We start from the raw sequence: 108860 nt of genomic DNA, 5'->3' as shown, positions 1-108860 counted from the left end.
TACTTTGTTGCGGTCTGGGCCGCCAGTAAGTCTCGTCATGGAAGTTTTCGACGGCTTAGGCCGCCAGTAACGTTACCGGCGCCTTATTTACTGGCGTATCGTGGCCGCCAGTAGGCCGCCACTAATTAGACTGTTTCTGGCGGTTTTTCCCTGTTACTGGCGGTTTTTGGCCGCCAATAATTGGCGTTTTTCTTGTAGTGAATACAGATGGAGCGAATACGGGTTGGATTCGACTTAATACGGATGGAGCAGCTAAAGTACTACAGCAGGGTGTGGAGGTTTGTCGCGGAATGAGAATGGAGAGTGGATTTGTGGTTTTTTAAAATGGTCGGGAGTGTTGCTTAAAAAAAAATGGTTGGGAGTGTGTAGCGTGTATAGGTGGCGAAATTATGACGTGTTTTCGAAGGGTTAATTGGCTTGGGAGCGTGGCTTCAACAAAGTAGAGCTTCATGTGGATTGAGAGTAGTTGTCTCCAACATTACTTCCGGTAAATGGGGTGCCGAGATTTATTGATTAACATAAGAAAGTTGCTAGCTAGAGTTGGATTGGGAGGTTCACCGTTCACATATGTTATTTACAAAGGGAATCAAATTTTTGTGGAGATGCATTAGCAAATTTGGCTTGCAATGGTGCTACTACTTTGATTATTTATGAACGATGTCCCATCTAGATCAGTTCTTTTTTTTTTGTCAAGTATTCTAATGATTAAAATTCACGCATTTAAATGTAAAAAAATATGAAATTCGGGGTTAGAACCCGGACAACTCCAAAAATATCCTTGGTAGCTACAATGTGGAGAAATGTGAAATCTAAGGTTATAATTACTGATCAAAGTACTCAAGGTTAAAATTTTCCGGTCAATGAAATCTAATCTTGTGCATGTGTAAGGACAAAAAAATAGGGTTTTTATCCAGAAAAACAAAGAAAAAGAGAAGGGTAAAAGTGTAAAAATAAAATAGTACTCAAGTTTAAACTTAATAAGGAGCAAGTTTTTACTCTCTCTCTCTCTAAACAGAACGCATCACCACCGCTATTCTTTTGTCTCTTTCCTCTCTCCCTTCCATTTCTCCCATCACCGCATACCTATATTCCCAAGGCCGTAAATTTGCTATCCTACATCATATGACCGCGTAACCACCACCACTAACCTCCTCTCTTCCTCCTCTACAAAACCGAGTTTTTCATTTTTCCGATCTACCAATTTTATTTTCGCGACCGCGTAACCACCTACGCCGTGACGGAGATTTTTTCATGTTCATTTCACCTATTTCTTTACTTATAGTGAGTTCTACTCTGTTTTCTTGATTTCAGAATTTCATTATTCACAATTTTATTTTTACAAAACCCTAACCCTCATTATCACTATGATCCTAGTTCTTGTTTTCTTTTTGGTTTATTTAAAGATTTCATTCATTAAACAAAGGAATTTTTCATGTGTTGCTAATTTTAGGTACTGTAGAGTTTGTTTTATGGGAGATCTCATTTCTTTGGTGGTTGGTGGATTTCATCAAGATGGGGAAAGGGACTTCAACTCTACATTTGGTTTCTTTTTCAGAAGTAAGTTTAGATTAACTTGATTTAGATTAACTTGATTTAGATTAACTTGATTTAGATTAAGGTTATAATGATTTTAGATGTGAAATGAAGAGGAAAGGTTCTGTTTTAAAGATATTATGAAGTTACTATCATTTGAAATTGTTGGACTGATATAACAATGATTGAACTTGTACAGTATTTCTTATGATTCTTTGATGATAATGTTTAAGTTAGTTGTCAATGTCATAATGCCTAAATGTTATGTCTTTTTTATTTTTTTTTGGTTTTTCACCACCAGTTAAATCTGGTTCGGGGGGTCAGTTATGACATGAAGTGGTTCCGGCCCCTCCGCGACATATCATAACTGAGGAGTTCTAACTTATGCGTATTCAATGTTTTTTAGGTGTGATCAAGGACAATGGATGTTTGTTCGTGAGGAGCTACCGGTTGCAATAACGTCGGGCTGCTAAAACATTATGAGGTAAATTATTCTTGAAATACTTATTCATAATCAAAGTATTAAAAAAATTGAAGTGAAGAGAATAGTTTTGTATTACCTACAATTATAGTTTTAACAAATTTTTGCATATCTGTCCTGATTTTTTCATTTTTTTTGGAAGTAACATTAAAATAGTCCAACAAAAGTATGATTACCTTTTTTACTCTATCCGATCCAAACAATTTTTTAGATATAGAGACTTTAGTTAAAAGATTTAACGGTTCTACAATTCTAGTATTCATTAAACTTTCCTGCTAAATTTCCGAACACATTGTTATAGACTTTTTGTTATTATGTGATTTATAAATAAAGTATGATGCATTTTTTTCATAAACATTTGAGATATAGAAAGAGTTTTAAATATTTAAGTTCCTATAAAATCTAGTTTGTGATTTTTAGACATTATTTTTCAAATACTACCTATAACAAAATTAAAATTTCATTTTTCATATACTACATGAAACTAGCATACAAATTGGACCTTGGAGATTTCAAAATTTGCAAATTGTGTCTAAATTTTACAAAATCGTTCCTTGTTTTTTACTCTATCCAAAATATTTTTTAGAGATGTAAAGACTTTAGTTAAAAGGTTCAACTGTTCTACAATTTTTGTTTTCATTAAACTTTCCCGCTAAATTCCCAAACTCACTCTTGGACAAATTTTTGTTATTATGTTATTTATAAATAAAGAATTTTTTGACATGCATGATCTTGTGTTATGGCCATTTGTATCTAGTTTAAGATTTTTAGATATTATTTTTCAAATACTACCTAAAACTAATTTTTCTTTTTGACAAACACCAAAAACTAAATTAAATGGTCATTTTTCATATACTACTTGGTTTTTGCATACAAATTGGATTTTGGAGTTTTCAAAATTTCCTTATTTTTATATTTTGAAAAGGTTTACTCATAGTTTTGAAAATTACATAAAAATTGCCCTCCAAAATCTGAGCATCATTACATTTTTTACTCTATCCAAAATACTTTTTAGAGACAGAAAAACTTTAGTTAAAAGGTTCAACTATTCTTCAATTTTAGTTTTCATTAAACTTTCCCGCTAAATTACCAAATTCACGGCCGGTCCTTATTGTTTTATATTTTGAAAAAGTTTACTCATAGTTTTGAAAATTACATAAAAATTGCCCTCCAAAATCTGAGCATCATTACATTTTTTACTCTATCCAAAATACTTTTTAGAGACACAAAAACTTTAGTTAAAAGGTTCAACTGTTCTACAATTTTTGTTGTCATTAAACTTTCCCGCTAAATTCTCAAACTCACTCTTTTACAAATTTTTGTTATTATGTGATTTATAATTAAAGAATTTTTTTAACTTTCCCGCTAAGTTGGAACTTGGCGTTTTCAAAATTTGCACATCGTGTCTAAAGTTTTTCAAATCGGTCCTTATTTTTTATATTTTGAAAAAGTTTACTCATAGTTTTGAAAATTACATAAAAGTAGCCCTCCAAAATCAAAGCATCATTACTTTTATAACACTATCCAAAATATTTTTACATATAGAGACTTTTGTTAAAAGTTTCAACTGTTCTACAATTTTAGTTTAAATTAAGCTTTCCCATAAAATTTCCAACCACACTTTTGTAGAAAATTTTGTTATTATGTGATTTATAAACAAAGAATCTAGTTTAAGATTTTTTGAAATTATTTTTCAAATGCTACCCAAGACTAATTTTTTTTTTTTGACAAACTCCTAAAATTAGACCTGGGAGTTTTTAAAATTTGCAAATTGTGTCTAAATTTCTCCAAAATTATATAAAAATAGCCCTCCAAAATCTGAGCATCATTACTTTTTTTACTCTATCCAAAATACTTTTTAGAGACACAAAAACTTTAGTTAAATGGTTCAACTGTTCTACAATTTTTGTTGTCATTAAACTTTCCTGCTAAATTCTCAAATTCACTCTTGTAAATTTTTTTGTTATTATGTGATTTATAATTAAAGACTTTTTTTGACATGTATTATATGCATTCATATCTAGTTTATGATTTTTCGACATCATTTTTCAAATACTACCTAAAACTAAATTAAAAGGTCTTTTTTCATATACTACTTGAAACTTGCATACAAGTTGGACTTTGGCGTTTTCAAAATTTGCACATCGTGCCTAATTTTTTTTATATTTTGAAAAAGTTTACTCTTATTTTGAAAATTCATAAAAATAGCCCGCCAAAATCAAAGCATCATTACATTTTTTTTACGCTATCAAAAATATTTTTAACATATAGAGACTTTAATCAAAAGTTTCAACTGTTCTACAATTTTAGTTTACATTAATCTTTCCCGTAAAATTTCCATCCACAATCTTGTAGAAATTTTTGTTATTATGTGATTTTTTAATCAAGATTCTTTTTCACATGCATGATCTTGTGTTATGGGCATTCGTATTTAGTTTAAGATTTTTCGATATTATTTTTCAAATACTACCTCAAACAAAATTAAAAGGTCATTTTTCATATACTACTTGATTTTTGCATACATATTAAACCTTGGAGTTTTCAAAATTTGCAAATTGTGTCAATTTCTCCAAATCATTCCTTATTTTTATATTTTAAAAATGGTTACTCATATTTCGAAAACTACATAAAAATAGCCTACCAAAATCAGAGCATCTTTACTTTTTTTCAAAGTATTTTTTAATGATGTAAAGACTTTAGTTAAAAGGTTCAATTGTTCTATAATTTTAGTTTTTTTTAAACTTTCCCGCTCAATTCCCAAACTCACTCTTGTACATATTTTTGTTATCATGTGATGTGATTTATAAATAAAGACTTTTTTTGACATGCATTATATCCACTCATACCTAGTTTATGATTTTTCAACATTATTTTTTAAATAATACCTAAAACTAATTTAAAACTTCATTTTTCTTATACTACTTGAAACTTGCATACAAGTTGGACCTTGGCGTTTTCAAAATTTGCACATCGTGTCTAAAGTTTTTCAAATCGATCCTTATTTTTTTTTATTTTGAAAAAGTTTACTCATAGTTTTGAAAATTACATAAAAATAGCCCTCGAAAATCAAAGCATCATTACTTTTTTAACGCTATCCAAAATATTTTTAACATATAGAGACTTTAGTTAAAAGTTTCAACTGTTCTACAATTTTAGTTTAAATTAAGCTTTCCTATAAAATTTCAAACCACACTTTTGTAGAAATATTTGTTATTATGTGATTTTTATACAAAGAATTTTTTTGACATGCATGATCTAGTTAAAGAATTTTCGTAATTATTTTTCAAATACTACCTAAGACTAAATTTATTTTTGACAAACTCCTAAAAAAATTGGACCTTCGAGTTTTCAAAATTTGCAAATTGTGTCCAAATTTCTCCAAATCAGTCTTTATTTTTATATTTTGAAAAAGGTTACTCATATTTTGAAAATTACATAAAAATAGGCCTCCAAAATCGGAGCATCATTACTTTTTTGACTCTCCAAAATACTTTTTAGAGACTTAAACTTTGGTTAAAAGGTTCAACTGTTCTACAATTTTTGTTGTCATTAAACTTTCCAGCTAAATTCTCAAACTCACTCTTGTACAAGTTTTTGTTATTATGTGATTATGTGATTTATAATTAAAGACATTTTTTGACATGCATTATATGCGGTCATATCTTAGTTTATGATTTTTCGACATCATTTTTCAAATACTACCTAAAACTAAATTAAAAGGTCTTTTTTCATATACTACTTGAAACTTGCATACAAGTTGGACCTTGGCGTTTTCAAAATTTGCACATCGTGTCTAAAGTTTTTCAAATCGGTCCGTATTTTTTTTTTATTTTGAAAAAGTTTACTCATAGTTTTGAAAATTACATAAAAATAACCCTCCAAAATCAAAGCATCATTACTTTTTTAACGCTATCCAAAATATTTTTAACATATTGAGACTTTAGTTAAAAGTTCCAACTGTTATACAATTTTAGTTTACATTAAACTTTCCCATAAAATTTCAAACCACACTTTTGTAGAAATTTTTGTTATTATGTGATTTTTAAACAAAGAATTTTTTTGACATGCATGATCTAGTTTAAAATTTTTTGAAATTATTTTTCATATACTATCAAAGACTAAATTTATTTTTGACAAACTCCTAAAAAAGTTGGAACTTGGAGTTTTCAAAATTTGCAAATTGTGTCCAAATTTCTCCAAATTGATCCTTATTTTTATATTTTGAAAAAGGTTACTCATATTTTGGAAATTACATAAAAATAGGCCTCCAAAATCTGAGCTTCATTACTTTTTTGACTCTATCCAAAATACTTTTTAGAGACACAAAAACTTTAGTTAAAAGGTTCAACTGTTCTACAATTTTTGTTGTCATTATTCTTTCCTGCTAAATTCTCAAACTCACTCTTATACAAATTTTTGTTATTATGTGATTTATAATTAAAGACTTTTTTTTTACATGCATTATATGCATTCAGATCCAGTTTATGATTTTTCGGCATCATTTTACAAATACTACCTAAAACTAAATTAAAAGGTCATTTTTCATATACCACCTCACTCTTGTACAAATTTTTGTTATTATGTGATTTATAATTAAAGTCTTTTTTTGACATGCATTATATGCGGTCATATCTAGTTTATGATTTTTCGACATCATTTTTCAAATACTACCTAAAACTAAATTAAAAGGTCTTTTTTCATATACTGCTTGAAACTTGCATACATGTTGGACCTTGGCCTTTTCAAAATTTGCACATCGTGCCTAAATTTTTTTATATCGGTCCATATTTTCTTTATATTTTGTAAAAGTTTACTCTTATTTTGAAAATTACATAAAAATAGCCCGCCAAAATCAAAGCATCATTACATTTTTTTTACGCTATCTAAAATATTTTTAACATATAGACTTTAGTTAAAAGTTTCGTTACAATTTTAGTTTACATTAAGCTTTCCCGTAAAATTTCCAACCACAATCTTGTAGAAATTTTTGTTATTGTGATTTATAAACCAAGAATCTTTTTGACATGCATGATCTTGTGTTATGGGCATTCGTATTTAGTTTAAGATTTTTCGATATTATTTTTCAAATAGTACCTCAAACTAAAATTAAAAGGTCATTTTTCATATACTACTTATTTTTGCATACATATTAAACCTTGGGAGTTTTCAAAATTTGCAAATTGTGTCTAAATTTCTTCAAATCATTCCTTATTTTTATATTTTAAAAATGGTTACTCATATTTTGGAAACTACATAAAAATAGTGATGTAAAGACTTTAGTTAAAAGGTTCAATTGTTCTATAATTATAGTTTTTGGTAAACTTTCCTACCCAATTCCCAAACTCACTCTTGTACAAATTTTTGTTATCATGTGATGTGATTTATAAATAAAAACTTTTTTGACATGCATTATATGCACTCATATCTAGCTTATGATTTTTCAACATTATTTTTTAAAGAACAATGCTACTTGGTACGACAAACGTGACATACGAAATATAAGAATATAAGAATGCTTATATGGGATTGTTTTACTGGTTGAATTCACTAAACTTCCGTATTTGGTGGAAATCATGCTAGTCTTGGGTTAAAAATTGATGGCTTAGATTCATTCATGTTTTTCGTTTCGTTCACACCAGCATTAATCTTTTTTAAATACTACCTAAAAGTCTAAAACTAAATTTAAAGTTCATTTTTCATATACTACTTGAAACTTGCATACAAGTTGGACCTTGGTGTTTTCAAAATTTGCACATCGAGTCTAAAGTTTTTCAAATCGGTCCTTATTTTTTTATATTTTGATAAAGTTTACTCATAGTTTTTAAAATTGCATAAAAATAGCCCTCCAAAATCAAAGCATCATTAATTTTTTAACGCAATCCAAAATATTTTTAACATATAGAGACTTTAGTTAAAAGTTTCAACCGTTCTACAATTTTAGTTTACGTTAAGCTTTCCCAATTTTTGTTATTAATTTATTTTGAAATATTAAAAGTTGTGTGTTTGTAACTTATGTGAATATTAACCGGCCAAAAGGAAGGTGACTATCTTACAGAATTACAAGTACACATGCGGTGATAAACGCGTGATAATTATTAAGTTTTACGTGTGAATAATAAATTGGCCAAAAGAAAAATTTATTTTTTTGACAAAATTTAAAATATTTATTAGGATTAAAAGCATATTTAACCCAACGTATTAGAGAATGAGTTTTATGCATTACTCATAAAAAACTAAAGAAAGTAAATTAATTTCTAATATGCCTCACACGCAGCGCTCTCTCAGGGAACCAAGAGACTCAGGCCTTTGTCAGAGTTTTGTGTCTCCTACTACTACATATTATCAGAGTAATACTGCATTTCCAATTTTACTTTTCTGTATTTCTATTGAAAAGGACTTTTCTCGTATTCTAAGTAGCGAGTGTTGTAAAAAACTATTATTGATAATATATATATGGATGACATTAACTTAACACAAACAAGAATGTAAAAGAAATTTTGATATGGATAGCATTACTTCATCTCTCTTGAGTTCAACTATGCACGTCGTGATTTCATCTATTTAAATAAAAATAATGATATGGGATTAAACATAAATGATATTTATTGTTTATTAATAAAAGGTAACACAATAAAACTTACCTAGGGCTAGGAGGCGAAGGGAACATAAACTCCATTTTTATCTGCAAAATTTAAAGAAAAATATATAAAATAAAACAAGGAATAGTCATACCTAAAATCCAAATATTACGATCGGTAAACAAACATCACTTAATGCATGTTTCATTAACATATAGAGGAACAAATAGTTAAAAAGTTTGATATAATAGTATTCTTTATTGATTGATTACTCATCCATGAAAAATTAGAATGTCAAGTTAATAACTAGAATGAGCATTCTACCTGTAGCATAAATTAGATAATGAAAATATTTAAGTCACATATTAAGGAATTACATATAATAACCAAACTTTACCAATATCAATTTGTTGCCAAACTTTACACCTCTTAACCGAACTCTAAATTAAAATGTAAAACAAAAGGCCAAGACCAATTGTTTTTTACTAAAATCAAAATAATTGACCAACATAATAATACCCTTTTGTACAAATGGGTATAAAATTTCCATTATCAGAAAACTAAACCATGACAGAAAAATAAAATTCTAACCTTTTCCAGGAATAAAAACAAGACCAGTTCCTTGGCTGAAATTCACACCAGGGTTGTACCTCTGAAGCAACTCAGCATCAATATTAGTATCCTTTGCAATAGACTCCAAAGTGTCCTTAGTGTTGGTGGTATTCTAGAGGTGTGGTATATATTATAAACTATATTGTTGCATAATTTAGAGTAGGATAGTATTTTTGAGGCTGAATATTCATGTATTTTTTCTTATATCAAATGCATCTCATACACATGAATATATATAGCATTAGTAGTGATGATTACAACTATCAAAGAGTCACCACTACTAGGTGCTTAATCAATGATTAAACACTCCACTAAGCACTAAGTGCTTCCACTATTGACATTGACAACTCTTCACTTACACTAAATAATTTCCACTACTTTATCATATTCCACTAACATAAAATCAGCACATTAACTAACACTTAGGACTAAGAGGGTATGTGATGAACAAACCATAATCCTTAGAAACCTCTCTTTTCCCACATGAACAGTTAACAGTAACATTAAGTGTTCCATCAACCGGAATATTATCTGGACTATAATCGTTGTCTTTTTCGATGCTCTCCTTAGTGGTCAAATTGCTAAAAGTGAATTCTGCAATTGAAGCATAGGTATCTCCTGGGTAAATCTCATATAGAAAAGTGTGACCAAGAAACTCGTCATTGATGCAATCACAAGAAAAGGGAACATTCACACTCTTGAATCTACTAGGAGAATATCTGGACTTTGTAATGTGTCAGTGTTGTAGCTGAAAATATCTTCAGGTTTTGAAACAACCTTGGATTTCATGATGGATGAAATATATGTTAAGTTTGAACCTTTTTGTATATTGTAGGAAGCTAAAGCTAAGTCACAAGTTTTGGTACATTTTGATTCTGCAATGAAGGATTTAGAGGCTAGTAACAAGAATAAGAGTGATAATCTGAATTTGATTGATTTCATTGTGTAATAGGAACACATAGAATAAGAATTTGGGTGTGTTGAATATGCAAATGGGTGTTAGGAATATTAATACATGGACATTCATCACATCCACGTTGCCTTTGACCTTTGAAAAACTATAAATAAATAATTGAATGTAACAAATTTACAAAATTATTCCCATTAATCAAATGTCACATAAATGCAAAGTCTAATTTATTGACTAGAAAGTCTTCTCGTTCAATCTGATATACTGTTGGCTCTGCTAGTACAGAATAGTATTAAGTTTCACAGTAGAGTTTTAATTTTAGTCAGACTCAATGCTGCACTATTGTACTTCCACCATCAATAGTAGAATTTAGTTTCATAAGAGAAACCACAACATCTCCCATTCTTGGACGTCGTTTCGGGTCTCGGTTTATGCAAGTCTTGGCAAGCTGTGCCATCTGCCGGTGAAAAAACATATAAAGCTTGTTGATTAAGAAATGATAAACACCAAGAAAATGTTGTATGATTCATAGATACCTTGTTAATGGAATCAATTGAATAGTTATCTCCCAGCCTTGGATCAACTAGTTTTCTTAGACCTTCTTCTATAGGATCTCCCTCTTGATCAATAACTTCATCAAACTGGCATACATACCAGGAGAAGTTAAAAAAAAACACAATATATGAACATATATATATAAGTACTAATTAATGATCAATTACCAAAGCTACAAGGCTCTTGTATTCATCAATAGATTCATTGGTCTTAATCTCAAGGCTCTTGAACTCAGTAGTAGGTTTATCAATTTTGACCACAGCTGCTTTAGCAGAAATTAGTTCGTATAGAACAACTCCAAAAGCATATACATCTATCTTGCGAGAAATATGTCCGTATGCATTTCTGCACAAAAGCGAATGATTGAATTAAACTAAGGAAGAGGATTAGTTTTTACTATTTCATCTAATGATTCATGACTGGTTGATTACTACTAAGCATTTGGATTTATCATGGTAATACTGAGAAAGTAACCAAGGCTTTTTTATTTCAAAAATCCAAATTCTATTAGCCTAAGATAGCTATATTAATGTAATGAAGAGTAGTGGAGGAAAGGAGGTATCAAATTCTGTTACAATAGAAGTGCCAGCTCAAGGAGTGAGATGCAGTGTCAGGGCGCGCGAACCAAACGTTAGGCTCAAGGATCTCTAGTATAAATAACAAGTCATGTCATTAGAAAGGGTGTGGAATAATTGGAATCAGTCTCTTTCTGTTATACCGAACCTTCTTCCACCTTTGCTGTATTTTAATTCCTTTATCATTGTGCTACATTCCTTCCTTTAGAAGTGAATCTGTCAGTTGAATAATATACCCCTATTTCCCTGCGTTTGTTAATTTGAGCATTACAATTAACCACATAAAAAGAAGAGCAGAGTTCATCATACTCAGGCGGCATGTAACCAAATGTGCCAGCGACATGATCAGTGTTATCAGTTGAACTTGCAACATCAGTCAGTTTGGTCATTCCAAAATCAGCAATCTGTAATAATAGGAATAATATATGATCTCACTCTCACAACAATTATCTCAAGAAGAAAAATAGTAAAAACTAAGAAGCTTTCAAAAAATATTGAGACATAGTACTGTACCTTCCCATTGAAGTTTCCATTTAATAAAATATTATCTGATTTTATGTCACGATGGATATATACAGGCACGGAATGATCATGAATATACTCGAGGCCTCTCGCTACATCCAGAGCAATTTGTAATCTGGTGGACCATGTCATAGGTTCTTTCTCTGCAAATAGTATTCATATTCACATTAATGAAAAATCAATGAAAATAGATATGATCTTTATCATGTGTTTATATATGACCTGAATTATGTAGATGTTGGCTTAAGTTTCCATTGTCCATGTATTCATACACAAGGAATAGAGATCCCTCAATACAATATCCAATCAAGCCTACCTATATTTGTATAACAGAATTTAGTATTAACAATAATTTAATACAATCCTACGAGCACTTGTGATAATATGTTTGAAAACTTACCAGATTGCGGTGATGAACGCTTGTTAAGACTTTCATTTCTGCAAGAAATTCTCTTGTAGCTAGCATCGTCATCTTTTTTATTGCAGTTTTCTATGCAATCGAAGACAACTTACATAATTAATAAGATATATACATGACATGGAGGTTATCATCTTTCTATTTAAACTTTTCTTTCTACTTTTCAATGCAAAGTAACAATGCTATGATTATAACAAACCTTTCCTTTCAGCTCACCATAGTAGACCTCTCCAAAACCACCTTGACCAATTTTGTTAGCCAAACTGAAGTTATTTGTAGCATTGGCCAAATCTTCGTACGAAAACTCAGGTGATTTGTCCACCACAATAAATTTGGATCCAGTATCAGCATTGGAATCTTTATCAGCTGTCACAGGAATAAAATAAGCAAGTTCAACTCATGAATATTAGATCACTTCATTCAGTATATTCTTTAGTTTAAGGTAATAAGGAAATCCAGTTAAAAAAAAATTACATGTGCCATCTTTAGTTGAAGGTGCCGTTGAATCTTCTGGTGTCAATTTAGACTTCTCTATATTCTTCTTAACATATATACAAATTGATAATAACAGAAGCATGCATATTCCTCCAATAGATATTGCAGCAGTAACTAAACTTCTAGCTAAATGACCTGCTTATTTAGATACAAATTATCTGTTTATGAACATGCCAAAAATAAATAGTCATCATAAATAGCCAATTCTTTGATATGCTTGAAGGCCAAACCTGCTTTTCTGCAAGAGGGAAAAGGAAATAGAAATAATGGTATGCAACCAAACATAAATGAATATTCATTGTTAATTGAAGGGTAACACAATAAAACTTACATAGGGCTAGGCGGAAAGGGAACATAAACTCCATTTTTATCTGCAAAATTTTAAAAAATAATATAAAAGAACTTCTACTAAAACATAACAAAATTTAAAAGGAATCGAAATTCAAAAGTAACCAATTTTATGAAGACCAACTATACTATAATCAAACTTTACCACATATAAGTTTGCCTTTTTTTTTTATAAGGTCCATAATATAAATAACCAAACCATACCAAAATCAACCAAGTGGTTGACCTCAAATAGGCTATAATATTAACCAAATGTTTGGGAGAATTCGAGTTTGAATCCTCACTAAAGACTTCACACTTCCCAACCACACTCATACGAAAGGGAAGATTATAAGAGCATTTTTTTTTCACTAACATCAAAATATTTGATCAAATATTTGAATAATACCATTTTGTACAAACAGAAAGCCAACAGCAGAACAGGCACAAAATTTCCAATATCAGTAAACCAAACCATGACAGAAAAATAAAAATCTAACCTTTCCCTGGAATAAAAACAATACCATGCCCTTGGCTGAAATTCACACCAGGGTTGTACCTCTGCAACAAATCAGCCTCAATCTCGGTATCCTTTGCAATAGACTCTAAACTATCCTCACTTCTAAGTGGATATGTGATGAACAATCCATAATCCTCAGAAACCTTTCTGTTCCCACAGAAACAGTTAACAGTAACATTAACCTTCACAAATTTAGGAATAGAGTTTTTTGCATAAACATTTTCTCTCTCCATCCACTCCTCATTAGTCAAATTGCTAAAAGTCAACTCAGCAATTGAAGCATAGGTATCTTTTTGCTGATACTGGTAGAGAAATGTGTGACCAAGAAACTTATCATTGATGCAATCACAAGGGAAGGGAATTTTCGTTCTTGATTCGATCAAGTAAACATCTTTATTTGGTATTGTGTCAGGGTTGTAGCTCACAATATCTTCAGGTTTTGAAACCAGGTTGGATTTCATGATGTCCAAAATATATGTCAAGTTTGTACCTTCCAACATATAATAGGAAGCTAAAGCGAAGTCACAAGTTTTGCTACATTTTGATTCTGTACTCTGTAGTAAAGCATTTAGAGGCCAGTATCAAGAATAGAAATGACAATCTAAATTTGATTGGTTTCATTGTATAGAGAGTAATAGTAACACAATACAAATATTGGTTTGTTGAAGATGGAGATGGTGCTAAGAAGAACACAACTAAAAGACTCTAAAAACAACAAATACAGAAGATTTAGAAAAGAAGAAAGAAAGATTACCTTAAATTCATATTTTATAAATTTATAAATTTATATTTGGAAGGAAAAAACTGTCCTCGTTCCGTTGTCATGCCTACTCTTCCGTTAAACTCAACACGTTACTTTTTAAAATGTATGGAAAGATTACCTTAAAATTAAATTCATATTCGTCAGCTTGGAAAGAGTCCATCATATCGTTGACTTTGAATAGAGTGTTATTAATAAGATTAAGAGGGAAGAGGTGTTAATTGAAAAATATTTGTATGAAGGTGATATTCTCTAGTTTATCACGTATATGAGGTCACAGATAGATATTTGCTTTCACTAGTTAAATTTATCACGTATATGAGAACAAGTTGTTAAACATGAATAAAAAAATTAATTCAAAAAATGTAAAGAGTAGTAGAGGAATTGGTATTATATTTTTTCCATACACAAATTAGATATTAAGCCAACCAATCGTTAGTTAGTTCAGTGGTGATTGATGCTGAACTTGGAGGACCACAGTTCGATCCCTGCAACTGCGATCGGGAGGGGCTGGGACCACTTAATGTCAAAACTGACCCCCCGAACTAGATTAAGCTGGTGGTAAAAATTAAAAAAAAAAAAAATTAGATATTAAACCTGTCGTCACTTATTTAAGAGTCCAAATTCTTTCTAGTCTTTGTACCAACAAAAGTTAATTAGTCCTTCGATCGATCGATCAACACAAGCACTTAAATTATAAGAGTTGGAGGCAAAAGAGAGAACAGGTTTTAGAGATTATCAAGGATGATGAAAGTGGAAGGAAGGTAACTAGTAGTGAGTGAACTTTATTTTGGTTTCCTAACAAAATTAAGACACATCTTTTTGATTACACCTAAATTTTTTTTTTTGAATAATTTGTATCTTTTTTGACTAAAAAATTTGTATCTTTAAATAAATACATGATGTGTACTTTTTTTAAGTGAGTCTAAAAAATGTGCATGTCTAAGTTTTTGCATATACACAAGATCTCTTTTTAGAGGTAAATTATTATTCAACTCAATTTTTGTGCGAATGTAAATATAATATACAGTATGTATATAGTAAATTGACATGCACACGTTTTAGCTGTTATTATGTTCAGAACAGGCATTTTTATCATAAAAAAAAAGATCGGAACATGCATGTCATTAATTTAATTCATTCATCCATGTACTGAAAATGTCAATAATGTTCTTACTTCTTAGTATCAATGTGTCACACTATAAGAATAAAAGTACTCCCTCCGGCCTTATTTATAAACAAAAGTCAACAAATTTTTTTGGACTTAAATATAAGCAAAAGTCATCAAAACCAGCTTTATTTAATGCTATTTTTCCAAAATTACCCTCATTAATTGATCTATTTTTTAAGATGATTTAGAGTACCAATGCAAAATTAAAATATTACATAAGGTCATTTTAGTAATTGTAATAGAACTTTTACATAAAATCAAGACAAAAAGACAACATCTTAATAAGTGTACAAATTAGAATATTTCTTTATAAAAGAGGTGAGAGTAGGGGTGAGCATAAACCCGAGACCCGACTCGAAACCGATATAACCGACAACACATTGAAACATTCGGTCGGATGCGGGTCGGGTCTCAGGTCAACAAATTGCGAAAAACCGGGCATGAACGGTTGCATACGGGCGGGTGCGGGTCTCTAAAATTCTATCTCTCCATAACCGAAACCGACCGAACAACCATTAGATGCAAATTAATATTTTTCCTTCTCTCCCTCTCAATTTCACATACTTAACTATTCTCTTTGTTATTTTTATCCATCTTTGATATAAGATAAAAATGTTATATTTTACAAAACTTATAATTAATAATATGGTGATGAAGAAGGTGAGAAAAATATTCTAATATATATATATATATATATATATATATATATATATATATATATATATATATATATATATATATATATATATATATATATATATATTCTAGATCTATTTTAATTTCTACGTTTCTTTTACTTAATATTTTATTGTCTTTAGATCTACATATTGAAAGAAAGTAACCGCATCTAACCCTTTTTGTTTTTTAATTTACTTCGTCTATCTTTTGTTACATTGTGTACGAGGTATTAAACTATTCGAAAAATAGGAATTTTTGGAGAATGAGGGAGTTTTAGATGTAAACAAAGTTTTGATCTAACCCGTAATAACCGATCCGTTCAACCCGCCACCCGTATGACCCGAACCCGAACAAACCGAAGATATAGACGGTCGGAATTGGGTCCAAATTAAATGGTTGCGGTTTTTATCAATTTAGTGATTTTCGGCCCGAACCCGACCGAAACCGACCGATGCTCAGGCCTAGGTGAGAGGGAGTACCAATTTGTCAAAACAAAGTACCAAGTGTATAAAAAGGTCTTTGCTAAAGACTAAATAGTAGTACTTTGTACCAATATATGATGTTTACTTTTTTAGGGTGTTTAAAAAATGTGTCACCGTGATAATTGACGTTGAACTTGATAAGATAATTGACGCAGAACTTGTTAGGAAGGACCACGATTCAATCCCTCACAATTGCTTGTTAGAAGGACCACGATTCAATCTCTCACAGCTTCGATCGAAAAGGAATTGAAACCTTGATAAGAGAACTAACCTCTGAATTATATTAGATAGTTCAATATTAGCCAGTGGTGAAAAAAGTGTCGAAATTTTACATAAGACACAAGAATTGCTCTATTTTTATAGGTAAATTATATTACAACTCTCTCAATTTTTGTGTGAATGTAAACATAATAAATAAATTGATATGCACACGTTTTAGCTGCTATGATCAGAACATGCATGTCATTAATTCATTCATTCATGTACTGAAAATGTCAATGAATGTTCTTAGTATCAATATGTGTCACACTATATGAATAAAAGTACCAATTTGTCAAAACAAAGAATAAAAGTACCAAGTTTATAAAAAGGTCTTTGTTAAAGACTAAATAGTAGTACTTTGTAGTTTGTACTAACTAGAAAGTGCTCAAAGAAACACATGTTTGAGTTTGCATGGTGAAATATAGGAAATATCGTTTTTGGTCCTTGTTTATTTTTAATCTCCTTAATTTTTAAGTTTAGTTTTAAAATTAATATTCATTCAATTTCTTTTTTTTTTTACAATAGCCTTCTAAGAGAAGGAGACCGGGTGCAGTTTGACCGAATAATCGGTTTATGAAGAAAACTTACCGAATAATCGGTTTATGAAGAAAACTTATTAAACATGTGAGTTCAATGCTTACCATTCATTCTAATTTGGAATGAGAATAAATATAGATTGCATTTGCATTATCCCTTGATTTTTAGATTTATTTAATCTGGTTGTGAGAAGTTTGAATAGTATATTAAAAATCATAAGTTTGGCAGAAATCGGGTTCGTAAAAAAAATCAAAAAGTTACTAGAAATGAGACATTAAGAAAAACACTTACTAGCAGTCTAGTATGAGACATTGACTCAAAACTAAGAGGCCAAATATATTACAGCAGTAGTTAAACAAACTAGCTTTTACATAAGCATAAGCCAAAAGAACCCACATTTAAATACTACTTCTAGTTCTACAAATATCCACACCTCACTATGTACTGAAATCTAACAAAATCAATGCATCCATATTCTCCATAGTGTAAGTGTGTAACCAAAAAATATTCTCCATATCATATTAGCAAAATATTTTACATCAAAAAACACCTACCTATTTAATCATAAAGTCTTATATCTATATTCCTAGGTAGGAAAATAAAGGTTAAATATTAGACTCTCTAGTCCTTAGTATAAAAGAAATCTTACTTCTTAAATTTATCGAAAATCTAACGTATTTAGTCACTAGATTTTCGAAGAATCTAAAAAATAAAATTTCTCAGGACCGGAGGAGGACGTAATTAGTTGTAGGCAAAAGAGTGAAGAGTTGTTGAAGATCATGAATAGGAGGATAAAAGTAACCATTTTTAGGATGCTCTGTTTTGTTACTCCCAAATGAAAATAGCTTCTTCTTCTTCTTCGGTGGTGGTGGAGGAATCAACGGTGTATGTATCTGACATTCCCATCTCTTCGGTGTTGAACAACCGTCTTCTTCTTCCATTTCAAAATCACCACCGTTCATCATGTCTTGTTATGGTTCTTCAACAATCAACACAGCACGAGTGAAGTATATATATTAATTAATTTATGTATATAATAATCTATATGGTAGAGCAAAGTGGAGTGTAACTAGTGAGTGATTAAATATATAATTTGAAAATTGAAATGTGAAGATGTGTTTAACTGTTTATTTATGGTTTGTTCTGGAAGAAGCTGGGAAGTGTTTGTGGTTATTGTGGTGACAGATAAGCACAATTTTGGTAATACGTGGCGATAATCTAAAGAGACAGACATATAGGTACTTTTTAGAATTTCGATTCAAAGACAATAACAAGTCATTCACCATCCATCGCTTAAGAAGAAGGATATAGTAAATTCTTGTATAACTATTTTTATTTTTATATACAATTATTCTGTTTAATAATTTATAAATTATTTTAGGAGTATTTTAACAGAAAGTTACTTTGTTTAATACTTATTATAAATACTAAATTTCACAAATTTAACAGTTGAAATAAAAGTTTATTTTGAATAAAGGTCTATTTGATAAAGTCAATAAATTAATTTATAATTATATCCTAAAGTTTTATTTGTAAAAGTCACTTTATAATAAGTTTATAATATATTTTACTAGTTTATAGTTTCTTTTTTAAATCTATTTTAATTAGTAATTTATAGTTTATAGTTATTATTTTTATTCATTTTTATCTTTATTACTATTTTAATTAAAATCCACTTTTATTCTTAAAATTTATTTTAATTTAAAATAATTTGTTTTAAGTCAGTCATAAGAATTTTTTTAAAGTTCGTGTTGAATTAATTAAACTTTAATAAAAATATTCTTAAATAAATGAAGATTAATAAATAATCATTATATCTTTTTCACCACAAGTATTCGATTCACTAGACTGTTTAATCTGGTTTGAAGGTCAGTTTTGGGATCAAGTTGTTCCATTTCTCTCTCAATTACGGTTGCAGAGTATCGAATTTGTCTCCTACTTTAATTCTTTATACTGTGTTAATTATCTTCATCAAACGTCATGGATCATATTCTTGCTATGTTCACTCAAGATATAAAAAAATTTCTCTCAAACTAATATTTTTCTCTATCATACACTTAGAGATGAGAATCAATTTGCAAATTTCTTCTCTAAATTTAGAGCTTCCTCATATGTCGACTACTTGACTCATACTTCTCATCCAAAAGACGTTCATGATCTTAAAAATGACGCAATGAGAACACTCTTTCTTCATCAATAGTTTCTATTTTTGAGTTTATGCAAACAATTTATATAATACAATTATATTTTGTGTTATTTTATAAATTCACATTAGTAAAAATTGTATTTTTATAAGATATTTTATTATAAACTCAAAAATAAGTTAATTGAAACCGTACATTAATATGTTTTTCTTATCTGTTTTAGCTTCCTTAAAAAAAAAATGGGTCATGCTAACTAGTGCCCCCCGGGGCACTAGTTAAGGATACAAAAAAAGTAATTTTTGCATTGGAAACAACACTTTTTATACTTTACAAACATTTACTACACAAGTTTCAATGTAATTTTACTATAATTAGTATCCTTAACTAGTGCCCCGGGGGCACTAGTTAGCATTTTCCAAAAAAAATGCACCCAAAATTTAACTCAACCCTACGATTCAGAATAACCGCGCGCTCACACTCTTCTTCTGGATTCCCTTCCAACCCTATGGTTTTGAAGATCATACCTTTTCTGTTTGGTTTCCTTCTCTTCTCTTTGGTAGCCATCATAAAGCTGGAAAATGTATGTTTATCAATTTGAAAATCATGTAATCTCACTCTAGTTTAAGTCAAGATTTGTTTTGTCCACTCTGATTTGATTCTTAAAGGGTTATCTTATCTGGGTATTTTCCATCTTTGTTTTATGTTTCCTTGTTTAGAGAGTATGAAAGTTTTCCAAGAAAGTTGTAGAATTTGTATATCTTTTTGAGCGAGAGAAAGTAACAGAACATGTTTTTGACTATGTGGTATCACATAGTGACAGAAATGCTTAGTCTTTGATATGCAAAATTTGGTATAGAATAGAGAGATTTTCTAGGCAAAGGGTTTTCCTAGGGAACTGTTACTCTAGTAGTCCTGAGAGGGAAAACCTCATTTTGCTGAGTTCAGTTTTGTTCTTCATGATTAGGGTGGTTTTGTTTATCCATGTATTGAAGCACTGACCGAGACTAAAGTTGGATTCGACGAGCTTAGATTGAAGAGGATGGTGGTCTCGGATAAGAGCCATGTTCTAATTGTTTTTTTCGTGAATTTTAAGTCTTTAGTTCTTGTTAGCTGTGAAGGGTTCACCACCGATGGCCTTGCCGCGATAGCTGCAAAATGCAGGTCACTTAGGGAATGAAGTTGATGATCACAACATGTACAGTGGCTAAGTTTCTTTCCTGAAAGCTGTACTTCACTTGTCCCTCTGAACACTCACTTGGGAAGATCTCCTAACCTCAAGAGTCTAAGGTTAAACTGTTGTTCTGTGCCTTTTGACGTACTTCCAAGGATACTAATGCGCGCGCCTCAACTAGTGGATTTCGGTATTGGCTAATTTTTCCACTATCTCGATTCAGATGATACCTATGAAATGCTTAAGACTTCTATTCTTAAGTCCAAGTTAATAACCAGTTTGTCAGGGTTTTTGGATGTGCCTCCTTTTAGCCTTGCACTTATGTATCCGATTTGCTGGAACATAACATCCTTGAACTTGAGCTCTGAAGCGGGGATTCAGGGTAGAGAGATGATACGAATTATTAGCAAGTGCGATAAACTACGGTGCTTAAGGATAATGAATTGCATTGGAGAAAAAGGACTAGTGTTGTGTCTACGACATGCAAAGATTTGCAAGAACTGAGGGGGGGTTTTCCATCAGCTCCATTTGGCAATCAAGCAGGTGTTACCGAAAAAGGACTCGTAGCGAAATCAAGGGGATGCCATAAGCTTCACACATTACACTACTTCTACCACCTGATGAGAATTGCTGCTCTCATAACAGTGACCAAGAACTGCCCAAATTTTATCCTGTTTAGGCTATGTATTCTCAATGCAACAAAACTGGACCCTGTTACAATGCAGCCACTGGATGAAGGTTTCGGAGAAATCATGCAGTTATGTAAGCGACTGAGGCGGCTATCACTCTCAGGTCAGTTGACCGACCAGGTCTTCCTATACATTGGAAGTATGTGGAGCATCTTGAAATGTCTATTGCATTTGCTGGTGAGAGTGACAAGGAAATGCTCAATGTATTGGACGGATGCAAAAAGCTTCGCAAGCTCAAGATAAGAAACTGTCCTTTTGGGAACACAACACCTCTGACAGACATAGGGAAGTATGAAACAATGCAATCTCTTTGGACGTCGTCATGGAAGGTGACCATGGGAGGAGCATGCAAGACATTGGCTTAGAAGATGCGGAGGTTGAATGTGGAGATCTTCAATGAAAGTGAACAAGCACATATTGTTATACGGAAGATGGGCAGAGAGTGAAAAAGATGTATAATGTATCTGTATCGTACACAGGCCAGAATATGTAAGGATTATTTTCAATGATTTTTCTTGTTATTAAGCAGTTTGTGCTATAGGCTGACTGATTCATGCTACTTTAGTCCTTCCTGATATGTAGTGGTTTGTTCGTTCGTTGCACTTAACTAGTTTTTATACACAATAACGTTAGATTCCACTTCACTTCATTAAAAAAGATTAAATAAGCCCAACATGGAACAGATGTGAAATGACAACCATCCGACAAACCATAAGCGAAACTTACGGATCTCTGTCGACAAACCAACAAAAACAGCAACCCATCGTCATATAAGAAGGCGAAGGGCCGACAAACAACGCAACCCCAACTATGAACCACCTAAAGCAAAAGTTGAAGCCCAAGCCGACCTCTCGGAGCCCAAACTATAAAACAGAATAACAAGAAGTGAAAATGACAATAATAAAATGACACATAATTGTGTTTCAGTTTGTATAAACTTCAATTAAAAATACAATTCAAAGCATATATAGCAAAAGTCGTCGAAGTTGACTACTATGTATATACAATTGAAGAAGTCCTAGTCTTCCTTCCTTCTATGCATTATAAATTCAATGATAATGCAACCAGAAGTTGAAAAAAGGTTTCCCCAACTAGAAGTTCATGAGTAAACCATCCTATGTTTCACATTATGATGACTTCTTTTCTAAGAGTCACAAAGAACATCAAAATGACATCATGCAAATGTGTTGAATCTGAGAAATATATATATATATATATATTTCTTGTATGACTTCTCTTTGGTGTGCCAGTTTTTTGGGGCAAGATTCACACTTCACAATCCTTACATACTCTTGTAAACAAAAATTTCAAACCATTTGAGTTTCAAGTTGTATTACCTATTGTGTCAAAAAAAAAAAGTTGTATTACCTATAAGTAGAGATCAATCAATTATTAAATCCTAAATCCTCATCTTAATAACTAGAGGACAGTTTCTATATATCTTTTTCTGCTTCCATTTCTAAATGAGGTTGTTTCTGTTGCCTTATTTTACCTTCCACTTGTTCTTATTGCTTAATCATTTTCCTTCATACACTCACTCATTATTCAACCCTCATGACAGCTCTGCCTTATTGCAATTCAAGAATTCCCTTGCTCTTGAAACTTCAGCAGAATCTGCTAGATAGCCTCGCTGTTCTTCTTTCTCTTCTAAGACAAAATCATGGAAAAACGGTACTGATGATTGTTGTCAGTTGGATGGTGTCACGTGCAACATCGTGTCTGGTCGCGTGATAGGTCTAAACCTTAGTTGCAGTCATCTCAAAGGTAAATTGTCTCTAAATAGTACTATTTTTAAGCTCAAGCAACTTCAACAACTCAACTTGGCTTTTAATGATTTTTCCGGTTCTTCAGTGCCTGTTGGTATCAGTGATCTTGTGAATCTCATGCATCTAAATTTTTGAAATTTGTATCACTTAGTTTTAGCAATGATTGGTTAGATGATCCTAGTTATTGGAGAATGAGACTTGATCCAATCACATGGAAGAAACTCATTCTTAATGCAACAAATTTAAGGGAGCTTCGTTTGGATAGTGTGGACATGTCTTCAATCGGAGAGATATATTTCACACGGCTAATGAATTTGTCATCTTCTTTGGTATCCTTAAGTCTAACAAACACTGGATTGCAAGGAAATTTCCCTAGCTACGTCCTCTCTTTAGTGAATCAAGTATCTCTTACCGAAAAAGGACTCGTAGCGATATCAATGGGATGCCATAAGCCGATAAGCTTCACACATTACACTTCTTCATCCACCAGATGACAAATACTGCTATCAAGAACTGCCCGAATTTTATCTGGTTTAGGCTATGTATCCTCAATGCAACAAAACTTGAACCTATTACAATGCAGCCACAGGTTTCGGAGCAATCCTGCAGTCATGTAAACGACTGAGACGGCTATCACTCTTAGGTCAATTGACCGACCAGGTCTTCCTTTACATTAGAATGTATGCAGATCATCTTGAAATGTTGTCTATTGCATTTGCTGGTGAGAGTGACAAGGGAATGCTCAATGTATTGGACGGATGCAAAGAGCTTCGCACGCTCAAGATAAGAAACTGTCCTTTCAGGAACACGACACTTCTGACAGACATACGGAAGTATGAAACAATGCAATCTCTTTGGATGTTGTAATGGAAGGTGACCGTGGGAGCATGCAAGACATTGGCTTGGAAGATGCCGAGGTTGAATGTGGAGATCTTCAATGAAAGTGAACAAGCAGATTGTTATATGGAAGGTGGGCAGAGAGTGGAGAAGATATATTTGTATCGTACAGTGGCTGGGAAAAGGGAGGATGCACCAGAATATCTAAGTACTCTGTAAGTCATTATAGGTCAGTTTAATTTTTCTTGTTAATAAGCAGTTTGTAGTTGTACTATAGGCTGTCTGATTCATGCTACTTTAGTCCCTCCTAATATGTAGTGGTTTGTTGGTTCGTTGCACTTTACTAGTTTTTATACACAATAACATTAGATTCCACTTCACTTCATTAAAAAAAGGGTAAATGTCTATTTACCCCTCCTGCAAAATTAGAGATTTTTCGTTTATCTTCCTGCGTGGATTTTTTTTTCCTGTTTATCCCCTGCAATGTCAAGATTTTTTCATTTTGCCCCATAGATGGACAAGTGGGCATCTGACTGTGCATCTTTGCTGACGTGGCATGCACACGTGGAAATACATTAAATTTATATTTATTTTTAAAAATCCACGTCAGTTAATATTTTTTAAAAAAAATAATTAAAAAAATTTTGAAAAAAATTATTATTATTTTTTAAAAAAAATCTTAAAAATTTATTAATAATATTTTTTTACCGTAAAAAAGAGTAATAATTGTTTTTATAAAACAAATTTTAAAACTTTATTATTATGTTTTTTTTTACTATAAAAAAAATTTCTTTTATAAAAAAAACTCTTAAAACTTTATTATTATGTTTTCTTTAATAATTTTTTTTTACCGTAAAAAAAATTAATACTAAAGTTTTATGAATTTGTAAAAATAATAGAAAATAAATTTTTAAAAATAAGTTTATTATTTTTAAAATTTATTTGTTAAAATTATTTTTTATTATTTTAAAAAAATCTTAAAAAATGTATTTAAAAAAGAATAATAAAGTTTTAAGAATTTTGTTTTTTAAAAAATTATTATTTGTAAGAATTTTTTTTTCAAAAAAAATAATTTAATTTTTTAACAAAAAAATAATATTAAATGATGTGGATTTTTAAAAATAAATTTAATGCATTTCCACATATGCATGCTACGTCAGCAAAGATGCACAGTCAGATGCCCACTTGTCCATCTAGGGGGCAAAATGAAAAAAAAATTACATTGCAGGGGGTAAACAGAAAAAAAATTCATGCAGGGGGTAAATAGGCATTTACCCTAAAAAAAATTGAATATTAAAGAATAGAGAAAACAATAAGAAAAAAACTAGTATATGAAATAACAATGGCTGTGATGCGAGTACCAATTTGGGCTGAGTTCATCTTTTGGTAATATTTAATATAAACACAAAATGACAATGATAAAATGACACATAATTGTGTTTCAGTTTATATAAAATTCATAATTCTGTTGATTACACTTTGCTGAGCAGTTAAAAATACAATTCAAAGCATTATATAAGTATAGCAAAAGTCGTTGATGTTGACTACTATGTACATACAGTTGAAGAAGTCCTAATTTTCCTTCTTTTTATATGAGAAAATTACTTTCTAATAGAAGTTTAAAAAAACCATCTAAAAAGTCAAAATGCTAAAAGTAAGAAGAATTATCTTCACAAGCCGCCACCTAAAAAAATCAAAAAAATGCGTTCACAATCCTTACCTACTCTTGCTAACAATATTTTCAACCCATTTGAGTTTCAAGTTAGCTTACCTATAAGTAGAGATCAATGAATTATTACATCCTAAATCATCAACTTAAAAATAATATCTAGAAGACAGTTTCAAGTTCCTAAAGCAAGACACACACAATTTCTATTTCCATATTTCTAAATGAGGTTGTTTCTGTTGCCTTATTTTACCTTCTACCTGTTCTTATTGCTTAATCATTTTCCTTCATACACTCACTCATTATGCAACCCTCATGACAGCTCTGTCTTATTGCAATTCAAGAATTCACTTGCTCTTGAAACTTCAGCAGAATCCACTAGATGGCCTCGCTGTTCTTCTTTCGCTTCTAAGACAGAATCATGGAAAAACGGTACTGATGATTGTTGTCAGTGGGATGGTGTCACGTGCAACATCGTGTCTGGTCGCGTGATAGGTCTAGACCTTAGTTGCAGTCATCTCAAAGGTAAATTGTCTCCAAATAGTACTATTTTTAAGCTCAAGCAACTTCAACAACTCAACTTGGCTTTTAATGATTTTTCCGGTTCTTCAGTGCCTGTTGGTATTGGTGATCTTGTGAATCTCATGTATCTAAATTTATCAAACTGTGAAATCAATGGTGATATTCCCTCTGCAATCTCTCAGTTGTCGAAATTGGTATCACTTAGTTTTAGCAATGATTGGTTAGATGATCCTAGTTATTGGAGAATGAGATTTGATCCAATCACATGGAAGAAACTCATTCTTAATGCAACAAATTTAAGGGAGCTTCGTTTGGATAGTGTGGACATGTCTTCAATCGGAGAGAGATCTTTGACATGGCTAATGAATTTGTCATCTTCTTTGGTATCCTTAAGTCTAACAAACACTGGATTGCAAGGAAATTTCCCTAGCTACGTCCTCTCTTTACCGAATCTTCAAGAACTTGATTTGTCATTTAATCCAGACCTTAGCGGTCAACTTCCAAACTCCAACTGGAGTACTCCTCTAAGGTATTTGGATCTATCTTTAACTTCTTTCTCAGGTGAAATTCCTTATTCTATAGGTGATTTGAAGTATCTCAACCAGTTATCGCTTCAAGCATGCAGATTTCATGGGTTGGTTCCTCAGTCTTTTTGGAACCTCACTCAGCTGACAAATTTGACCCTCGCAAACAACAAATTTAGCGGTGAGATCCCATCGTTAATTTCTAACCTCAGGCATCTTGCTTCCTGTGATCTTCAATATAATAACTTTACTGGTCACTTGCCAGATGTGTTTGACAAGTTAACTGATTTAAAATTTTTATCACTTTCCAATAACAATCTAGGAGGCCAAGTTCCATCATCATTGTTTCATTTAACTGAACTCTCTTTTTTAGACTTATCATATAATAAATTAGTAGGCTTTATTCCCACTAACATCTCTCAACATTCAAAATTGAATACTCTATCTTTGGATGATAACATGTTAAGCGGAACAATTCCGCATTGGTGTTTTACTTTGCCTTCATTGAAAGAATTGTATCTCAATGCAAATCAACTCACAGGAACATTGAGTGAGTTCTCAAATTCTATGAAATCTTTGTGTCTCTCTAACAACAAGCTTCAAGGAAATTTTCCAAATTCAATATTTGAATTTGAAAATCTTATCACCTTAAGTTTGTCATCAACAAACTTGAGCGGTATTGTAGAGTTTCACCGATTTTCGAAGTTTCCAAATATGTATTTCCTTGATCTTTCACACAACAGTTTTCTTTCTATCAACATCAATAGCAGTGCCGACAACATCTTACCCAGCCTTGAAACATTATTTTTATCTTCTAGTAATTTTCGCAGTTTTCCTAAATTCTTGGCTCAACTTCAAAGTCTGAAGATACTAGATCTTTCCAACAACAACATTCATGGGAAAATTCCCAATTGGTTTCATGAGAAGCTCTTACACTCATGGAAGGACATTCAACATATTGATCTCAGTTCCAATAAGTTGCAAGGAGAGCTTCCAATTCCGCCCTACGGAATTCAATATCTTTTACTATCAAATAACAACTTCACAGGAGACATTTCTTCGACATTCTGCAATGCAAGTTCCCTCACGATACTCAACTTGGCTAACAACAACTTAACAGGCATGATTCCACAATGCCTAGGCACATTTTCTTCTCTTTCTGTATTGGATTTGCAAATGAATCACCTTTATGGAAGCATTCCTATGTTCTTTTCTGAGGTAAATGCATTTGCGACTATAAAGTTAAATGGAAACCAATTGGAAGGACCATTACCACGGTCTTTGGCCAACTGCACAAAACTCGAAGTTTTTGATCTTGGAGGCAATAACATAGAGGATACATTTCCTAGTTGGCTAGAAACTCTACAAGAGTTGCAGGTACTCAGTTTAAGATCAAATAAACTTCATGGAGAGATCATATGTTTCAATAGTAAGAATCCATTTCCCAAGTTGAGAATTTTCGATGTCTCCAATAACAATTTTAGCGGATCTTTGCCAACATCATGTATTAAGGACTTTCAAGGAATGAAGAATGCAAGTGATAGCCAAAATGGTTTGCAATACATGGGTAACGACAAATACTACAATGATTCTGTGGTTGTTGTAATGAAAGGGCAATATATGGAGCTAACAAGGATATTGACAACTTTCACTACTATTGATTTGTCGAAAAATATGTTGGAAGGAGAAATTCCAAATGTCATTGGAGAATTAAATTCTCTGAAAGGCCTTAACCTTTCGCATAACGGAATCACAGGTACCATACCACAGTCTTTGAGTGATTTGAGAAATTTGGAATGGTTAGACCTCTCAACGAACCAGTTGACAGGTGAGATTCCCGTCGCTTTGACAAACTTGAATTTCTTATCTTTCTTAAACATTTCACAAAACATGTTTGAAGGAATGATACCTACAAGTAAACAGTTTGGTACATTTGGAAGTGATTCTTATGAAGGAAATGCTAACTTATGTGGATTCCCTTTGTCGAAATCATGCGATAACGATGAAGGACAACCGCTACCTTCAGCATCTGACGATGAAGATGAATCAATAGTACTTAATTGGAAAGCTGTTGCAACAGGATATGCATGTGGGGCAGTATTTGGGATGCTTTTGGGATATTATGTATTTTTTACTGGGAAACCACAATGGCTTGTAAGACTTGTTGAAAGTATGTTTGACATAAAAGTGAAAAACAATAGAGCCAATGCAAATAGAAGATGAATGAATTAGTTTAATATATTTTTTTTTTTTTGTAAATATATACCTATAGAGTTGTAAATATATTGTTTTTATAATCCTTATCCTGTCAGATTGCAGAGTATTCAGTCTTGATGTAATACATAGTACTATGTTTTAATCCATCTGATCCTAATTAATTTGCTTTTTATTGTTTTCAAGTTACCATTTTATCGGTAAGAAGTTTCTACCACCGTTTAATTAGAGGTGACAAATCTCCGTTAGGGTGCCTGTGGGATGTTATGATCCAGAAGTCCAAATCATGCCAAGCCCAAAAGTGAAAGGAAGTGGTGACTCATCAACATTCTAGAATAAGTTTGTTAGCATTTTATTATTATTTGGTTATTAGTTTTTATTGTGGAAATTCCTATATAAACTTGTATTGGCTTATTCAATTACTATGAAAAATGAGAATTTAATCTTTTCTTCTTATCTTCTTCTTAGGAGGCTTCTCTACTCTCGAAGTAGAGTAATTTTCACAACCCTAACATGGGACACACAAAATGGGTTTGCTCTGCCCAACCGTTTTTTTCACACAAAAAAATCAGGAGTTAAACACCTGACCACTTGCTTAAGGGGTCCGAATCCCCTACATTGGATCAATCCGTTGTTGATTTCTAGTTAATTTGTTTATTAAGTGATAAAATATTATAATGCAATCTTGTAATCCATGCACCCATTTCCTGTTAGTAATTTAGTTTCAGTTACTGAATTAGTGATTTAGTTTGTATTATATCTCTTATATAATAGAGCATGTCTATATAGATTGTAACATTCATAATTTCTACCAATGAAAATCAGAATTACATTTTTTCCCTCTTGTTATCTCAGAAAAATTGATTCAAGATGATTTTTGCCATTGACACAGAAGATTAAATCAAACCAATTATCAAAGGTGAGTGTGTTTATGGCTTTCTACTACTTTACTGCTATTGTTGTTAGTACTGATTCTGCATATAATTTTTCTCATGGAGAATCTCCCAAAATAGGAATAATTTACGAGTACCAAATATTCCGCTACGCGCTTTGATACTAACAAAGAGCATACTACCAAAATATTACATTTTTTTTCTTCTTTCTATTAGGGTCAGAAATGATGGCTTGAAAGTCCAGTCTTCATGGCAAGTTAACAATAATTTAATTTAATTTGTTAATAGATGACAAGAGCCTACAAACAATTGAATAGGACAAGCCAATAAATTGTTAAATCTAAAATCCTCAAGTAAAGAAGAATATAAAGAGGAGTTCAAGTTCCTACATACTACTGATATCAACATATAAATTTCTATATTTCTAATTCTTAATGGCCAGCTATTTCTTCCACTTGTTCTTATTCCTGCTTACTCTATTTCCTTCTTATACTTACTCATTATGCAACCATCATGACAACTTTGCATTGTTACAATTCAAGAACTCATTTGTTGTCAACACTTCATCTAATCCTGATACTATGGACACTCTTTGTACCTCTTTTTCTTTCAAGACAGAATCTTGGCAAAACATTACAGATTGTTGCGAGTGGGATGGTGTCACATGCGACACTGTGTCAGATTATGTGATTGGGCTGGACCTTAGTTGCAACAATCTGAAAGGTGAATTACCTCCCAATAGTACTATCTTCCAGATTAGACATCTTCAACAACTCAACTTGGCTTTTAATGATTTTTCTTGGTCTTCAATGCATGTTGGTATTGGTGATCTAGTGAATCTTACACATCTAAATCTATCAAACTGTTATCTCAGTGGCAATATTCCTTCCACAATCTCTCATTTGTCAAAATTAGTATCACTTGATCTTAGCAGTTCCTTTGAGGGATTGAAACTCGATCCATTCACATGGGATAGACTCATTCATAATGCTACTAATTTAACGGAGCTTTATCTTAATGGTGTTGATATGTTTTCAATTAGAGAGAGCTCTATGTCTATGCTAAAAAATTTGTCATCCTCTTTGGTTTCCCTTAATCTAGCATATACTGGGTTGAAAGGAAATTTGTCAAGTGAAATTCTCTCTTTACATAATCTTCAAGAACTAGATTTGAATTCCAATCATCAACTTATTGGTCAACTTCCAAAGTCCAATTGGAGCACTCCTCTAAGGTACTTGAACCTTTCTTTCTCTCCTTTCTCAGGTGAAATTCCTTATTCCATAGGTCAATTGAAGTCTCTTACTCATTTAGCCCTTAAAGAATGCAATTTAAATGGGACAATTCCTCTATCTTTGTGGAACCTCACCCAACTAACATATTTGGACCTTTCAGACAATAATTTTAACGGTGAGATCTCCCCATTTCTTTCAAATCTCACCCATCTCACTTCATGTTATTTTCTAGGCAATAACTTTAGTGGTAACATCCCAAATATTTTTGGAAATCTAATCAAATTGGAATTTTTAGATCTTTCCTCTAACAGTCTAGTTGGCCCAATTCCAATTGAAGTCACTAAACACTCAAAATTGATCTATGTAGATTTAGGTTATAACATGTTAAATGGAACAATTCCGCATTGGTGTTATTATTTGTCTTCGTTGTTAGAGCTGCACCTCAGCAACAACCACCTCACAGGGATTGTTGGTGAGTTCTCAAGTTATTCTTTGAAATATTTGGATCTCTCTAATAACAACCTAAATGGTCATTTTCCAAATCCAATATTTGAACTCCAAAATCTTACCTACTTAGATTTGTCATCAACAAACTTGAGTGGTGTTGTGAATTTTCAGCAATTTTCAAAATTTAAAAACCTAACTTCCCTCGTTCTTTCTAACAATAGTTTTCTTTCTATCAACATTGATAGCAGTGTTGAATCTATCTCACCTAACCTTAAAGAGTTACATTTATCTTCTACTAATATTAATAATTTTCCTAAATTCCTAGCAAGACTACCAAATCTGCAATCATTAGATCTCTCTCATAACAACATTCACGGGAACATTCCCAAATGGTTTCAAACGAAGCTCACAAACTCGTGGAAAAGTTTTTATTACATTAATCTTAGTTTCAACAAGTTGCAAGGAGACCTTCCAATTCCACCCTATGGCACTGAAGCTGTTTTACTCTCAAATAATAATTTCACAGGAGACATTTCTTCAGCATTCTGCAATGCTACTTTCCTCCTTATACTCAACTTGGCTAACAACAACTTAACAGGAATGATCCCAAAATGTATGGGAACATTTTCTTATCTTCCTGTTTTGGATTTGCAAATGAATAACCTCTATGGAAGCATACCTAACTTTTCTGAAGAAAATATGTTTGAAACTATAAAGTTGAATGGCAATCAATTGGAAGGACCATTACCACACTCTTTGACTCATTGCGGAAAACTTAAAGTTTTGGACCTTGGTGACAACATCATAGAGGATGTATTTCCCAATTGGTTACAAATTCTACCAAAGTTGCAAGTTTTGAGTTTAAGATCAAATAAACTTTATGGTAAAATTACATGCTCTAGCACCAAACATCCATTTCCCATGTTGCGAATTTTTGATGTCTCTAACAACAATTTTAGTGGTCCATTGCCAACACAATGTATTAAGAACTTTCAAGGAATGATGAATGTTAATGACAGCAAAATAGGTTTGCAATACATGGATCTGGCGGTGTTCTATAATGATTTCAAGTACTATAATGATTCTGTGGTGGTCATAATGAAAGGGTTTTCTATGGAGCTTACAAGGATATTGACTACTTTCACAACTATTGATTTATCAAATAACATGTTTGAAGGAGAAATTCCTCAAGTCATTGGAGAATTGAATTCTCTCAAAGGACTTAACCTTTCAAACAATGGAATCACAGGTAATATTCCACAATCTTTGAGTTATTTGAAAAAATTGGAGTGGTTGGACCTCTCAAGGAACCAGTTGAGCGGTGAGATTCCTATGGCTCTCACAAATTTGAATTTTCTCTCTTTCTTAAACCTTTCACAAAACCACCTTGAAGGAATGGTACCTAAAGGTCAACAGTTTGATACATTTGGAAATGAATCCTATGTAGGAAATACAATGTTATGTGGATTCCCATTGTCTAAATCATGCAAAAAAGATAAAGATTGGCCACCACATTCAACATCTGAAGATGAAGAGGAATCAGGATTTGGTTGGAAAGCAGTAGCAATAGGGTATGCCTTGGGGCAATATTCGGATTGCTCTTGGGATATATAGTATTCTTCGTCGGGAAACCCCAATGGATTGTTAGACATTTTGAGCATATGTTTAATATAGGATTGAAGAGAAGAAACAACAGAGCCGGTGCAGAACGCAGAAGAGTGAATTAATTGTCTCCTGGTTGTTAGCTCACTTGTATCAGTTTGAGGTTTATAATTTCTGTAATGGAGGTGTGTGTGTAATGTATCATGGTGATAGTATCTGAATGTTTTTATCTTTTGAATAATAGTGTATGAAGTTATTGTTTTTGAAAGCATGTCCTCAGTTATGAATAAATGTTTGTATTTTACTGTTTTGTACATATATTATTGTTTACATACAGAATGTTATTTATCTCATTCACAGCAGCATCTAGCGATAGTTCATTATATATTACCTACAATATTCTTTTTTTTTTTTTTTGTGCTCAAAATTTGATAAAGTTATCACTATAAGGAAGAGGAAACACACAAAAGTAACAATATAGAAGACTGCAAGCACAACTATTGCAACAATACAGATTGACTAAAATAATATTAATCAAACAAATCATGTTATTTTAATGATAAATCAAACAATGTAGTGCATACGAGAGAAACAAAAATTGTAGTGTGTTAGAGAATGTCAGAAAAAAAATCATGTATTAATAACTTTCAACATGAAGGTAACAAGGATATTTACAACTTTGACATCTATTGATTTGTCGAAAAATATGTCATTGGAGAATTAAATTTGCTCAAAGGCCTTAACCTTTCACATAACGGAATCACAGGTACCACATACCATTGACAGGTGAGATTCCTATCGCTTTGACAAACTTGAATTTCTTATCTTTCTTAAACATTTCACAAAACATGTTTGAAGGAATGATATACCTACAAGTAAACAGTCTGGTTCATTTGGAAGTGATTCTTATGAAGGAAATGCTAACTTATGTGGATTCCCTTTTTCGAAATCGTGCAATAACGATGAAGGACAACCACTACCTTCAACATCAGACAATGAAGGATATGCATGTGGGACAGTATTTGGGATGCTTTTGGGATATTATGTATTTTTGACTGGGAAACCAAAATGGCTTTTAATACTTGTCGAAAGTATGTTTGACATAAAAGTGAAAAAACAATAGAGGCAAAGCAAATAGAAGAGGAATGAATTAGTTTAATATAGCTTTTTTAAATGCTTACACATAGGTTTGTAAATTGGACTTCTATTGTACACTGCATTCCTTTCCAGTTAGTAAGTTAGTTTCAGTAACAGAATTGAGGATTTAGCAGTACAGATTATTGCGAGTGGGATGCTGTCACGTGCAACACCGTGTCAGTTCACATGATCGTTCTTGACCTTAGTTACAGTTATCTCAGAGGTAAATTCCCTTCGAGTAGCATTATCTTCCAGCTCAAGCAACTTCAACAACTTAACCTGACTTTCATTGAATTTTCAGGGTCTTCAGTCAATCCTGGAATTGGTGATTCGGTGAATCTCACACATCTAAATTTATCATACACTGGAATCACTGGTAATATTCCCTGCATAATCTCTCATTTGTCAAAATTAACTTCACTTGATCTCGACTATCGTGATTTGATGAGACTTGATCCATTCACGTGGAAGAATCTCATTCTTAATGCAATTAAAGCTTAAGACACCTACATCTGAATGGGGTAGACATGACTTCAGTCAATTGATTACTTTTTCATCCTCTTTAATCTCTCTTAGTCTATCAGTCTGTTGTAGAACTTGAAAGTTAGCCCTAAAACTGGCTGATATTTCTCGTCGGCTCTCAACAGTGAATCCTTTTTTTTTTCTTCCAAGAGGTTGTGCTGAAGGAGGAACTGTATATGTCCCTCAACTGTGGATTTCTTAACTACTCTAAGAGCCTTAAGGAAAGTGTGTGGAAATATTTCACTACTAACCTAAGAAATACATAAAATTAAGGAAAAGTAAAGGGGTAAAATTGTAAAAATAGCTTGATTTATTATGTATGTCAAATTGATTAAGGGCTCGTTTGGATTAGCTTATTTTTGAGTTTATGCAATATAAATTACGTTTTATGCTATTTTATAAGTTCATACTAGTGAAAATTATATTTTTATAAGCTATTTTATCATAAACTACCTTGACAAACTTATAATAATACATAAAAATTTGTATAAGCTAAAAAATAAGCTAATTCAAATCGTTTGGTGAATAATCCCTTCTTATGAATTAATGTTGTTGTCAATTATCATATCACTATAATTTCAACCACAAAAAATCTTCCCATTGGAGTGCTCCATACGGTTGAAGAAAAAGAAAAACACTCCGTAGCTACTACAAAACAAGAGCATACCAAGACTAATTTGGAAATAAAGTCTAACAATTTTAGTCAAACTTTTTTGGTCCTTTATCAATTCTAAGTTTCATAGTAAAAATATAAGGCTTTTTATTTTAATTATAAAATTATTTTTTCAATATTTTTGGAAACTCGTGGCAATTGCCTTAATGTAATTTCATAGTAACTGATTCTTTGGTGTTATCATAAGTTACAACTTAGACCAGTCTCATGATGCATAAGCAACATTGGACTAAGTTGAGCATATTAAGAAATTCTGGAATCTATGTAAAATCTCCTCCGTGCAATAGGATATGCCTGTGGGGCAATATTTGGATTGCTCTTGGGATATATAGTATTCTTCGTCGGGAAACCCCAATGGATTGTTAGACATTTTGAGCTTATGTTTAATATAAGATTGAAGAGAAGAAACAACAGAGCCGGTGCAGAAGGCAGAAGAGTGAATTAATTGTCTCCTCGTTGTTAGCTCACTTGTATCAATTTGATGTTTATAATTTCAATAATAGACGTGTGTATGTGTGTGTGTGTGTGTGTGTGTGTAATGTATCATGGTGATGGTAGTATCTGAATGTTTTTATCTTTTGAATAATGTATGAAGTTATTGTTTTTGAAAGCATGTCCTCAAGTGACATCCTCTCTTTACCTAATCTTCAAAAACTAGATTTGTCATCTAATGTCCTTAGTGGTCAACTTCCAAAATCCAACTGGAGCACTCCTCTAAAGTACTTGGACCTCTCTTAAATTACTTTCTCAGGTGAAATTCCTTATTCCATGGATCAATTGAAGAATCTTACTCATTTAGCCCTTTCACACTGCAATTTTGATGGACTTGTCCCTTTATCTTTGTTGAACCACACCCAACTAATATATTTAGACCTTTCATATAATAAACTTAACGGTGACATCTCACCATTACTTTCAAACTTACAAATAAGTAGTTACCAACTTGAGTTGAAAGAAGTTTGTTGAAGTTTAGCTTTATCTTGTTCCTTATTCTGGAAGCATCTGACATGATATATATGCAGATAACTATTAGCCATTGAATATACTCCAACTGAAACCAAGTATTTAATGAATATACGGTTGAATCAATCGGAGTATCTGAGTTAGAATTTTCTCTGAAATAATAATTTGTCAAATTTTACTTACATCTCATCCGAACTTCGGATAACCAGGGCCCTTTCCTCCAGAACTGGACCATATAAAAATTATCTAACTCATATTTATACAAATACTTTGGATCAGAAGCACAAACCTCATTGAAGATTTACGACGAAATTTAAGTATAATTTACCGACTGCGAAATTCTAGACCTGTTAAAGTCACAAAAGGTGTGAGCGGAAGGTCTAACCATGTGTGTCAATTGCAGTTGACAGAGTAATTCATTTAAATATACTCTAACTGATTTATTTATATTAAATATATCAGATGAGGGAGAACATCAAAAGGTGATGGGAGAAAAGGGTAATATACATACCCCTTCCCAGAATGAACACTGTCCCACTCCCTTACTGAAATAGAAATTCTATATCAATCTTTCCTTAAGTTTAAGAATGGCTTGCAAACTTCTCAAGAGTATCCCTAGGCCTAAGTGGATAGGTAATAAACAAGCCATAATCTTTTAAAATATAGCTATTCCCACAAGAACAATTGACAGTAACATTAACCTTAGCCTTAATAGGTATATGAATTGGATCATAGATGTTGAACTTTTTCAAAACCTCAAAAGTTGTCAAACTTGCATGATAAGTATTTGCAATTAAGTCATAAGTGTCTCCTTAGAATGTTGATTGCATAAATTTTTTTACACTTGGGAGATCAACTATAGGTAAGACATGGTAGGAAGCTAAAGCTATATCACACACAGAAAGACAAATTAACAAATACCTGATTTCTATCAATGGGATGCCATAAGTTTCAAAAAATTTATCCAATGTAGGTTATGTATCCTCAATGTAACAAAACTTGACCCTGTTACAATGCAGCCACTGGATGAAGGTTTCGGAGCGTGGTGCAATCATGCCAAGCGACTGAGACGGCTATCACTCTCAGCTCAGTTGACCGACCAAGTCTTCCTTTACATTGGAAAATATGCAGAAAAGCTTGAAATGTCCGTACTCTAGCGCATTCGCTGGTAAGAATGACAAGCGAATGTTCAATGTATTGAACGGATGCAAAAAGCTTCGCAAGCTCATGTTAGAGTATATACAAAGGATCAGAAATGTATTACAATATATATGTTGCAGCTAGCTAGTTATCTTGCACTACAAGTTAGTTTTCTTGCAATACAAGTTTGTTACACTCAAGCCTACGTGGCATAGAATAAGTTATAGGAGGATATGTTCTATAAGTAGCATCCTCTCAATCATTTGTAATCAAGCTTACTGCCTTGTCCTTTCGGCAACACCGCACTTCTCACAGATATAGGGAAGTATGAAATAATGCAATCCTTTTGGATGTCGTCGTGCAAGGTGACCCTTGGAACATGCAAAACATTGACTAAGAAGATACCGAGGTTGAATGTGGAGATCTTCAACGAAAAATGAACAAGCAGATTGTTATATGGAAGATGGGCAGAGAGTGGAGAAGATGTATTTGTATCATACAGTGGCTGGGAAAAGGGTTGATGCACCGGAATATGTAAGGACTCTGTAGGTGCATTTTAGGTTAAGTCTCAATTTTTCAGTATTAAGCAGTTTGTATTTCAGTTGATCTATTTTAGGGAGGATGTAGTTTGATTTATGCTACTTTAGTCCCTCCGGTTAAACGAATAGAATCGATCTATTTATGCCACTTTCTTGTTCTATCATTTTGTTCATTTCAGTTGGTATTTCTTTCTAAAAATTTCAGAGTTTGGTAGATTCTGAATCGGAACAGCAATTTTATTGGTTTAATTTTCGGATTCAAGATCCATTCTATTGTATTGAAAGTTTCTGGAGCAAGTCCATGTGCATCTACATTATTGTCAGAGGTAAAAGCTTAACGTTCCTTTTTTGTGAAAGTGAGCACTCAAAATGTTCGATGAAATGTCTCAATATGAAAAACTGGTGGCTTTGTGGTCTTATTTCTGTGCTTTTATATGAAATCATATATGCAAATTTCATGATATGTATTAATCTGTGTGATATTCTTTTTTGGTTATTTTCACTCTCAAAATCTTATGTCAAGTGGTTGTAATATTGTCCACCAACTCTTAGGCATTGTTCAGCATTTTGATTCTGTTATTTTATTTGCAGGACTCCTAGGAGGATGGAATTGAGACAATAAGTGGTTGATTTCTTTCACCTATTGTATAGGTATACATATCTTACTTAATTAGGACCTTTTTGAGGCCATGGCCAAGCCTGAAGTGAAAGTATTGGTTTTTTGGCTTAATGGATTTAAAGTCATGCTTGCTTATTGATTTGGATTTGTCCCTCTTTAACATGACATTAATCCCTGTTCATTGTGTTTAGGTCTTGGATTTGTCCCTGTTTATTTTATTGCAAATGATACCTCTATTCTTGGTTTAACATGACATGTCTATTAGAGATGCTTCACTTCTTGAAATTTGCCAGAGTTTGAATTTTAAATATTGAAGATGTTAGACAAATGCAAGGACTAATCTAATTAATTGGACTATTATTTCTTGAAGGATTTATTGCCTAATTCTATCATTTATTAATTACTAATCAGTAACTTTTTTTTGTTTGTTTTCGTTACATCTGTTGGGCAATGTTCTTCTTTGCATTGGTTTGTTTTATGTGGAATTTTCAGTCACTCATCAGGTAACTTTGTCAAAGATTTTGTTTGTTCATATTTACATTTCTCTATCTTTGGTACTTTAATTCATGTCATTTGCTTCAACCATTTATTTTGGACTTATATGAGTAATGTAAAAGGGTTGACCTAGTGTAAAACTAATGTTGGTGTAAAAGGGTTGACCTAGTGTAAAACTGATGTTGGTAGTTAAATTTATATAATTTTGGATTCTTACACCTGTTTAAAAAATGGTAAAAAATATCCCCCTTCACTACACCTCTGATGCATTAACACCGGTATCAAAATCATCATAAAATGTCTGATTTAACTTGTGTAAAATATCCTCCCTCAACTTCATTGCTGTGTACAATTGAAGAAGTTAAGTCTCTCTGCTTCTTGATTTTATCTGTTAATTTTGATCCAAATTACTCATTGTAAATTATTACTTAAAAGAATCAACAATGAATTGGTCCCCTTAAGTGTATGGTCAGAGGTTCGATTTATGGCTAATGGCTATGGAGAAAATTCGGTTGGGGGGGAAGAACCCACTTTGCGTGCCCCACAAGTTCCCCGACGAAGATTAGTAATCGCTAACTTCGGTGGAAACTTCGTACCAATATCATGATAACATGAAAAAAATTACTACTTAAAGAGTCTTGGTCTTCTCTCGTAGAAGAGGTTATACATTTCAATGGATAATTAATGTTGTTGACATTTATCATATCACTATAATTGCACCCACAAAAAATTCTTCTTCCTATTGAAGTGCTCCATACGGTTGAAGAAAAACATGCCCATTGTCCCCATATTGAAGGGCATATACCAAGACTCAGTTTGTAAGTCAATTTTCTTTTTCCTTGCCCATCGTTTCATATGTATCAATGCTTTAGTTTCAGGTTATGTTTCCTATATAAATAAATAGAAGTTAATCAATTGATACATCAACAAAAATCATCAAGTAAAAAAGAAATAATATTGAGAAGAGATTGTAAGTGTAAGTTGCTCTAAATGGGCTCCTTTTTTATTCTATTGCCTTCTTTTACCTTTCACTTCTTCTTTTTGCTGTTGCTTACTCATTTTACTTCCTACACTTTCTCATTATGCAACCATCACGACAACTCTGCCTTGTTACAATTCAAGAACTCATTTGTTGTCAATACTTCATCTGAACCTGATATTTGGTGGTGGAGTTGTTCCTCTTTTTCTTTCAAGACGGAATCTTGGAAAAACAGTACAGATTGTTGCGATTGGGATGGTGTCACATGTGACACCGTTTCAGATTACGTGATTGGTTTGGATCTTAGTTGCAACAATCTGAAAGGTGAATTACATCCCAATAGCACTATCTTCCAGCTTAGACACCTTCAACAACTCAACTTAGCTTTTAATGATTTTTCCGGGTCTTCAGTGCATGTTGGTATTGGTGATTTAGTGAACCTCACACATCTAAATCTGTCAAACTCTTACTTCAGTGGTAATATTCCCTCCACAATCTCTCGTTTGTCAAAATTAGTATCACTTGATCTTAGCAATCACTTGGTAATGGAATTGAAACTCAATCCATTCACATGGAAGAAACTTATTCGCAATGCTACTGATTTAAGGGAGCTTTATCTGGATAGCGTGGATCTGTCTTCAATCAGAGTGAGTTCTTTGTCTATGCTAAAGAATTTTTCATCCTCTTTAGTTTCTCTTAGCCTATCAAATACTAGGTTGCATGGACATTTGTCAAGTGACATCCTCTCTTTACCTAATCTTCAAAAACTGGAATTGTCATATAACAACAATCTTAGTGGTCAACTTCCAAAGTCCAATTGGAGCACTCCTTTGAGGTACTTGTACATCTCCTTCTCTGCTTTCTCAGGTGAAATTCCTTATTCCATAGGTAAGTTGAAGTCTCTTAGTCAAATAGCACTCTCAGGGTGTCATTTTGAAGGGATGGTTCCTCTATCTTTGTGGAACCTAACCCAACTAACATATTTGGACCTTTCAATAAATAAATTTAATGGTGAGATCTCACCATTACTTTCAAACCTCACACATCTCATTTCATGTGATCTTTCAGATAATGACTTTAGCGGTAACATCCCACCAAATGTTTATGGAAAGTTAAACAAACTGGAATTTTTAACACTTTACGCTAACAACCTAACAGGCATAATTCCATCATCAATTTTTCAGCTACCTCAACTTTCTAATTTACGTTTATCCGATAATAAACTAGTTGGACCAATTCCAATTGAAGTCGCTAAACGTTCAAAATTGAAAGTTGTGAGTTTAGGCTATAACATGTTAAATGGAACAATTCCGAAATGGTGTTATTATTTGCCTTCATTGGTAGAGTTGTACCTCAGCAACAACCACCTCACAGGGTTCATTGGTGAGTTCACAACTTATTCTCTTCAATATTTGTATCTCTCTAATAACAATCTCCATGGTCATTTTCCAGATTCAGTATTTGAACTCCAAAATCTTACCCACTTAGATTTGTCATCAACAAATTTAGGCGGTGTTGTGGATTTTCACCAATTTTCAAAATTTAAAATACTAAATTTCCTTGATGTGTCACACAATAATTTTCTTCCTATCAACATTGATAACAATGTTGAATCCATCTCACCTTACCTTGAAAGTGTATATTTATCTTCTGCTAATATTAATAGTTTTCCTAAATTCCTAGCACGACTACCAAATCTCCAATCATTAGATCTCTCTCATAACAACATTCATGGAAAAATTCCCAAATGGTTTCTTAAACTCTTTAACTCATGGGAAAACATTGGATACATTGATCTTAGTTTCAACAAGTTGCAAGGAAATCTTCCAATTCCACCCAGTGGCATTCAATACTTTTTACTCTCAAATAACAACTTCACAGGAAACATTTCATCCGCATTTTGCAATGCATGGGCCTTGAGTATGCTCAATTTGGCACACAACAAAATAACAGGCATGATCCCACAATGTCTAGGAACACTTCCTTCTCTTTCTGTATTAGATTTGCAAATGAATAACTTCTATGGAAGTATGCCTAGAAACTTTTCCAAAGAAAATCAATTTAAGACTATAAAGTTGAATGGCAATCAATTGGAAGGACCATTACCATACTCTTTGGTTCATTGCAAAAATCTTGAAGTTTTGGACCTTGGAGACAACATCATAGAAGATGTATTTCCCAATTGGCTAGGAATTCTGCCAGAGTTACAAGTACTGAGTTTAAGATCAAACAAACTTCATGGTACAATCACATGCTCTAGCACCAAACATCCTTTTACCAAGTTGCGAATTTTTGATGTCTCTAACAACAATTTTAGTGGTCCATTACCAACATCATGTATTAAGAAATTTCAAGGAATGATGAATGTTAATGGTAGCCAAATTGGTTTGCAATACATGGGTAACTTCGTGGTTAAGTACTATAATGATTCTGTGGTTGTCATAATGAAAGGTTTTTCTAAGGAGCTAACGAGGATATTGACTACTTTCACAACTATCGATTTATCAAATAACATGTTTGAAGGAGAAATTCCAACATTTATTGGAGAATTAAATTCTCTCAAAGGTCTTAACCTTTCAAATAATGGAATCTCTGGTAAAATTCCACAATCTTTGAGTTATTTGGAAAATTTGGAGTGGTTGGACCTCTCAAGGAACCAATTGATTGGTGAGATTCCTATGGCTCTCACAAAGCTGAATTTTCTCTCATTCTTGAACCTTTCACAAAACCACCTTGAGGGAATCATACCTACAGGTCAACAATTTGGTACATTTGGAAATGATTCCTATGAAGGAAATACATTGTTATGTGGATTCCCATTGTCTAAATCATGCAAAAAGGATGAAGATCGGCCATCACATTCAACATCTGAAGATGAAGAGGAATCAGGATTTGGTTGGAAAGCAGTAGCAATAGGATATGCGTGTGGGGCAATATCAGGTTTGCTCTTAGGACATAATGTATTTTTCTTTGGGAAACCTGAATGGCTTGTAAGACTTGTTGAACATATGTTTAACACACGACTGAAGAGAACAAACAACAGAGCCGGTGCAAATCGCAGAAGAATGAATTAACTTGATGTTGTTCTATTTAAATATGTAATTGCGGTTGTTTTAATTTGAAATTTGTTAATGTGGTAGTATATTTTCTTGTAATATCATAATGTTGTCTATTTCCAATTGTTATCTAAATAAGAAAATTAGTGATCAATTGCTTTCATGTTATTTTCAATATTCTATTATTTATGTATTTTCTAACATAATTTGCTTCAAATATGTGTATTTTCAACTTTGTTATACATACATAATAGTATTCCTTTGTTCTCAACCATTATCATTTAAAAAATAAAAAATAAAAATCATATCCAGCCTAGACAAATTTGAAGACCAATTTCATTGTCCACCAGTGAAAGTTCAATTATAGTCAAAGTAAAATTGTATATGTACTGATCCAACACCTAAATTGACACCAGAAATATTGAAACATAAATATTTGAGAAAAGTGTGTTTTAAAATTTCAAGTTAACACCACCGTTTGTCTCAACTTTTATTATTGAACTACTCATTTAGAGGGTTTTGTTTTTCATTTTATTTCTTGATAGACACTTGAGAGAACTTATGCTAGCATTTAATGAATTAAAAAATAGTTGTTTTTTATAAAAAGAATCGCCTAGATTATTAGAGAAACAACAAACCTGTATCAGAGATGATTCCATTCCTAAGCATTTGAGGTATGACTGCAATCAAAAGATATGATGATAGCATGGCTGGCCAGAAGCCAGCAGTAGGGATGCCAAACTTGTTTGCCACTTGTATGTCCCAAGATGCCAACAAGTCGACCACCATCAAACACACTTCATCAAGCCTTTGATTATTTTGAAGAAACTTTTCCAAATTGTTTGGCATTATATTCTCCATGGATGATTCAATGGCAAAGAAATATGTTGTTGTGTTCTCTTCTATCTCATCTTATAAACCAACCCACTTAATGATCTTATTATTATGATCTTAATTATCTCATTTAGTTTAAAATAGGCGAACAAAATGAGAAATTTAGAAAAAATTGAACTGGTATTGAAGGGGTGAGCCGGCCGATGCAATAGTGCAACGCAAAGGCGACACTCGAGAAGCCTAATAGCAAGCTATTGAAGTTGCTTCTCCCCCTAAAAAAAGTAATTTAATATCGTGTGACTCAATGAATCACATATCAGATATTAAACTGATAAGAACAGATACTACACTTGATCTTAGCCAAAAGGCCGAGAAAGGTATGAATTGTTCAATATTCGAGCCCTTTATTTATACCCAACTCTTTGGTATCTGTTGTTTCCACTCACCGATGTGGGACTTCAAAATAAATAGCATTTCTTTGTTTAAACTTTGTATATCAGAATTCAGAAACATTTAAGCATAACTAATTAACATGGCTTGAAAACAATTATTGGTTGAAATTCTAATAATGTTTCACTGTTACATTGAGTTTAAGAGTTGCTCTAAGAGTAACTAAATCCATAAGCTCTGTTTCCATATCCTTTAACAAACCGAAAATAACCAGTGCCAGAAACTATTCCAAATTCTCGTTTCTTCATTGTGAATATATCAGATCCTTTGAATCTCTAAGCTACTTCCTGTGTATTCACCGGCGGTGAATATAACCGAGAAAACCATGTATAATGCTTTGCCACAAATTCTACCTCAACCGGCATGATCGGGGTTTGAACCTCGGTCTGTCTACTTTATGTGTGTGGTTTTCAATGGCTTGTCATCGCCAGTCTAACAAAAAAAAAATTCTTAATAGACATTATTGTTTCATGTTCACCAAAAAAAAAAAAGACATTATTGTTCCATTTAATTTTGGTTTAACTATCTAATATGTCCCCGTAAGTTTGCGAGTTTTTGGTTTTTTTTTTCTTGTATTTTTTTTTTAAATAGGCCTTGAAATATAATTTTTTTTGTTTTGATCCTTAGCGTCAAGTCTGTTAAAAAAACGCATGTGTGGCAAATGGAGGCTGACGTCGCAGCATGTGACGTGACAAGCGATGATGATTTGTCAAAAGACTATAACTAATGATCTTTCTTATGCTCAGTTATCCATTTAGAGGGACCAAATTCAAAAATGAAATTACATAGAGGCACCAAATAAAATAAAAAACAAAATTGAACCCAAAAACGTATTTTCCTTGTTTCTCTAAACTCAAAAATTGACTCATATTTCACTAAATCCAAAAATCTGTGTTTTAATATATGCTACAAGCTATTTTCGTAAACTATATTAAAGACTTACGAATATATGTTGAAAAAAATATATGAAAATTGTCATAAATTAAGCGTTTTGCTATAAAAATAGTTTATATAAGCTCGTAAATAAGTACTTATTATTAAGCATTTTTGCTATAAACTACAAATAAGTTGTTAATCGAAACAAGATTATAGGAGCTGTTTTGTCAAGCTCTTTTAACCTTCTAGTACAGCGTTTGTATGTTATTCTTTTATCCGGTTTGCCTTATGCCCGGATCATAAAGTTTATTGTATAATATATTTTTAGCAGATTCAAAAAAAAAAAAAAAAAAACTTTCTCTCAGCTTTCTTCCATTAAATTAAATCAAATAAACCCTTAATTTATTAATACAATCAACAAAATTCATACGAAATCTCCGAACTATCAAATTCGAATCCTAATAATAAAAGAAATACAAATTGGTAATTTCACTCCAACAACCTATAATTTACATAATAGTTACAAAAGTTTTGCTCTGAAGTCCATGAATCATGAACACCCCTAATCGAGAGTGTGACCATCAACTGATGATTATATTGCAGGAGGAGGAATCTCATAGTTGTGCAACTGTGGATGATCAGTAACAAGAGTATAAAGTAGGCGTGCATCTTTAAGATTCACAAACATGGCAGCAACATGGTGAATGAATAATTAGTAAACCATGTATACATAAATTTTCAAATGGAAAGTGATCGTGTTGACCAGAATGATGCGACTTCGCCGGCGTTTGCGGTGGTTGAGAGCGTTTGAGACCCCTGTTGGAGCGGAGGGGGGTTGTGTACCTGCAGGCACTCCGACGCTCAAGTCAGTATGTGTGTAAGGTTTTCTTAGCTATAGAATGCGTACCTTGCAAATGAAGTGGAGATGCATATATATAGCCCCCAGCGCTGGGCTAAGGCCCTTGATGGCATTAATGGCCATCAAGTGGCTGCCGGAAAACGGCTTGGAGGCCTTGATGTGCAGTAAATGCTCATCATTCCGGTTTACGGCCGTTACAATACGCAAGGGTATCTGACCGTTAGGACGTGCTCGGATGGTATGTGTGTTCGACACCCTCTGATGCTCGAGCTCTAAGCTCGGCCCAGAACAGGAGCCCCCCAAGTCGTTATGCTCGTAGGCGAGGGTAATGACTTGAAGCTTTATCGATTCATCTCGATTTATCGAACATAACAGATCCGAGTTGGGCAGCTGAATTTTCGCAGTGTTCCCGTGGTCAAAGTCAAGCTTTGGAAAGGGAAAATCGTTTATTCCAAGTGGTCAAACCTAGGTTTCTGCAGCCGCCTCTCGCATTTATGGGATGTCAGGTGTGGTGACTGGTCCTTTGGGCGGCAAGTTTTGCTATAAATACTTGCTTATCCTTTGGCTTCCCATATCCTGAGTTTGAAGGCTAGCGATGGATAATAGGGATTCCAAGAAGGTTGTTGCTGATGGTTCTGAGTCTCGAAGAGGGAAAAAGAGAGTGGAAGTTCCTAAGCCTGCACCGGCTCGTTCTCAAAAGGGGAAAGAAGCTAAGGTGATGTTCCCTTCCTCGGATACTTCTGATACCTCAAGTTCCGACGAATCGGCGGATTTCATTGGGGCAATCGAGGAGTTCCTGAGGGCTCGTCAATCTCCCCACCTCTATCCTCCCGGTCCTGCCTCTGGTGAAGGAGGGTCCCAGGTTGGGAAAGAGGCTAAGATATGGCCAGAGGAGGTGCTGTGGACTGATTCGGATTCCGCAATTAGCTCAGGTTCCGAGCACGAGGATTAGGTGCTCGGTTCCCCTTGTAATCCTCTTCCCTTTGTAATGGACTATCATTAATAAAATAATTCTCCTTTGAATTTTCCGAACATAGTTTATTTGCACTCATGCTTTATATATGCCTTTAATTTAAATGATGTTGAGCTCATATTTAAACGACACCGAGCAGACTTTTCGATCGAAAACCGTACTCCCTTTTCGAGTATGTTTTCGATTTTACCGATTTGTCGAGGATCACGGTGTTCCTATTCGGTTGTTGCGGCCTTCCCCGTATTTTTAGCAAAGAAATAAAGGGAATGGAATCCGAGGATCTTGCATTACCTTTTTTGGTTGCGATTTTCTCGGGATGTGGTGTCTTGGCTTTCGCGAGATTTGCGCGAGCAGACGGGTGTGACTTGAAAGGACGAGTCGCTTCGTTTCCTTTCGCCACGTGTAAAGGCTATGAAATAGCACTCGAGTGGCTATTCTTTGAGATTTGAACTTCGAGGTCGTTTTGGACCGTTGGATTTTCGCGCCTTTTCGTTTCTCCTGAGATCAAATCTGGACCACTTGATCGTGATTGATCCGGACCGTTAGATCGATCCTGTGGTTCAGATGGAAGCGGCGCGAATTTTCCTGTACGGATGCGTTGGCCTATATATAGGAGGGAGGTTTTTTCGTTTGAAACTTTACAGTTTCTTACTCATTTTCTCCATCGTTAGCCTTTCCTTTTCAAGCTTCCTCTGGTGGTTTTGCTCCTCCGGCGTTTTTCTACTACAAACTCCTTACTCCTATCTTCATTTAACCAACAAGTAAGTGTTTCATCCTTTTAATCTTTGAAGATTTTGTTTGGATTTTACTTTAGATTGTTGTAGGTAGTTCACGCGGTAGGGGTTTTGTAATTTGGTTTCCTGTGTAGTTTGGGTAGCCCTTTTGATGGTTGTAGGTGGTGATTAGCACCCTTTTCCCCCCAAAAGAGGGGTTTTTCGCGGTTTTCCGGCGAGAAATCGCTTGTTTTCACCAACTGACGGTTGGGTTTTAGCTTAGAACAGTGTCGAGCACCATATGCATTTCGTGCTCGGTTGTCTACATGAATTTCGCGTTCGGAGAGATGATTTGTCACCTTTAGTTTCCGCGTAATCTTTTGTTTGAGATCCTCGCCCTTTCGCTTGATTTGGCGGTGGAAGGGTGGATTTGAATGTCGAATTCATTTTTTCTTCCTCTGCTTTTTCAGGTTTTCTAGATGGCTGAGGGATCTCAAAGTGACTTCACGTTCATAGATCAACAGCCTTCCTCCTCGATTCGCATCCGAGCTGACGTTTCGTGGGTTGCGGATGAACCCCGAGAGACGGAGTCAGTTTATCAGGGTTGCGAGAGTGACATCCCAGAGACGATGTGCACGGATATTCAGACTCCTCCTACCGAAGACTTCGAGGTGCGGATTCCCACTGCTCGCCACATGATCTGCGGCAATTGGGCTTAGGGGACGATCCCCATGTACGAGATTGCTTTTAAGCATCTGGGAATTCGACTGCCCTTCACAGATCTGGAAGTGTCCATCTTTCGGCATCTTCGGTTAGCCCCTTCTCAACTTCACCCGAACTCGTTGGCCTTTATCAAGGCTTTCGAAAAGACCGCTGAGTATTTGGGTCTGGGCCCCACCTTGCCTTTGTTTTTCTATCACTTTGGCCTTCAACGGAGCTGTCCTCGGGGGGAACAGGCGAAAGGGAAGCTCGCAAAGGGAGCCCCAGTTCCGGGCACCAAGCATGGATGGGTCTCTTTGAGGCAACGGAAACGCCTCTTTGATATGTTCGACGAGTCGGTTCGGGGGTTTAAGTCCGTGTTCTATGGAGTTAGGCCAATCACGACGAAAGGTTGGAACAATTTCGTTCGTAGGGGGAATCGCATTGATGAGCTTGGGCAGGAAGTGCTTGATGAGCAGGGTCTCCCTATAGAGGAGGATTTTGCTAGATTCCCGTTCTATTGGCGCAGGGATCATTATTCCATGTCGACCAAAGAATTTGTGTTTACGCTGGGAGCGTTGTCAGCTGAGGAGAGAGCTGATTATAAAAAATTATTAGAGTTTGTGGAGGGCTTGCCTCCGTTCCTTCTGAGTGACTCGAATGGCGAGCCTTTGCTTGGGGAAGATGGTCGAAGGTTGACCTGCCCGAAGGTGATCGCTACGAAAGAGTTGCTCGCTTGCGAGACCTCGGAGGAATTGACCGTTTTTTGGAGTATGCTCATAGCTTTCTTTTATTTATTTTTACCAACTGTTATTGATTTTTCTATTTGCTCGCCTTCTGTTTTGCTAACTGATGCTCTGATTTGTTTAGGTACAATGACCAGTGGATCTGCCGCTCTCCGCAAAGCTCGTGCTGCCAAGAACAAGAGGGAGGCGAGCAGTGCTGCTACAACTTCTTCTGCCCCTCAGTCTCCCACGGCTTCCAATGTGGATCGCTCGAAGAGGACTCGACTGGAGGAGGAAACCTCTTCTCGTCAGGATCACGTGGTTGTGGATCTTTCTGGCCAGGATGATCCTCCTCTTCCCGGTCCTCACAGGTTGACTGCCGGTGTTCCTGCTGACGATTTTGTCCTTCCTCCACTCTTTGCTCGTGAGAGACTGCTGACCGGAGAGACCAAAGTGAAGGTTGATCCGGCAGATGAGGCCATCCTCTCGGATATGGGTCCTGAGGGTCTCCGGACTGAAATCGCCGCCCAGTCCATGGCTCTGCTCAAATTAGTCGGGGTGGCGACTTTTTTGAATGGCCGGGAATGCAAGTATCTGGAGGAAAGGGACGAAGCTCGCAAGGAGTTGCCTTTGTTGCAGCGGAGGTTGGCAGAATCCGAGGCCTCCTGCGAGGTGTTCAGGGAGGAGCGCAAGACCCTCACGGCCAATCTCAAGGAAGCGGAGGATAGGCTCAAGACGGTGTCCGAGGAGAGGGATAGCGCCGTGCAGAAGGTTGATGAGCAGAAGGATTTGATTGGCGAGCTGGAAGGGAAATTGGAGAGGCTCCAAGTTGCCGGGGTTGTTGAAGATCGGGAAAAGGAGCTCGATCCTCAAGGGGAGTATGCTTCCTCCTCTCGTGCTGATTTGATCGCCAAGATCCAGGAGCTTGAGTCCAACATGGTGGCTGCTGCAGCTTTTAGTTTCAACAACGCAGTGGCTCAGCTTAGGATTCTCAACCCCGGTTTGAACGAGGAGGGTTTAGATGAGGAGAAGGAGGTGAGAGATGGAGCTATTGTCACCCCTCCTGATGATGAGATGTAATCTTATTTTTCTCTTGTAATTAGTTTGCTTTCTTTTGGGCGCTTCGTTCGCCCTTTTGATGTATTTGACAATTATGGCCCCTCGGGGTCTTTAACTATCAGCACTTTGATTTATTCTCCTGCCTTTTCGCCTTTATCTCATATCTAGATTTAGGGTTTGTGTGGCGATGCTTTTAATTTCCTCTGGATGTCGAATCGATCGTTTGTACGCTCGACGCTTTTAAGCTTATGCGTTGATTGTCTTTTTGTTTGCGCTCGACTAATTTTGAGGTTTTTAACTTGGTAATTTTCCAAACATTCTATACGCCGAACTATTCGTTTCTTCGCGCTAGTGTGTGTTTGGATGGTGGTCATCGTTGTGGTAGCTGGTACCATTAGATGCCGGGCTTAGAAGGTGCGGGGAACCATTCTAAGTGTTTGGAGATGTTAATCCAAACTAACAACGAGGAGAGGGGCTGTTGTTAAGCTTTCCTCCTCGGGGTGTGAACATCCCATCGCGAGCTGGGGTTCTACCGGGCGTGTACTATGACGATGGTGCTCCGTGGTCTAGAGCTTTCCTCGCCAACATCATCGAGCTCAAAAACGTCTCGACTTTGTTTTGTGTTTTAAGATTCATGCCCGTACCTAAGCACTCCTCCGTTGTATAGGCGTGCTTCTCATGGGCGAAGACACAGCCTTCGTTGAGGGATGGTTTTGAACTTCTCTCAACTGTAGTATTGTTTGAGCTTTTCGGCATTCCAAGGTCGAGGAATTTCTTTTCCGTAAAGATCTTCCAAATAATAGGCACCGTTTTCGGTTTTGGCTCGAACACGATAAGGTCCCTCCCAATTTGCCGCGAGTTTACCTTCACGAGAATCTTTTTGGTTGCGTCGGAGTACTAGTGTCCCAACGTCAAATTCTCGCTTGATGACCTTTTTGTCATGCCGTTTTGCTATTTTTTGTTTCAAAGTAGGTTCTCGGAGGGCTGCGCCGTCTCGGAGCTCTTCCAAGAGGTCGAGCTCTTCTCTGAGCATTTCGTGGTTGTCTTCCCCTTCGAGGGGTACTTCCGTTCGGAAAGATGATGCTCCGGTTTCTACTGGAATTACGGCCTCTGTTCCGTACGTCAGTCGGAAAGGCGTTTCTCCCGTTGTAGAATGTGGAGTGGTTCGGTAGGACCAGAGTACGCTGTGTAGTTCTTCTGTCCATTTTCCTTTTGCTTCATCCAACCTTCTTTTGAGTCCTCGCAGTATAACCCTATTTGCAGCTTCGGCTTGACCGTTCGTTTGAGGGTGTTCGACAGAGGTGAAGTGTTGGGTTGTACCTATTTTTGCCATGAATTCTCGCACTTTCTTGTCCGTGAATTGAGTCCCGTTATCTGTAACGACAACTTGAGGGATCCCAAACCTCGCAAGTATATTGCGTTTGAAGAATCGCAACACGTTGAATGTTGTGATGTGGGCGAGAGGTTCGGCTTCGATCCATTTCGTGAAGTAGTCGACAGCTACTATTAAGTATTTATTTTGTCCTGCTGCCGTTGGAAACGGTCCTAAGAGGTCCATCCCCCACCAAGAAAACGGCCACGGGGATGATAGCGTTCTTAGCTCGTTTGGAGGGGCCAAGTGCATATCCCCGTGACGTTGGCATTTGTCACATTTTTTGACATGCTCTTTTGCGTCTGTTTGCATGGTAGGCCAATAGAATCCTGCTCGCAAGGCCTTTCTGGCCAAGGAGCGTCCACCGATGTGTTGACCGTTTATTCCTTCGTGGATCTCGCCGAGGATCGAGGCTATCTCGCTTTCCTCGACACACTTTAGCAGAGGGATGGAAAATCCTCGGCGGTACATTTTTCCATTTAGGATTACATATGCGCAGGCTCTCCTTTTTACCTTAGCCGCCTCCTTCTTATCAAGTGGGAGATTTCCAGTGTTCAGAAATTCGAACACGGGTGTCATCCAGCTGTTGGCGTCGATCTCGCATATCAGGAATACCTCGGTGGGCTTTACTATGCTTGGTTTGGATAGCGTTTCCTGAATAAGCGATTGATTTCCGCCCTTCTTTTTCTTAGTGCTTGCGAGCTTTGATAAAATATCTGCTCTTGCATTGTGTTCGCGAGGAACGTGCTTGATTTCGGTTTGTCTGAATTTGGTTAATTTTTCTTTGATCAAGTTTAAATATTCCGTGAGTCGCTCGTCTTTTGTTTGGTATTCCCCGGTTATTTGTGATGCGACGAGCTGTGAGTCCGTGAATATTTTAATTTCCTCAGCTTCCATATCCTGAGCCAACCTTAATCCTGCCAAGAAAGCTTCGTATTCGGCTTGGTTGTTTGTGGTTGGAAAGGCGAGCTCGAGTGAAACTTCTATGAGCGCTCCTTCACCGCTTTCGAGTATGATACCCGCACCACTCCCTTGTGGATTCGAGGATCCATCTACGAAGATGGTCCATTTGTTTTTGTCCGGGGTAGATGGTGTGGTCATCTCGGCTATGAAGTCTGCTAGCACTTGGGCTTTTAAAGCCTTTCTGCTTTCGAAAAAGATTTCGAATTCGGACAACTCGAGCGACCATTTTAGCATTCGTCCTGTCATATCCGGCCTCGCAAGGAGTTGCTTGATCGGTTGATCAGTTCGAACCACGATGGAGTGAGCTAAGAAATAGTGTCTTAGCTTCCTCGCGGCCATGACTACTGCTAAGGCCGTTTTTTCAATCTGTAAGTACCGGAGTTCTGGTCCTTGCAGAGCCTTGCTCACGAAATAGACAGGTTTTTGCCCTTGCTCGGTTTCTCTTATGAGAACGGCGCTGATGGCCTCCGATGCTACGGCGAGATAAAGATATAAGGTTTCCCCTTCGTTGGGTCGCGTTAGGACTGGGGGTTCGGATAATGCTCGTTTTAAGTGTTGTAGCGCATCCTCGCATTCCTTTGTCCATTCGAATGCGGATTCTTTTCTAAGTAATTTGAATAAAGGTAGCGCGTGTTGAGCGGATTTTGCGACAAAACGAGATAAGGCTGTGAGCATCCCGTTTAATGATTGGATTGATTTCTTTGAGTCCGGCGTAGGGAATTCAAAGAATGCTCTGCATTTATCGGGGTTAGCTTCGATTCCTCTTTCAGTTAAGTAAAACCCGAGGAATTTCCCAGCTTTTACGCCGAACGTGCATTTTTCAGGATTGAATCTCATGTTATACTTTCTCGCTTGGTCGAACACTCTTTTTAGATGGGCTGTATGATCGACTTCCTCTTCGGATTTGACGATCATATCATCCATGTAGACTTCGAGCATGTCACCGATTTCATTATTGAAGACTTTGTTCATCATCCTTTGGTATGTGGCGCCTGCGTTTTTAAGCCCGAAAGGCATTACGTTGTAATAATAATTACCGGATTCGGTCATAAACGCTGTTTTCTTTTTATCGATTTCAGCCATTTTTATTTGATTATAACCCGAGTACGCATCCATAAACGATAGTAATTTAAATCCTGATGAATTATCTACTAATTTGTCTATGTTAGGTAAAGGGTAAGCGTCTTTAGGGCAAGCCCTATTAAGATCGGTATAGTCAACACACATGCGCCATTTTCCATTCGATTTCTTAACAAGTACAACATTGGATAGCCAGGTGGTATACCTAGCTTCCGAAATGAAATTTGCCTCGAGGAGGTCTTTTACAGCTTTTTCGGCAGCCTCCGCTTTTTCGGGAGACTGCTTCCTACGCCGCTGAACAACGGCACTAGCCCTAGGATCTAAAGTCAGCTGGTGACAAGCGACCTCAGGGTCGATACCAGGCATCTCTGCAGCGCTCCAGGCGAACAGTTCAGCATTGTCCTTAAGGCAGGCGATCAGCTGCTTTTTGACCAAGTCAGGGAGTCCAGTTCCAATCTTGATCCCTTTGAGGGGGTCTCCGCCCAAGGGCACCAGTTCGAAATCTCCGTCCGGGATGGGGCGGTAGATTTTCTTTTCAGCATCGGCGAGGTCCTTCTGTTTTTCTTCTTGATGCTCCTTTTTTGTGAGTCGAGCATCGATGTCGACGGAACCTCCAACAGTGTTTACCCCCGGATTTTTCTTTTCAGTTTTCTTGGGGGTTGCCACAGTGCTCAGATTCTTCGCTGCAGCCTCGAAACATCTCCTCGCAGCGGCTATGTCGCCGTTGATGGTGGCGACCTGGCCGTCCAGTGTGTAGTATTTCAGCTTCAAGTGAACAGTGGACGACACAGCAAACAGCTCCGCTAAAGTAGTTCTGCCGATGATGCAGTTGTACAGCGAGGGACAGTCGACGACCATGAATTGCGTCCTCACGGATTTCATAGCCTTTTCCTCGCCGAAGGTAACGATGAGGTCCACGTATCCCCAAGGTTTGGTAGTCGACCCATTGAACCTCTGAAGGTCGGGTCCTACATATGGAACCAAGTTCTTCTCCGACAGCTGTAGAGTTTTGAATAGCCCCGAGTACATTACGTCGCACGAGCTCCCCTGATCTACGAGGATGCGGTGGACGTCGAAGTTTGCCATGCGAGCCCTCACCAACAGTGGTATCTGATAGTTTGGTGAGCCCCCAGGAACTTCTGATTTGTAGAAGGCCAGCGGGTCGGAGTCTCCCTCAGGTTTGGTGACGGTGATGGGAGTCACCGAGCAAACGTTTTCCAGCTCCTCGAACTTCCTTTTTACCGATCCGAGGGTGATTTTGTTTAGCCCTCCACCTGTTATCACCAGTGCTTTTGGGAAATTTTCCCATGAGCCATTCAGGTGGGCGTTGAAATGCCTTAGGAGCGCTCCCTCGTCTGACCCCGGGGATGGGAGTGGAATTTCAGGTGCTGAGATGGCAAGCGCCTGAGGGACGATGCCTCTGTTTTCCTGCTCGGGAACATCAATGGCCATTGCGACCTCTTGAGGCTCCCGCCTTTGTTGTTGTTGTTGTTGTTGTGCTTGTTCGTCGTTCTGAACATATCTTCGGGCATAACCCTTCTGTATCAGAATCTCGATGGCATCTTTTAAGTGGACACAGTCCTCAGTGACGTGTCCATGGCTTTTATGATAGCGACAAAATTTTGTCCTATCAGTATTTGCCTTCATGGGCTGCTGTCTCGGGAAGTGGATCCCAGCCTTTTTGAAGTCCGCAGCGGAGACTTCGGCGAAAATGCGATCTCTTGACACATTCAGCGGAGTATATGTTGTGAATTTTCCCCGAGGAGGTTTGGAATCTTTAATCCTTTCCTCCCTTTGCTTTTCGTTGCCTCTTCGCGAGGTTCCAGCTTCGTCCTTTTCATGGTTCCTGGTTTTTTCTTGACTTTTAGGCCTTCTTATATCTTTGGCCCTTTGTTTCTCCTCGTAGGTAATGTACTTCTTCGCTTTTTCGAAGAACGCATCCAGCGTTTTCGGCTCTTCGATACCGACAGCTTTAGCAAAGTCGCTGTCTGGATGTAATCCCCTGTCGAGGAGATACAGCTTCATGCTCTCATCGACCTTCACTTCAACGGCTGCCTTGTTGAACCGTTCGAGGTAGGCCCTTAGAGGCTCGTTCTCGCCTTGGATGATGGCCTCGAGGGTTGCTTCAGTTTTCGGGTGACGCCTCGAGGAAGTGAAGTGAGCCCGGAAGCGGGCGCACAGGTCCGACCAAGAGTCTATGGATCCTGGCGCCAAGCTCTTGTACCAAGCCATAGCGCCTTTCCTCAGAGTTGTGGGAAAGAGCTTACACTTGATAGAGCCTCGTACATTTCTGTACTCGAGGAGAGCTTCAAGATTTTCGATGTGCTCGTCCGGGTCTGTCGAGCCATCGTAGGTATCCATTGCCGGTGGTTTTTCGAGTCCGACCGGTAGGGGGAGTTCCCGGATCCTTCGGGAGAGGGGGCCTTGGTGATTGTCTCTCTCTTCCGGGGATCGGTTCCTTTGGCGACGAGGAGGGTTGTCCCTTCTAGGGGAATGTCTCCTCGGCGGGGTGGAGTTTCGAGATATAGCCTCGTTTCTCCTTTCGCTTCTGTGACGAGGTGGTGAGCGAGACCTGGAGTAGGTTCTGCTCCTCACTGGTGTGGGTGAACGGCGAGCTGGGCGAGCTTGCGCCGTGATCCTCGACTCGGCAATTGCGTCGATGCGACGGCTTTGTTGCTCGAGCCTTTGATTCTGCTGCTCAAATCGCTGGTTCTGTTGCAGCAGTAAGTCCGACTGGCGGTTGATTGCATTGACCAGCACAGCCATCATTTCTTGCATGGGAACGCCCGGAGGGATAGCCGCTGCCGGAGTCGCCTGTGGCGGGGTAGCCACAGGGATCTGCGGTTCTTCTGGGTTGTAGGGCTCGTAATGCGCGTTTTGCTCTCCCTGGCCATCTTCCGTTACGGAGGCGAATTGGCCGTCCCCTGGGTGGTACGCTGCGTAGTCCATCGGTGATCCATGGTTCTCCGCCACGTGCTCCGGGATTTGGTGGTTGTTAACGCCAGCCATTGGTCGTGAAAGGGTGTTTTGAGGAAGTTTTTTAGTTTTTGGTTTGAATAAACAGGGAAACTATGGTTCCCACAGACGGCGCCACTGATCGTGTTGACCAGAATGATGCGACTTCGCCGGCGTTTGCGGTGGTTGAGAGCGTTTGAGACCCCTGTTGGAGCGGAGGGGGGTTGTGTACCTGCAGGCACTCCGACGCTCAAGTCAGTATGTGTGTAAGGTTTTCTTAGCTATAGAATGCGTACCTTGCAAATGAAGTGGAGATGCATATATATAGCCCCCAGCGCTGGGCTAAGGCCCTTGATGGCATTAATGGCCATCAAGTGGCTGCCGGAAAACGGCTTGGAGGCCTTGATGTGCAGTAAATGCTCATCATTCCGGTTTACGGCCGTTACAATACGCAAGGGTATCTGACCGTTAGGACGTGCTCGGATGGTATGTGTGTTCGACACCCTCTGATGCTCGAGCTCTAAGCTCGGCCCAGAACAGATTTTATATCATTCACTTCACGCATCTATATATATGATATCCTAGAGTAGACTTGTCCATAAAAAAACAATTCTGGCTTCTACAATATAATTTGTTGTAAAATGTCTTATTTTAAAAAGCTTATATTAATTAACCTAGCATTAATGCTGTTTGTGATTCTCTTGTTTATCATGAAAGTGGATGCAACGTCAAGGCTACTATCGCTATCCAAAATTGAGCCACATCACGAAGCATGTAAGTAGTTAATTCAGTTCAACTGCATCAATTCATGTTTTTTATTTTTTTTAATCGAATTTCATTATTTAATTTTCTTTCTGTTCTGGGCCGAGCTTAGAGCTCGAGCATCAGAGTGTGTCGAACACACATACCATCCGAGCACGTCCTAACGGTCAGATACCCTTGCGTATTGTAACGGCCGTAAACCGGAATGATGAGCATTTACTGCACATCAAGGCCTCCAAGCCGTTTTCCGGCAGCCACTTGATGGCCATTAATGCCATCAAGGGCCTTAGCCCAGCGCTGGGGGCTATATATATGCATCTCCACTTCATTTGCAAGGTACGCATTCTATAGCTAAGAAAACCTTACACACATACTGACTTGAGCGTCGGAGTGCCTGCAGGTACACAACCCCCCTCCGCTCCAACAGGGGTCTCAAACGCTCTCAACCACCGCAAACGCCGGCGAAGTCGCATCATTCTGGTCAACACGATCAAAATCTTTTTGAGAGAGATATAAGCTTTCTCTCAAAACATTTTAGTCAACACTTTAAGAATGAATAAATCAATTAAGAGTTGCTGGACCGGAGTATTACCTAATTGACTAATAGAACTATCTCGCTCAGATCTTATGAGCTTAGTTATGTTGATAGAAACATTAATTACAAGTAATATATAAGAGTGGAGATTAAACTTAAGATTTCCTACTTATTTACTTTGAAAGTGAAGTTTGGACCACTTAACTACTTTAGTATGCATACATTTATTTATTGGTAAATTCTTTAGTAAATAAAAATACTTTATTTATTGTCAATTCTTTAACTAGTAAAAGAAATTAGGCTTAATTAATAAAATGGTCCCTTAAAGACATTTTTGGTTTCAGATTGGTCCCTTAAAGAAAAAAATGTCCAAATAGGTCCCTTAAAGAAAAAAAAAAGTCTGAATAGGTCCCTTAAAGACATCTCCGTTAATCAGTTTGGTCCCTAAAAAGAAGTCTAAATAGGACCAAACTGATTAACGGATATGTCTTTAAGGGACCTATTCGGACTTTTTTTTTCTTTAAGGGACCTATTTGGACCTTTTTTTCTTTAAGGGACCAATATGAAACCAAAAATATCTTTAAGGGTCCATTTTACTAATTAAGCGAAGAAATTATTGGTTGGTCAATTTTTTCATAATCTATGGGTCTCATATATAAGTATAAAGTTTAGCATCAAAAGACTCTTTTTTTTTTTTTGACAGAACCAAAAAGACATGTTATAATTCAATATTTTGCTCTGACCAATCAATCCATGTGACCAAGTCCATTAATGTAAGGTTAATTAATCATCTTAATCTAACACTCTTTTTTTTCAAATTTATTTGTCAACTCTTTGATATATACCTATTAATTAAAAAAAGTAGGGGGCTGCTACAGTTCAATGTCGTCAAAGGTTAGAATTCAATGTTTTGCAACGGACAATGATATTATGACATCATAAAATAAACTCATGTGACCAAGTCCGTAAATCTAAGGGTAGTTAATCATCTTAATTCTTAATCTAGCATTTTTTTTTTCCTTTCAAATTTATATGACCACTTTGACAACTAAATATTAAAAAAAGATAAAAATAGAGGGATGCTATCTATCAGTAACCTAAAATACCAAATAATATTTAGTGTTTTGCTATAACGATGAAATTGTGATAGTATGTCATAAACGAACTCATGCGATCCAGTCAATAATGTACATTGTCTTCCCTCGAAACATTTTAGTATGTACTCTTTCGGGTCTCAATTAAATTAATAAAAAAAATTAATTTTAGATTTATTTAATAACTAATGTGTTTGGTTTATATTATATGTTAGATACACTAATTATTCCATCAACGTAAAAAGTGAAATGTTACTTGTAATAGAGAACCGAGGGAGTATACTTTATTGGTCAACTTTTTTGTATAAGCAGCTAGTTTAGAGACCCATTGTTCGGGTTAGAGAGAAATTGCTATTTAAAAGGAAGAAATTATATTTTTGTTTTTCGAATTGAAAAATTCAAGGTGAAGGACCAACATTTCAGTACAAAACAGGTAGGACCTTAAACTTAAAAATCACATAGTTATTTATATTTATCTTCCTCCAAAAACATCAGAGAAGGACAGGAGGTTCTGGTTTTTTGGCTTCAAGTAGTAACACTTGGCGTGTAATGTGACCAGACAGGTTTCCTAGAAGTTGGTTATAACTTTATTTCTTTTTATACGGGCTTAATTAGTATAATGGTCCCTTAAAAATATTTTTGGTTTTACATTGGTCCCTTAAAGAAAAAAAAGGTCCGAATAGGTCCCTTAGAGAAAAAAATGTCCGAATAGGTCCCTTAAAGACATATCCGTTAATCAGTTTGGTCCTATTCGGACATGTTTTTAGGGACCAAACTGATTAACGGAAATGTCTTTAAGGGACTTATTCGGACCTTTTTTTCTTTAAGGGACATATTCGGACCTTTTTTTCTTTAAGGGATCAATCTGAAACCAAAAATATCTTTAAGGGACCATTTTACTAATTAAGTCATTTATTTATTTATTTTGGCTTTTGAGCATATGATTTGCCGAGAGTTCTACGACCCTTCATGGGTCCAGACTACTCTCATTATAAGGGTTGGTGCACCCCTAATACCCTTTTAATAAAAATATTTTGCTTATAAAAAAAATTATATAAAGTGAAATACAATATGTTCTTTAAAAACAAATAAATAAAGACATAGAAATTCAAATGTCTATTGTCATCGGCACTGGAGCCTAAGTTAAGTATATTATTGAGTTCACCTTTTAATTCAAAAAAGACAGAAGAAAGGAATACTGAACACTAAACTACCATATAACATATTAAGAACTACTTTTATTTTTCAAAAAATTAAATTTGATTTTAGCCAATATATTTTATAGGACAAGTGGTATGAATGGATTAGGTGGGATGGGTAGTTCAATTAGTTTAATTAATTGAGCTAAGAATTTGTCTATATAGTTTCGGCAAATCGTTTCCGCAAATGTAAGATTCTCATATCCATTAGCTTCAATAACTAAAGATCAAAAGTTCTTGCTTACATTAATACCAGCTCGATCATTAAATTTTAACCTCCTCTTCGATTGAGATGACCCCAAATTCTTGTTGCATCTAAAGTATCGTGCTTTAGTATGACTTAGTTCATGATAATGCGCAATAACAACTCATGTTCTTCATTTTGTTTCTGTTAAGAATCAAAAAGGCACTGCCATGCGTGGATGATTATTTTTGCGCGTGTTCGTTGAATTTCGTATATGGGTGGTTTGCACCATATTCCATATGGCAGAACTGTTATTTTTTCGGTTATAATCAAAACGAGAAAAGTGTAACATTAAGAAAATTTATATTGTTTACTCTGTACATGCATAACCAAATACTAGTGAATATCACACACAACCAAAGCTATCATGTTCATAAGATACACAACTAGTCAAACAAGTTCTTTTAAATGACGTCCATAAGATACAACTAGTTAAACAGGTTCTTTTAGGAATTATAGAAACAAAAAACTAGGTAAGAAAATGGTCAATCATATGTTGGATCACATCCGCGCCTTCTATATGTCTGGATGGATGTGTGACCTGTAAAATAGCATGCGTAAAATAGATGAAGAATAAATCGATGATAATGTCAAATATCAAATATTAAAAGGACACAATAACAAGAGTAGATTAAGACACAAACCTGGATGAGGCTATGAGCTTCAAACTTAACAAGGCCATTGTTGAAGCTGACATCCACTTTTTCCCATGCCACGGACGACAAACCTTTTAGCATCTCCTCTGAATATGTTCATTTTAGTTAAAAATCTTACAACTTGAACATGAAGAAATAGAAGACACGAGACTCTATTGTCCAATATAACATTTAATTTTCAGAGGACAGAATCATTCTCAAAACTGTTTCACATTTCTCGTGGTTTGACTACGCACTATAATTTAAAGCAAAAAAAGCAAAAAAAATTGGAGATATATTTTATAATATGTCTCGATCACAAGTTACACAACAAGTGCAGATAAAATGAACATCACGTTGCATTTGTTTTGGTGAAAAATGGGCATACCTTGTATATCATAAGATCTATTATTTTCCACTGGGTCGCAAGCTTGGCAATCCTCTTCGTACACAACATGTGGATATTCATTGTGGATACCGTCCCACTATCAGTCAAATATATAGTTTTACATCAGTAAATGTTAATGACTTATTCAATCGATTAGATAGCATTAAAAAATGTCAGTAAACATACTTGTTTGCGTGCAATATCACCTCTAATGGACGCGGTTCTCCAACCAACAACATCTAAAGTTTTTATAAAGGAAAACCTAATTAAAATAGTAGTATATGAAATAAGAAAGTTGAATACACTTGTGATTAGTAGAAAGATGTAGGAAATATATACAAAGGATACGGTCATTGATCACATTTGCATATACAACCCGGCGTTTGAAAGCACGCAATGCAGATCTGCAAGCAAGACATAGTCATTTCAAAAACCTAAAGATCCTTTAAAGGAGACAAACTCTATTAAAAAGTAACTGGACATAGATAAACAACATACATGAAATAACATTGATTAGAGTCAGTAACCATGCTTAGGAGCAAGGGATCTTTTTGCTCAGTGCCATCAGTAAGGAAAAGATGACGGCCTGTTTTTCCATCTGTCCAAGAAGCAATCTTTCTTGCAATTTTCTCAAGTTTAGTTTTTCCAAAAAGAATTGGCAACTGAAATTCAAAAACCAGTCGACAAGTTTAAATAATAATTAAAATACCAAAAACTTATGTGGTGCAAACTTAAACCACAAAAGAAATGCAGCTGTTTTCATATATCCAATATGCCTTTTCATGTAAGACCCTTTGCGCTAAAGCTTGGACAACAAGCATATGCAAATTCTACCTTATGTTAATACTTGGTCATTGAGACGTCGATACGCTGCCAGAACCAATTCTTAAACTATTACATGAAGGCACAAAATTGGTTTTTTATATCTCAAACACTTCCCAAAGAATGTGAGGAGGAAAGATTCTCACATTCATATTTCTTGCATTAAGGTTATAACCAAATGCACCCAAAAACTCAAAATAGAGCACAACTAAACAACTCCATACACACGTTCCTACCCCTATAGGACATTTAAGTTAATTTGTTAAAATATTATAGGTGCATGTGACCAATAAATCATGTGCTTCCTTACCCTTCCTTATCTATTATTCATTATCTAACTCTTCAATCAAAATTGTCCCCAAGCCCACTAAAATGAAACATATCAAATCCCATGGTGTAGCCTGACATATTAGTCACAAAATTTCTAACCCTTGACTTTATGGTGAAAATAATATACTTGAAATCTTACTTTACAAACACCTGGTGTTTATTAAGTAAGTCCAAAATACAAAATATGTATTTTCTGTAAGGGGACAAAGGATCGTGTGGCATTCATTACACACCAGAGGTAAGAATATACGCCATTACCAGCACACTAGAAGATAAAATACATCGCCAATACTCTCTTTAATCCCTATCACTATATTAAGGAAATAAAGTAAAGTTTAAGATCCAATTTTGGTACCTGCTTATGGCCACTTAACCCTAGATGAGGTGTGGCAAGTGTTATGAAATTCATCGCCCGTAAACCGCATATTGTACCAACTGAGTCCGCGTTACTCTCAGCATTGCTCGAGTTCTGCATAGGTTCAATTTCAGGTGTCTTATGCAACCGCCCAATCGCATATCGTGCCACCAGTCCTCCAACCGAGTATGCTAAAAAGGAGATTTTACGCAGATTTGACTTTCTTTCAATTACTTCAATGACCTAAGAGTTTAATCCCGGTTAATTCTCAATAGCAATAAAGATCATGTATGTAATAGCAATAAAGATCGTGTATGTAATGCAAAGATATACAATTATATAGGGTGAAGATCTCAAATACTACATTTCTTTGGTTAATATACACTGGTTTATATGAAGGTAAAATAAGACATGAAAACATATTTAAGCCTTATATATTAGATCGCATGAGGCAGTGTTGTCGATGGCGAATGAAGATAAATATATTATGCAGGGTCATATGCATTTATGTATTTATGTACGAATATTATGCATTTCTTCACAAATATTATGCATTTATGTACGATAAATATATTGTTTCATAGATTTGTTATAACATTAATTCCAGGGTCATATGATATCTTTGGTTTTTAAGAACTTCTCATGTTCATGTCGTATTGTGCAAATGAGGGAGTATTGTCGATGGCGGATAGAGGTCCATGGTGGAGGGCCAAAATCCCATCAAATCGGCGTTTTGTGTTGTCTTAATAGCAATATGGCAGAAAAACCCGCCATACAGGCTGATAGTTAGCATAACCAAGAGGCCGACTTCTTATTTGCCAATACATCACATATAACATTTCTTTCAAAAACAAAAGTATAAAATACTAACATTTTATCAATGCCCTATAAAAATAAAACATAAAAACTTTCAACAGGTAATGCCTTACCAGTGACAGAAATTATGTTAAGAGTTAAGACATAACTCAAGATTATCATCGATCAAACACAGTAACATTTATAATCATATCATACATGTCACAACTATATGGCAATATAATCTAAGGATAACTAACCTAGTGAAGATACAGTATATTGATTTTCACATGACATGAGGTTCATCAAACAAACCTCATATATAATTAGATACTAACCTCTCTTGCCAATCGCTCACCCATTATGTCCACACCATCTTTTGCCAGCTTACCTACATTCTGTTTGCTACCTGAGTGAAAGAAGATGGGGAAAATGTAAAATTATATGCAGAATTTAAAGGTCACCCTGGTTTCAACGAAATCAACTAATATTGCAAGCAATTAGCATAGTAGATGGCCCAATAGTCATTACTTATTAAGCATGGACACAAACACGGATATGACATGGATACTAACACGTCAACACCAATAATAATTTAAGAGAATAGAATAATTGAATGTAATCATAAATGTCGGTGTCGGACACTGACACATGGTCTAACATCAAGACGTGCCTACTTTGAGGAGTGTCCGTGTTTCATTGGTCATTATACAAAGCCAAGAAAAATAAATTTAAACATTCCAAGTGCACCAAATCAATAGTGAAAAATTTAGGATACATTGTTTTTAACAATTTCTTAAAACCATCTCCACAATCAATAAGAGTAATGCAAATTAGTCATTATAAAATATTCAACTAGATCAAAGACATACATAAATACCATTGGCAAATTTCAGTTGCTTCAAGTTCAAAGTAAAAAAACAAATAACATAACTAAAATAATTTTCTAGAAAAGAAAAGAGAGAAACATGGTCTTACGGTGAACAAAAACCTTATCCGGGAACACTGTAACAAATTGCTCTGTCGCAAACATCCAATCTTTTGCACTACAGAATTACACAAAATAATATTTAGAAATTATTCTACAATTCTACATTCATTCACTTTAAGCAACAATACAATAAATAATAGTATGAAGTGTTGTCAAAATACCTTCCACCCGTTCCATTTACCATGACAATGAGATGGTCCACGGAGGAGGAGGAGGAGGAGGACGAGGAGGAGGAGGAGGAGGAATAATTGGAATCATCGTCGTACTCCATTGGGTTAACGGAAGAGGGTGAGTAGTAGTAGTAGCAGTAGAGTAGTGAAGAACGGAAAAGGTGAGGAGTAAAGACAAGTTTTTTTTGTCAAGATGGCTAGAAAATTTATAAGGAGAATAAATGGAGTTTTTCGGATTTGAACTCGGGTTCCTGCACATTTAGTGCGATATCTCTATTAACTGAACTAAGCTCACGGGAACATATCCAAAATTTTTTGATTTTAAACTAAAGTATTTTATGTAGGTCTACGCATAATTGTACAGATTGATCTATCGAGATAATTTAAGAAGGAAAAAAATATATATAAAATAGTCCCCGACTTTACAACTTATCAGACATTTTATTTAAAATGACCAAAGAATTGCACATTGAGAAACTAAAATAATTGTTTCGCTGATAATTTAATTAAGATTTATTTAAAGAGGTTACCTCCCTTGATGAATGTTTTTTTTATAGGCAACAATTAAGAATACAAATTCATGATCAAATTATTAAGATGTTCAATTTCTACTTAATAGCTATCTTTTGTTATCTTTAAAAGGGACAAATATGTTGGTGGTCCATATAAATATTCAAAGTTTGTTTTTAGTCTTTCAAAAAGATTTCTTCGATTATAAGTCCTCAAAAAATTTATGTTTCCACAATTAGTCCTGCCATCAAATGCCATTAACGGAGTTGACGCGGCAAAATTTAATACTAGATGTGTCAAGTGACATACACGTGTCAATTTTTAATACATCATATCTTTATAGATTTTTTTTTTTTTGGAAAAGATAAAATTATAGGAAAACTTTATAGAATATATATATATATATAGAAACGCCGTTTACTAAGAATCAGTCATCGCAGCTTTAGTTGTGAGTTAATGCGTTTTGACAGTGACGGTCGTGGGTTTAAAACTTGTCTCTTTTTTGACTAAATAAAAGATATTCATTCATTCAAATTGATAAGAGTACATCGATACAATACAAATCAAAATCGCTAAAAACAAAAAGGATGAATCTGCGAACAAACTCACAGCATCCGTGTTAATAGCATCAAACGGCATATTGCAAAAGCCTACATATTTGACTATATTGAAGTTTCCGGAACATTCATGTCGCCGGATCTGTAGCGTTGATGGTACAAAAGTCATTAATTGGATCTGCACTGGATCAACCTTAATCTTCAAACCTGAAACAAATGAACACCGCACAAAGACGGGACAACAATACTCCGCACTAAGACGGGACAACAATACTCCGCACTAAGACGGGACAACAATACTGAAAATCAAAACAAAGGATAAAATCGCAAAGATGAAAACAAAACTATAAGACTTAAACTATGTGAAAATCACTTATTTGTATTAAAAAGCAAGAAGAAAAAAATGTAAAGGGGTGATTTTAGGCCAAAAATTGACCTAAAACCACCCCTCTATGGGTGAGAGAAGAAGAAGAAACTCAAAAAGAGTTTTAGGGCCGGCAAGAAAGACTCCTTGTAAAAAACGTTCTTAGAAGTGGAATTAAGTTAATTTGGATTTATAGTTCTTCATAAAAGAAAAAACATTACATCAACTAGAAATAAGTTTAATACGGCAAGAAAAAACTTGTCTCTTTTAATCTTATAAAACCAATTTATTAATTTTTATATGGTGAAATACAACCATCCATGTGTAATAAATATTGCCACCTGAGCACTATTTGATCAAAATAAGTCAAAATTGAAATGAGATTACCAAGTGTAAATGAGGATAAAACTGAGGGGTTATTATTGGACAATTGAAATTAATATGGTCAAAATCGTATAATTGAAAATTTTATATGATTGAAACTGAAACTGTATTTAAGTCTTGTATTTAATAAATAATTTAGAAGTTTAAGTTTGTTTTAAAAGATACATTAGTTTGTCTTTTATTAGAATTGTTAGATAATTAAATAAATAATATAGAAATTTAAGTTAGTTTTAGCACTTGAGCATTATATTTGTTCGTACGTATAAGCACTTGAGCATCGATTGGGGGAGTACAACTGAAATGGCCATCTAATTTATCTGGCCTTAATTCCATTAATATGTATTTCTTGATAATGTTATTTAGAGTGTTTCTAATGCTATGTAATGAATAAAGTTCTTTATGCATGATTTCAAATATTACATAGTAAATTCTTTTTTACTTTTTGCATTAATTATAAATTCTCTTTGTTTAATGTGTGTTTTGTTGGTGTGTATATAAATATCAAAAATCAAGATTTAGTACAAAAAATTTAGATTATAAGCAATATACCAAAAATAAAAAACTAATAAAGGTAAGAGACAAATAAATAAAAAATGACATGAAAAACCAAGTTCAATCATCAACAATGGGGAACCTCCCAATCAGCGACGATGTAACTCAAGGTTGACCCCTCCACTCCGCTTTATCGGCACCAGCACAAAATAGGTTCTACTTCCCACTCATAAAGAGAGCATGTGTGACCATGATTCTTACCACTGAATCATTTCCAAGAGTAGAGTTTAATCGTATCTACCAGTTGCTCAACAGAAGTGGACTGTCTAGAGAAGATAAGATCATTGTGAGATAACCATATGGACCACACAACAACATGCTAAACTAAAGTCAAAACCATACAAAACTCTCCTACAAGCCCTCATGCCTAAAAGAAGCATCGTAATGACCAAACAAATCTCTCGGTATCACAACCTCCCAACCTAACCACCTAGCGGTAGAACACCACACAAAGGACAAGACTGCGTACACGTAACAAACAAGTGGACCGAACACTCCCCGTACACAGATGGTACCTCTAGGATCTGGTAATATCCCCATGCCTAAAGAGATTAACCCGAGTTTGGATCCTATCTTGGAGGAGCTGCCACGAGAAAACCAACTATAACCTTCAAAGGAGCCAAAAACATTCAAACTTTGGCCAAAATACCAACCTCTTCAAGTAAGCCGACTTGTAAGGTTCAACATTATTATTAATGAGATGAAATAATTTGACTTTAAAAAAAAGTTTAGTGCAAAGTAAGTTAATTTTTGGGTTTTTTTGTTTAATAAAAACTCTTTTTTTTTAAGAGTTTAATACTTTAATTGATATATATCAGCGGTATAAATATTATTGATTTCAATTTTTTTTGAAAGGAAATTTACAATGTTATTTAATAAAAATCATCAATTTAATATATCATACAATTCATTTCAGTATATATTTTTTAAGAAATACAATTATTATTTGAATGCATATGCTAATAACATGAAGAAAAAAAATTATAATAAAAAAATAACATGAAAATAAAAATATAAAATAGTAGAGGGTTTTATTGATAGAAATAGTAGGATGGATATACAGTACTAGGTTTTTAGGTCTATCGCAGTTGCTCATGTCATGTTCATCCCTCCCCTCTCTAATTAATTACATTAAATTAAAAACAGTGAAATTTTGAAAAAGAAAAGAACCGTTGTAACCCACCCACTCATTTCCAACCCCAAGTGAAGGAAACTCGTGCTTTTTTTTTATTTTTATTTTTAACTCATGCTTATCCTATCCTAGGACAACAAAGACTATAAAGAAAAGAAATCTCCAAGTTCTCCCATGTCCCCATCTTCTAATAAATCTTTTTGTTTTTATACGTAAAATACTTTTTTATATTATTTCTCAATATATTTCCTTAAAAATAATAATTCTCCTTTTTAGCTTTGTTTAGGATAAATCTACAACGTGTTACTTCAAGTAATGATGCTAAACAAAGTGATCTACTATATTAATTAGGTGAATAATAATAAGGTGCAAGTGGGAAGGTCAGAGGTGATTCAAAATAATAACTAAAGCATGCATAGAGCAAAAATGGGTGACAAATAAATGAAAAAATATTTATTTTTGCGACAAACCAATTTAAATATTTGTTCACCAACAAATGACAAGGCACATGCTTAGGTGTAGTAGTTGGTAAAAAGTTAATAATAATAATAATAATAATAATAATAATAATAATAATAATAATAATAATAATAATAATAGGAGTTAATAAAAATAAATATATAATTTTAAAATGAGTTTAATTCATAGTATTCACTGATGGTGTAAAATAGTTTTACACGATCGTCCAATAAATAATCATCTTTTTGCCATGTCATGTCAAGAAAGTGAGGTGATGTGGCAGAAAACATTGTTGATATTTGTTGACCGTGTAAAATCATTTTACACCGTCGGTGCATCGTTTTGAAATATATCATATAAGTATAACACAACAATTGCATTATCATTCAGTCTCAACTCAAAACCACCGTTTCCTTCTTTTCATTCTCTCTAAGTTAAGAGGAAAACAATTCTAAGCTTTTCTTCCTTGCTTGCTAACTCCATATAAAAAAAAAAAATGACACCTCTAATTTTAAAATCTTTCTTATTATTATTATTATTATTATTACCCACCACTATGTGTTACGATTACGAATTTCTAGTCCTAGCTTTGCAGTGGCCAATCACCACTTGTAAGCCACCAAACAATTGTGTGAAAAATCTTCCTGAGAATCTATCGATCCTTGGTTTATGGCCAAGTGCAAGGAAACCACCCTATCCGGTAAATTGCAAGGGAGACAATTTAAAACCAGAAATGGTATGTTTTTTAATCTTAGACATTTTTTTTTTTTATGTTTTGTTTTAATATAGAATCTTAGACATTTTTTTTTTATGCTTTGTTTTAATTTTGGCAAAAATAATTCATATTAAAATTAATTCTTGTAATTTTTTTAATTTTTTTTAATGTCCCTTGAAATAAGATTCAAAATGAATACTACATATTAAGGATATGTTTTGAAAGCCCTCTTTTCAAAAACTGTTTCCAATTTTATCGTTTTAAAAACTAAAAAATATAATTGGTTATAGTTTTTTTTGAACATTGCTGGTTATAGTTGTTTTTGGTGTTTACCACCATTTTTAATCTGGTTCGGGCGTCAGTTCTGACACAGGTTATAATTGTTTTGTTTTTTAAAAACTGTTTTTAAAAATTAATTTATACAACACTCAAACTAAATATTGCATATATTTGCATAATTAAAAATATATTAATGCCTTTTTAGTTTTTAATTAATCAACTTAATCATTTAATTAATTCTTAAAAATAAATTAGTAATCAACTTATAATCATTTATTTTATTTGTTATTTTTTTTCAAGGTTGAACCAATTGTGAATAGACTAGAGAATGATTGGCCAAATTTCAAATATGGTGAAAGTGATTTTTCACTATGGGAAATGGAATGGAATAGACATGGAAAATGTTCTTTGGACATTTTCCATAATCAAATAAGCTATTTTCAAACAACATTAAGGTTAAATTCACAGGCTGATATTATGAAGATACTCACCAAGAATAATATTATGCCTAATGACACAACATTATATAACACACAACAAATTATTGATTCCATAACTAATGATCTTGGAGCACCTCAACTGGAGTGCAGTGAATCTAACCCTCCAGAGTTAATGGAAATTAGAATATGTTATGCTCGTAATTTATCGTTAATTAATTGTCCATATAAGCACTTAAACATTGATTGTGGAGTACAACTTAAATGGCCATCTAATTCATCTGATCTTTTGGTCAAAAAAAATTCATCTGATCTTAATTCCATTAATTTGTACTTCTTGATCATGTTATTTATAGTGTTTATAATGTTATGTAATGAATAAAGTTCTTTATGTATGATTTCAAATATTTCATTGTAATTTCTATTTTATTTTTTGCATTAGTTATAAATTATGTTTGTGTGTTGGATTCTGCTTAGCAGGTGTTTAATATACCTAGCTCTCCTCTTTTTATTTTTTGTGCATATGATTAAGTATTTTAATAAATTATATATGATGATTAAAAAAAGTTGAGACAATTCGACTTAAAGTCAAAACTGATGAAACAGTAAAACTATAAATAATTAGATAAAAGAAACAAGGATTTTGTTTAAGTGATGAGTAGAGGTATACGAATAATATTACATGTAACCAAATTCTTTTCTTTTCATTTTTTTTTGTCTAAAAAAATTATTTTCTTTTTTGTGGTTGTTTGTTACCATGTTCATTAATTAGACATACACACTAGCTACAAAGCTAATCATCACATGTGACTGTAGTCAATAAATTGAATTAAAAGACAAAGTTAGAAGGAAAATAAATTGGTCAGAAAAAGTAATATTTTTAATATTGAGGAGTAATTTTTTTTCCTCTTTTACAAGATTACGGTCACAAACTCACAATCACAAATTTTCTTATACCCACGTCTTAGCTGAGCGTAACTAAAAGTAGCCGCAAGTATATAGCAATTTTCTTGTAGTGTATAAAGAACCACTTATACATATTTTTGTTTTTCTTTCTATAATTTTGAAGTTTTGAGATTACTTCTTACATCTTATATATACATTTTCACTTCAATATAACCATATAATCTAACTCCAAAGGTGATACAAACAATCACATAAGAAAAGTCGATTAAAAAATAGAAACAACCCTGGACAGGTATAAAACAAAATAGTAACAATCACTACCACAGTTAGGGTGTAATTGGACCAGTTTGAATCAATTTTTGGTGAATCTAGTGTCTGAACCAATCAATTCTCAATTGGTTTGGTTTGGTTCGATTTTTGGTGTTTTTCAAAAATAAAACTGAACCAAACTAATTGGTTAGTTATTTGTGATCTTAATGTAAATATGTGATTTGGTTCCTTATATTTGAAGTATTTTTTTATGTTTATGATTTATTCCCGTTCTTAATGTTTTCTCGACATGAAACTCTGAAATTAATCTTTTGATTTAGGGACCGCTAGACATAAACTTCTTATTTGAGAGACATGTAATAAACTCATTTATGGAATCCAATTCTAAGACATAGGGTTAGTTATAATCACAAATACTATTATTGAGCCATAATCCGTAATGTTGTTATAGTTGATTAACTGAGCTAGATATCGAAAGTTACAATTATAACTATTATACTTATTGATATACTCAAGGCGGAATTAGAATAGAAAATTCATATTCAGCTCGTTTATCATGTGCTTCGCCACTGCCTCCTGCCTCCGGTCTCCGTCCGTCATAGAGACAGCATTCTTACTCCATATTCTTCTCCACACACTACCATTCACCGCCTCGATCACCCTCGTGACCAAACCTCGGTGGGAGAATTTCAATATCTTTCAATGAAATTTATGAAGCATAGTACTAGTACATAATATGTCAAATTTTACCTTGATTTTAATATTCATCGAAACTTTGTCAAAAATTAATAATTCATTAATAATTAGCTATACTTGTCGCATATTCAAAATCCACTGTTTTAGCATGTTCTGTTAAAATAAAGGGAATAGAGAGGACAACAACGAGGTTTGGTCAGAGAGGTTGTGTGTGCGTGGAGAAGAATGGAAGGAGGATACCGCCTATATGTGATGGACGGCGTGGTGGACGGTGGCGCCGGATGAAAAGATGATGGTAGTAGGAGGAGGAGGAGTGTACGTGTTCAACACAAATTCAAATATTACAACAACAACAACAACAACAACAACAAAAAAAAAAGACCAAATCCTATTTCAAAATTATTAATACTCTTTTTTTTGTTTACCATATAGTCAACAAAGATCGAACCTTAAGATCTCATGCATACTACTTAAATTTTTTACCATTAAACCAAACTTAGTAGCTTAAATTATTTTTACTCTTTAACTGAACAAATAGTAAATGTCATTTCACCTAAAAATAAAATAAAATCATATCCAAATACATAAACAAATCCATGCCAATAATAAAAAAGATTACCAGAAATTCACCACTACCAATTGCAATTGGCAGAGATGAATTTACCTCATCTTATCACTACCACAAGACACTAAAATCACATATAATATTTTATATTTTGTCAAAAAAGAATCACATAAAATATTTATGTTGGCATGTAGTATACTTAAAATTAACTACTCACTGAATGAAACAAAGTTGGAAGAGGCCAAAAAATGTTGGTAGGTTTAGACTCTAAATTCTTTAAGTTGAAACAAAAAGTCTTGCTTTGAAAATTTGTTAAATGTCTTTTGGATCCTAATTTTCCAAGATGTCTAGGACTAATACTATGTTTATGTCTTTTTGAAAAGTTAAATTTATGGAATTTTAAATGACATCTAAAAATTCCCATAAAAATTATACCAAAAAAAAAAATTCCCATAAAAAAAATGACACTTAAAAGCTATGAATTTAAAATTCATTTCTCTCATATATTTCAAAATTTTCAAATTGATCCTTATATATATATATTTTTTAAAAATTGCAAATTGACCACTAGAATTGTAAATTGTGTCCTAAATTTTTTTCAAATTATAAAAATTATATTATATATGACCTGAAGATGGAATATCAAACTTTTTCCACTTATTCATAAAATTATGATCATTATTCGACTTTTAAGAAAACACTATGTATTTACTATTTTTTATCTTTACAACTTAGACAAATTAATAATTTTCTTTTACATTCATGGTGTTGACATACGTCTAGATAAAAATCAAAACCATACTAGTTAATAGGAATTGTGTCACACTCATCCTAGTTTCCGCCAGTTTTATATTTAATATTTATCTCATGCAATGCAACTATATTATGCCAAATTACTTGCTATATATGCTATTGCAGGTCATTTAAAGTCTCTCAACATACTTGCAGTTGCAGAAAATTCCAAAATCACTTTCCATGCACCACCCACTTACCTATTATTTACCTACCGTGAATATAGAGTGATTGAGTGTGCCTTATTAAGTGTTTTAAATGCAAATTATCCTCTATATAAAATCTACTATAAGGATCCATATGTTTCAAGAATTTTCTAATTAGTGACTCAATAGATAATTTTATGGTATGTTTCAAAAAAAAGGGCATTCCCATTTTTTATGATGTTTTTAAAAAAATGAACTTCATCTGAAAACATGTTTAACTTTTTACAATTGCTCAATTTTGACCATTCAAATTTTATTTGCTCAATTTTTGGCTCGCATGTTTACTTGCTTTTGCATTTTGCAGTCTCTTAACTTTTTGACTGAAAATTGTTTATGTGCATTTTTAAATTAAAAAAGTGTTTTTAAATATTTTTTAAAAAGAGTTTATAAAATAATAAAATAATTTAAAAATATTGTTCATAAAATCATATGTAAATTTGGTGACTGCGGTTTGTTCATAAGTACCCTAATTCAAAACATCAAAGATTTCCACCATTTTAAATACTAATATCTAAATTCAAATTTATAGTCTAATTAATTTCTCATATTCACAAATTTTTCATATTTAGTTACCACACAAATTCCTTATACATACACTTTCAAAATTCATAAACAATATACAATAAAAATTTGTGAATGTTATCTAGTGTCATAAATATGCAAAACATGTTATTCATGGTGTCAGTTTGGTTGGAGTATAAATTAATTCTGATTCAATTGTATATATTAAGTGACACTTTTAAAATTTTGTTGAATGTCTTTTGTATCCTATAATAATTATATTATATATATGACCTGAAGTTCGAATATGAAATTATGATCATTATTCTTACTTTTAAGAAATTAAAACACTGAGTTAAACTGAAATCATGAGTTATATAGTATTATATATTTACTACTATTATTTATCTTTATAACTTAGAAAAATTAATAATTTTACTATTTAACATTGGATATCATGAGTCAATAAAACTTAGACGACTTTTACAATTATATCCTTGGTTTCTTTTACATTCATGGTGTTGACGTTGTAACGCCCCAAAAATTAGAATTCATTTTATTTAATTATTTAGTTGTTGTGGTGTTGATTTTCTTATTGTGGTGTTGATTGACGATGTTTATGTGGTGTTGATTGACGATGTTTATTTAATTATTTTGTGGCGAATATTTAAATAATTGATAAATAAAAATAATGACGTTGCTAATTAAAAAATAAAATAAAAAGGTGTTGGAAGCATAGAGGTGGTGTAGATAGAAAAATGATAGAGAAAGGGATAAATGGGAAGAAACATAATTTTTTTTTTTTTTTGGTCAGGTAGCCTAGTGGCTTGAAATTCCACCTTTAAAGATGGATAAGTGGAGTGTCCAGGGTTCGAACCCTGGCTCCTGCATATAAAATGCTGATGTCCCAACCAATTGAGCTAAGCTCATGGGGACATTTTAATAATAATAATAATAATAATAATGTCACATTTTAATAATAATAATAATAATAATAATAATGTAGTTGTCTATTGGCATTATTAGTTGATAGAAGAAGTATGATGATTCATAACAAAAACAAACACACAAAAAATAGTGTTAGTGAGTGAGAGAAGAGAAAGAGCTCGTGGGAGAGTGAAGAGAAGCAAGGGAAGGAAGAGTTTAACCTCAATATAGGGAATTCACTGCACTCCAAGTAAGGGAGCTTTATACTCTTGAAATTCTAAATTCAATAGGCATATTTGCTCTATTTATTATTGTGTGTGTGTTTGAGTTGTTCTTATACTACCTAGTTCTATTATATGATGATGTTGATGTTATTTTGTTGTCTTTGTTTGATTTTGCTTGAATTTGAGATGCTACTATGATGATGATGATGATGATGATGATGATGTACTCTGTTAATTGAATAAATTCGTGTCTTGGTTGTTACTGATTCTGAGTGTGGGTTTCGTTGGTTTCATCCATGGTGAGGTTTAAAGAAAAGAGATTAAAATCATAAAAGTTGAGAAAAATAGGATTGAGTTGTTAATCCATGAAACTTGAGTTTTTGTGTTGTTTCAAGAGTCTAAACAATTACTAAAACGATTATGGGATCTTTCTAAGTCAAAAGGATATCAAAACCGAAGCTTTTGAACAACCATTAATGAAGTTTTTTTTAAAAAAATTCGTGTGAAGCTTTTGTTATGTAAAACATTCGATTCGAGTGTCTTTTCTAAAAATAAATATCGGGTATCTTCCTAGAATTCAATGACGATCAAAACGGTATAAAGAACGTCAATTTCCGTTGAGAAATGAGGGAGAACCGACCGGGTCAAATTGCGGGTCGTCGTGACCCGTTTTCCTGCAACCGGGTGAAGGAGATGATGAACAGTGCGCGAATGGCCTCGCCCACTCGCAGCACCGGCGCGTGAGGGCGCGTGGGAGGGCAGGGAGGACCCGTTTTCAAAAATTGTTTTTACAGAAAAATAGTAAATAATTTTCTTGAACTTTTGTTACCTATTTGGTAATTTTTGGACACTCGTAGCTATTTTTAATTAATTATTTGGAGTAAAAAGGTGATTAAAAATATTATAATTTCGTGCAAATTTCCCAAAATTCTATGTAGGGTATTTTGAATATTTTGGAACCCTCTGGTGTATCTCACTCTCCCTGGTTTTATATAATATTAAGGATTTGAATTTATTTCACAATTGTTATTAATTAAATTGATTTAAAATTCATACCTTTCGTTGATAAACTAAACCGAGTTAAATTTGGTTAAAGGTTCTGTTAAGACGAGTAATAAGTTGTTGTCCTGAGAGGAGTGAATGACTAATTGAGTTATTAAATTTTAGTTGGCGTTGTAATCGAGTTACTACTAATTGTTGTGTATCGATGTTGTTTTAAGCCGTTGTTCGTTTATAGTAATTGTGTTGTCGACTTGTTGGTTTGTTGAATAATGATGTTGAGCTACGTGGTTATAACGATGTTGAATTATCTAGTTTAATGATGTTGGAGTTGTGCCGAAATTATGATGTTGTAATTGTCGTTGTTGTTGTAGTTGTTTATCGACGTTGTTTATTTATGTTGTTATAATGATGATGTAGTTGTCTATTGAAGTTGTTAAATGATGTTGTCTATTGACGTTGCTTATTATAACATGACATGCATTCATTCATGTGTTCAATGACGTTGCTTATTGAAGTTGTATATATGATGTTGAAAATGACGTTGCTTAATGAAGTTGAAAATGACGTTGCTCATAATGATGTTGATCCTCCATGATGTAAAATCGGAAATGACGTTGCTATTGGTACCACATGCATGTAGCGAGTCTAGACGCATTGCATGCATTTTAATTATATTTCTTTATTTAAATGTTGTTGTTATTTCTCTTTATTTAATTAACGATTGATGATTGTGGTTGACTGATGAATGTGCGCGGTCATCCGCTTAGGTGATCTTGTTGTTTATGATGTTGTTAGTTATTGATTTATTTTAATTCAGTTACTTTCTTGATGTATTTTGACTCACCTTTACATTCCCCCTTCTGGCTTGGCCCTACGGTGTGCAACCGTAGATTTTCAGGTAGGAGACGAATCATAGATGGTGTGTTCGGATAGCTGTTGCTTTGCTATTTATTTGGAGTCGCTCTGTTAGGATGTTGTTGGGAGAAACCTTTATTTAATTATGTTGTTAAATTTTTATAACAATTGAGTTATGTCACTTGATTCAGTATTTTCAATTCGGACTTTGAAACTTATATTATTTTTGTATTTTCCGCTGCATGATTTTTAATCATTTGAGGAATTAGTTAATTGGAGTAAGTGTGAAATCCTTATTAAATAAATGAAATTAACTTTTTCGAAAATAAAATAAAGGGTAAATTATGGGTGTTACAAAAGTCATATGTCTAGATAAAAATCAAAACCATACTACGTACATAGTTAATAGGAATTGTGTCACCCTCATCACATGCATAGAAGCGGCAGAAATAATTAATGTAACAGAAACCTCTTCATGTCATGGTCATTGGTCATCATCATATACTCCCTCCGTCCCAAAATATAAGGGAAAATTGGTCAACCAAAGTTGATGTATCTAGTCCAAATTTTTAACCAAATACATCAACTTTCTTTGACCAATTTTCCCTTATATTTTGGGACAGAGTAGTATATGTATAACTACACTAATTAACTTCAACTACCAAAATTATTGTTGCTCATTTACTTTCACTAATGTTGACTTTAAAAAGTTTCTGTGAATTAAATAATACTAAATAATTTTCTGAGAAATTATTTTTACGGAAAATATTTTGAGAAATAATACTAAATATTTTTACATATATTTGGAGATTTCTTTTCTTTATTAAAAAAATATATATCAAAAAACAAGAGTTTTATTAAAAAATGAAAACACAAAATTTAATTACTTTGCACTCTAGCTGAAGTATAGTAGTGAAGTGAAGAAGGATAGAGTAGTTGTATTATGATATGCACTCTAGTTGGCAACTGGTATAGAAATTAACTAGTAAGTTGCATTCAAAACACTTATTTGATAACTCTATAGTCTATAGATTGTAGCATAGAAGCAGTCGGTAGGTGCATCGATCTTTGAGTAAATAATGGGAAGTTGCTTTTGAAAGCAGCAGGTGAGAGTAAAAGAGCAACAGTAATTTTTTACATTATAGTAAGTTGGGGAAAGACTATTACACTAGGCTTTGTCTAAAATTCAAGAAATTACTTAGAAATATAATATTGATAATTTTATACATCTTTGCGTTCATTTATTGTCAATATTTTTCAACAACTAAGTTTAAAGTTAAAATTAATGTGCCCATAAAAAAGTTAAAATTAATGTCTACAGCCTATAGGGCATATATATATATATATATATATATATATATATATATATATATATATATATATAAAATTAATTTCAATGTGTTCTAAAAATTAGTCTCACTATTTTATAACACTCACAAAAATAATCTTTCTATACTGATAGATAAATTGCGAGTATACAATTATCGTCAAGTAGTAATTAAGATATCGTGTCCATGAGAATTGTCGTTAACTTTGAACCAAAACAATTAAACCAATGCTTAAAATAAAATAAAATAATATTTTGGGGGTTTTGTTCAAATACAACAACAACAACAACAACAACAACAACAACAACAAAAGACCAAATCCTATTTCAAAATTATTAATACTCTTTTTTTGTTTACCATATAGTCAACAAAGATCGAACCTTAAGATCTCATGCATACTACTTAAATTCTTTACCATTAAACCAAATTTAGTAGCTTAAATTATTTTTACTCTTTAACTGAACAAATAGTAAATGTCATTTCACCTAAAAATGAAATAAAATCATATCCAAATACATAAACAAATCCATGCCAATAATAAAAAAGATTACCAGAAATTCACCACTACCAATTGCAATTGGTAGAGATGAATTTACCTCATCTTATCACTACCACAAGACACTAAAATCAAATATAATATTTTGTCAAAAAAGAATCACATAAAATATTTATGTTGGCATGTAGTATACTTAAAATTAACTACTCACTAATGAAACAAAGTTGGAAGAGGCCAAAAAATGTTTGACTTTAGTTTGGCATGTTGTTGTGTGGTCCATATGGTTATCTCGCAGTGATCTTATCTTCTCTGGACAGTCCACTTCTGCTGAGCAACTGGTAGATATACGATTAAACTCTACTCTTGGAAATGATTCGGTGGTAAGAATCATGGTCACACATGCTCTCTTGGAAATGACGTTTCTCTCTCTCTCTCTCTCTCTCTCTCTCTCTATATATATATATATATATATATTCTATAAAGATATGATGTATTAAAAATTGACACGTGTATGTCACTTGACACATTTAGTATTAAATTTTGCCACGTCAGCTCCGTTAATGGCATTTGACGGCAAGACTAATTGTGGAAACATACATTTTTTGAGGACTTATAATCGAAGAAATTTTTTTAGAAGACTAAAAACAAAACTTTGAATATTTACAGGGACCACCAACATATTTATCCCTTTTAAAAATAACAAAAGAATAAAAACTATTTTGTTGATCAAACATACCGATAGCTATTAAGTAGAAATTGAACATCTTAATAATTTGATCCTTAATTTGTATTCTTAATTGTTGCGTATAAAAAAAACATTCATCAAGGGAGGTAACCTCTTTAAATAAATCTTAATTAAATTATCAGCGAAACAATTATTTTAGTTTCTCAATGTGCAATTCTTTAGTCATTTTAAATAAAATGTCTAACAAGTTGTAAAGTCGGGGACTATTTTATATATATTTTTTTCCTTCTTAAATTATCTCGATAGATCAATCTGAAACAAAAAGTCTTGCTTTGAAAATAGAAGTAGATGCAATTTCCTTCACACCCATAAAGTCTTGCTTTAAAAATTTGTTGAATGTCTTTTGGATCCTAATTTTCCAAGATGCCTAGGACTATACTATGATTATGTCTTTTTGAAAAGTTAAATTTATGGAATTTTAAATGACATCTAAAAATTCAACTTCATAATATCAACATACTTGTTCAATTTATTTAGTAAAACACTTTATTCAATGTTTACATACATGCGAGTGTGCGTGCATGCATGCGCACACATTTGTGTTACTCTCCCCAAATGGAGGACCCACGCTACACTATCCCTCTCGTCCGTTTTGTTGGATATTGCCATTGTAAAAACATAATACAAATATATAGTAAAATATAATGGGTGCAAAAGGTCAGAATTTTTTGATTGTACAAGAAAAATAGATAAAAACAGAAAAATAAAATTACTACAAAACTAGAAAAACTAATCTCTTCTAAGTTGCACCATTTTCACTCTTCCTTTAGGTACTTGGTGGAATGGGCCGGCTATGCTTAAACTCCATAAACATATACTAAAGGATCCGAAATAAAAGTAAACTAGCCCTATTAAAATAAGCAGCACTATAATAGCAGCCACAATAGGCAATACAATTTTTATAATATTAGTATTATTCTGATGTCGATGAGATTCATCGGAGATTGCAAGGAAATCCCACGAGTGAATCTCATAAATTTCAGAATGATGAAGAGAATAAGCAGAAAACCCAAAATAAAGGGTTGAGTCATTTTAAAAAAAAACACTCAAATCCAATGTACCAAATAGCACCGGATGTTGAGGTTTTTCATTTGCATAGTTCATAAAAGCTGAAAAATTATTGGATTGAGAGTCATACTCAATCCAAGTATAGAAAATTTGTCCATTAGTGATAGGTAGAAATTGATCACTAATAGGAACAAATTTTAGTGGTTTGAAAGTGTTATCGATACTAACACTAAGATGAGCAACCATATTTTGGTCCTCACCTACAGTGGTATCAATAACAAATGCTAAGAAACTCTTTGGTAGTCCAAACCTTCCAACGGGTGGATATTTGGTCTCCAAAGGTTTCGAAGTAAAAAAAAAGGGTGAAACCATATCCTGAAAATCCAGGATTTGACACTTGAGAAATAGAAAACGAAAAATTTGTAAAATAAGAGATTGAGGAAGAAGAAGTTAAAACATCTTTATTAACCATTTGACCAGCTGTGTCTGGTCCAGCTGGTGAAGGTGTGAAATTATTTCCAAATTTTGTTAAATTAATTTTTCCATTGTTTAGTGTTGCATCACCAAACAATGAAATATCATTTTGTTTAAAAGTTGAATAATGAAAAGGGAGAGAAGTTTTTGATGATTTTATTGAAGTGATAAAAACAAAGAAAATTGAAAAAAGGAAAATGATTTTCATTCTTTAAGTTTAGAAGAAGAAGAAGAAGAAGAGAAATATAAAAAAAACTTACACTTAGGAAAATTATGAAGCGGACAAGATGTTTCACTTTTACAAGATGTTTGGCAAAGTCACAGAGAATTGATTTTACTCTCTAAACACAAGTCTAGATGAAGCTGCTATTTGAAGCTTCACGTCGGCTAAAATTGATTTTGAAGAGATTGGAAGTGTGTGTGGGCTGAAGACAACAAGTTTAATGGACTATCTTTTAGTCGATAAAATATAGACGACTTTTACAAGTATATCCTTGGTTTATATATTCATAAACAATATACAATAAAAATTTGTGAATTATCCAGTGTCATAAATGCAAAGTGTCAGTTTAGTTGGAGTATAAATTTATTCTGATTCAACTGTATATATTAAGTGACACTTTTAAAAATTTGTTGAATGTCTTTTGGATCCTAATTTTCCAAGATGCCTAGAACTATACTATGTTTATGTCTTTTTGAAAAGTTAAATTTATGGAATTTTAAATGACATCTAAAAATTCCACTTCATAATATCAACATACTTGTTCAATTTATTTGGTAAAACACTTTATTCAATGTTTACATACATGCGAGTGTGCGTGCATGCATGCGCACACATTTGTGTTACTCTCCCCAAATGGAGGACCCACGCTACACTATCCCTCTCGTCCGTTTTGTTGGATATTGCCATTGTAAAAACATAATACAAATATATAGTAAAATATAATGGGCGCAAAAGGTCAGAATTTTTCTTGCCATATAAACTATAAATTCAAAATCTAATCTAATACTACTAAACATAACTTCATTTTATACATCTTTGCCTTCATTTATTATCAATATTATTCAACAACTAAGTTTAAAGTTAAAATTAATATGTCCATAAAAAAAAATGGTAACGCTAAATTTAGGTGGTAATGCTAAATTTTTATCAACACAAATATTCTGATAAATTCCAATATATATAATTAATTTATAATTAGTGCTATAGTACAAACCACTATAGCACTTTGATTGTACAAGAAAAATAGATAAAAACAGAAAAATAAAATAGGGCTAGTTTACTTTCTAATTATTAACAATAATAATAATAATAACTTTTATTAACAATATATAAGTGGAAATTTGTTAGAATCTTTTATTGTGATGTGTAAGTTATTCATCTTATTTGAAAAATTTTAGGGATTTAGTGAAAGAAATTATGTATTTGTATGCTATATGGAATTCTTGATTCCTAATGACCAGAACCATGTATTAGCAATAATTAGCATAATATAGGTAGAATTGCATTCTGTGTACAATTACATCGAATTTAATTAGCAGAATATTGTCTTCAGTATATAATTAATAGTTTATATGCATATATGCGAGCGTGCATACGCACATTTGTGTTACTCCTCCAAAATAGAAAATTACTTTAGCTAAAATAAAAAATTATTTGGATTGAATATGACTCTCAATCCAAGAATGTTTCTAGATATCACTAATGGACAGATGTTTTATACTTGGATTTAATATGACCCTCAATCCAAGAATTTTTCAACTTTTATGAACAATAAAAATAATAAACCTCTACTTCAAAAATAATAATAATCATAAACTTCAATATGCAGTGCTAATTGGCACGATGGATTTGAGTGTTTTTTCAAAAAATTACTCAACCCTTTATTTTGGGTTTTTTGGTTTTTCTATCTCACATTCCGAGATTTATGATATTCATTCGTGGGATTTTCTTGCAATCTCTGATGAATCTCATCAACATCGAAATAATAATCTTAAAATTATATTGCCCTATGTGGCAACGGCTCGTGTGCTGCTTCTGTTAGTAGGGCTTAAAATATAAAACCATTATTGTACACATAGATACATTCCAAGTTATTGATTTAAAAATTATTGAGTTAGATGAAGCGTACAATATTTTTAAATAAAGTTATTGTCTTATGTTATTGATATCTTTCAGATATAAAACCATATTTTTAAATCAATAATTTTGTCTTATTAAAGTTATTGTCCCCAACATTCCAAGTTAACGGTGGTGGGGGTTTCTTCTCATGCAAGGTATCATGAAGGCATCCATTTTCCATGAATCTAGATAAGATTAGACCATAGTCATCTCCAATCCAGCAGCCATAGCATTTGATCAAATTTCGATGCTTAAACTTCTCTAAGACTTCAATTTCGTTGCGCATGATATTCATACGCTTTTTCTTGTTCCATTCAAATTCAACCTTCTTTACAGAACAAACCAGTTGATCAATCACGGCTTTGTACACAACACCATGTGCTCCTCTGTCAATAATATACCGATCATTTAGGTTCTCGATCTGTAGTCTCCATCACTCGCTCAACAATGTAAGACATCTCCCTCCAGTTAAGATCGAAGGTCCATATTCATAGTCATATATGAATCCAGCGCCTCCTCCTCGACTTTTATTGTAAGACCGTTGCTTAAGATTTTAGGCCTTTCTCAATTCCTTTCTATGGAGATTTATTAGAATTATAATAACCATTACAGAAGAAATAAATGAGGATGGATTTACATAATTAGTTTTAATGCAACTCAAACAACTAACACATAGGAGATGATTACCCATAAATGAGGATGGTGAGAAATTCAATAACTTCATTAGACCTTTTGGTACAGAACCATTGAAGAGATTGTAAGAAATATTGATTTCAATTAATGAAACAAGACTTTCAAAGAGAAACTATGCTTCCTGTCAAATTGATCGAGGATATGTCTAGACTTTGCAGCAGTTTTAGCTTCCCAATTTATGCAGGAATGTCACCTGACAATCCATTAACACTCAAATTTAATCCATGGAACAGACTGCGCAATGTTCCCATTGATCGAAGAATTTGCCTCCAAACAAAATTCCACAAAGTTTTAACTCGCGAAGGTTGCTAAATTCTGCCAAAAAGCCCGGTATACCACCCATGAAGTCATTTTCCCTCAATACCAATGTGCTGCAGTCACATACAATCCACCATCTTTCCACATCAATTTCTGAAGTGCTCTATTCGCTTTTGGCGCCTACCTTTGGAATTTTTGCCACAACTATACACTAATTTGGACAGTGGCCTCGGTTTGATCAGTGTTTATAGTTATAGAGTAGTATGATTTGGTCTGTGAGTACAAGGATTTCTGCAGATGCCTATATTGACCCCAACGTAAAAGGAAAAACCAGTTGAAAGGTTTGGTGAGTATTGGACCAGTGATAGAGGAAAGGAAGATTAAACTACGCGAAGAATAGGTTATTTTTGGAACAATTAGAGAAGCTATCCGAACAAACTTGTCTGCCTGCAACTTACCATTTCCCATCAGTTTAATTGCAAGCACATCGACATATTGAACCTCATCACGCCTCAGCTTAAACAAGTTCTTATTATAAATGCTAATAACACCTTTCATGTTCGGCCTCTTTCCTGGATCCTTCTCTATGCATCGGAATGCCAATGAAAGGACTGCAGCAACTTGCTTGGCTATTGCTACTGAACTGGAAAATTCACTTGCAAGGTATGGATCAACAATCTTCTCAATTTTGCCTGTTTCCATCCATACAGATCTAGCCCAGATCACTAAGGGGGTATCCTCTGCCTCATCATTCAAAGACGGGACTAACAGTTTCTTTCTGGTTAATAGCTCGAGCAAAACAACTCCATAGCTATATACATCCGACTTTCTTCCCGGCACAATATCATATGCATTCTCTGTGACAGAGGACAGTGCAAACATGTTAGAGAATACTATTCTGCATAACTAAAATATGAAAGGGGTGTGCAAATCACCATTAATTGTTAGTTAATTACCCGGTGCAATATAGCCAGGAGTACCAACAACGTGTGACGAAAGCATTTTCCGGATTGTTGAATGACTATTAGAATCCTCAAACACCTTCTTGCATAGGGCAGTGCCAAAATCAGCTATGATAGGCTCCATATTGTCGTCAACAAGTATGTTCTTTGGTTTTATGTCTCGGTGCACTATTCGTGGAACACAATCATAATGCAGATATAGTAGTCCTTGAGCAATTCCAACAGCTATTTTACACCGAACATTCCATGTTAACGGTGGTGGTGGTTTCTTTTCATGCAAAATATCATGAAGGCTTCCATTTTTCATGAATTCACATAAGACTAAACCATATTCCTCACCAATCCAGTAGTCTGCATGTTTCAACAAATTTCAATGCTTAAACATCCCAAGGACTTCAATTTCATTACGTATGATACTTAGCCGCTTTTTCTTGTTCCGTCCAAATTCAACCTTCTTTACAGCAAAAATCTGTTGACCAATTATGGCTTTGTACACATTACCATGTCCTCCCTTGCCAATAATATACCGTTGATTTAGATTTTCAGTAGCCTCCAACACTACATCCTTAAGGGTACGCGACTTCTCTTTGCCTGAGATATTGAATTCTCGAGCATATGTGACTCCAATCCTTCCAACTCCTTTTTCAATATAATAGGACCATTTGCTAAACTCGGACGCCGGAGCAGCTCCTCTTTCATTGTAAGACTGTTGGCTAAGTGTAGCTCCTCTTTCAATATCAGACTGTTGCTTAAGATCAGACGCCATTTCCGATTCTCGGCCCTGCTGGCTGTTATGCACAATTCCTCTGCCAAAATTATAGCAATCGTATAATTTAGCCATAGCCTTCAACACCATCACCAGTGGGGAACATGACATCTTGAGGAAATAAATTCGAATTATTATTAGGATCACAACAGTAATAAATATCGAGGATCCAAGTTCTATCATCACAATTTGAACAGTACTGATGCTTTTGTGATTACTTGATTTGTAGACACATGGATTAACAAAACTAGTTTCAATGCAACTCAAACAACTGAAACAAAGGAGAGGGTTACCGATGAATGAAGATGGTGAGGAATTCAATAACTTCGTTAGACCTGTTGGTACAGAACCATTGAAGAGATTGTAAGAAATATTGATTTCAATTAATGAAACAAGACCTTCAATAGCATCTATACTTCCTGTCAAATTGTTTGAGGATATGTCTAGACTTTGCAGCAGTTTAAGCTTCCCAATTTCTGCAGGAATGTCACCTGACAAGCCATTAGCACTCAAATTCAATCCATAGAACAGATTGTGCATTGTTCCCATTGTTCGAGGTATTTTGCCTCCAAACAAATTTCCACCAAGTTGTAACTCGCGAAGGTTGCTAAATTCTGCCAAAAACCCCGGGTTACCTCCTGTGAAGTAATTTTCTCTTAATACCAATGTGGTTATGCCTGTCCAACTTCTTAAACTTGAAGGGAACGATCCATTTAGGAAATTGAATCCCACATTCAAACGATCCATTTTAGTACAATTTGACAGCTGAGGTGGAAAAGGACCTACCAAGTTGTTGTGAGCAAGATCCAAAATCACAAGATTCACAAGATTTCCAAGATCTGATGGTATTGGCCCTACAAATTTGTTCCATGACAAATTAATGTATGTGAGCTTTGTGCAATTTCCCAAACTTGATGGAATCTGTCCACTAATATTGTTCTTGCCCATGTCCATGTATTTCAGATTCAAATTGCTTTCAAACTCGGGAAGAAGTCCACTGAAACTATTCTCATTGAGAATCAACCTCCTTAGAGTTGCACATCTTCCTATACCAGAAGGTATGCCACCTTGAAATTGATTTCTTCCCATATTGAGCTCGCGCAAATTCTTTCCAAAGCAAAGATTTGGTGGGATATTACCACTGAACTTGTTATTCATACAGTCCAACTTCACTATGCTGCTGTTGATTCCCAAGCTTTGAGGTATGACTCCTGAGAACTGATTTTCAAACAATGAGATATTTTTTAGATACTTAAGGTTTGTCATTTCAAAAGGTAGTTCCCCAGAGAGGCTATTGTTGTGAACCAAGATGTGCACAAGACTAGGAATTCTCCAAATAGTGACTGGAATTTCGCCTCTCAAACGGTTGAAAGACAGTTGAAGGTCCTCTAGCTTACTGCAATTACCAAGAGATGAAGGAATAGCCCCTGACAACTGATTACCATATAGATACAACCTTAACAGATTTGTCAAGTTTCCAATATTGGTTGGAATAGGACCACTAAGTAGGTTACTGTGTAGACTCACTTCTTTAAGGGAAGGAATTTCAAACAAAGAATCTGGAATTTCGCCAGTCAGTATATTGGAAGACAATCTTATTAACTGTAAATTTTGCAACTTTTTCAAACTATACGGTATCTTTCCACTAAATCTGTTCTCAGAAAGATCTAAATTCTCAAGCAAACTACAGTTGCTTAACTCTAAAGGCACTTTTCCTGAGAAACCATTACCCAACAACAAAAGGGTCTGCAAGTGATAAAGGTTTCCAATTTCTGGTCCAAGTTGACCAAAAATCCCATGACTAGTGAGATTAAGGGAAATGACGTTATGGGTATGGTCACATTGAACACCAACCCATGAACATGGATTGGAATCAGAAGCATTCCAGCTAGAATTGATGTGAGGAGGAACAGAAGTCCACTTTCTCATCAATAACAACAGAGTCAACCCATCAGAGGTAAGAGTAGTAGCACCATGCAAGAAGGAAATAGTCAATAACAAGAGGGTAGCAATTCTACTGCTAAAACTAGTTCTATATGTCATTTATTAGTCAAGGTTGTAGGTTGCAACTTTCAACAGAATAAGTAGCACTTACCTTATCACATTCCAATGAAAAAATTTAGTACTGATGAATGAGATTGTTTTGTTGTTTGAGGTGTCTACTATGAGATTAAAACTGAGCTATCTTGAGGAACTGACAAGGAAACTACATGCTAACCTCATTCATGTTTATGTTCCTTGTATGACCTCTCTAGTTCATTTAATTCTCATCTTGTTGATATGATTGTGGCCATGATTGTACAGTTTTTAATTGACATATCATATTAAAGTTGTTTGGTAGAGTTGCAATGTGAATGGGAAATCTTGGTCATAAGGGATAGTCTGTGGTCTGTCGTGGAGTGGAGAATGATCCTCCACCACAGTTGTGTTTCCTTCTGTATGCCATTAGAATTTTATTGGTTGTAGTTTTCTCTTTCAGTGTAGGGTCCTATATCTTTCTCTTTCTGATTATTCAAAAAATAAAAAGTTGTTTGCTAAACCTTATCATGTCAATGATTATGCTCGTCTTCTTTCAACCAAATAAATTGATAATTGATTTCCACATATATCGTGAAAAGGGTATATGTGAACTTGGTAAAATGTATTTGTAAGTAACTATGTAATCAACTGTTTTAAGAATTCATCAAAATAAAATGTAAAAGAAAAAATGGAACTCATAAGAAATATTATTTTAAATATGGATGGAACCGCACTGATTGTTATATCAAATAAGTTATTGACTTCTAATTAAGTTTGTAGTCTTTAAAAAACGATCAAATTTTGTAGTCCATTTTTTAAAGCTAGTTGAATGAATGAGATGCACCATGCTTTTAAAGCTAAAAAAATTATCAATAATCGCAATGTTTTTTAAAGCTAAAAAGATGTTGCCAATAAAAATTATATCCACACATGAAGATAACATGGACAGTTAATTGGTATCAGACTACGCTTAATAAAAAGTTATCGAAGGACGATAAATGTGTTTCACAAATACATAAAAAGTTATTTGTTTTAAATTTTGATATAGTGAAATAGGTTAGAAAAAAAAAGTCGATAACTTACAATGAATGTAGTGTCATGTTATTCGTGTCCATTATGAAGTTGACAATCTGAATATAGAGGAGGAACATGCATCTCTTCCAGTGGCTGTAAATTTTAAAAAAGAAAATACCACTAACTAGAAAGGGTACTTGTATAAATGGGGACATTGTTTTCCTGTTTTGTTTTTTCTTTTATTATTTTTATCATTGTTTTCAACCCACTCTAATCAAACAACACTTCCATAGATCTCTCTAAATCATACAACACCCACATAAATCTAGTGGAACCCATTTAAATTTTAATTAATTAGAAAACGTTGAGAAGAGTTTTTGACAGTGTTAACATAAGTATCATTTTTATCCTGTCTCATCCTTTGTCTTGTATCCTAAACACTCTTCAAATCAAACATGTACCAATAAATTGATTTTTTCAGCCTTACATTTTTGCATGTGAAACGGATTCAAGTCAAATATATATACTAAGATCTTCCCGACGGTAAAAGTTTGGAATGTTATCAACCAATCTTCTAAGATCTTCAGCATGGCTCTATGGTTACCACGGTAAGCACATGATATTAACATTAAAAAAAAGCTGTACAGAAAAAATAAGGATTATCAAGCTTCTGAATTACTAAGACCTACGTTGTAGTCACACCAGTTCACACAAATGCAGTGAGAGAATTTGACAACAGAGCTGTTGATAGTGAAGGGTTCCGAGAGCCGAGAGGACCAGTTGGACAATATAAACACCTAATAATACATAAACACCCACTTCAAATCAAAACATAAAAAGAAAATATACTTGTCCAAAAATACAATAAAAAGTAGAATGTGTCAACAGTATCAAGTAATTTCAATATGTGTTTCAATGGTTATTAAAAATAGATTGATTTAACATGAAGATGCAAGGTTATCCTGTCGCAATTGAATTTTAATATATATATATATATATATATATATATATATATATATATATATATATATATATATATATATATATATATATATATAAGTTAATAACCATATTAATCAACAACCCTGTCAAAAAAACTTAAGAAATCAACAATAGAAGACTTGAGAGCTGTTTGATTTCAACTATCAAGCCTTGTTTACATGTTGCATTACAATATTGTTTTTTTTTTTGTTTCCTACTTCTAAATATTCACCCCAAGAAACGGTAAAAACAAAAAATCTATTGTTTTCAATATTTATGTTTACTACATGACTTTGAAAATAAAAAATAAAGTGAAAAGGTTTCATTTTATTAATAGTGAAACACAAGAAGAAAAATGTAAACCCACTAAACAGTAAATAATAACTTTTCTTTACAATTAAATAATAACAATTCAGCATTGAACATAAAACTTCATTTGACTAAAATGGTTTATGTTAAATTTTAAAAATGGAACGAATAGGTTCAAAAACAAATTCAGTTTATCTTTTTGCCAGAAAAATTAAGAGTCGGGCCTGTCAAGCACATGAATACAAGTTACTTCTGTTTTTCCTGGCCCCAAAAAAGAGTGGCTAGGATTAATCACAGTTATAAACATCGGAAAGAGAAATATTGAAGTTATAATGTTACCTTATTCAGCATTTTGCGTCTGATCCTGATTAATGAATTCTAGAGCAAGATCCTCAGATATAACATTAACACGGCTGACCCTGTTTTGATGTGTCACTCCATATATCTTGTCGGCAACTTTTACTAGCTCTGGACGGAACGTTGTCGTGATAAATTGAGTGTTTGCTATGTCTGCCAGGCGCCGGATCATATCTATGGAAAGTCAAGGATCTCCAAAGAAACAACAGTATACAAGGAAATCTAGATGTCACTCAGAATATCACAACCATGAACAAATTTTTATCATCACAAGAAGTCCATATAACAGTAATAAATTAATAATAACCAATGCCTTTTACTTTTACCACTGACATGGATCAAATGAAACCTAATATCCTACCATATATCTTGTCAAATATCATTTCTCCAAGTATTTCTCCATTCAAACCATGCGTAGCTATACTAAGTCGGGAAGTGTGTGCTTCTTACAAAAAGATAACATCTCTAATATGCAATACAACATTTTATGAAGTGCAGATGCAGCATGCAGTAAACAGATTACGAAATCCAAGAACAGACATTTGGCATGACAAGATAACATCCAAAATAATGAAATGGATACTTCCTACAGCGGTTCTGTACTGTGGATCCAATGCCGCGTCAATCTCATCAAATAGATAAAACGGCGCTGGATCACATCTCTGTATAGCAAAAATAAGTGTAAGGGCAACAACAGTTTTTTGACCCCCCGACAACTGCTTCATGGACTGTGTTTCCCCTTGTCCAGTAAAAGAGACCTGCAAGGTATAAACATGTCTAGGAATATCAGGTAGTAGGATTACAATCCTTCGGCTTTTTGGAACAATGCAGGAAGAAGCCCACGCCCCCAACCAAAATGTAGTAGAGAGAACACATATGTGGACATTACAATCAGTAAAGGATCATGGAACAGGACACATTTGTTGAATGGTATCAAATTTTACTTTTTATTTGGATGTGCTACCTATTGAATGTAATTCTCTCCAAATGCCCACCAGCAAACAAAAGAACTGAAAATATATCTCTAGACATGAATATTAATATCCTACAAGGTGCCATTTTCTGACTCTAACATTCAAAAACAAAAACCTCATACATTGTGGTACAAACATTACATAAAAATAAGGCTTAATTGCAGTTTTGATCCCCCTATTTTCACTATTTTACAGAATTGGTCCCCCTATTTTAAAATTCGACAGTTTTGGCCCCCTACCACATACTTTGTCTAAAATATGGTGATACAATGTGTTTTAAATTAACTTTATGAAGGATTTTTCTTACAATTTCATCGGTGTTGATATTTTCTCATCATCGGATCGCATCCCGCGTCGTCAAAAATATATCACATTGCCAATTTATAGTTAAAAATTATAATAGGGGGACCAAAACTGTCGAATTTTAAAATAGGGGGACCAAAATTGCAATTAAGCCTAAAAATAAAGAAGCAAAAGTTGAATCCACTTGCCTTCACTTTCACTCCAATGTACTTTTCTACTCTCCCCTCTGGATTTGCTTCCCGAGGGCCATCCTCGTCTTGATCATCATCATCATGATCGCCATCCTGAGGGAAAGGAAATAAAACATAGGCATACCATTGCATGAGTTACAGTAACAAAGATAAAACATCAATTTATCTCTGGCGATTCACAAATTTTGTAGATACATAGAAATAAAGCAATACACAACCACCACATGCAAGCAGGAGCAAGAAAATAGTTTGACATGAAAACATAAAAAAATTAATGTCAACAATATTTTGTCTGAGAATATTAGAATAATTTTAGTATTGATGAGTTTTAATTTTATGTTCATATCACTCCTTATAGGATGTTTTATAGTTATAAATCACCATATTTTTTTATCCAATGCAATCACAAGAACTAATGGGAGAAGCTAAAACATTATTTAATATCCACAAACCTTCTTCTTCATCATAACCAGATGACCATGTCCCCCCTGTACAAGTTCCGAGAATACTTCTCGGAAATGCCTTGCAACACCTTTGAAAGTGCGTTCTATTGATTCATCCTTCCGTTGATCTAGTACTGATATTAGCTCTCTGATTTTCTGCCATTACGTAATTGCAAAAAAAGTCAAACAATTTAAAATGTTGCATACAATACTGCAGCATTGTCATACACTCAAACCCAAGCTTAAAACAAAAATCACATTAATACTACACTTCAGGACATGATACAACAGAAAATGGAAACTGAGAAAATATCGCAAAAAGAGGTTATTCCACAATCCACATGGAGGTGAGTGGTCAACAAGACTGACTTCATGGACACAAAGATGCAACAACATTTACAGCCATGACAAATCAATTGTTCGAAAACCTTTAGATAATAAAGTGCAGAACCAGCAATACCCGATTGGCAAATTTGCCCATCCAAGAATTTTTATATTTTCAGAAACAATTATGAAGGACTTCCTTAACTGAAATGACAGGATACCTCATCTCCTGCATCAAGTTCAGCTTGTCTTTTTTGAAGTTCTTCTCGCTGTTCTGTAAAATTGATGTACTGATCCAGTGCTTTCTTGTTGACATGACTAAACTGTTGCAATTGATCATTGCACCTGTGCAGCATTTTTTGCAAATCTCTAATATTCCTCCGTTTGTAACTATCATGTCCAATTATAAAAGGAAAAGAGTCAACTACAGTGAGCAAAAACCACAGTACAGAGAAAATAGTAAACTATAATGCAGAAACAATAAACTGTAACAACTCTATATCTTGATGAAACATATGCAGAAACAATAAACTGTAACAACTCTATATCTTGATGAAACATATGCAGAAACAATAAACTGTAACAACTCTATGTCTTGATGAAACATTTAAAATATCAACGCAAAGTAATCAAGTTTATAACAAAAAAAAATAAAAATGTATACAGCAAATATTCATAAAAAAATATAAAACACAACCAATATATGGATAAGTAGAAAAAAATCATGTGTAATCACATTTCTGTCTATATAGGTGCAACTGCAAGGATTAGCCGTGCCACATTAAAATGACAATGGATTCAAAAGGAATGTGCTTTTCAGGAAAATATGCCTTTGCAGTCAAAAGGCCTTTTTCTTAGCACAAGGCCTTCTTAAGAAGCATACGCTATCAACTTTGAAGTAAGAATGAAATGTTGCTAATGGAATGTTTACATAGATTAATGACATGTGTAAAGAAAATGGGTTGCTTTAGTGCTTTCTCTATAATTTAACTGTCATTCCATTTCTTTTCAGAATATCATGTCTTTAATTGTATCCCTCTGAGAAAATAAATCTTCTACACACAAAAAAGTAAGAGAAGTAAAAAAAAAGCTGCAAGGCAAGCCTTACGTGTCAAAAGCATCTGATGTCAATGGGCCCAGTTCCCTTATTTTTTTGGTATATTCTTCTTCTTTAGCAGAATATGTATTCTTTTTATTCAGCATCTCCTCTAATTCCTTAGCATCTTCCTCAAGTTTTCTCTCATACTCGCTCTCCAAAGACTGCAGCCAAATAACTTTGTCATTATGGACCAACAACGCATAATCATCAATCAATTTAAAAGAGCAATACCTTCAATTTATTCATGTCATCTTTGATCTTTGCAATTTGCTTGGTTCGGTTATATATACTTTCAGAAACTCCTGAGCAAGAAAATGGGTCAATCAAGGAACATTAATTTGAGCTTCAAGTTATAGATAAAAGACAGTGTTGGCTGGAGTTCTCACTTGTAAGCTGATTTGATGCATCATCAACCAATATTTTAGCATCACTAAGTTCCTGACTCTTCAACTCGGCATCAATCACCATAGAGTCAGCATCAATAGATGAGATCGCAGCCTCCAGCTCTTGTTTTCTTCTCCTGAGATTAGTGGTTAGATTAGTTTCCAGCTCTGCTTTCCGTGCTTCACTCTGCAAAATTTTATGTTAAAATGATGACAAGGGCCCTTTGCACATTATGAACATTAAAATAATCCCGCAATAACCTCAATGCGATCAGTCTTGCAAGCAACAAGCTTCTCTTTAAGATCTTTGATTTCAGGGTTCAAATCTGACAATAGTTTTTTTTCCTCTGGTGTTAAATGATCAATGAGCTCTGTGCCCATCTCAGTTTTTTTCATAGCAATGCTAGCCTTAAGCTGCTCAATCTGAGTCTGGACATCAACAAGTGATTTCTCCTACAAGCAATTTCGGAAAAGATTAAAAGCAATTAGCAGTGAACAAACTCACAAGCAACTACCAATAGAAAGGAAGCTGGTGAGTGATAATTGAGTATAATATGAAAAATCCAATGACACCTTCTTTGCAAGTGCTTTAGAAAATAATGGCTTCTGTTTGTTAGAATTAGCAATGTCCCGCTTAAGCTCTTCTATCTCTGATTTGTTATGAGCACATTGAGCATCAACCTTCTGCTGCTCGGTAACAAGTTCATTAATCTTTTGGTCTATCTGTGAGACCAGTTCAGTGAAAACAAAACCATAGGGGAAAATGGCTTTACGACAAGAAATAACATAGGCATCACAAAATGAATCACAGAACCAATGGATATGTGGTATTTCATGTTACCATGTCATAAACAAATCAGTAACTCTTAAGAAAAAATTTAGCACAAGACAAAAATAATGAATAATCGAAAAGTAAAAGCAATCATCGCCAATGAATGAACAAAGTGTATGAAACCATATAATAGGGTAGAAAAGATATGCAGTATTTCTGTGAAGGCTTATAGAACCAACAAAGGGCAGTAACAAGCAAGTTCTGCCCAACTTTATATGTGATAAAACACTGGTAGAATCTTTTATTTCGTTCACCTCAGCTTGCCACATTTCTAATAAAGCAATTTTATCAAGAAAATGCGCCTTAATTCATAAAAAATATTGATTTAAGACAGCACCATGAATATGTCCTAGATCCCAGAAAAAACCGTAATGAAATTCTTGTTTGTAAAAGTTGCAGCTAATCACAGAAAATTATAGACGAACATATCATCTCCCTCTATACATGTTAAAAATTGTATTACCCCTATAACATAACCGGAAAAATTCAAAAGCAAAAAGAAAATGATTGTTGGGTACACATCACCAAATGGTTTCTCCTCTCACCTTAGAGCTATTTCTTTCAAACATTTGAAGGTAAAGAATGGTTTCTCCTCAGATTTACTTTTATTTGTTCCTTTCATTATATTTTTTTATTTTTTATAAAGAATGAGTTCTTACCTAAAAAATGGAAAATGTACAAAGTGCTTATGTACCAACATTAAAGGATATCTTGTATCTCATATTTAACTTTCTCCAATTGCTCCTCTTTAATGTGAATACTGTCAGCATTCTGCTTAATGATATTCATAAACTTCAATCTTGATCGTCTGTGATCATAAAATCCACCGGTCATACTACCTTTTTTGCTTACTTGATCACCTGTAAAGAAACAGACAACAATTTGTCAAGACAAAAAAAAAAATTGACCATCCACACTATGCAGACACATGCAAAGAGTCAGGCAAACCTTCCAGTGTTATGCAGTCCAAACCATCAGTACGAGCTACCTTTGAAGCCACATCCAGATTCTTGCAGATAACTGTTCTAGCAAATACCTAATGGAAATATCATAATTGTTGTCAAGTCACGTCTAAGAGGATGACATCACAGATGTAGACAGAGTAATATTTAGGTTTGAAGTTCTCCTCTTGGAAGGGCATTCCCTTGAAAAGCCTGAAGACTAGGTATAGAATACTACTATGAATCAAACTTGGACACTCTAAATTAATGATGGCTTAAATATGCTTTTAGTCCCCCAAAATAGTGCTCTAAACTTGTTTTATTTCTAATTGCTAAGATTTATTTGCTTTTAAATGTGTCATCCATAATAAGATTGTTAACTTCTCTGCCGACATACCCATTTTTGAACAATTAGAAAATCCGACATTGAAAAGAGATAAGGCCTAAAACGAACTTATTAAGAGAGGCACCGCTCACCTTACAAGCCAGTTACATAACGATGAGTTAGGTCCAATATAATCATCCACGCACAAAGCCAATAGTGATAAGCACACAACAGTTTCCGAGAAAGCGAAAGGGGATTTGTTTATATTTGTGTTATCAAACAATTAAATGAAACTTACAAAACTACCCTTTAGTTAAGTTAAGCTGGTTTAAAATAGTAAAAAAGTTTTTTTGTCCAAATGAAAAGGGGCAAGTTGCTAACATATACCTTCTAATTTTTAAATGGTTGTAAATTTATTTAAGCAAGATATGCATCTCCCTAAAATAATAGAATGCTCAAACCATCAAGAGGAAGAAAATCAGCAATAGCCATGAATTCTTATAATCCCACAAAATCCTTGAGATTCAACTCAATAATTCTATTAATATCAATAATCTAAATAACCAAAAGGAGCCTAAAGAGTATTTATAATCCAAAATATGATAAGCACCCAAGTGCTTGAGGAACCTTCCCTTAAAAACTAGTTGTCAAGGGGAAAGAACCAAACTACCCCACCAAGCATCCCATACTACACATTGTGATCTTAGGCCCCCCATAATATGTAAACCCGTATTAAAATCCAATAAAATTAAATTAAATAGGAAATTGTGACCAGTGGATGTTTACATTAATGTATAACGCCCTTTTCAAAAATGATAATAATGATAATGTATAAAGCCAATGTATATGAAAAAAAATTGGCCCCAATAACATGCAACGCCAATATATAACTTATTATAGATAAACTTTTAAAAATAGAAAACTGTCTCTAAATTAAGAGAAAATCCTAAAACTAATCATAATATCATAATAACCCCTAAATAAAACAATAATCCTTTTATATCACATTGTCCTAACTCAACATGCTGCTCCACTTGCATCAATTTATTATATTATTGATAAGAGTCCCACTTTGGATGAGATATGGTCTAACAATGTGCATGTAAGTTATTGGTGTCCTCACCATACAACCCAGTTTTGTGAGGTCAAGTTAGACTCAAACCCAAATTCTAAGGTGGTATTAGAGTCTATCCAAGATTTGTTGGACCACCTGCTATCAGGTTACTACTATTGTGTCACTCGAGTCAGGCTCCAAATGTCAAGTCTTGGGCGTGAGGGGGACGTGTTAAGAATCCGACATTGAATGAGAATGAGATGTGCCTATAAGTTATGGGTAGTCTCCAGTCTTCACCTTACAAACCAATTTGGTAGGGCTGAGTTGGACTTAACCTAAATTCTAAGAGTTATTATGAAACTAGATAACCATTTTAGAATAAAGATAATTACTACATAACACCTGAAGACACCATGTCATATACCCATATGTAAATAAGGAACAACACTTGAGTAGAAGCTAACCTGACTGAATGCGGGAGTGTAGTCGTGTCTAAAATTCAATTTCTTTAAAAGAGGTATGACATCGGAATTCTGTGGATAAGTGACGCGTGGAGCATTTACTCTGTTAAGTGGAATAAATGTAACACGCCCACCTTTTTGTCGATTAAGATGTTTAATTATCTCGGTTGACTTGTCATCATTTTCAACAACCACGTGAAATAAGCTGTTAAAACAAAATTGTTAAATTAAGACATCAAGCCAAATATGTAAAATTATAAAACCAGTAAAGAGATCAGGCCAATAACAATATTGAGTTGAAAGGAAGAAAATAAAAATACATGCCATGGATGTGCCAAATCTACCCCATCCCCATTTCCAAGAAAAAAAAAAATACACTATGAATGTAACACGTGGTGGAGCATATTTATTCAAAGAATTAAAGGGAGACCTGTTTCCTGCAGTCACTTCAACTGCGGTGAAAAATTTTTCATCACAGTTCAGCAACTCAATAATTGGACCGTGAACTCCAGAAATGTTTTGAGTTTTGCATATCTTCCGAACTGAATTCAACCCTCTTCTAACATCCTGCACATTATAGTAGAGTGTCAAACAAACAAGGTGATGATGTGCATGTGCAATAATGCCAACCTCCCCTCATAATAGGTATATTGCAACTATCGATTGTAAAGATAGTTGTAAAAACACTATAGGAAAAGTCAAGATTATTCATAAATTTTTAGAATGGCATTAATTTACATCTATGAACACGTGTTGTATTAATTCAGACAGTATGTACAAATCATTTAAATTATATACAATAAACAAGCACAGAGTACCTCACACGTAGTGAAAGGTGCAATGCCTCAGAAATACCAGATAAAAAAAAGCTTTTAAGATGGGCTACTCACACCAGGAATTGCATGATCTAGACTCTTTTCAGCCTTCTCAACTTCTGCTCTCAGTTTATCGATTTCAGCAGTAAGTTCATTTTCTTGGTTCCATAAGGACCTATAATATAACAATATCAAAGCATAAGAAATATCTCATTTGACAATTGAAATCAAAAACATACATGTGCATCACACAATCAGACAAGATATACGAACTTCCTCTTATCATGAAGCTTGTCTCTTTCTACTTTATAATCATTAAACCCTTCACGAGACTTGGCAATTTGAGATTCCAAAGTAGTAATATTTGTTCTACGGCTATTGATATTCTCATCACAGCCATGCATTTCATCATTAAGCCGTTCAATTTCTTCCATCAGCTTGTTCTCCTGTGCCGTAAAACAAGAATCAAAAACAAGAAAGAAAGAGAAGTAGGAGAGACCAAAGTTTCTGTAACAGTAAAAGACAATGGTAAGGGCCAAGAGGTATTGACCAGTGTTACAAATCACATATAGTTTAGCACAGCAGCCAACCCCAAAAACACTATAAAATGATAGTGGAAAGCAGGATGACCTTTATTTTGACACTTTTATCCAATATATATCATTTAAACTATATAAATAAATAAATAAAAACTCAACTAGCTGAGGTGGTCACACTACTTTGGTGTTTTAGAATTGCAAAATATTTATAATATCCCAACCAAAAATCCTTGATGAATAATTCTGACGGGATTTTTAGAGTTTTTATATTATTCTGAGGTTTGGAGCTATCTCACTGCAACTGCCGCCTGCCGCTATTTGGACCAGCGGCCGCAACGCCATAGCACACTATTGACTACATTGATTGATCATATCAGGGAATGATACTCAAAGTTCCACTACCTCATAAAATACTCAGTCAACAAAATTTAATATATCAATCAATCTTAATAACACAAGTATCACATGGCTCAACAGCCAATAAGATTTATGAACTTCACATGGGATTTAGGATGTGGGAAAAAATGAAAAGTCTAGGTATATAACCCAATTCTTATTAACTAGTCTACATAAAAACTTCCATTTAGCAGAGTTAGAGATTACTTTTACTAATATGCTTCTTATCATTATAAGAGCAAGTAACAAATTTCAAGTGTCTGGTGGCCAATTGTTAAAAAGCCTCTTTTAAGAAATTGGCAGTAGTTTAGGAGTGTAGCTTTTCACAATCAGAGGCAAAGTAGACTTCAAAAGCAAGAGTTAGATGGCGTCTGCTTTTTGGTTCTTTTTTTTTTTTGGTTCTTTTTGGTTCTTTTTGGTGCTTTTTGGTTCTTAATCAATAATAAGCATAAAACTTTCTGAAAAAGTTCAATTGCATTTCATTGAAACATATATTCCCCAGGGACAATAAACAGCAGCAAGACCAAACTGACCCGCAGTGTCAGGAAACGCAACAATATTGCAATAAAGCAGACAGTGAAGAGAATTATAAATTAGAATAATACATCTTGAATAAAAGTGAAAGTATCTGTGCCTCTGGGAGAAACTGTTATATTTTGGTGGTATTCACACCTTTAGCCAACAATATTATATGGGTTCCTTGATTGAATTTACGGTGATAGATAAGCTTATATGATATTGTTTGTAATAGTAATTGCAAGTTGAAGTCCATTCCAGGGGGGTATCATATCCCCTGATCTTATACTTCTTTCATTCTATTATCAAATAATATTAATCCATTATGCAAAAAAATATATATGCAACGGAACTCAAAGATGTGATTTCTGTTTATTGAGCTAAAATTAATAAAAAATGAGTCAACAGCCTAATGAAAAGCTGATAATTCCATGTGTCAAGGGAAAAACAGTATAATTCAGAATAACTTGTGCCATTAAATGAATTCTTGCCTGTGTTGTGTTTGAAGAGAGCACCCGTTCAAGATCATCAATCTCCTTTTGAAGCCACTTATCACGAGCAGCTTTACTTGAAAATTGTGTTGCACGTCCTTGCTTTTGATAAAGTATACTGAGTTTCTTCTCGCGCTCCATTATTCTAACAATTCATGATTTTGTAAAAAATAAGATTAGAATAAAAATGTTGTACAAATATGTGAAAGATAAATTATATTTATCTAACAAATTAGTACGACAAGTACAACCAAGCATACCGCTTAGTAATGTCTTTTTCTTTCTGAACTAGATCATCATATGAAGGACTTATTTTGTCCAGTTCATTCATTGACTCTTGTATTTCATTCTGAAGTATCTTCAATTGTTTGGCAGCATCTTTCTGAAACCATGTGGGTAAAAGATAAATCATGAACAGAACTACCCCATTCAAAAGAACTAGAACTCATCACATGATATCATCATTAGAATAATACTTTGGCATGGACATTTCCAGAGATCTTCTCTTGCAAGTCTTTGACATCAAGCTCAAGCTCTGTATGCTTCTTTAATGCTGTTGCTCGTTGCTTTTCAATAACTTCTTTTTCTTTGATAAAGTTTTGATGTTCCTTTGTTATATCTTTCAACTTATTTTCCAAATCTTTGGATTTCTCCTGGGCATCAAGAACCTCATTATACTTCTTAGCTGATATTTCAGAAACCCTGGTCCGAGCTGCTTCTATCTAAAACAAGGAAGCAGTCATTTACCTTCAGGCATCAGAAATCCAATATAGTAAAACCAGAATTAAAAATGTCTAGAAGAGTATAGCAATATAAATTTGACATCCTAATTTTTTATTAATCTATAAAGACCAACAACAAAAATTTAGTGTGCAGAATTATAAACTGCAAATAATTGCATTGAATATTTCAGAGCATTTTACAAAGTTCATAGTAGGGATAAAAGGAGTCGCGGATGTTAGGCTGATTGGGAATGAACGGGGATGAAATAGAGATGAGACAATTAAAGAGAGAAAAGGAGGAGTGACAGAGTAGACGGCCAAAAGACAAAGGAGCAGACGATTTCGGTATGAATGAGGTGGAAGACTTGCCCTAAATCTTGCTCTGAGAAACAAATGTTTTTAGTAGTCTGCTCTCTCTGAAACATAACAAAATTAGAGATGTCAACTAAGTTGGTAGATCATTAATTTGATATTACTATAATGGCAAGTGCATTTTACTCTCTACATGAACTAGCTCCAGTGTTGTCAAATGCCAGCCATGGCCATTTGCACTGGCGGATTTCTTCACAACCGTTATCGCCAATTTGTGAAGGATGGCAGCACAATTTGTGAAGGATGGCAGCACCATGGCCTTTATAGCAGAAGCGGAAGCTTAAAAGGTTGGATGTATGGACTTCGGCCAGGGTCTGCCATCCCTATTGATAGCATTGTTTCGCTTCTACTTTTACCAAGGCCATTACTTTCCTCTGCCATTCAGGAAAATTGAAGACAGACCAGTCTACAGCACCCCTTAGAAAGTTTATATCCAAATAAAAAAGGAATTACTGGTGACAGTTATGTGTATGGATGGCAGTTATTTTATGAAGCGGCTAGGACAGTTATTTTTATTAGACAGATAGATGTTAGGACAGTTATGTGTGTTTCATTTCTATAAATGTGGAAACATTTTTATATAGATAACCTCTGCAAGTTTTAGCTGAGCATCTTGAACTTCTTTGTTAAATATGGCATATTCCAAGGATTTTCTCTGCTTGTCAAGCTGCTGGTATTTTCTAAGTTCCTCTTTCTCCTCATCTAGTTCCTTCAACCTCTCGTCTAAATACTGTACAACTTGGATAATTTGTTTTCTTTTGTTACCTGTCTCACAGTAAAACACATGATAATAACATCTATAACATGAAAATAAACATAAAAAATCATAAATTAAAAAAAAAATGTTGGAAAGACTTGCCTGTATCCTGCATTATTTTCAAACTTTCACGACGCCTCTCCTCATAAACTCTAGTACCACCTATTTCCTTCAGTAAATCCAATCGCTCAGAGTCTTTCATCAAGGTTAGGGATGCTATCTAGGCAAGAGCAAGAAATGAGCAAGTTTAGTCATTACTTCAAAGTTTATCAACATAACAATTTAAAACACCGAACCATAGCACCATCGGCATCCACCAATACCTTTCCTTGTTGTACAACATAATATGGATTTGAGCGAGAGAACCCAGCACTTTCCAGTAAATTCATCACTTCAGTTTTTCTGCAAATTATTTAACATCTTTCTTTAGGATATAGGGTAAATAAATACTCAAATAACCAAAGAGCATAAGAAAAAATGTCAATTTTATATAAATATGAATGTATAGTACGTGCTCTATGACTTAATCTATTACACTCACGTTATGTGTTTTCCATCTAGAAAATATTCATCCTTTTTCATACCGATCGTCCGACGTAAGTGCACTTCCTCCTTGTCAACCTATTCACCAACACAAATAGATACCAAGAAGAAGTACATGAGCAGATTTTGCAAATAAGTGGTTATCAAAGATAAAGAACTTGAATAATAAAAAAAGAAAAAAGAGAGATATTGGGGAACAATGTAAAAAGTACATTGCCAAGCACCGATCAAGACATTTTGCAGACAACTTAGATAAAAGGATATTTAATATAAAGCAAGTTCTGAACAAATGAAATTGTATCAGAAACTTTTATAAAAACTTTGACTAACCCAGGAGAACCATATCATTAATCAAATTACAAAACATACATAAGTGATTTTTTTTTTTTTTTAATAATGTAATTAAAGCAAACGAACTTCATAAAAGTGGAACATAATCCTCCTTGTCTATTAATAGAAATGAAACTATTATTTTCAAAATATTACCGGGATACGATTGTCTGAATTATCAAACACAATCTCCACAAATGCAGATAAAACTGAGTGTCCAGCCCCTTCCTGTAAAGAGAAAAATACATTTGAGCATTGTCAAATTCTACAATTGATTAGTCCTGGGTAGGAAACAGAAGCATAAATATATAAAAGGAGGTATGAATTGTGCCATACATGGAGCAGTGCCTGCCTATCCTCATTGCGTAGGTTTTGAAAGAGATCACTCAACACAAAACGAATGGCTAGATACAAAAGACAAGGGGGAAATGGGTATCAAATTCAAGATGAGTGATCCAGTTTCAGCTACTTCAAAAAGAATAAAACTTAGTCACGTAATAAGTACAGCGGCACAGGAAATGGCAATTTTCTTACCATGGAAAAAATTTGTTTTGCCAGATCCATTAGCACCAACTGCAAAAAAAATGAGCAAACAGATATTATTGATGTTACTAAGAAATACAATTGAGGCACGTTAATTTGACCTAAACAGGAAAGATGCAAAATGACATTTTGAAACAAGTTCACAATAAATTAGATGAAATAAACAAAAGGAAGAATCATCAGAGTATAAAGTAGTAATGAAAATGAAGAGAATGTAGTGAACAAAGAATGTACTTTCCAAATAGGATTATTTTTCGCTAGCCACCCTCACAGAAATAGTTTAGCTAGTAAATCTTCTTTTAGTAAACCCTACTCTCACTCTTCTTCCAAACAGAATTACTTTCAGTAGCCCCAATTAGGTAATGCAATCAAAGCTTTGTTCCAAAGGGCAGTCTTGCCTTTGGATTTTGGATAATAATATTCGTTAGAATAAAAAACATATGGCTTACTCCAGAATTACAATCTTAATAAAGCACTTTCTGATAAAGATTTAGCCATGCACTTCTCAACCAATACTCCAGAATTACAATCTTAATAAAGCAGTCTCTAATACTAGTGATCGTTCCTACATTGTTTTGATACTATATCTACATAAAGCAGCTCTCCAAAGCCATTGCAGAATTTATGGCAATGCTTTATGGAAATGTGCAGGGAAATGTGCAGATTTTGTGGCTACGCAGTGTTATGGTTGGAGATAAATAACAACTGCTGCACCTTATATGGGATAGATATGTGTTTTTATTTTTTAACTTCTTCATGGTGTTAAGATAGTGGATTGTTTAAGACATATTCCTTGGTTAAACAAAGGAATTGGCAGGCTATTATTTTGTAATGAGTATTTCTGTTTCTTGAGACAAAGGAATAAGCCGTATGTTCTTGAGCCAATACCATACTGTCAACATTTGTGCTTCTCTTCCTTTTTAGAAAAATTCCCTTTCATCTTTAAAAAGAAAAAGAATTATAGAATAGATCATAGCATAGGAAAGAGTTTCCATTTTACAAAGAGTAATACTATATGTATATCTATATGCAACTGTTTAAAAAATATATATACAAACTATGCCGACAAACATCATCCATAAGTATCAAAAAAACTAATAGGTTTCTACAAGCTATGATGTACACAAACAGAACTTGACTAAATCCATTTCACATTGTATCAACTTGATACTTTACATGTCATGAATAAAATGCCCAAATCGTGCATTCCAAAGGACTATGCTGAATCAATAGAAGAAATCATCTAAAAGCTTTTCAATAAAACTATTACCAACACAATTAACTTTAGGACTAAAATCCTCTGTGGCAATTTGCTCTCGGTAACTCTTAAAACCTTCAATCACAACCTTAAAAAAAAATACACAAGTACATCAGGAGTCCATTTAGCAAAAAACCAACTCCAAAAAGCAACAATATAAAGGATATCAAAGAAGAAAAAAGTTGAAATACGAAAAAAAATAACTTAACCAAATGTTATAGTATTAAAGAAGTAAATGCAAATTAAAAAAAAAAATGTATTAAAGCACTTCAAAACTAATTACCTGCTTAATGAACATGTTGAAGCTATCATAACCAAACCTACAAAAGCAAACAAAAAAACTTCCATAAGCATAATATAATCCAAAATATTACATGTGCTTTCTCGAACAAAGCAGCAGTATATATGTGAAAACTCTCAATTCAAAAATTCACAATAGAAGTCAAAAATCACATCCTTCATGATATACAAATATAGTAGCATATATTCACAGAATCAGTTAAGCAATAGCAAACTCATAAACTACACGGAAGTAGTTTTGGTGGTAAAAGCAGAATACGACGAAAAATCATGCTCAAAACAACAGAAGGAAGTGTTCCTTCACGAATCAGCATATATTCACAGAATCTGTGAAGCAGTAGTCAGCTCATATACGACACAGAAGTAATTTTGGAGGTAAGATCAGAAAACGACCAAAAATCATGCTCAAAACAACGGAACAAAGTGTTCCTTCACGAATCAGCATTTATTCACAGGATCCGTGAAGCCATAGTAAACTCATAAACGTCGCAGAAGTAATTTTGGCAGTAAAGTCCAAAAACAATGAAATGGCATGCTCAAAACAACGGAATAAAGTTTTCCTCCACGAATCAGCATATATTCACAGAATCAGTCAAGCAGTGGTCAACTCAAAAACGACACGGAAGTAATTTTGGCCGTAAGATCATAAAATCATGCTCAAAACAACGGAAATAAGTGTTCCTTCACCAATTAACAACAGAATTAGAAAACTCAACATTCAGAAGGCCACTATAACATCAGAATCAAAACTGCCAATAGAATTCAAAAATCACTTTCTTCATGATATACACATATAGCAGCATATTCACAGAATCAGTAAAGCAATAGTAAACTCATAAACGACGCAGATGCAATTTTGGCGGTAAAATCAGAAAACGATGAAAATAATACTCACAACAACAGAACGAAGTGTTACTTCACGATTCAGCATATATTCACAGAATCAGTGAAGCAAAAGTAAACTCATAAACAACGCAGAAGTAAATTTGGCGGTAAAATCAGAACACTATGAAAAATCGTGGTGGAAACAACGGAACAAAGTTTTACTTCACGATCTAGCTTCAAAATCAAGTAGCAGGGCAAGAAATTCAAGTCAAAACCGTTTCCAAAATCGTTTTAGGGTTTCAAACGGTTTTCGTGGAAAATGAGAATAAAAAATGCTATAAAGAAATTACGAGAGAGAGAAGAGTGAACGTGTTAAGGAGTGAAAGCGATGAACGGAATTGATCTCGGAGATGAAGAGAAAACGTTACCTGAGAGAGTTCAGTTGGAGAATGGAGTAGCCAAGTTGAAAATGGTGCTTTTCTGGTTTTTATTTTTGTATATTAGCGTGTTTTGGGGGTGCGAAGGATAAGCCGTGCGCTACAGCTGTGGAATTTAGTGTGAAGTGATTTGGGTGACGTGGAGGGAATGGGAAAAAAGAAGCGCCAAATATTTAGGGAAATTTTTTGTTTTTTGACAGAGGGAATTGTTTTTGTTTCCCTTTTGTTAGTGTAGGAAAAAGATAGACTAACGTCGGTCGATCTTCTTTCGGCTAAGAGAGATGTGTTGGTATTGAATGAAGCCCCGTATTGGACAGAAAGTGTAGAACCTTCTATAATTAAAAGATGTGAGAGAAAGCCCTCTGGTCGAGAAAGATAACAGAAGGTTGAATGCTTGTAAAGTCCGTTAGTGGTGGGTATGTTTAGTCAGTTAGTTGATGACTAGCGCTCCTGCATGTAGTGCTTTGGGGTGTCAAAAAAGGAAGAAAAAAAAAATAGTTACTTGTGTGTAAAAAAGAAATAGTTACTTGCAACACAAAAATTGTATAAGAGTGCATCTAATTTTTTTTCTTTGTTGAATACAATTTTATCATGTGTCAAAATTTAGTCTCTCAATGATACTATAATTACGAAGTACATTGGTGTCAGTGGTAAAGTTAACATTATTTTATCTAAATTGTGATCACTAAATTAGACCGCATTATAATTTACGTTTGTGTAGGTGCTAACATCAGTATTATCTTAGCTAAATTCAGTCACATAATCATATATGATTATATTGATAACACTGAGATTAATAATATCTTATCTAAATCTCAATTTATAGTTCATCAACACCTCGAGGTTATGGAGAATAGTTTATACCATAACTTCTTGATTCCTTTCTTATGTGTTTTGTTAATTGTGATTACTAGCAAGAATATCATATTATTGTATATGATATTATTGTTTATCTCTGGGTATCAGGAAAATTACCACATCGAAGAAGCCGATATCCAATGTTATTCTTGTAGCTTTTATGAACAATACAATAAACAAACCTCAATATCCGATGATATCTGACACAATAGATTTAATTTTGACTATTCAATATACAATAATATTTTTTTACTAATCATTCTTCTGAAATTTTAATTGTAGGTTGCAACCACAATGTGCTATTTACTACATGATTTATTATATACTAGTAATTATTTAACAAAGGAGAGTGTAAGTTTAGTCATTGAGATGAACATGTTATAACGTACGTACAAATATAACACAAATCGGTACTCTATTTTTTTTTCATTCTTATCTCTCTCCGTGCGTTGAACAACACTCTTACCTTGTAAAAAGACTCAACTCTCAAAACAACACTCTTACTTACTCGGCCATTAGCAAAAATTTCAAAGACTAAACTCACAAGCGCTCTTACCTTTTACTACTAAGCAAAAATTCGTAAGAGATCCAAAGTTGTGGTAACCGGTAAGTTTCTTTAATTTATTTCTACTACTTTTTACTGCTCTCTTATTTTCCAAACCATGAAAATTGTTTTCATTTTTTCAATTTTCATTTTTTTATCACTTTAACAAAATCAGAAAATCCTCCTGTCTCCTTTAATTATTCCACTTTTAACGAAAACATAACAAAAAATGACATTTCTTTGTTTGATGATGCAACACTAAACAATGGAAATATCTGGTTAACAAAGTTTGGACA

General features: G+C 34.0%; 6 protein-coding genes, 2 long non-coding RNA genes, 1 other non-coding gene and 7 pseudogenes across 13 annotated transcripts; 9 read left to right on the top strand and 7 right to left on the bottom strand.

Annotated features, from left to right (window-relative positions):
* Positions 1-997: 997 nt before the first annotated feature.
* LOC123919480 lies at positions 998-9461 on the top strand. Of its 2 annotated transcripts, none has more exons than XR_006813218.1 (4): positions 998-1281; positions 1451-1557; positions 1940-2017; positions 9193-9461. It is a non-coding gene; the product is annotated as an uncharacterized LOC123919480 (long non-coding RNA). The 2 variants fall into 2 exon arrangements; XR_006813219.1 differs by having other exon boundaries at positions 8289-9461.
* A 97-nt stretch (positions 9462-9558) lies between these two features.
* Positions 9559-10164, bottom strand: LOC123919479 (annotated as a pseudogene).
* Positions 10165-10431: 267 nt separating this feature from the next.
* Positions 10432-14252, bottom strand: LOC123919475 (annotated as a pseudogene).
* A 5901-nt stretch (positions 14253-20153) lies between these two features.
* LOC123919478 lies at positions 20154-22035 on the top strand (annotated as a pseudogene).
* Positions 22036-23376: 1341 nt separating this feature from the next.
* Positions 23377-24352, top strand: LOC123922293 (annotated as a pseudogene).
* Positions 24353-25743: 1391 nt separating this feature from the next.
* On the top strand, positions 25744-29057 carry LOC123919473 (annotated as a pseudogene).
* Positions 29058-30231: 1174 nt separating this feature from the next.
* Positions 30232-33430, top strand: LOC123919472 (annotated as a pseudogene).
* Positions 33431-36039: 2609 nt separating this feature from the next.
* Positions 36040-38106, top strand: LOC123922292 (annotated as a pseudogene).
* Positions 38107-40136: 2030 nt separating this feature from the next.
* Positions 40137-43456, top strand: LOC123919471 (receptor-like protein 7). Its single transcript, XM_045971394.1, has one exon. It carries the CDS (start codon positions 40201-40203, stop codon positions 43261-43263), a length of 3063 nt encoding a protein of 1020 aa, XP_045827350.1. The 5' UTR covers positions 40137-40200; the 3' UTR covers positions 43264-43456.
* Positions 43457-44265: 809 nt separating this feature from the next.
* Positions 44266-44460, bottom strand: LOC123882620. The gene has a single exon (XR_006799936.1). It is a non-coding gene; the product is annotated as a U2 spliceosomal RNA (small nuclear RNA).
* Positions 44461-60931: 16471 nt separating this feature from the next.
* On the bottom strand, positions 60932-65293 carry LOC123919477 (lipid droplet phospholipase 1-like). Its single transcript, XM_045971397.1, has 10 exons — positions 65115-65293; positions 64941-65008; positions 64301-64371; positions 63168-63410; positions 62159-62322; positions 62009-62064; positions 61847-61899; positions 61661-61757; positions 61282-61379; positions 60932-61178 (listed from the first exon to the last, which is right to left on the bottom strand). The coding sequence occupies exons 1-10, from the start codon at positions 65222-65224 to the stop codon at positions 61107-61109; spliced, it is 1032 nt and encodes a 343-aa protein (XP_045827353.1). The 5' UTR covers positions 65225-65293; the 3' UTR covers positions 60932-61106.
* A 4333-nt stretch (positions 65294-69626) lies between these two features.
* LOC123922291 (ribonuclease Oy-like) lies at positions 69627-70894 on the top strand. The gene is made up of 2 exons (XM_045975020.1): positions 69627-69817; positions 70376-70894. Exons 1-2 carry the CDS (start codon positions 69638-69640, stop codon positions 70892-70894), a joined length of 699 nt encoding a protein of 232 aa, XP_045830976.1. The 5' UTR covers positions 69627-69637.
* A 4604-nt stretch (positions 70895-75498) lies between these two features.
* LOC123919481 lies at positions 75499-77724 on the top strand. Its single transcript, XR_006813220.1, has 2 exons — positions 75499-75625; positions 77492-77724. It is a non-coding gene; the product is annotated as an uncharacterized LOC123919481 (long non-coding RNA).
* Positions 77725-83702: 5978 nt separating this feature from the next.
* On the bottom strand, positions 83703-85849 carry LOC123922290 (receptor-like protein kinase). Its single transcript, XM_045975019.1, has 3 exons — positions 85537-85849; positions 84864-85437; positions 83703-84015 (listed from the first exon to the last, which is right to left on the bottom strand). Exons 1-3 carry the CDS (start codon positions 85847-85849, stop codon positions 83703-83705), a joined length of 1200 nt encoding a protein of 399 aa, XP_045830975.1.
* On the bottom strand, positions 84296-88754 carry LOC123919474 (receptor-like protein kinase). The gene is made up of 2 exons (XM_045971395.1): positions 85537-88754; positions 84296-85437 (listed from the first exon to the last, which is right to left on the bottom strand). The coding sequence occupies exon 1, from the start codon at positions 88349-88351 to the stop codon at positions 85913-85915; it is 2439 nt and encodes an 812-aa protein (XP_045827351.1). The 5' UTR covers positions 88352-88754; the 3' UTR covers positions 84296-85437; positions 85537-85912.
* A 961-nt stretch (positions 88755-89715) lies between these two features.
* LOC123921940 (structural maintenance of chromosomes protein 3-like) lies at positions 89716-107265 on the bottom strand. 4 transcript variants are annotated; one of them, XM_045974679.1, is made up of 30 exons: positions 107154-107265; positions 105884-105920; positions 105613-105688; positions 104334-104372; positions 104136-104203; positions 103956-104027; positions 103468-103547; positions 103250-103328; positions 103029-103146; positions 102759-102934; positions 101552-101797; positions 101336-101457; positions 101076-101220; positions 99407-99579; positions 99209-99308; positions 98749-98885; positions 98322-98523; positions 96486-96573; positions 96248-96397; positions 95279-95430; positions 94967-95158; positions 94709-94892; positions 94554-94624; positions 94332-94483; positions 93445-93613; positions 92909-93055; positions 92454-92549; positions 91572-91746; positions 90971-91162; positions 89716-90138 (listed from the first exon to the last, which is right to left on the bottom strand). In XM_045974679.1, the coding sequence occupies exons 2-29, from the start codon at positions 105896-105898 to the stop codon at positions 90972-90974; spliced, it is 3615 nt and encodes a 1204-aa protein (XP_045830635.1). In that variant the 5' UTR covers positions 105899-105920; positions 107154-107265; the 3' UTR covers positions 89716-90138; position 90971. The 4 variants fall into 4 exon arrangements, with proteins under 4 accessions (XP_045830635.1, XP_045830636.1, XP_045830638.1 ...); XM_045974680.1 differs by having other exon boundaries at positions 89716-89980; XM_045974682.1 differs by lacking the exon at positions 89716-90138 and adding an exon at positions 90869-90892.
* Positions 107266-108860: the final 1595 nt, after the last annotated feature.

This window comes from Trifolium pratense, linkage group LG4 (assembly GCF_020283565.1).
Source record: "Trifolium pratense cultivar HEN17-A07 linkage group LG4, ARS_RC_1.1, whole genome shotgun sequence".
Lineage (NCBI taxonomy): Eukaryota > Viridiplantae > Streptophyta > Magnoliopsida > Fabales > Fabaceae > Trifolium > Trifolium pratense.
This window is presented reverse-complemented; position numbering and strand designations above follow the sequence as displayed.

Bases quoted from the DNA above. Each gene is read 5' to 3' on its own strand.
- LOC123919477 (XM_045971397.1), bottom strand. From the start codon at position 65,224: ATGGAGTACGACGATGATTCCAATTATTCCTCCTCCTCCTCCTCCTCG. The intron at 63,411-64,300 runs GTTAGTATCTAA...TTAAACTCTTAG, and splicing joins GTGAGCGATTGGCAAGAGAG to GTCATTGAAGTAATTGAAAG. The intron at 61,758-61,846 runs GTATGTTTACTG...TTTGACTGATAG, and splicing joins GTGATATTGCACGCAAACAA to TGGGACGGTATCCACAATGA.
- LOC123919474 (XM_045971395.1), bottom strand. From the start codon at position 88,351: ATGACATATAGAACTAGTTTTAGCAGTAGAATTGCTACCCTCTTGTTA.
- LOC123922291 (XM_045975020.1), top strand. From the start codon at position 69,638: ATGTGTTACGATTACGAATTTCTAGTCCTAGCTTTGCAGTGGCCAATC. The intron at 69,818-70,375 runs GTATGTTTTTTA...TTTTTTTTCAAG, and splicing joins ACAATTTAAAACCAGAAATG to GTTGAACCAATTGTGAATAG.
- LOC123921940 (XM_045974679.1), bottom strand. The intron at 102,935-103,028 runs GCAAGTCTTTCC...ACTGTGAGACAG, and splicing joins GAAAATAATGCAGGATACAG to GTAACAAAAGAAAACAAATT. The intron at 93,614-94,331 runs GTAAGGCTTGCC...TGGACATGATAG, and splicing joins ACATCAGATGCTTTTGACAC to TTACAAACGGAGGAATATTA.
- LOC123922290 (XM_045975019.1), bottom strand. From the start codon at position 85,849: ATGAAAAATGGAAGCCTTCATGATATTTTGCATGAAAAGAAACCACCA. The intron at 85,438-85,536 runs GTAATTAACTAA...CCTCTGTCACAG, and splicing joins TCCTGGCTATATTGCACCGG to AGAATGCATATGATATTGTG. The intron at 84,016-84,863 runs GTACTCACAGAC...TATTATTGACAG, and splicing joins AGGCATCTGCAGAAATCCTT to AGGAGCACATGGTGTTGTGT.
- LOC123919471 (XM_045971394.1), top strand. From the start codon at position 40,201: ATGGGCTCCTTTTTTATTCTATTGCCTTCTTTTACCTTTCACTTCTTC.